This window comes from Gavia stellata, chromosome 31 (assembly GCF_030936135.1).
Source record: "Gavia stellata isolate bGavSte3 chromosome 31, bGavSte3.hap2, whole genome shotgun sequence".
Lineage (NCBI taxonomy): Eukaryota > Metazoa > Chordata > Aves > Gaviiformes > Gaviidae > Gavia > Gavia stellata.
Window position 1 is genome coordinate 4,563,922 of NC_082624.1, and position 139,287 is coordinate 4,703,208.

At 51.1% G+C, this 139,287-nt stretch overlaps 7 protein-coding genes and 1 non-coding gene across 8 annotated transcripts; 4 read left to right on the top strand and 4 right to left on the bottom strand.

The window, feature by feature from the left end:
• The first annotated feature begins 49,520 nt into the window (after positions 1 to 49,520).
• LZTS1 (leucine zipper tumor suppressor 1) lies at positions 49,521 to 53,396 on the top strand. The gene is made up of 3 exons (XM_059831477.1): positions 49,521 to 49,910; positions 50,327 to 51,148; positions 52,499 to 53,396. The coding sequence occupies exons 1-3, from the start codon at positions 49,560 to 49,562 to the stop codon at positions 53,162 to 53,164; spliced, it is 1,839 nt and encodes a 612-aa protein (XP_059687460.1). The 5' UTR covers positions 49,521 to 49,559; the 3' UTR covers positions 53,165 to 53,396.
• Positions 53,397 to 62,229: 8,833 nt separating this feature from the next.
• On the bottom strand, positions 62,230 to 70,612 carry ATP6V1B2 (ATPase H+ transporting V1 subunit B2). Its single transcript, XM_059831358.1, has 14 exons — positions 70,504 to 70,612; positions 67,703 to 67,758; positions 66,846 to 66,944; positions 66,114 to 66,207; positions 65,937 to 66,014; positions 65,286 to 65,425; positions 65,055 to 65,156; positions 64,568 to 64,665; positions 64,192 to 64,315; positions 63,625 to 63,775; positions 63,154 to 63,236; positions 62,958 to 63,062; positions 62,602 to 62,731; positions 62,230 to 62,479 (listed from the first exon to the last, which is right to left on the bottom strand). The coding sequence occupies exons 1-14, from the start codon at positions 70,610 to 70,612 to the stop codon at positions 62,337 to 62,339; spliced, it is 1,512 nt and encodes a 503-aa protein (XP_059687341.1). The 3' UTR covers positions 62,230 to 62,336.
• Positions 70,613 to 77,033: 6,421 nt separating this feature from the next.
• On the top strand, positions 77,034 to 84,304 carry SLC18A1 (solute carrier family 18 member A1). Its single transcript, XM_059831499.1, has 15 exons — positions 77,034 to 77,157; positions 77,394 to 77,754; positions 78,423 to 78,481; positions 78,746 to 78,829; positions 79,110 to 79,202; positions 79,524 to 79,613; positions 80,565 to 80,608; positions 80,767 to 80,827; positions 80,966 to 81,061; positions 82,778 to 82,856; positions 82,981 to 83,032; positions 83,245 to 83,308; positions 83,412 to 83,531; positions 83,738 to 83,871; positions 84,191 to 84,304. The coding sequence occupies exons 1-15, from the start codon at positions 77,034 to 77,036 to the stop codon at positions 84,302 to 84,304; spliced, it is 1,575 nt and encodes a 524-aa protein (XP_059687482.1).
• Positions 84,305 to 86,855: 2,551 nt separating this feature from the next.
• MAK16 (MAK16 homolog) lies at positions 86,856 to 90,383 on the top strand. The gene is made up of 10 exons (XM_059831434.1): positions 86,856 to 86,902; positions 87,305 to 87,354; positions 87,569 to 87,678; positions 87,822 to 87,886; positions 88,040 to 88,191; positions 88,506 to 88,560; positions 88,648 to 88,722; positions 89,091 to 89,198; positions 89,436 to 89,492; positions 89,773 to 90,383. The coding sequence occupies exons 1-10, from the start codon at positions 86,888 to 86,890 to the stop codon at positions 89,959 to 89,961; spliced, it is 876 nt and encodes a 291-aa protein (XP_059687417.1). The 5' UTR covers positions 86,856 to 86,887; the 3' UTR covers positions 89,962 to 90,383.
• Positions 90,384 to 90,433: 50 nt separating this feature from the next.
• Positions 90,434 to 94,115, bottom strand: TTI2 (TELO2 interacting protein 2). The gene is made up of 7 exons (XM_009817991.2): positions 93,463 to 94,115; positions 93,001 to 93,187; positions 92,392 to 92,484; positions 91,823 to 92,007; positions 91,591 to 91,734; positions 90,855 to 91,017; positions 90,434 to 90,514 (listed from the first exon to the last, which is right to left on the bottom strand). Exons 1-7 carry the CDS (start codon positions 94,113 to 94,115, stop codon positions 90,434 to 90,436), a joined length of 1,506 nt encoding a protein of 501 aa, XP_009816293.2.
• A 481-nt stretch (positions 94,116 to 94,596) lies between these two features.
• On the top strand, positions 94,597 to 94,691 carry LOC132319827 (small nucleolar RNA U13). The gene has a single exon (XR_009484543.1). It is a non-coding gene; the product is annotated as a small nucleolar RNA U13 (small nucleolar RNA).
• Positions 94,692 to 95,094: 403 nt separating this feature from the next.
• Positions 95,095 to 102,887, bottom strand: RNF122 (ring finger protein 122). The gene is made up of 6 exons (XM_059831438.1): positions 102,835 to 102,887; positions 97,329 to 97,485; positions 96,332 to 96,377; positions 96,034 to 96,075; positions 95,617 to 95,699; positions 95,095 to 95,525 (listed from the first exon to the last, which is right to left on the bottom strand). The coding sequence occupies exons 1-6, from the start codon at positions 102,857 to 102,859 to the stop codon at positions 95,411 to 95,413; spliced, it is 468 nt and encodes a 155-aa protein (XP_059687421.1). The 5' UTR covers positions 102,860 to 102,887; the 3' UTR covers positions 95,095 to 95,410.
• A 2,307-nt stretch (positions 102,888 to 105,194) lies between these two features.
• On the bottom strand, positions 105,195 to 109,373 carry DUSP26 (dual specificity phosphatase 26). The gene is made up of 4 exons (XM_009817820.2): positions 109,305 to 109,373; positions 106,998 to 107,270; positions 106,419 to 106,627; positions 105,195 to 105,959 (listed from the first exon to the last, which is right to left on the bottom strand). The coding sequence occupies exons 2-4, from the start codon at positions 107,174 to 107,176 to the stop codon at positions 105,760 to 105,762; spliced, it is 588 nt and encodes a 195-aa protein (XP_009816122.2). The 5' UTR covers positions 107,177 to 107,270; positions 109,305 to 109,373; the 3' UTR covers positions 105,195 to 105,759.
• Between the last annotated feature and the right edge of the window lie 29,914 nt (positions 109,374 to 139,287).

Here is a 139,287-nt window from a genome sequence, read left to right on the forward strand (position 1 = left end):
AGGCCTTCGTTTCCCATTACCGACCCCGCCGCATGCAGCGGGCGCTGGCGGCCGGCGCGCTGTGCCTCTGGGTTATTGTTTTGAATTTGAGTCATTACAACAAATTACGGCGCTTAGCACTTTTCACGGCATCCATCCATGTCTGTTGTCACTCAGGCGCCTCCCTTCAGGGTTTATATTTGGGGGAAAAAAAAAAGATGAATGGCCCAAGATACGGGCTGGCAGGCTCAGCGGCCGTCCCAGCCTGGGGATGCTCCGCAGACCTGCATGGAAGTGACATCCCTAAAACCTGAGCAAGTGACAGCTCCGGCTGCAACGCCTGCATCCAGCAAACTTCCTTTGTCCCTGAGCATCGAGAGAACGAACAGCACAGTCGGGGTGATTTACGCCTGCTCCTTCAGTCAAGGATCTCTAAGCCCTCTCCAAGTAATTCTTCGACTTGCCTACAGGTTTTCCAATATGTTTTTCTGAGACAGCCAGAACAACAGTTATATCAAGTCCCTATAACGCACCTTTCACGCTCCCTATGCATCAGGTCCCTGGAGAGGCAGCGGGAAGCCCGAGCCCCAGCACATCAGCAGCTCTTGCAGTGCTTTACAAGGAGAAAACAACATTTCCACAAGCAAGAAACAACCTGGCCCTGAAGTTCAAGTGTGATGCCCTATGGATTGGGCAGCACCGCCAGCACAAGTGGCATGAAGCATGTTAGGCATCAGAAGATACTCGCACCCTGTGTTACAAGTGGAAGAGGAGGGGGAAAAGCACACGGAGCTGCAGGGACTAACTGAAGGGGACAGCAATAATTCTTTATAATCCTCTAGCTGATGGTTTGGCTTCATCTCTGGCGCTGAATCAGCGGTGAAAGGAAGGGAGGAATGGGGAGACAGCGGCTGAGCACAGCCATCGCCTCCCAGCCTCTCCTCCCTGCTCCGGCACAGCGCAGGATCAGGGGATTAAATGAGCACATAAAAGACCTTGCCAGACACCATGCAAAACTGTTTAATCAGAAAATTGCCTCTTGACCAGTGCTAGACTTTCCAGCTGCCATGGAGATCCCTTTCTTTGTGAAAGGGTTACAGCAGGGCAGAGTTAAATATCTCTTTATTAAATCCGAGTGTCAGGGATACAGTGCCAGCCTGTTTGCTTATTGTGGAGAACAAGCCGTGACCCCGAAAGGTCCAGAAGCTGTGACACGGAGCCGAGAATGAATTGCAGACACTTCAAAGAAGGGCGATGATGAGATGTAAGGTCAGCCTGCCTCCCCCACGGCCTCCTCCCCGGGCTGCCACCGGCTTTCGGCACTTTCCTCCTGCGCCCTGAAATCCCGCGGGTGCAAATGGAAAGGGTCAGAGCCAGGCAACATCCTCAGGGCTGAGGTACCCGAACAGCACCAGTCAGCCGCAAAGTCACCGGGGATGCTGCCTCCTCCCCGGCCAGATGCAGAGGGGACTGTACTCCCCATTTGAAAAATAAAATAAAATGTCCTGTAACAGCTCTGCTCTAAGATCCTAAGAAAAAGGAGAAAGGATTGATGCTGATGTCTCAGATAAAAAAAAAATGCCATTTCCTTTCCATTTTCTAGAGATGAACTGATTACATCTGATGATGTACACAAGCGCCAGCCAACGTCTACCTCTCCCCAGGTATGTGCAGACACACACTCGGCTCCTGGAAGTGCTCCCAGCTGACAGATTGGGCTGTTTGGCCACAATAATTCCTGTATCCACAGCATAGCAAATTTTGAAAACCTGATATCTGGGAGAGGACCCCAGACTTTAATTATATCTTATTTCACAGCTGCAGCCAATTCCTGCTACAGCTTAATAAACAGGTTGCATGAGCCATGAACGTATTTTGTTAATTTTCCTCGGGAAAATTGAGTTTTTACTACTATTTTGGCAGAAATGCTTATCATAACAATTACAATAAATTGGTGAGAAATTGAAGACATCTGCAATAAAAAAAAACCTTTGGGACAGAAGGACGTCAGTCAGTCTGGGAAGTCCAAAAATGTGCTTTTCAGCAGAGGTGGATGCCTTGGGTTTTTTCCTCCCCACACTAAACATTGGGAAAAGGTGGTTCAGACTTGGACCATTTGAGATGAGTTTGGCTTAAGTGTATGTAAATGAGAGCTTTTCTTTCCATTGGGGTGTATTGACAGCCATCAACCAGGCATTATTTAGAATAGGAAGGGGGAAAAAACCCTCAAGGAGGTAAAGATGGGGCTGTATTAGAAATGCTGGATTGAGACAAAAATGTGAATTTAATTCCTACCTATTTGACTTTGGACAGTGCCCTTGGCAAAAAAAAAATCCAATACACTCCAAGTTAGGCACTGACTTATCGTTCTATAAAACAGATAGGTTTTCCTTTTTGTTGCCTGGAAGACTGAGGGCTCCTCGCATGTGCATACAGCGTATAAGCACCTCGAGGCTTTCCCAGGAATTAGCCTAAGCTTTATTATAACAAAAGGAATAAAAATAATTGCCTGGCCCCTCTTGAAGCCCTCACTCTGGACCAGCTGCGTAGTTACACAAATTGTATTCCCACCAGTTTTTCATCAGAATCATGATATTACAAAAATCCACTCAATTCTACATCGATACACCAAATATTGTTTTTTTCCCCCCCAAAAAAATGATGTTGCAATAAGCTGTTCACAGTGTAAGGGATTTTCTGCAGCTCTCATGTCAGCATCTGCTGAGCCTTGTCACTGCCCCTGTTTACAAGAGCTGGAGGAAGGTCCCGCTGGCACCACTTTGGGGTTGCAGACATTTTGGGGCTCACAGCAGCATCCTGCATCCCTGCCTGGTCCCCTGGCGCCGCATCACCTCCCCGTGCCCCACCAGCCACTCCTCTCCGCCAGCTGTTGTACAGCTCATTAGTGGATCCTTATTTCAAGGAATTCCCCGTGAATGGGATTCAAACAAACTTCAGCGGCAAAGGCTGGGAGTGATCAAAACAAATCAGCCAAGACATGAAAGAAGAAATGTTGAAGCAGAGGTGTGGTGGTACAGGAGTGATTTTCATACATTTATTCTTTTTTTTCCCTTTCCTCTCCATAATTTCTTATGAGATGATTAAGTTCAGTCAGAAGAAACATTGTGATTTTGATGGCTGGGAGATCTGAGGTGTTCAGCTGTCAGGAGATGCTCTGCATTTAGCATCTGTAATAACTCACAGACACCACAACACAAAGCCGCTTTGCACACACCAGCCCCCCCCAAAAAAACCCCACCAAACGCTTGTCAAACAAGAGAGAGATGCGTCTGCGGGTGTTGAGACCTGGCAGGTGAAGGCAGAAGACTGAGGGTGAACCTTACCCAGAGCAAAGATACACAGGGAAAAGTTGAAACGTGAATTTGCATTTCTTTAAATGATACCACGACAGCAGGATTTCCTGGGGAAAGAGGCAGAAACCAGGAAAACCGAAGATGAGATGCTGACTCAGAGCTTCAACAGGAGCATTAAGCAAGAGCCGAAGCCCCCGGTGCTGCTGGTCCAGCCCCACAGGCGGTGGGTCTCTGCTCAGCTCAGCTCCCTGCACTGATCCTGCTGCCACTGTGCAAGAGGACCGGAGAACTTGCAGCCCTTGGCATAGCAGATCGTGCACCCACAAGAGACACGATTCTGAGTTTTCAGAGTTTGCGTGTGTGCAGACAATACCACATTAATATCGTGCAATAATATCCCCAACAAGCAGAGCTGGGAAGGGGCTCTGCTGAGCAGCTACCGCCCCCAGAAGATTGACTTTATAGGAAGGAGGCCAATGTGTTGGAGTTATGGGCCCAGAACTGACCTGATTTGGATATGAATTTAATGGCCAAAGAAGTCCAGATATTCCCTATAACTTTTTTCTGGCAGTCAAACCTCTCACCAGCAGTTTAAATCCTAGGAAGAGGCTCTTAACACATTTCTACAAGAAATTAGACCATTACCACCACTGCTGCTCTAATTGTTTCCTTGAGCAAACTAAGATATACCCACAGAAGCACTGGGATAGAAAAGCAGCTTAAAAGAAAGAAGAAATCGCACCCTTTGCCAGCACGAACATCCCCATGTACATTTTAAGCACAGCCCACGTGTGATGCTCAAACCCTTCCCTCCCTCCCCACAATTCAGATGCCCAAAGAGGCTCTCGTCGCAGGCGACGGCGCATAGCAGCTGCAGGAATGAGCTTTATGGACCCATCCACTTCAGCTGCAGTCCAGTTTATTGCTAAAATTGTCCTCGGTGCTTTGATGAAAGCGGCGCCTGGTCACTTAATGGTGCAGGAGTCGAGCGAGCATTTGCGATGGGCTGCACAGCCGAGTTGCACAGGAGGACATCTAACACTGTGCCTCTCGCACCTGTAATTCAGCATAATTGGCCGTGGCCTTCATTGCTCCACCATGAAAATGAAAGCTCATTAATGTGGCAGTTAAAAGAAAAAGGGAGAGAGAAAGTAAAAGAAAGGAAAATGGAGAGACTTTTAGCAGAGGATGGCTTAGTGCTTTCGGGGGAGATTGGCACCTCGGCACGCTGCTCCGGTAAGCACTGGGCTAATTTCACCACGATACGGAGGGAGTGATGGATGGAGGCAGTTATGAGCACCATGACAGCAATAAAGAAGATGATACATGCCCATGCTCAGAGAGCTCCACCTGCACGTCTTGTTCCTCCACCGCCACTCTCCCAGACATGGGAGATGGGGAAAGCACCGCGGGAAAGCCTCCACGCCCCCCGGCACATGTCACCCCGCGGGCTTTACTCCGCTCTGGGAGGCGGGATGGGAAATATGTACCTAAAGGCCTTAATTCTTCCCCCATTAAAACCACATGATGATATTAATCAGCCATGAAGCATCAGCATCTCAGTGGAGTCAAATCTAGGCAAGCAGCTGCTGGGGTTATTTAACAAACCGTCACCACCGAGCTCATCCCAGAGGAGACGCCGGATCCCGGCCCCCGCGGGCTGCTGGGGGGACGGGAGGATGCGCGGGGCCGGCCAGCGAGGCAGCCCGAGCAGGGGAGAGCAAGGCAGGATTTGCCGGGGGTTCTCCCCGGGTTTGGGATGGGGCACAGGCAATGCTCGGTGAGGGCGCGAGGCTCCGCAGAGCAAAGGAAGCCGCAACTGTGGACACAGGCATCGGGGCGCAGAGAGCTGTTGCTCAGCACCTTTCTTTGGGTATGAATCTGCTGATCCTACCCTTCGTTTAAGCTCCCTCCTCTCCCCGAGGTGTGCAATACTCTCGGTCTCTGATCAGGACTAAGAATAAAACAAGCTGAACATCAAACCACCCTGGACAAAAAAAATAACACCACTTTGCAGCCTCACTTCCTCAGCACTGGTTTGTCGTTGGTGGCTTTTGAAGACGACTCAGTCATTTCATCTCTCCATCCAATCTGGCACTAAAAGTAAACTGCTATTTTCCTACAGGTTCTCAGGTACAAAGCAGCAAGAGTGCTTTGTAATTTATTTGAAAGAAAAGAGTTATTTTCCTTTTAATCCTCTAAACAGCATTTTTTCCCTTCTGCAATGTGCCAAATCTCTGCAATTTTTTTTTAGTTTTTAGAAAAGAAATTAATGCATGGAACAAAACACTGCCACAGAACAAAGCAGAGAGGGTTTGTTTGTCCCCAGCAAAGGAACTGAGATGACAGACAGACAGCCTTCCACCGCAGGTACAGACCAGATTCACGCTTGTCTTTTGTCTTTGATGCCTCAAATTAAAATGTGGTGGGAAGACGGTAATTAAAAAATCCTGAGAACCACTTGGCTTTTTGCATTCATCCAATACCTCAGCCATCATTGCCTCCAGATTTAACCCTTTGAAGTGTATCTCCCCAGCAATAGGTGTTGCCTGCAAACACTCATAACTGAAGGGAAAGCGAGATTCACACTACATGTCCAAGATTTCCCTGCAGGACAATAAGGATTGTGCTCAAGCTGGGGACCGGGGAAGAGGGACCCTGCGCTGCAGGGGAACCCAAATCCTTGCAAATTCATATCCAGAGGAGGTTGGAGCAGAAGACTGAAGATCCGGTGGTTTTCCTCCCCTTCTCCACCCTGCGCACCCCCCAGCCTTCATGCCCTGTAACTTCTTGCTTCCTAAAAATCATTCTTATTCTCTTTTTTCACCCGGGGTATAAACACAGCCCTTTTCTTTGCCGGGGAACGCGCTTCGTGCGCAGAGTCACAGAGGCTGAGGATCCTGTGGGTTCTATTTATGGCTCTGCAAATGATTCACTGAGCGACCTCGAGGAGAGTCCTTCCCCCCAGTATGAGTCAAATCCTGCACACACTCACAAGTGCATCTGCCATCATCCTGAGTGCACTTATCCCGCGCTGGTGTAAATATGAAGAGAGCTTGGTTCTCCTCTTCAATGCTACCCCCTCTACCCTGCTATAAAATGTGACTCATACTGGCAATTCTCCCAGTGGAAGGTTGTAAGGCTAAATTAATGTGTGCAGAGCACTTTGAGATGCTGAAAATTGTTTTATGAATGCAGGGTATTAATAATATTAGTGTAGTTACCATAGAAGAGGAAGGTGATTTAGTGCTATTTGTGTCTGAGAAGTGCCATGCACAAAAATGATGCCATTACCATAATGAAGAGGGGGAAAAAACCTATCCAAGACTGATGTGCAGCAAAAGGTGGCAAGGTGTCCTCACAAACTACCTCCTCCGTGTCCCCAGTGTGTACACCAGAGCAGTGCCAGGAGACCCCACTGGAGACCAAAGCCCCACTGGGCCAAGTGCTGCACAGGCACTTGCAAGGGAAAAGCTGCTACAGAGCTGATAAAAGGCAGTTGCAGGGGAAGAGTGGACAGAGTGTACCACGTTTCAGCAGCACCCTGCTCTCCAGGTCCTTCCTGAGCCGAGATAAGCACAGGCGTGACCGCTCCCAGCCCCAAGCATCGCTTCTGCTCCTGATCACTGTCCTTGACATCTCTCTAGAGGTTTCAGAAACTATCTGGTAAATACACAGGTACAGAGAACCACCTATTTTGGTCAATCCCCAGCAAGGATTTCAGCAACAAATCAAACCACACAGCTACTGCAGGTCTGGTGGGTGCCCATGGGCTGCGGGAGGGATCCAGGTGCAGGATCAGCGATAGCTCAGCAGCTGCTTACAGGGAAAGGGCACCAGCGAGGACCCCCGAACAGCACAGCTCTCGTTAAAGCACCTCCAACTTGTGGGAACTAAAGGTTAATCCTAAAGCGAAAAATCAACCCACGTTGCAGAAATGGGAATCAGCTTTCTGACCACAAAAACCCTAGCAGCTTGCTGAAAGTTGGAGCCAAGCACCGGGCTGAATCAGCTGGGGAAGTCTGCCCATCAATAACTGATCACAAAAGAAAATTAAGCCACAAGATCTGTCTCCTGTTAGCCAGATGCTTCAGCCCATGGCCTGGGGACTGTACAGCGGCGAGAGGAACGGCAAGCACAGATCATATCACAGAGGAGCAGCGAGCCATTATTTATCAAAGCAGAGTGAACAAATACATTTGCATCCATTAATAGCTCCGTGATCAATTACCAATAAGAACAAACTGCTCCATCCTTCTTGATCACTGAAAGCTCAGTGCTAATTTGGTCTACGGCATATTTCAGCTAATGAAGCCAACCAAATATGAATCAATCCACCCAGGGAAATAACAATGCCTAAACTCACAATGGAAAAGAAATAAGCCTCCTCTTCTCAATACACTAAATTGATCATCCGTCAGATTCAAGGAGGTCTGCTGGAGTTAAGGGGAGATGGTAACATCTCCTGATACTCAATGGTAGCAGAAAAACAGCCCCTTTCTTAATTATCTCCCATGGGAGGACAGAAGAAAAGTGTGCTGTAACTTAAAAACCACACATTAATTTATGCTAGCCGCTGCCTTTGTATTTTGGAACAAGTCGGACTTTTTTTTTCTAATTGCTTGATGAAATGTCCCATCAAACCTGTCAACACAAATAATGCCACTAAATAATGGATGCCCACATGCCACCCAAATGGCAGGACTGCTAATTAGAGCCCATAAACAGATGCAAAGGTGCAGGGGGAGAGCAGTGGGCAAGAGGTGACCTCTCCTCCACCCACTTCCAGCTCCACATGCCAGAAAGGAGACAGACCCGTGCCAAACCGCAGCCGGTGCCAAACCACGGCCGTCACCGCAGCGCCTGGTACTGATCAGGCACTTGGCAGCACTTCCCCCAGACCCACGATGGGACTGGATGTCCTGCCAGCAAGACAGATGTTGGCACAGTGCTCTCCCACCCCCTCCCCAGCTCGGCGGGGACCCGGGGTGGGGGACACCCAAAAGACATGTCCCCATCTGCAGTTAGCCATGTCGCAGCTCATAGCTGAGCTCCATGCGGTGGAAACTGGCCTGATCCCAGCCACAAACCTCACTGCCCAGTGAGGCTCACGATGCCAAAAAAAGGGGGGGGAAAAAGGGATGTAAAGAAAATTAGAATATCTTAATAAAACCCAACAAGGTTTCTGGGTACGTTTCAGTTCTGTGCTGCTTTTGAGCAACTCCAACTGAGAGAGGATAATTCATTAGCTTGCTGTCTGTATGATTGGATTATTCCTTATTATTTTGGTTGTATTGCTGCAGCTAATTTTTGGCAGCGAGAGCATACAGGTTTATTGCTTTTTGAAAAAGGTAGACCAAAGCATTCTCCTTGGAAGCAGCACCGATAATTGATTTGTCATTATTAGGGAGATAATTTACTTAAATGCAATATCAGGCCCCCGCTGAATATAGGGCCAGCTAATTCTAGCCTCGGATTAATGCTGATAAAAAAGATTAGCGTGGGCTCGCGGAGCTCTGCAGTCCCTGGAAGCACTCAGGCCAACAGGGACTGCTCACTGGAAAGGTGGATAGAGAAAGGCGCAAACCTCAGACCAAAAAGGTGGTGTATAGTAGGTGTTGATATGAAAATGTTGTCTTAAAAATAAGTCTGGAGTCCAGAGCAGTGAGACTGATTCACCACCTCCTCTCTCTTCATCCCCTGGGCCACTGCTGGGAGGCATCTTCCTTGCGACAGAGGATCCACGTTGTACCAACACACTAAATCCCAAATGAGAGCAAACCAAACCCTTCAGGTTTTGCGCAGTTTTGCTTGACTTTGGTTTTGCAGCCTCGTGCCACGCACAGGATCCCGCAGGGGGTCGGCATCCGTATCCGCGTGCTCGGAAGGGCAGTGTTTGGCCATCGACACCCTCATTCATCACAACCACCCAAAGGCAGCCTGTGCTGAGGGCCCCAGCTCCATCCGAGGTGAACTTTCATCTGCCAGCCTCTTCCAAAAGCCCACTGAAGCCAACAAGACGAACTCTGAATGCAGAAAGGGCTGCACCAGGCACTGGGAGAAGGCAGCCGCTGCTCGGGGTGGCCTGCAGCAAGCAGCACTCGTTAGAAACAGCGGCGGCATCCGCACTCCTTACCTGTGCATCATGCTGTCACCCGGAGAGGAGCCCACGGACTCACACGTGCACGCAACAAAGATGTTTAGCAACTTGTCAGCAGCTGTAAATTGGCCAAGGAGCAGAGCCGTTTGCATTCTCCATGGGGCTTGAACCGAGAATTAAACAGTGGCAGCAACTGCTGCTGCTGCCTGATGGAGCAAATCAATTGTCTCCCTCCCTCCTTTTCCCCAGCACCTCCCCAGCCTGGATTCATCGCAGCGCTGGCCACGTAGGGCAACATTAGCCAGACAGTCCTTCAGGGCCAGCAGGAAAAGGCAGGGAGAGATCAGGGCAATTAACCTGAACAGCCCCTGGAGAATGGAGAAAGGAGACCGGGGCAAAATCCAGGATCCGAGCCCTCCATCTGTCCACACGCTGCTTTAATTGATCTGGGAGTCAATCAAACCAGCAGCAGCTTTTACTCAGCTAATCTGAGCCCTGTGCAAAGCAAGCAAATACAGGGCGAAAGGGCAGAACGAGATCCTCCAGCATCTCTGCCCATCACAGATGAAAGGTCTGACATGGGCAACAAATCAATCAGTGGAAAGGGAAGGCAGGGCAGGACAGCAAGGCACCCTGCGCTGATCGCCAGCTGATTACGTGGTGTGTTGAGACCAGGTTTGTAACGGAGAAATTCAAAGACACCTCTGCACCTGATCTGATTATGAGCATCCGACTGCGCAGCCAGTGCCCAGCACTACCACTCGGTGATTAAACACCTTCATAAGTGACCCAGCAGGTCTGGAGCTGCTGTCCCTGGGCTGGGGGGGCACAGACCCGCTGGGTCACAGGCTTCAGCCATCTCCTGACAGCCTCTGCTACAGCCGTACACCTTCACCCTCTCCAGCCAGCTCTGATGGCTGTTTCCTGGGCCAAAGAGTAATTAGGAGGAATGGTTTGTAAAGGCGGGCCATCAATAACCCACCTTAAAATGGTGACGCGTGGGAACCAGGCAGTCCATCACAAGGCAGTGACGGATCGCCTGGCCAGCAGACCACAGAGAGAGGAGTCCTCCGGCACATTAATCATCCCCAATCCCGGGATAACCCTGGAGACCTTGCCAAACATTAGCAACACTTACCTTCATCCCTGCCACTTGCTTCTTCTCTTCCCCTTGCTTTTTTCTCATCCTTAATTCCCACTTTCCTCATCTCCTCCACACAGCACCCCCGCAACATCTCCCCCCACCACTTTGGTAAGCAGGAGTAATAGACACGGGTGGGAAGAGCCAGGGGTGCTGCCCACAGCCCCGCTATTTCCACATTACTCAGGTGCCCCGGTGTTCACCCCAGCAGTAGCACAGCGCATTATCCAGAGCAATGAGCATCATCCCCATCCTCGCCCCGACAGCACTGTGCTCAAACCACGCAGATCCGCTGCCGCCCCCCCACCCTTCCCCGTCCCACACGCACACTGTTACAGTCCCGGTCTCTGCAAACACAGCAGGCTGTGCCCGGCAGCACCCACCCACAGGTTTTGGCAGAGGTAGCTGCCTGCCGGTGCCCCTCCGCTTGAAGATGCTGCCTTCCCCAGTGCCCCCGCTCCCAGAGCCAGCAATCTCACCGCGTACAGAAGCTTAATTAGTTTAGTGTGGTTGCCTTTTGCACAGCAACATCTGTTTTGCATGGGCAAGGGAAAAGGGGGGAAGTAGTAAACATCATCTTCATTTTAGAAGGAAGAAAAACATTAAAAGCCTCTGCACTGCCCTTTCCAAAGCCCTCTGGCTTTCTGATTTCTCTTCAGAAGACAATTCTGTTATTGCAACCAGCTCCGGGGAGCTGTTTTGTTCTTGTGAGTGGTGCACATGCAGAGAAATTACGTTTCTCCTGAAGAGCTCTTACGCGCATAGAGATGCTCTGTCAATGCCCAGCCTGGATGATTAACCTCAGGCTTTGGCTCTCCCATTCAGTCTGAGATGGTCTGCGGAGGCGTCTGCTTTCCCCCTGCTTCAGGGAACAGAGAGTGCGAGACAGAGACACTTCCCCTCTCATTTTCTTCTCCTCTGTATGGAAAGGTCAGCTCCAGCCCTGCCAAAACTGTGCAAGGCTGCCAGGAGACTGCTGAACCCGGCTGCTGACAGGAGATGGGGTGGGAGGAACGAGGCTGCGTCCATCTTTCATAAAAGCAGCTGTTTTGCCACCTTGCTCTCTCACTGGGCATGGATAAAAATGCAGCTGGATAATGACCTGCCAATAATGTTTCCCAATTTAAGTATCTTTCAATGCATCCCCCCAGGCACCAGCTGGAGTCAGAGGCGGGGGAAACTTCAGAATTCTCCTTGTCTACAAGTTGTGTTTGTGCCTGCACATCTCTGGATCTGAGGGGATGCTTTTAGGGACAGATGCTCAGGCAGAAAGCTGTCTGCACATGCTACCTCTGCCCAGGTGTTTGCCAGTCCCCTCCAGCAAGGGGCCAGCCCAAAAACCAGGGTGCAGTGTGCCCTGCTGCCTGGTGCACCCCCACATCAGCAACTGCATCCCCCCTCCCTGCAGGGAATCACCTTACTCGCCTTGCACAGGACTCGGTCTCAAGCCTGGGAACCTCAAATCAGGAAGGACCTTTATAACAACTGTGGGTTATTACAAGATGAAAGGTTACATAAAAAAATGTAACGGCTGTGGCTGTACCCCCTGCGTATAACCAGCAATCCTGTAACCAGAGCGGTACACAGAGCTTCCAACCACATGGGGAAACATCAGGTTTAGAGCTTGTGCTGGGGCTAATTCCTTCCCAGAGGAAACAAACATCCCCATCAGCAGCAGGTATAAGCCTGTATTCTGCAGTGTGATTCCCATCAGCTTTAATAGTATCCCTCAGGCTTACGACCTACCCTCCACATGTGCCTCCTTGTCAGCGGAGACGGTATCTGCAAACTGCCCCACAGCTCTGCCTTTGCTTTTTGGTGGGTACACCAGCACCAAGAAAGTTTTTGGGAGGCTGCAGGCTCAAAGCAATGGGTGGTGCAGGCACACAGTGATGGCTCACGCCCTGGTATAAACCCTGGGACTTTGGAAGAGTTTGGAGCAATGTGATGTTCACACCGTCTCTGCTGGGGATGCTCTCTTGCTCTGGGCTGTGCTCCCAGCGTGGGCACTGGAAACATCTTGTTTTACCATTACCATTTGACAAAGATTAGACAGTATTAGAGGGCATAACTTGGCAGAGCAAGTCTTTGAAGCCTGGATTAGTACCAATGGGTTATCTCCTCTCAGTTCTTAGGGCTGGGATGAGAGGAACAATTAGATCATTAGCTATCCTCTCTAATTGTGCCATGATGAAAGGAGTAATCAATGCCTGATGCCTCCTCTGCACCAGCCACAGGGGACAGGCTGCTCTCTGCTCAGATCTTTGCCTCCCTGGAGCACAGACCAGCTTCCTTGTGTTTACTCTGCAGTAGCTGCTCTGCCCCCAGATTTTGGCATGCAGAGGCACAGGCTGGTGCTGTTCCTCTCCCTGTTTACTTCAGCCTAGAAGAGGTAAAGCAACTCTTCATCTCCATCCCAGGAGGAATTCCCAAGGCAAAGAATTTGAGGAAGAAACTGTTTCTTTTGTTGTTGCTACAACATTTGGTACCAATCTTCTCTTTCAGGTGCTCCAGAGATTGATTTTGCATCATCTGTCTCTCACTCAGGTTTCTGGCCCGATAATATCACAGCACAGACTACAGAAAGGTTACAGCAGCACGGGCACGTGCTTGATAGGAAACACCATTAGGGAGTGGGATATGTGACAGCTGCTGCCTTCCTGCTGCTGCCTACAGCTGCTGCCAGCCACCAAGAGCATCTCTAAAAGCAAAGTCACAGCAAGATAAAAGTTATAACAAGACTTAGAGCAATATGGTGTTTCCACGTGCCTCTCACTTAAATGGCTGTTTGGCTGAACCGCAGAGCCGGTGCTGTCTGTGCCGTACTGGGAGGGATGGGCACCGGCTGGAAATGCGGCAAAGTGCCTCAAGCAGACAGCTGGCTGCTCTGGCTCTTTGCTTTCCTCCCTGCTTTGGAAAGCAGGGGCTAAATGGGCAGAATTGAAAAAGTCTAAGCAAGGGCAAGTTTGTTGGGCAGCTAAAGATGACATCTAAATGGAGAGTGGCTGTGTGTGTGTAAAAGTCTGCTGTTATTGCAGCTCGGTTCTCAGAACTACCCAGGCGATGCTCCTCGGTGAGGCAGGAGCAGTGGTACCTGGCCACAGTTTTCAACAAAGACATCCCCCAGAGAAATCACACAGACATCCAAACCACACAGCAATCCCCCATCCAAACCAGCACTCTGAGCACGTCCGAAATCCGAGCCAAGATTCACCAGGCAAAAACAACCCAAGTTTCTAAAGCCATGCCAAATCCCACCATCCTCAAGTGAGGCACTCCTGGATTGGGGGAAAGACGGGAGGCAGAGTCCTAAAGCTTGGCTGGAGAAGGGATTTTCACCGCTTAAGCCCATCCTGGTCCACACAGCTCCAAGCGAGTTGGCAGATTTCCACCTCGGCAGCTTCAAGTGTGTTTTCGAGGGAGACAAGTCCTCCTCCTTTTGCACGACTGACTCCTGCCATCTAGTGCTACTCGGCAGCCCCGGCTCCCCGCCAACCCCGGCCGCGCAGCCCGCGGCGAGGCCGAAGGCCAAGCGCGAAAACTCACCAGGGACCCGGGGAAACTGCTCTTTCCAACGGGTCATGACACTGGCCGGGGCTTTGGGGCAAGAAAAAAAATCTAAGAGGAGCCCAAGAAGGTCAGACGGGAGAGCAGAGGTCAGAGGAAGAGGGTCTTGGCGATGCTGTAAGGGGGGATGGAGAACAAGGGCTCTTCTCTAGCGGCTGCTCCTTTGTGCCTGGCACAGCTCGAAGGCAGAGGCTATATTGACCCGCAAAATCAACCTGGGTGACCTCCTGGTGAGCATCTTTGCAAGATGGGCTGCACACGTGCCGGGAGGAAAGCCAGGCACCGGCAGGCTGCCCTCAGAATTAAAAGCCCTTACATGGGGCTGGGGCAGAGGGGTTACAAATGCGGAGTGGGAAAAGCCGCCCCAGCTGCTCCGCGCTCCCGCCCAGCACCGCTGCTTTCTGCCTTCGCCAGCTCACGCTCGCACAGGCACGGCTCTGGCGCTGCAGGTGGGGTCACACACATGTTGAGGCAGAAACAGCCACAGCCCTTGTCCAGCTCACATCTTTGAGTCATGCAGCTCTGCTTGCCTCTCCCTGTTCACCCCAAACCCACACACGGTCCCTTTCTGCATAACCAGGCAAATCCATCAGTCATTCAGCTGCATGTGCGTCACCTGGACTGAGAGGTTTGCGCTGGAAAGCCGTGCTTGCAGGGCTGAGGGGGTCTCGCACCCCATGCACCCCACTAACTCCCCAGCTGTGATGCTCCCAGCCCTCAGGGCTGCTCGCCTCCATCCCAGCACCGCTCCCTGCCACCGACACCCCGGCAGAGCCTTTCTCCAAGTGCTTTCACTATAATAAGCAGAACTATTAGGCAAATTTGTTATTGACTGTTTCATATTAGACTACTTTTTTGGTACTTTCATGGCAACACAACTAATAAAAATGAACTTTATCTTTCTGGATTTATGGGTTCGTAAAGCTGCTTTCATGTACCTCAGGGAATCAAGGGATTAGAGCTGTATTAAACATCTCCAGTGAAAATGCCACTCAGGTGAAAAGGGGGAGGGAAAGGGGGAGAATTCAAGGGCAAGGAATGAGCAGAAGCAAACTTGGCAAAAAATATGGTTTTAATATATTATCTAAAGAATAAAAACCTCATAAAAAAGTTATCACCAGGCAGGAGGAATTCATAATACCACTGCTTGTGAATTCTGCCTGGGAACTTTCTCCATAGATGAGAGTCATTAAGTAAAAGCAAGATACCAACGTGCAGCCTACCTGGATGGAGAGGGAGGGAAGGAAAAGGGGGGGAAACAGTGTCATCAACACGAATCATTCCACCCTCCACAAAGAAATTATTGTATATTGAAAGCAGGAGGTATTTCCAGCCATGGCAGGAAATATTTCCCATGCAGCAGGAGGGCACTTTGGGGATACAGGTTTGCATTGCTCCTGGCAGGGCTGGAAGAAGGGTGGCGGGAGCAGAGGGAAGGGACGCCCTTGCACAGCAGTGACAACTGGCTTCAGATATCACCAGGTATTACCCACAGCTACGGTTTATTTAAGTCCACAGTCTTATCTCTGAAGTCTCATCTTGTACCTGAGATAATTTTGTTATTGGAAATTATCATCTCATTCCAAATGCTTAAGACTTTTTGCCAAAAAATGTCAAAACAAAACCTTTGAGGAAGTTAATTTTGTAACAAAGTCATCTTTTCAATAAGCAATCACTTTTACTGGAAAGTCATCAATACTGAGTTATCTGCACAAAGCCTTTGATTTCAGCCAAACTACTTTTCCACTCTGGTTCAAGCATTTCAAGTCTTGTCACTGCAGCTGGTGATCTAATCATCAATCCAGGGGAGTTAGTCGGGATTTATAGCAGTATGAGAGCAGAATCCACAGTGCTCACTACAAAGTGCTTTAGGATCTGTTACCAGAATTAAGCTATTAAGTTCTGCTTTTCAATGAGCTTTAGCAAAAGGAGTAAATCAGGGGGTTTTTTTCCCCCCATTCACTTATATCTATCACTTCCAGGCCTGAATTCCTTTGGGGACACAGACCCGCTCTCCCATGCAAGGTGTCCCCTGCGGTCACCCCCAAAGCAGAGATTAGCCCCTGCATTTTGATGCTGCATTTCCTCCTCCCTTTCCTTCGGCAAAGAGCCTTTGGAGAAGTTTACCCACAATAAACACACTTGATTTACCAACACCCCACTCTGGAGACATCTGAAGAGAGGGGTATAGATCGCTGTAATTAATCCTCCGAGGGCACTAATGGCATAGGCAGCGCTGCTGGCGCAAGGCAGTTGCTACTAAACAGCTTGTGTTATCTAAGGAACAAACAGGTTTCACACCCAATAAACATCCCTGGTGACGAGTGCTGCTAAACAGAGTGTAAATCTGCCCCTGCCTCCCCACCCACAGGGACAGGCACACAGGAGCGCTCCCCAAAGCAGCCCTCCTTTTTAACCAGACTTGGCATTTGTCTTCAGCTCTCCATCCAGGGAGGGGATAGTTTTGCTGCAAACTCCTTAGGACAGGATCCACCTCTGTGGGTCTCAGCTGCAGGCTGCTTACCCCCAACGTATGATAATTATGCATAAAATCACTGCTCCACTCCCAGCACAGATGTGCCCAGGGGCTGAAGCAGTTTGGATCTGTGCAGCAACCCAGTTGTTCCCCAAATTCATGGCTAACCAGAAACAAGCACCATTTTATTTAAGCATCCCTGGATTCAGACTCCCTGAGGCTGCAAATGCATGTACTTTGGGGCTGGAATATTCTCCCAAGCAGCCAGCGCATCCGCAGTGACTTGAGCCAAGCTCCAGCCCAGGTATCTCAAACACTGCCCTCCTTTAAACAGCTGCAGGCACAGCTGGCTGCTTGCAGAGGTTTCCAGCGGAGCCGAGCTAAGGCTCAGCAGGCCCTTCACAAACCTCAGCCAGGTGCCTTCCTTCGGCTTCACCAGAGGAGCATTGTCCCCACACCACAACAGCTGTCCCCACGAGCTGCAGGACACAGCAGGGTCACCAGCCCCCCCATGTGCTGTGATCTCCCAGGAGCCACGGCTCCAGAGTCTGGAGACAACTCCCTCCTCCTGTCTGAGACAGATCAAAACCAAAAGACTGTATTCTACTTAAAACCCATGATATAATAATAACAAGCTCTGTGATGATGAAAAGAGAAAACAGTAATATGAAATACCAGGTGAAAAACATACTGTCTTAACTCAGTTTATGTTACTTATGTTTATGACAGCACTATCATACCAGCCACAATAAGATGAACGATAGGACAGATCAGTAAATATTATCTTCCTCCTGCAGAAAGAGAGCGAGCAAGTCCCAGAGGCGTTTAAGCAGTTTGCCAAGCCCAAAAAGTGACAAAATCTAATACAGGCTTTGTGAGAAGAGGTTCCCAGAGCCCCCCTGCATCCAGCTCCCCCACAACACACATGGTTACAGCTCTGCGTTTCAGTGCACAAGAAATGCGGGCTCGAGCAGTGGGCTGCAGCAGCCATCTACACAGCTGCTGTCAAGCAGCAGTATTATTATGTATTGTTTTCATCCATCTACTCCCCAGCTACAAAGCCCTTGTCTGGCTCACCTGTAAGAACCAGGTGGTGCAAAGCAAGGAGTCTTCCTCCACTGCTTCCAGGAGGGGCCAGCGGTTTAAATACCCTTATTAAAGCTGACCCTAAGCTCTTTAGGTCAGAAATCATGCCTTCTTGTGTTTTGTACAGTCTTGCCCCAACAGATTATTGTCAGGGCAAATTCAAAGTGGTGCCAGGCTGTGAGTACCGCCCGAGCTCCGAGATGGATCCCACCTCTCCCTGATGCAGGGAAGAGCTGAGCACATTTCAGAGACCACAGGGAAGGGAACAGCTGTGGCAGCTGCACTGGAGCAACTACATTAAATTAAGGGAGAGTTTGTCAGCTGCTGGAAACAGGGATCTATTTTAATGGTGCAGTGTTTTACACCAAGAGGCCAACTCAGATATGTCAGAGTTACACATACATATACAGGGACATAAAACATAGGGGATTAAAAATCCCTAAGGTATCGATTTTCACGTTTCAGGCCATAAAAACCATCTGGGATGGTTTCAGATGCTGGTGAAAGAGGCAGACAAATGTCAAATGCAGTGAGAAAAATTGGGATATGCAAATGATTTTCATCAACTATAGGCAATCAGCCATGTTGCTGCTCACACCATGATTTTGCTCAACTTCCAGAACAGTTTTCTTGAGTCTCATTTTCTTTCTGCAATTACCTCTTCTTTCTAACAATCAGATACTTGCAAACAATCATCCAGAGGACTCGGTGAAGAGTTATACTAAATGTGGGAATGTAATAAAAAAATTTCATGTTAAAATATTACATTACTTTTTAGATATGTACAATACCATAGAGAAAATTTTGAATTCAGCAACACACACATTCCAGGATTATAGAAAATCAAGTTTTGCTCTCCAGATTACCAGGGTTTCACCAGACAGAACCCCTTAGTGTCTACATACTATTTCATAGCCCAATTACCTCAGTAATACCTTTTCTCTGGACACACACATTTAACTGTTTCAGAAGCCTTAAAATTATACACAGTCACAATTACATTAGGCAAAGATACAATTCTGCTTAGGGGTTTTGGTAGTGAGGTGCATTTTAAGTACAAGTCTTAAATGTTTTCTCACCAGATGGAATTTCCCTGCATTGCCAGGTAAGAGGCATTTACTAATCATTATTTTAACTAACAAACCTATTGACACAGTGGGCTGAACCCCTCACTGTTGTACAGCACACTTTGGCTCATTCCCATCCATCCCCCTTCTGCTTCAGTGGCACGGCTTACCACGCACCGAGCCCGCACCTGAGCCCCGGCTGCCTTCGCTGCAGCGAATGCTCCGACCCGCAGCCTCCCCTCAGCCCCGTGTTTCCCCTGGTCACCTCCCAGGAGGTGCTTTTCCTGCTGTCTTCCCTTTTTTAGCTCCTTTCTTAAGCAGGCCAGTGAATGCTTCCACTATTGACTTTTGATCACGGGTCTTGAAAGCTTTATGTGAGTGTTAAACCTCTGTCAGTGCTAATAAAACCATGGAGCTGGAAATATTTGCCATTGGGAGGGGGACTACAGAGAGAAAGAGGAGGGAGGGAGAGCTGGGGAGACCCAAAGGATGATGCTCTGAAGGGAAGATAAAGACATTGGAAACTTTGAGAGTTGGATTTCTGTAACTGGCAGGGAACTCGTCTGCAGTTTTCAGGAGAGACAGGAGGACTTCTGCCTCTGTCAACTTCGCAGGCGGCAGTGGAGGCTCTGCTGGTTTCTGCTGGATTAAAAGTGCTGCTGTTGCCTCCTGGAGAGGCCTGAACAAGTCTGTTTAGAAACAGTCTCCCTCAATGTCACGTAACTTCCCCCTTCCTCTGCTTCAGAAGAGGCAGAGGGCAGGTTGCTGATTTTCAAACCCGGATGATTTCTCCCTCTCAGAGGGCAGCTGCCCACTGCTAACTCCCACTGCCGGCTGGAGCCCTTCCTTTTTCCTGCAGAAACTGTCCTGTCCAGGTTTCATTACCCTTCCCAAACCCTGCCAGGCACTGATGCTTGCTTCCTTCCACGCTCGCTGGGAGGGTAAGGCTCTCAAACCACAACAGCAACCTTCACCTCGAGATTTCAGCATGTTTAACAAATGCAAGGGGATGGCCACCACTGTGCAGAAAGCCATCCCAGGGCCTTCAAACCCAAAGCGTCTTCCAGCCCCTGAGCAGAGCTCCTCCTTGCACAGCTGTAGAAGCAGCACCACATCCCTGGTTCCCAAACACAGCCCCAGAAGAAGAACCAGAGCTTCATTACGATGTGCCACTCTTCAACTAAGTACTCGCCTGAACATTGATGGGGATTGGAAAGGAGAGGAGTAGGAGCACCTGGGCTGCAACATTTAGATATTAATATAAAAAACATCTTACTGATCACTTTTCCTCATTATTTCTCTGTTATTGTAATTTCATGCAAACTTCTCCTTTCCAACACTGCTCCTGACTGCCGCTACTCTTGTTCTGAGCTGGATCTGCCCCCCAGCAATGCTAATAATGGCTTCCGGATCATTTTTATTCATTTTGTGTTTCACTCACAGTACTTCATGTGACTTATGTATCCCCCGAAGCTCATATTTCTATTTGAATTGCAGGGTAAGTAGTGGGTTTTAACATTCTGACTGCACACACATTCTCCTTTCCCTCAAAATGAAAGATCATTTGAACTTTGAATTGCATTAGCATGACATTTTTCTACTAAATTACCCTGGCTGCACTCAGTCTGAAAAGAAACAAACCCCTTTTAACTTTGTGTAGGTTATGCAGATGTCTAAACACCAGAGGCATCGCAGAGGGGATAGAAGAGGAGGGGAGAGGTCTGCAGCACTGCTTAGCATCTCACCCCAGGAGAGACAGAGTCCATCTGCAAGTCCTCCAGATCTGAGCCAGGATCTACCTGATCCCTTTCCAGGACAGACTCAAAGCACCGAGGTCTGAACATCAGTCCCCGACTCATCAGCAGCCAGCGCTGCCGGCAGCACCGGCTCCGTGGAGCTGGGAGAGCTTCACATCTACACCTGCGAGGACAACACACCAAGTTCTGCAGAGCGTCCAGCCGCCCCTGCCCTGGCGCACCCCACATCCCTCCTCCTGGCCACTGCAGGGAGACGGCGCTAAGCACCACCAACATTTAGAGACTTGGTTTTCCATGCCCACCCCGTGGGCTGCACCCCTTTGGTGGTAAAGAGTGTCCCTGCTTTGGGAGGCTTTCAGGTTGCAGGATGCCAGATGCCACTCGGATCCAGGGGAGTATTTTGTTGGTTTGGGGGGTTTTTTAAAGGCAGACATGTGGTATCAACAGGTGACAAATGTTTTAGGGCTGGAGAAATATTTCAACTGCCTGTGCCATCACAGCTTCCCCCCTCAACCCACAGCCTGGTTTATCTGCCCCGTTCATCCAACCTCATCAGTGGTTTGATCCAAGTGACTCACACACTTGACCACCACATTTTATAGTAAGAAACACTTTTCCACACCCAGACTGGCTCCTCTCAGGATGAATCTCCTGGCTGTGTAGACCTGTGCCTCTCACTTTTACAGGCAATGCATTTCCATCTGAAGAGAATTTAAAAACTATTAGTCAGGGAACACAGCAGATAGTAACTATAGCAATGCATCAATCACAGCATGGTAATTACACACCACCGGGTTGCCTGTAAAAGCTGGTCTACCTGGCAGAAAATGGCAGTAATCAGCCTATTGGCAGCAGACAATACAGCATCATTTGTAATTCTTATGGCTGCATGTTCTTCATTTCACAGGGGTTGGATGCTAATCAATGAGTTGCCATAGTTACCCGACATCCCTGGCCATCAATACACAACGACATGCAAGGAAATTAGAGGGGCTTTTAGTCACCACTGCTGGGGAGGAGTTGGGGGACCTGGCTGGCTTTAAACTCCCCTCCACGCTCTGCCTACAGGTTGAAAGCGCTGAGCTTGGGCAGATGGTTTGAACTCTGCTTCTGGCTTCTCCTCGATGACCAAAGTGATGCAGCCAGAAGAAACCAACTTATGTTCTGAACACCACAGCCACCTCCCAGCCCTGTGCACTGAAGATGGTCCCTGGAAGAGTTGAGGGGTGGCAGAGCCACAGTGCATCTCCACGGAAAGACAAGGGACATCTAATGGGGAGCAAGGCACTGTTCTCTAGCCTGTGAGCCAACAGTGCAGACGTGGCAAACAAAGATTCAGGCTGGAGAATGGCGGAAAAGGCAGACAGATGACATTGCCAAGGTCACACAAGGAACCCGCAACAGAACGCAGCACAGGCTGCCCGATGAAACGGGCAGAGGCTGCCCACAGGGACTGCCAGCCCGGAGGCTTGGCCAAGGTCAGAAAGCAAAACCTACCCCAGTGTCAGATGTTTCAGCCTAGTCAGGCTTGCATTCCCAGGAATAGCAAGGCTTTTTTGCTAATAACCTAATTACTTTAATATGCATCAGTATTAAAAAAGAAAATGACATTTGATGTTTGCAAAATTTAAGTCTAGTTATGAATCAATCTCCTAGATTGTTCTTATTAAAGTAATTAAATTACTGTTGCGTGCTGGAATCTCCTGGGAAACCATGAGAGTTTTTCCTCTCTTTGGGGGGTTTCAGGGAGTCACTGCTCTGGGGACCCAGTATACGAGACACACCGAGGGTGCTGCTGGCCACGCAGTGGCAGGGCGAGGGGGTCGGGGTCCCAGGCTTCACAACAAGCTCCAGGGAGTGACCTGCTCTGGTGCAGCACCTCAGCCCTTGTTAATTGAAGGGCCATCTAAGCTCTTTCAAGAAAGCTTCTCAATAGCTGCTAGCCTTTTCTAAAAGCATCCAAGGATTACCATCTGCAGCATTGCCTTTTTTTTCAGTTTATAACCACATAAAAGGTAGGCTGAACCTTGAATGCTCATCCTGTTTGCCTCCATTCCCTCTTTGCTTGAATGCACAGGACCATCCACACCGATTTAAAAGATAAACATCCACAGGGATTTCACAAACGAACCACGCCAAGTTTCATGGCTGAAAAGAGACAGAGCAGGACAGAAAAGGCACTGAGGGGTAGCCCAGTTGCTGATTACAGGAGGACACGGGTTTTAGGAGCAGCAGTTCCTGGCTCAACAGTGGGAGAACGCAAAGACCAATGTCCAGAGCAGACTGAAGGAGTAAAGAGATGAAGTATTTTTAATTACCCTCTGGTTTTAGGATTGATGCTCCCCCTTTCCATGCCATCACTTCTCAGCTAATGTGGAGGATGAGATCCAAGGAGCTGCTTGCTACCAATAGGCAGGAGAAAACCAGACAGCAAAGCCCAGCACAGGGTGTTGCTGCTTTATAATCATCCAGCCCAAACGATTCACATGCAAAATGCATGAGCTCCATCTATTAGCAGTGCCGTTCTCAGGTGGCTCTCAGCAGGCCCCTTGGCATGGAACGAGGTTTGTTGATGTGAAATAACACACTGTAAACACATTTTAGTATGCATGAGGAGTAGGACCAAAACCACTCGGGCTGAAGGAGGCCAGGCCTCCCCTTGTAGCCTCAGCCAGATACTCAACCGCTCATCTCTGCCTCTTCCCAGGTATCTGCTCTCCCCTTGACAGGCTGTGGACAAGGTCCTGCCTTTCCCCTGGCTTAAGCAGAACCTCTCGCAACTGCCAAGTGGTTCAAAATGGGACTGTTCTTCCCTCCCCTACAGCAGGACATTCCCATGGGAACATAGGTCCCAGATCCTCAAAACCCTACAAAAACCGCCGAGCAAAGTGCAATGGCGCAGCTGGCACAGACATACAGGATCTCAGCACCAGCCCTGTTCCTGGTCACCCACCACACAGCCAATTCCTTCATTCTTTGCACAGGACCACTTCTGCCCTATTCCCCAGGTGTTTTCCCCCTTGGCTGTCCCCAGGGAAAACCCCTGCGGGGCTGTCCTGCCCTGTCCCAGCACCCTTTTGCAGGGGTGACCCTCAGGACATTTGGAAAGCACCTGGTCCCTCACCCCTTTGGAGAGGGAGCAGCTTCTTCCTTGCTGTTCTGGTCTTGTTTTCTTCTTGTTATTCTTGTAGAGTGAGAATTTGTCGAAAGGAGAAGCTGGCACTAGGGAGCTTGCAAACAGCACCAGCAGCCTCTTGTGGGCAAGGCAAATCCTACAGCTGCGAGCACCCAAACCCCGAAACCCGGGCTGCAGGTGCTTGTGCAAGATGTCTCCTTGCTCACACGAACAGGGAAACACTTGGGTGATGAAATGCAGCACTACCAGGCCCTCAGCTCTCCCTCCTTCAAGATATAAAAGTAAAACAAAAGGCTTGCCCACAGGCAGGACACTAGCAGTCCATGCTCAGCTCTGGAATCTTGCCTCTATAAATCCTTTAAGACCAAACTCACCACCCCTGACTACATTATGCCTCTGCTCAGTGCACAGATCTGCTAACAGAATTAACCAGGAATCACACGTAAAAGACATTACACTAGAAAGGCTTCACCTGACACAATTACCTTGTGAGTAAGCGATTAAATCAGCTTTCTCTACCTCTTCCACCGCCTAAGCTGAGTGCTGACTTTAAGTCACACTCCACATAGATAAGCCAGACCTTATCTTGTCACCAATCCTGTTTGCTCCTCCGGTGTCTCCCACTCAGGCACAGCACAGCCATGATTTTATCTCACAGGAGGACCACTCAAACCAGATGCCACTCAGCTTGCTCCAGGCTAACCTGGGATTTATTTAGAACACTGTCTTTAACCTACTGCCACTTGATAAACACAGTGCAGATATAAAAGACGGCCCACAAGTACATTAAGGACTAAGTAGACAAGAAGGGTGGAAATATTTTGCCCAAGACCATCCAAACCCAAGAACTGTGCCAAAGCCAGCAGCATAATCCTCTCAGCTCACAGCAAGCACAAAATTGCTAAATCCCACTCCCTCCCCAGCAAAATCCTGTCTGTCCCCACCTCTACAACCCCACATAATCATCTTTTCAGCTTCCTAACACAGCTTTTTAAGTAAGATGGACTCTCTTGAGAGGATACAAATCTTTACTACATAGTGAGCAATAATCAGAGTTTTTATGGAAAGGCCCAATTTGACCGGAGCAATGGAACATCCATCTCAAAGCAGCTCTGCCAGGGTGCACTGTGGCCAGCACCAGCTCCTCCACACCAGCATCAGTCCCCCCCACAACCCCCTGTCAGCCCCTCCTCACATAAGGTGCCAGCCTTTTGCTGGGTTTCTAGGAAAAAACCTCAGCTCTGCCCCCTCACAGGATTTTTCTCTCCATTAACCAGCCGGCAGCACCGAGTTGCCAAGTGCAAGCAAACAGGGCAAACCACCCCTCTTGCTCCAGAAACACCACAGCCCCTGGTGCTTTTCAGAAACAAACAGTCCCCTAAGCAGAGAAAACAGCAGATCTTTTTTCCAGGGGCATTTTGTATTGCAAGTTCTCCCACACCTCCAAAAGGTGGAGAATACCAGGCTACAGGCCAGACTGCAGACCACCACCTGCAACACGGCTGACCCACATCTCCCTTCCCCATGCTTCAGCGAGGATGCAGAGAAAGGGAAAGGGTTTGCATCTCTGTTTCTGCTTTATTTTTCCCTCCAGCCTGTTAATTCCTAACCAGAGAACAACACCCACACGCTGAGCCGGCTCTGTGTCTGGGGACCACTGGGTCCTGCCACAGGAGGAACAACTGCAAAGCACACAGCCCTACCCATACCTGCCTTAACCCAGCCAGGTAGCGACCAGAGCAACAGCACAGAGCACGCGGGCACACGCACACTTACCTGGGTCAGCAGGCTCTGCCACAGCTCCTAAACTTCCAGCTTTTCCACCTGCAGCCAGACCCTCTCCATTCCCCACGAGCCCTTTTATGGGCTTCAGCCCACCTGCTTGCACCACCCTTGGGTTCTCCCCAGGTGCCAGGAATTCCCTAATTCCCCCCTGCTCCCAATTAACTCTTCGAGTTCTGGTGTGGGGTACCTGCACACTTTTGTGGGCACCCCACGTCTCCCAAAAAACAGCTCTTACACCCACGAGCCTCCCGCCCTGGGTTGAGAGGGCCATTGCTGCTCTGACTGCTGGGGTGGGCTCTTGGGGGAAAAAAACGGTGTTTCCTTACACGCTCTTGGGCTTCGACTGGTAGCTGGGGACGGTTATCTTCGACAGATGTGCAAATCCAGGTGTGTATCGGGACGGAGCTGGGACGGAGCCTGCAGAGCTGGTGGTGGGTCACTGGGATGTTTGCAGCGGAGGCAGCTCTCCTGGCTGCCCGGGTGAGGATGGGGAAAGCCTCAGTCTCCTGCCTCCCCCGACCAGGCTTAGCTTAAATCAACTTGAAGCTGGTTTGAACTACTCTGCAGGAAAAGCAGAGAAGAATAGCTGCCTCGGGTTTTGCCCTGATTTAGTGAAACCAGTTTATATCTGTGTTTATGCAGACCCCACTTCAATAAATCCCTGGATTACTGCTTGTGTTTGTAAGTGATTGAAGTTGATTTAAGGGATTCGAATTTGCAACAGAGTAGCCAAATCGGTATTTCACACCAGGGCAAAATAAACAAACAAATTGTGGAGGCGAGCCCTTAGACCCGACTAAGGCTGATTTCACAGGCGCTGAGTCCTGCTCCTCCCCAAATGAAGCACGGAGGCTCTCACGCCGAGCTGCGCTGCACCCCCCAAACTGTCCCTGTGGGGCCTTTTAACCCACTTTAAACATCCTGTATTTGAGTTGGGATAAAACCTCATTACGAAAGCTCTCCTTTCAGCTCAGCAGCGGATGCTCCCTGTTCCACGGGGCTGTTTTCTCTCTAGTTGCAGTGGCTACACCACAAATATTTCATCCTGCACAGACGGCTGGGGTTAATCGATGCCCAAAAAGTGCCGTGAGCCCCCCGGGAGCCTTGGCAAAGGCAGGATGCGGGGTCCAGCCGTGGGCGCAGGCAAGGGTAAATGCAAGGGGTTTTTGCAGGCACCAGTTCCCCATGAATGATGACTGCTGTCGCCTCGTCTCCGCTCAGGTCTGGGGACTCCTGAACCATAACTATACTGGAGCAGAGACAAGGGCTGAGTCACGATTTAGAAAAAAAAACCACTTCCCTAAAAATATTTCCTGGCATCTTTTTGCGGCCTCCTGCCCTGCACAAACACACCATGCTTCCCTCCAGTGCGTGGTGAAATAACCCCACATCCTCCAGTCCCAACTCAAAACTCACCCCGGGCCGCATCAGAGCATCATTTTAGGGAAGGGGTGCCCGCGGCAGCCGTGTCCAGCACAGCCCCTCTCCCCGTGGCGGTGCAGCTCCCACCTCCCAGCCCAGCCAGGTCCCCCCAGGGCAGACCCCCCCAGGCTGCCGGGTGTCCCCGGCTCTGCTCATCCTCCCACCAAGGGACCAACATCTCCGCAGGGAATGGGTCCACCGAGCCCCGACCGGCCGCTGCCGCTGCTCTAATTGCGTATCTGCGAGGTGGAGAGCTGCTGTAACCGCAGCCCTGGCATGCTTTAACAGCACATAAAGAAACGTATGTGATCATTATGCAAAGGACTCGCTCCTTTATGGGGTTTGGATTATAGTTTATAATATACGAAGCTAAACTGCAAAGCGCATTTGGTTTTTATGGGCGCTATAAACACGAGCAGCAGCACGCCTGAGAAAGAGCAGCCAGGCCAAGCAGCAGCACGAGGGGCATCGCATCCCCATCGGGATGCGGAGCAAACGACACCAGGTGAACCCAAAAACAGGGATCTTGTCCAAGCCCCTTTGTCTCTGCTGCTGCAGATGTCATGCCACAGCGGGGGGCTAAGGGGCCCCTGGGCAGCAGCATCCCCCTCCTGCAACCCCAGGGGACGGTGAGAGCAGCATGTCCCACTGCTGTCCCATGTGCAGAGCAAAGGAGCAGGAGGAGGAGAAGGGGAGACGCTTCCCTGTCTTTTTTTTTGGGGGGTAGGATATTCCCCAGTGCGTGGTTCTCACGTGCTGGGGAACCCCTGAGGTACAGAGGAGGGTGATGGTGGTGTCAGCCCAGCCGCCACGCTCACCCGCTTGGCTGCAGATCTCGTCTTTTATTGTGGTAATTGCCAATGCTTCAACCACTGTGAAAATCAAATTACTCTCTGCAGAGATAAGGCCATGGCCCAGTGCCGCACCAGGGAGGAAGGGTATGGGGGGAAAGGAGCCGTACAGCAGCTTTTTATCACAGGGATGCAGAGGAGAAAGGGATGGGAAACACAAGGATACCAGCTGGGGATTTAGGTGATTTTTTGCAGCCTGCAGAGCGGGGCATTGCTGGTCAGGAAAATGAAGAGGGCCTGACCAGTGGAAGGGCATAATCATTTTTTTCCTTGCCTTTGCTCAAGCTCTTTCACCCCCATTTCCTCCAAGAGAAATGCTGTCACCCTCCGCCCGGTCTGAACCCCAGTCTGCATTTCTCCTTTCTCCCCGAGCCGGGGCACGTTTGGGGTCCGGGGTGCGGACTGGGTTGGGTTTGGGGTCCAGGGCACAGGCTGGGGCTGCATTGGCAGAGTAGCGAAAACCGTCTGTCGGCATCCTGCTTCTTTCTACTCTTTCTAAAGCCGTCCAGCTCTCCTGACACACAGCATCAACCCCAAAAGCTCCCTGAGCCGGCCCTGCCAGCCCCCATCTCGGGCCGGTTGCGGAGCTCTGCGCACCTCCGGAGCTGGCTGCGCTTCAGGCCTGGAAGGATTTCATAAATATTTAAGCAAAATGCTTTCAGCCTGATACGTGTACGGTGTGTGGTACTTACACCAAGCACCGAAATGGAAATACATAGGGATAACTCCGTGCATGTACCACATTCACAGATGCCCTCTGCAGCCAGTCTGTCCCCAGCCGGCTTAATGATCACCGCTTTGCCCCAGCCACTGGTGGGAATTTTTCATTTAAACAGCCCCTTGGAAAAGCAGGCACATATGTCTGCTCATGGAGGAATCAGCCAGTTGCTGACATGAGTTGCTCAACGATTCCCCATGGGAGAGTCATCTCCGGCGAAAGAGGTTTGAAAAAACAACACGGGTGTTTCACACGCGGCGGCTGTCGAACCCCCACGGCCGCCCCTTCCCTTGTCCTCCCCGATCTCCTCCCCTTGCACAGCCCGAGGACAAGGCTGTCTCGGCCACCTCCCTCCCTGCACAGCAAGATCCCAAACATCCGAAGGGAGAAGAGGAGAAGCACGAGTCTCTGCTGTCCCAGCGCGAGTGCAGCGGGCGCAGCCTGTGCGATGCCGTCACCCATGGGTGCAGCCCCCCCTTGGCACAGCCCTCTCCCTGGCTCCGGCGCCCCCGGGAGCAGCCCCTCACACTGCCCCTTCGCCCCCCTCTCCTGGGAAGTCCCGGCTGAGGCCAGGCTTTGCCCTCAGCACCTCCACCTCCGGATGCCCGCAGCAAAGCCCTTGGTGGCTGCCGGGGATCCAGCTCCCTTCAAAGCCCTTAGCACGGCAGCTTTTCCCGGCAGCTCTGACAACAGGAGCATCTCGGCCTGATCAGAGGGAAATTTTGCTCTGGAAGGGAGTGGAAGAGCCCCAAAAGCTTTGCTCTGAAGGGTGATGTAACCACGTTTCCCTCCTCAAAGATCCAGGATGAATTATTTAGACCCGTAGTGCAGCAGCTCTGCTGAATTATTTAGGGGGATTTGGATTTGTAGGCCAATGAAGCAGAAGCAAACCGAGCTGAGCAGCACATCGAATAGTCCCAAGAGAAAGCCAGGCCTTTTTTCTTCTTCTTTTTCCCCTGGCAAGCGGTAGGAAAGCAGCCTGTACAATATCCAGGGGGAGCCCTGGGAGCGAGGCAAGCAGAGTCAGACAAACTGCTTTTTCCAGCAGAATATTTTTGCTGCCCAACTGGTTACCGGCATGTGTGCAGGGCCGGGAGATAAGCATTGCATAACCCAGTGAGTAACGCCGAGGAGGAGGGGAGGAGTGGGAGGAAAAGGCTGCAAGAGGGAAAACCTCTGCTCCTCTCGACGGTGAGAAACCCCACCTGAACCCTGGGGTCGGAGAAGCACAGGGCCTTGGGGGATTGCAGCTTTGCAGCTGATTTCTCTTTCTGCCTGGGGATGTAACGCCCAGCTCCAGCCCCTGCCTGCACCTTGGGATTAGCCGCTCGCTCTCCCCACCTTCACCCACTGAGATACCATCCATCAGCTCCCGCCGCAAACCATAAGCAGGGTTTGGAGCGCACGATGCCCTGAAAGATAATATATCTGAGGGTCTGTGTACGTTTGCCTTTTGTCTTGAATGCCCCGTGGAGCCAAATTTCCCAGCCTCTCTTTCTGGCCCTGAGGACTAGAAACTGTGTTTACCGTCAGAGCTCCTGTAATGAAATGACGCCGGGATGATGCTGTAGAAGAATTCCTGGTTGCTGCATGAGATCTGGACTAGACAAGCAAGACTTTGCGGTGTGACCGGGATGTCCAGCTAACAGATACCCAGATTAGCACCGCAGATCAATACTGAGAACCACACAGCAATTTACTGCTGTTTTGCAACTCCAGCGGGCAGAGGAAGCTGCTTTGTTTAACTGAGAAAGCAAACTTTGCTCTGAGGCTCTGGGGACATAGTCTGGGCTTGTCTCTATTTTAGCATCAAGCAAAGGAAGAGGATGAAGAGCTACCAAGGAGCTGAGATGGGCTCTTATCATTAATTTTAATGGGAAAGGAGCGGATGAATCCCAGAAGTAGAAGAGGAAATTTCAGTCTGCCTTCATGAGCTCGGATGTGATGCATTTTTTCTCATGACCTTTTGGGGTTTTTTGCTGCTAAACTGGCTGGGATTGAAACCAGGGCTGCTGGCCGCTTCCTGGGGCTCCAGGAAAGGGAGCCGAGAGCAAAGGCTGGTCTAAGTAGTCTTGACCTCACCAAGTGAAAGTCTGATGCTAGGCTGGGAAAGCCACGTGGAGTTTCCTTTTCATTACAGCTTTGACTTGGCTTTGTTTTACCTAAAATTACAGAGCATGCAAGGAGAGAGCACAGAGGAGCGCTGACAAGTGTCACATCGGTGCCACGTCGCTTCGCTTTGTCCTTAAACCCCATCAGGAAGGGTACGGTCGGAGGGGATTAGCTGGAGGGATTCTCCCCTCCACCTCAACCAAAACAAGAAATATCCCCAGCCCTGGCTGGAAATCGCTTTGTGCAGCACAATGAGGACAGTATCACGGGCACGTCAGGGATATCAGCTGGTGGCTTGGCCACAGCAGGGCTGAGCTGATTAATATGCACCACCCCCTGCACAACAGCCTTGCAGAGCTTAAAGCAAAGCCCTCAGGACACATAAGTAGCCACCGCTAGCATCAGCTGAGATCCTCCTTGGCCGCGTACATAAGCTCCTCTCTCGCTATCTTCCACATCGCTACCGTAATATCTACCCACCGACAGGATGGCTAAGCCGGCTTCTGTTCTGTGCTGCGAGATGGCCCGTGTGAGCACGCACATGTCCCTGCAGCTCCACCGCAATTATGCCAAGCAGGTTCCCAGGCTAATTGTCATTTCTAATCCGCCTGCCTGGCCAAAATGATCAAACACCAAACACTCATTCTTCTCTGCTGCATTTCATCCCCAAATCCCCAGGCAGGGCCAAGCAGAGGGCTTCCCCGCAGCAGAGCGTGCGCGCTTCCAGGGAGGGTGAACCTACCGCAGGATGCCTCTTCAGCTCACGATTTGCTAAGGAGCTGGTTTTCAGGAAGGACGAAGGCTGATGCTCCCGAACGCTCAGCAATCCCAAGGGCACGCCCCAGCCTGAGTCCCCGCTCTGGCACCTACAGAAGGGCTCAGACTTTGGGCAGCCCCCCAGCAGCGCTCTCACCTGCAAGCTGAACTGCAGCCAGCTTTACCTGCTGCCGCTTTCTCCCCACTGGGAAAGGGAATGCCTGCCGTGCGGTTTCGGGAAGCAAAGCAGGGCATATGCGGGCAGAGCACCTCTGCCCCCCCCGCCGGGGTGGCTGTGACACCCCCCTGTGCTGGGGCACAGCCTGGCCCACCCTGCCCGGCTGCCACTCCGGGGCCAGGGATGCCCCTTCCCCACTCCACCAGCACTTTTCGGCTTGGCTTCACGTCCAGTGCCTGTACTGCTATTTAAAATTCGTGTGCGAAAATAAAGGTACTATTTATTACGCTGGCGTCCTCATCCTGTTCCTCCGGGTACCATCTGAGCCCTCCAACCCTCCGGAGCGTTTTGCGGGTTCATTTCCTTTTCCCAGGCTTGCCTCACTCATCCAATATTGCTTCATAGCTCTGTAGGGGAAAAAGTCATTACATACACCTACTTCTTGCTTTTATCACTGATCTTATTATCTTGTAATTCCCTCACAGAGCAGTAAATTAGTATGAACTAAGTTCTATCCAATTTCAATGGATTTGTAAATAATTTGTTAGTAAAAAAAAGAGGAAAAAATCCTGTCTTTGTCATTTCTGCTTATTCTTTATCCTAAAATACAAGGGAGAAGGGACTCTTATTCAATCTATCCATGCAAATCCACTTAGGGCTGTATCCAGGATGACTGCGCTAAGTGATTAGGAAAGACTAGTATCAAGTGGAAGGGATCAGGGACTGACTCGCTCACTCACTACCTGCGCCCTGAACGCAGCTGGTCCTGGCACTGCCAGCAGCAGCCGGAGGTGCCAGACTCGAGTGAAGCAGGTGAGCATCTCATCCACTCTCTGTCCCAATTTACCCCAAGGAAACAAGGTGCTGGTATGCCATCACCTGTTTGTAGCGAGGGTGCAAAAAGTGGATTAATTTAAATGTTTTTCGGTTGGATTTTGTTGGAGGAATTTTCAATCTCTCCATTAATGAAGGTGGGAGACAGGGGCATGTTTGCAGGGAGGTCTTTCACCAGGGCTCAGCTCCCAGCATCGGGGAAAACCAAGTTCCACGCTGCACTGGCAGGACAGCCCCCCTGGGACACAGGCGGGCATCTGCCCAAGCACCCCACGGACGGGCAGGGGCTGGGCGTTCTCCCCGCGCTCCTCAATAACCCAAATCTCCGTGAGGACCCTTTACTATTACTCTCCGGGGCTCCTTGGCCCTGGGAAAGCTTCCAGGTGACTCGGGGAGGTGAGGCAACACCACGTAGTCAGACTCGTTTGCGGGGGCGAGGACACGGCAGACGGGGCGAGTGCTGACATGAACAGGACGGATGAGCCGGGGAGGACGAGTTTCAGTCCAGAAGGAGCCGCTCCAGCATGAGGCCCATGGGGTGACGATGCGGGCTGGGGGACAGCGGCCCCCCCGCAGCCAGGCAGGGACAGCCAAGGGACACAGCGGGGCTGTGGCCCCCCTGCCACCCTGTCCCCCCCATGATGGCTGAACTCCTGAGCTCCTGGCTGCAAAATCTGCCCAAATCAGGACGATTCCTGAAAAGCTGCAGATAAAACCGCTGGCCCATCTGGTACAAATAACTTCTTGGCTTTGCCGCCTTGTTTTGTTATGACTTACTATAGAAACACGAAGCTCTGCTTGACTGAAAATGAATCATAATTTTTTTTTTGTGCCTTTTCCCCTTGAGTGAGATCCTGCTAAACCGTTCGTCTGAGCTCACATGAATACACTTTCTTCTTCTTCTTCTTCTTCTTCTTCTTCTTCTTCTTCTTCTTCTTCTTCTTCTTCTTCTTCGCCCTCTTCCTTTCTTCAATTTTTAGGTCCTAAAATAGCAAATTCCAGCTGACGGCTTTCAAGGCAACGAGGCACCGCAGGATTGTGGGAGCGTTGCTCAAATCAGCAGAGAAACCAACTAAGCTGCCAGGAAACAATATTAAAAAAAGCAGGGGGGTGGATCTCGTCTGCTGAGCACCAGCTCCATAAATCAAAGCCCTGCGGTTTGTGCAGAGCCAAAAACCTCGCTTCTCCCGTGCTCCACCCCAGCGTAACTATTTTCACTCGGTGTCAAATGCCCCGATAGTGGGAGCCGAGGGCTGGGATTCGGGCGCACGCCGGCGGAAGGCAGAGCAGCAGCAGACCTCGCTGCTCCGGTTCACACCGCCTGCCTGTTCACATGGCGCCGGCCAGGCTCCCGCAGCGGGAGCAAAGCAAACCCCGGCGCCAAGCCCCGGCCGCTCTCCTTGACTCGTGCCAAAGGGTGGCAACCGTGGCATGACCATCCACGGGACACGAGCCCGGTCCCATGGGGACCCGCCGGCTGATGGGTGCACAGACCAGTTTAAGGCTCGTTTAGTCCCTGTCCCTGAGGACCTGCAGTCCTCTCGTTCCTGGGGGTCCTGCTGGGCCCACCTGCCTCTCCCTGCGCTGCTGCTGGGGCTCTCTGTGCGTGCAGGGATGCGCACACTAATGCTGTACCCAGGACGGTTTCCCACGCCGACTTTGGGAAGGGAATGTCTGCAGCTCTCCTGCCGTACAGCCAGACACCCGCCGTGATGTGCCAGCTCCCACTGGGGCTCCCATCTTCCCGGGCCTCCTTCCCTGCTCCATCTCAGCGCTGAGAGGGGCAGGAGCCGACGCGGGGCTCAGGGGAGCTGCCGGCCGCTCCCCAGCACGGCGCAGGTGGGTGCCGGAGCCGGGGGGAGCCTCCCTCGCTGCATACCTGACCGGGACACAGCCACGCAGCACCGCGCATGGGGCAAGTCCAGATGCGCTGCCAGCCACCCAGCGAATTCCTGAGTGCTGCGTCAGCGTGGACGGCAAACAGGCCTGCTCAGCGCGCGCAGGCAGGAAACCTGCCTGCGTGTAGGAAGAGATTAACGACTAGGTGAGGAAGAAGGAGGCAAACAGATTTCCCCAGGGGCAGATGTACAGAGAGGGAAGGGATGTGGGAACATAACTGCACCTCCAACCCAGCTCCAGCCTACCGGGGAGCAGCGGGATGCACCAAACGCTGCTCGGTGCTTGGAAAATCACAGCGCGTGTGGGTACCCGCTCGGCTTCCTCCTGACATTGGAAAAATCACATCCGCACAAGCAGGATGGGCCTTACCTGTGGACACGCACGGCCTGCTTGGGCTACAGAAATCAGGACCAGGGGTCCAGCCTGTATCGCTTCAGGAAGGTGATTTAGCAGAGGTTTTTTCTTTAGAGCATCCCTCCCCACTGTTCAGCACTAAAGGCGAGGCCAGGAGGGGTCAGGAGGCTGGTCCCCCCACATCCGCACCTTGGCACAGCAATTCCCAGCCCCACAGGGGGTCCTCAGCCCACGCTGACCTCAGTCTGTGCTTTTGGGATGTTTTTGTAAAGTAGGGTTGTGCACAGAGCAAACTCCTGCCAGGCTGACAGCGCTGGAGCCAGGACGGGAGCAGCCACCCGTGCACACGCTGCTGTGGCTCAGCTCCCCCTTGTCCTGCATTTATTTGCCTTTCTGCTTGATAAACATCAGCACATGCAGCGGAGCAGCCAAGGGGGTGGCTCGTTTGTGGAGCCAAAGCCACTTAACTGAGCATCAGCCTGAGCAAGCTGAGGCTCCTCTGCTGACACCTGACAGCGCAGCCGGCTCTGCGCCCATTGTAGCTGAAGTAGGTCTGCAGGTACCGTGCCTCAGTTTCCCCATCTGCACCTAGGACGGCTCTGGCCACGGCCCCACCGATTCGGTTCCCCGTGGTCAGAGGCCTGGGGAACGCGTCCTTACTTCTGCCGTGAGGACTAGTTGTGGCATGAGCGAGGCACGCCCCGGCCCGGTGCTCAGCCCAAACGGGGGATATTGGAGGCTCCGCTTCAAGTCGCTGCTCCAAATCAAGCAGAACAGGAACTTCAGCCCGGGCCTCTCCCGGCCGGGCGAGCTCCCTCGCTGCTGGCTGCTCTCCCGGGGCCCTCGGCTCTTTTCCAGGGCGCCCGGCTGAGCCCCAGAGCCGGGCAGGGACGGACGCACCGACGGCCCAAACCCGGCGGCGGTACCCGAAGCACCGCTCACCTCCTCCCCGCCTCAGCACCTGCCCCGGCCCCGCGGCGGGCGCAGGACCCCCCCGCAACCCGCCCGCGCTGCCGGCCGGGGGCCGCGGCCGCTTCCCCGCGGGGCCGGGGGGGGCGGGCGGGGCCGGGACACCCCGCGGGCCGGGACACAAAGGCCGGGGGCTGCGCCGGGGCGGGCCGATGCGCGGGGCTCCAGGCTCCTCCTCCGCCGCCGCCGCCGCCGCCGCGCCGGGGATGCTGCTGCCGGGCGGGCGCCGGGAGCCCCGCGGAGCGCCGCGCCGCCGCGCAGAGGAGGCAGCGGCCACCCGAGGTGGGCGAAGCCCCGCGGCGGGGGACGGAGGGGACGCCGGGGGGGGCGCGGGGGGGAGCGCTGCCGGCCCCCGGGCTGCCGCTGCCCGGGGAGCTCCGTCCTCCGCGCCGAGGGGCAGGGAGGCGGGGGGGGGGGGGGCGGGCTGCGCGGCCGGGGCTCCCCCCGCCTGGCGCGGCGAGGGGGCTGCGAGCGGGGCGCGGCGCTTCGGGGTTAACCGGCGCGGCGGGGACCGTGCCTCCGCCGGGGCCGGCGCCGCGGGGGTGCCCCGCACGCAGCGGCTTTCCCGGCCCGACCCCGCGGTGACAGCGCGGGCCGGGCCCGGGCGCACCGCCCTCTGCGAGCTCTGCCAGGTCGGAGCTGCCGGCGGCCCCCACAGGGCTCGGCTCCCTCCTTCCACTTCCCTCTGAAGTCTGGAAAACTTCTGTTCAAGGCAGCGAGAAAATTCTGCACGTTCAGCACCTTGCTTCAGGCTGCGGCTGGCTGCGGAGCCCCCAGACTCCGGGAAGAGAAAGGAAGGAGCAGATGCCTTTGGTTTGTTGTCATCAGCATTGAGCCATCCTCGGGAAAGGGGCTGCCTGCCCGCGGTGGGAGTTATTTGCCGGTAGTGCCTGTGTGCGTGGGGTAGGACGGGCAGCAAGCGGGTGGGCAGCGTGGGTAGAGGAGGTTCAGCCAGCACGGAGGCTTGCGTGGCACCGGGCACCGCTGTGGCAGATGCTGCTTGTCTCGGGATGCGGGCATGGCTGCCTGTGAGCGTGCGGCCAGGTATCGCTGGAAGCGTTTCAGCCTGTCCTTGGGTGCACACGCGCAGGGCCCCGCAGGTCTGTGTGGCGACGCTTTCCTCGGTGTGTGTGCGCGCTGCGCAGGCTGCGGGATCTGTGCCTGTTTGAGCACACAGGTAGGTTAGCGGGGTGAAGTCGCTGCTGACCGGAGGAGGCACAGCTCTCGGGGGTGCCCGCCCAGGTCCTGCAAAGCCAGGGATTAGCCTCTGCCTTTAAAAGCAGCGCTGGAGCGTTGCCGTGGCTGTGGCAGAAGGCAGCTCCAGGCTGTCACTTCTCACCCCGCTGATGCTCTGCATTCGGTGCCAGATCTGCACAGCCCGGCAGCTGCCGACTCCGGTGGGGAACAAGCACGGAGCCGGGTCCCTTCGTGCACGGAGCACGATGCTCCCTTCTTCGCTTAGCCGGCTGAGGAGTTTGCACCTTGCCATCTCCGAAGGGGCTGGATGCCTGCTTGGGCTCTGCGGAGAGCACCTCGCTTTTTCCTCCTAGTTCAGGCGTATTTGGCCATGGGGGCAGGTTCCCAGTGCTGTGGCAGGAGGGTCCCACACACAGAAGTTGGTCCAGGATTGTGGGGGAGCCCTGACAGCTCCCATCCAGACCCCTCCAGCCCTGAATCCCCCCGCTCAGCTGTGTCCACACACCTTGATCCCAGCTGCAGCAGCGGTGCCACTGCATCCCTGCTACAAACCCCTTTCTCCCTGGGGAGTTTGCATTTGCTTTCCCGCTGTCCCCTTCTGCTACCGCTCCCCTGGCCCCGGTGTGAGCCCCTTCCAGCCGTGCCGGCCCCTCCTCAGCCGAGGCTGCCCCAGCAGAGCAGTGCTGGGGGGTTTCTTTCTCTCTCCTGTGTTAACGAGAGAGCTGAGTCTTACGAACTCCTTGGGTGTGTGATCTGTGTGCTCACCGCAGAGGGACCAGCACCCGACCCGTTCTCCCGAGCAGGCTTGCATTCCCACAGTAGTTACTGTGGCTGTCCAAATTCCTCCCGAGAGCTTGTTTTCCTCACTGAAGGCTGTGGCAAGTGGAACGTGAGTTGCAAAAAAGTCCTTGCAACTCTCCACTATCTGTCCACCTGATACCATCGCTCCAGACACTGATTAACCTCCCTCTGAAATCATTGCCAGGGCAGAGCCTGCCTGGCTGCGCCTCGCCTGGCCCCAGCCTCCCACACCAGCCGGCAGTCACGGCCATGCACCCTCGCACACCGTCTCCCGGAGCCCCTCCGTGTCCCGCACACCAACCTGCCCGGCTCACACCTAGCCAGGCTTTTCTGTGGGTCTGCAGAGCCCTCCGTTAGCCGTTCTGCGGTATCACCCGTGTGATTAATCACCAGGGCCATTAATCAGTGGGACAAAGAATTGTGAGTGCAAAATCATCGGTGCAATCAGCGGTGGGGGCAATTAATGGCAGCTGCAAAAGTGCACTCAGGAACACAATCGCACGCTACGGGGGATGCTCTCAGCTCCCTGCCAGGCCTCCAGCCGCAGCCCCATGGCACGCACACGCTCGAGGGGCTGCGCTTGCCGCCGTGGCAGCTCCCTCACCCTCGGAGCCCCCAGCTGTGCTTGTGCCCCTCCTGCTCCCCGGGTGACCCCCACCTCGTGGCACCGCAGGCTGCTAAATTGGTCCTGAGTCGTTCTTTTCCACCCACCCCTTAGTCACTCTTCCCTGGCAGGCAGCGCTGCGGAGTGGTGGGAGGCAAATGAAATCTCATTTTCCTGCCTGAGTGTCACATTCAAGAAAAGCCAGCTCCCTTGCGAGCCACCGAAGCGGGCGTAGGGACTTCCAGGGCAGGCTTCCCATGCCGAGGGTGCGCGGGGCAGACCCCCAGCCCAGCTTTGGGCAGAGGGGCCACGGCAGCAGGGATGGGGAAATCCCAGCCCCGGCAGATGCTCCGCTGCAGAGCGGGGCCAGGCAGAGATGGGATGCTGCCCCAGCGAGCTGCTGCTGCTCTCCCGTCCCACGCCTCCCGCGGCCCTTGCTCTGATGATATTGTCAGCCCTAAATCACTATTTTCCCCTCTTTGAAAGTCTCTATTTTGCTGCGGGCAGGTACAGTCATGCTCAGCACACGCTCCAGTGAGGCATCTGCGGCATGCAGAGAGGTGGGCAGCCCCGGAGCAGCCGCTCTTGGTGCAACAGGGAGCAAAGCCCAGTCGAGGGCTGGATCGCATACCTGCTTTCCTTGAGACCATTCAATAACCCATCCCCATCTCCCACAGCGAGAGCTGAGCTTCAGGCTCGCTCCGTGGGACACTCAGTCACCCGCAGACATCCCGGCAGAGCTCAGAGCCTGTGGTGCAAGGTGCTGCGTGGACAAGTGTGAAAAGATAGTATCGCTGCAGCCATTGCAGGAAACTGGTGCTGTAATTGCTCCTCAGAGCAGCACAGACTGGCAGAGACAGGACCGTGGCCCTGTACTGCACAATAACGGAGCCACACGGGCTGTCCTTGGGCAGTGCTGCCCATGCCCTGCACCCCGAGGCATGGGACCTTAATCCTCCAACGCTTGGAAAAAGCTTAGCACTGACAGGAAACTTGGAGGTTTATTTTCTAGCCCACCTAACCCCTGACTTGCATGTGTTTATAAGTGTTTCTTTCTCTTGGGAGGTCTTAAAAGTTCCCCCCCTAATTTATTTGATGTTATGTGTTTACCGGCTGCTCTCGGGTTTGCTGTCATGGTTTTTTCCTTATACCTGTAGGTATAAGGCTGCAGAAAGCCTCTCTGCGGACAGGGCCAGCGAGCAGCAGCGGGAGGCAGGACGGAGGCAGGAGACGTGGAGCGTCCCCGGGTCGGGGAGAGCAGCGGTGAAGGCGTGCGGCCGGGAGTGGGCAGGACCTAAGTGGACGGTTGCCATTAGGGATTAGTTAAAAATAGCAGGGAATGTACAAAGATTTGGCACGTGGGTCACAAAGTCTTTCCTACACAGATTGTTGCTACTATCGGGTTTTTATGCTCGCTCACATTAAGAAAAGCCCCCCCTTGAGCAGGAAGGCTCAACAAATTGTTTCTGGGAAGCCCTGAATGCACGCACACATGGCCATTGCCAGGGTTTGGAGAGCAAAATCTGGGGGCAGGGAGGCTCCCCGTTGCACAAGCGGTGCCGGGATTACTCCAGAGCTGCAGGAGCAAACGCAGACCCTGCGTCGCTTTGCAACCGGGTCCTCTCAGCAGCAGCGCTCCGGTTCAGACCGTCCTCTTCCTCACATGCAGTTTTCCTCCTGAGCTAAAAGGAGATCTCCGTTTATCTCCTGAGCAGCGTAAGGCCTCTGTGAAAATCAGCTCCTTCCAGCAGAGGGTAGCAATGCACGTGCACGCTCTCCTCCTTAGAAGAAGAGGATTTTTAATCATTTATTGAAGAGCCTTATCTCCCGAGCCTCTGACTTTTGGAGAACCAAGCATCTCTGCCCTGTAGGGCATTGGCAGTGCTCGGCTCTGAGAGCCGGGGAGGCTGCGGCCGGGCGCTTGCCTCCCTCTTGCTGGAAGAGAAGAAGCCTCCAAAAGGTCCGTCTTAACTCGCCGTCGTGCGATGACACAGGGCTGTTTGCCAGCAGTGGCATTTTCTAAGAGAAGTTTATCGAGGTTTCCTAGATGCAGAAGGGATGAATTTGGCCACTTGCCATATTGCCTAACCAAAGATAACTATGTCAGAGGTTCTAGCTCAGAATGCAAGTTGGAAGGAACAGTGAGATATTTAAGTGCCTTTTAGCAGGATGTCAGTGGTAACAGCAGCAAAAGCCAGAACTGTCTCAACAGACATGCTCCTCTGAAATGCAAGTGCCTGTGTTTTATTTTTTTAAACAATTAAATGACATCTTGGTAAGCCAGTTACGGATGATCTCCTCTAAAGGTTAATTGAATATTCCTTGCAACTTTGATGTACATTTCTCTTTTGAGAGAATTGCTCTATTTGGCAGCCAGGCATTAAAGGGGTGGCTTTCACAATGGGCCAAGTTTGAAAAAAAAGAGGAGGAGGAAAATAGGAAGCGAGAACTGAATTTGCCTTTTTTCCTACCTTCTGCGGCTGCTGCATTGAAGCCTGGTTGAGCAGAGCAGGCACGGGGACATGTAGCACTGTGGAAAGCAAGAGAGGGAGTTGAAGGATGAGAAGACAGCGGCAGCGCAACAGATGCTTTTCACAGCAAGGACTGAGATTGGCTCTTCATCAACATGCAGAAGTTGCCTTTTCTCAGCTCCCACTTGGCTGAGCGTCGTGCAGGGTACAAAAATACCCAGCATTTAGACAAACCACAGCACAACTGGTACCACAAACAAGGAAGGACAGCACAGAAACAATGCACAGCTTAGTTTTGGAGCTCAAGTGCTGTGAAGCCAAGCATAGACTTGACATGGAGAAGTTTACTTTGCTGGAAGATCTTTAGGTCCTACCTCAGAGAAATTCTTCCTCTGATACTCCCAGCCTTACTGCTAAGGACAGAGATGGAGGGTTTCCAGCTGCTGCCAGGGTCAGTTATTTCCCCTCCTGTTTCTTAGGGAAGCAGCCGAAGCTTCCCACCGCAGTAGGCAGTTTCCAGCCTATGACTTGAGGAGTATGTCCCAAGAGAAGCAGCCCTATCTTAGCCTCTGGCTGCTCATGGCCTCAGCTCTGGCCATCACCCGTGAGAAAAGAGCAAGGGAGAGCAGACGGTGGGTCTGCCGTGGCCGGCAGGAATATGGGAGGTAACGCGGGCCGTGCTCCTGGCTGCTTTTCAACCGCTTGGGAGAGGAGAGACAATAAAAGGCAAGAAGATTGCAAACAGAGCTGTCTCCATGGCAGCCCGCAGCTCTACTTCTAAATATTCCCTGTACATGAAGAGGATGCTTCTCCCCTTTGTGCTCTTGGTGGGGTTTTGCAGCAGAAGGAGCCTTAGTCCAGGTATTTCCTGGTGGTTGGTGAGGGACTGGCTTGTGGAAGAAACCCTTGGTGCTACCATCTTGTCATAACCTGGGGGAAACAGGCTCACTGTCCCTCATCGCTGTTTTATCCGTAATTAGGGGGACAGAGAAGGACACATGGAAAGCCTGTGGAAGCAGAAGGCTGGGAGGAGAAGTATTTAGGGCTCATCTCAAGTTACATGAAGTTCTTGCTATTTTTAGCTGGACAGGCAAGCCCTTTCCATCAATTAGACCCCAGAGAAAGCGCGTGGGAGACGTGTAGGACACCAAACCCCGCCGGTCGGGCTGCTGACAGGGGCTGCAGCTACGCTGATTAGTACCGGGCACAGACCTCGCTGCGTCGGTGCTGCGCAGGCAGGAATTGAAGGACAGCATCTCTGCAACTTCCCAACCACACTCGGAGGCACCTGCAAGGTGTATGGAGACCCTGAGCTGCACTGGGCAAGTCAGTCCCTTGTAACCAGCTTTTTTGGATGCCCCCCCATGCTCACACCCTGGCAGATTGTGTTTTAGAGGGTCGGAAATAGATGCGCGAGAAGGGGCCTCGCAGATCCCAAGTGAAAGCCGTGCTCAGCTGTCACCCACCCCGGCACCAGCTGCCAGCCCCAGACGGTTCCCAAAATAACTAACCCGTGGCGGGGATGCGAGGGCCCCCTCGCCCTCCTCCGAGGGCAGGAGCCGTCGTTCTGCACCTGCCAGCCTCGCAGGGACGGGCTGCCGTGGATGCTGCCTTCTGCACGGTCCTCCCGGGGAACAGCGTCCTCTCCCCGACAGCATCCCCGGGCTGCAAAAACCCCTCCCCAAAACTTGTCCCAAGAACAGCCGGTGGAGATTGAGCGGGCGCTGGTGGCCCGGGTGCCGTGGCACAGCGGGGTCCTGGCGCTGAGCCGGCTGTTTCCCGCGGAGCGATGGTGCCTGTCGTGGGAGGGGTGTGAACTCGCCAGTCTGGAGGTGGTGGCTGTTCCCCGGTGCTGGTGTCACCGTTCAGGTGTGACTGCCACAGCCCCGGCGAGTCCCCAGACCTGCGAAAGACAAAAGCAAGGAGCAGGGCATTTCTGAGTTTCCAATTAGCAGGGCTTTAATTGCAGTATTAGTTGCTCATTAGTGGGAAAAGCCAGATGCTCTTAGGAATTAAGTAAGCTGAAAAGATCTTTCTCTCCACCCCAAGAATATTTAACTATGTCTCATACAAGCATTTCCTTTGTACCGGGAGCATGACTGATATGACTTGTGTGGGTGCCGTGCTCGGCTGTTGAATCACTGATGAGCTCCAAAATCCGTGTGACGTGAGGCTGCTGGCAGGAGTGGGGATGAAGCTGCGAGGAGGTCTGGGTGTTTCTGGGTGGCACAGGTGGGGTGTCTTCGCATGCGGGTGAGTGAAGGTTGAGAGCTGGAGTGTCCTGGAGGTGCATTTAACCTAAAACAGAGCGAGAAAGCGTTTGGGCTCTGGTCTGAGCGGAGAGCGGGAGACGTCACGGGTAGGACTGAGGGTTGCTTGCAGAAATATATGGCGTCAGGAGCATAAAGAAGAGCTATAGACCAAGCCAAGGTGGTAATAACACGGAGGATCAGGCTCCCAGAGCAGTGCCAGGATGCTCCTAGAGCAGTGCCGGGATATTCCCACCATGCCCTGCTGTTGCTGTGCTTGCATCCAGCGAGGGCAGGGCATCATACAGATCCAGCTCCTCTTGGGAACAACCCCTCCCCGAGGTCAGACGAGGGTACAGGGACAGTAGGAGGGACGCCGGGACCGTCTCAAGCCCAGCTCCTGATAACGCTGTTTGGATTTGCTTGCACGTGAGGCTATTTAATATAAACTGCAGCTGTGCGGGGGAGAGCCGGGGCGTTTCAGCAGCAGAAATCCCTCGTTGCTCTGTGCACAGAAACAGGGGCTGGCTCTGTAAACAGCCCCATCTCGCCCGGGTCAGCACGAGCGATGCTCGCGGGCTGGCCAGAGAGCGTCACCTTCCCGGCGCAGCCTTCTTTTAACGACACCGTCCCATCGCTGACCACTGGCCGGGCTGGCCGGTGGGAGCAGCTTAAGCAGGTGACGTTTTGTCCCCCATCGCCGCATCGTTCGGTGACCTTCCAAGCCCGAGGGTCGGTTACGCTGCCCCAGCCCAGCCCTCTCCCAACTTTGCTCATCTCCTGACTTTCCTGTGGGCTGTAACTCCCCGCAGGCTGCCAGGGCAAACACCAGCTTTTCCTGGGAATAAACAGCTGCTGGCTGAGGTTGCAGCCTTTCAGCCAGCAGCAGCAAGGTTTGTCTCACTTCTAAGTCCCTCTCAGGCTAGGGAGACAGGAAGAGTAATACATCGCTTTTTCTAGCCCGCATATTTGCTGGTGCTCCTAGTTTGTGCTCAGGCTAACTGTCCAGTAAGCATTTGCTGGAGCGAAAGCACAAGGCTCTGCAGAAACGCAGATGTTGAAAGTCATGGGACTTTGCTGACTGGCACCGATTTTCTGTGGGTTGAGCAGTTGTCCCCGGGCAGGGACGGGAGCCTCTCCCTGCTCAGCCAGGACTCCCGCGCAGGGAAACGCTGCCATCTCCCCGCAGAGGGACCAGACAGTATGGAAGTAGGCACAGCACAGCAGGTGCTGAGCTGATATCCTCTGAAGCTGGCTCTGCCAATATGATTCATTGTTAATTTGAGAAATTCCTCTTATTCTAGTACTAGCTTCCCCAAACATAGCTCAGACCAGTCGCCTCAATGCCTACATCATCACACAGATGATTTCACCCTGCTCTCCCATTAAAGCCACTTGTTGACTCATCCCCGGTCAGGATTGGTGCTTCAATTGCTCGATGGATGGAAGAGAGGTGTACGCAGCTCCTTCAAGCTCTTTCCAAAGCTGATGTTGAATTCAGCATTGATTTTTGGCGTTTCCAGCAGGGCTGGCAGGAGGAAGGGTGGCCTACGTGATCTTGACCCGAACCGCCCTCCCGCAGGAACTGGGTGCAGAGAGGCAGTGCTGGGTGCTGCCGATGGGCTTCAAAATGGGTGCAGACTGCCTTTTGTTGCTTTTTTCCCCTATTGAGCAATTGCACCTTCCCCTCCGGGGCCTGCAGCAGGATCACTGGTCGCGGTGTAAGAGCCCAGCTGCCGGGGGACCCTGGCAGAGACACGGCACCGTCTACCGCTGCTGCGCTGGCGTGAAGCCCACCCAAATCCCTGCCAAAGCACTGCTGGCTCCTCTAACAAGCACCAGCCAGTGGGTGTGAATTCTCTTAGTGTTCATTGAAATAACATTAAGTGTGATGGACTCCTGGGCTATTAGAGTGGATGTAACATGTAATTGAGGCTGGTTATTCTTCATCTGGAGTGTCCCCCTTCACTAATGGCAAATCAGGGCAGAACACATGGTGCGCGCTTTGTGAATCCCGGACTCAATTCACTCCCTGCCTCCGATCAAAATGATCCCAATGAATGTCAATGAATGAGCGGGGGACAATGAATTAGAGTGAATGAAAGCCTTGTAATGGGGCCCTTCGCCGGCATGGAGCCACAATTGAACACCACAAGGATGGCGTCTGCCTGGGCGGTGTTCGAATTCATCCCCATTAGCGCGATTAGGGTGAAGATTACAGGGTGGGGGCAAGGTCGGCTCTGCTGATGGGGCTCTCCAAGCCCTATTGCTGCCATTTCTTTGGAGACCAAAATGAGCAGGTTTTGGAGAGCCCGGCTCCAGCTGGGCACGGGGAGAGCGGGCTGAGCTCCAAAGTCTGAGCAGAGACAGGCAGATCTCACGCAGCCCAGGGTGGGTCTGTCTCATTGACCTGGTGTTCATTAGCGTTTGGGGGTCCAGAAATCAGAACCCGGTTTTGATTGCAGATCCCAAATCCAGCTCAGTGGGATTGCTGCACTCCCAAGTTCTGGATTAAGCCATTCTCTTCATTAAAACATAAGTCAGATGCTCCAGGTAGCATGTGCACAGCTTTTTACCATGGAAATGCCCACTTTTTCCCCTGGGGCCACATTCCTGGTGTCTCAAAGACCCAAATCACCGAGTAAAACAGGGGCACATCACCTGGCAGCGATCGAGGGAAAGAGGAAGGAGGCTGCTCCTGGATCCAGGCTCTTGGCAGCTGCTGCTGCTGTATTATCTCTGCATCTGCCAACAAACACCCAAATGTGTGGGTGCATCTGCACAGAAATGATGAATAATAATTCAAGAGGGAAAAAGAGTAGGCGAGAGAGCGCAGGGCAGAAGGAAGCTTTCACATACCGAGGGGAGAAGAACAGGATCAGCAGGGAGAGAGTAACACTGCGAAGCCTGGAAGGAAATAAAGGCTCTTACTAAGATGACCTGTCTGGGGAAAGCAGAGAGAAAGCAACTGCCTGTGAAAACTGCAAGGAAGAGGGAAAGGCTTCAAAGAAACTGTGCTGCAAGAGATAAGACTAAATTCCTGCAGCCCATTCAGAAAGGAGGCGATGGGGAGAGTCACTCTCCCACGTGCGATTGCAGGGTGGGCATGACTGCAGTGAATGTGGGATGCCATTCATTTTTTCCCCTCTTTCTGCAAAATCAAGAGTGGATGCATCCGTGCATTCAGCCCCTGATCTCGTGGGTTTAGCCCACACTGCCTGGTGTTTGCTGGCGGTGCGTCCCACGGGCGATCGCCACCGGAACCCTGCGCCTCCCGGCTCACCACTCCACCTCCATGGGTTTTGTTAACAGCCCCTTGAAGTCCCATGAAGGGTCATGGGGCCAGACTCGAGCACAGGCACTGCCCCTTGGCACAGCATCGCCCCGGGGGTCCGACTGACGCGGGGCTCGTGCCATTGCCCCGGCCCCGGCGACAAAAGAGTTTTGAGAGGCTCATTTACCGGAGGCGGCAGAGCAAGAGGGAAAGGCTTGTGTCTTTTCTGGCTTTCTGTCCTCGTTAATTGGTGAGTGACAGGGCAAATCACATTTCAAAGTAATCACATTTAGCACTGAGAGCCAGGTGAGACCGGGAGATGAGCGGGTGGGGGGCTGCAGCGGTCAGCTTCATGGGCAGAGATGGGCTGGTACGGTGGCATCGCCATCACATGCTGGCAGGCACAGACAGACCCACAGCGGACAACGTGCACCCCACAACCATCCAGCCCCGATACATGTACACGCTTATCCAGACCGCCTGCACCGCTCGCCGTGTTGAGCTCCCCGCTTGTGCCTACAGCCACGGTGCCACGCACCCCCGCTGACGCAGGCACGCACCCATCTCCAGCACCCCTCCCCACGGCTGCACAGACCGGGGCACCCACCGTTGCGGGGCATTTTCAGACCCTGCACTCTCAGTATCACTTTTTTTTTTTTCCCCAACCACCTTTTACACTTTGCCATATGCCTAACCTAACTGAACCGTGGCTGTTGCCAAGCATGCGAACACCCTTATACGTATATACACATGCATCTAAATATATATATATGTATGTACATAATGACTAGGCAAACCGATCTGGCTTCTTGTAGAGTCACGCGATCACTAGATCTGACGCAGGGGAAGATGCAAGCATGTGCCACAGACACTGAACAAGGAAGGGGCACAAGTCTGGTCCCCCCATTTAGGAGGTGCCCCAAAGCCAGGGCAGAAGTCTGTGCCCTCTGCTCGCTTGGTGTGCTCCCAGCTGTGCTGTCTCCAGAGCCTTTCTGCTAATGCTGTGCATGAATGCCAACTCCTCCACGGCTTTCAAAGCGTTCATTTTTAAATCAAAAGAGGGAAGAAGAAGAAAAAGACATGCCCAACCCTCTCAGGCATGTGTAGGAGGGTTGGGATTGATGGAAACGCCTCCTGCCAAGAGGCTGGAAAGTCCCAGCTCTCCCTCCCCACACTTCTGTCTTCTGCAGGCACCCAAAAAACCCAAGGGTGCATCTACGCAAGGGGCCTTGTTGCTCCCCAGCGAGGTGTTCTGGCCACGGGCACAGCGAATCTGGCATCCCCGGAGCAGCAGGTCTGTGCACCCTGCACTGCTCCATGGTTTAAGGCATCAAACCTCCCTGACACCTCTGCCATAGGTGTATGTAAATACTCCGGCTGCTTTCCCCCCGCTCGCTTGCACATGTTGAACGCTGTCTCGGGGCTGCCATCGCTATAGTTGGCAGCTTTGCCGCTGTGACACTGCCTCTTCTCTTCGGCAGGCACACACACACACAAGCGTGGTGTCGGGAGCACACGCTGGCAGAGCAGCCTCCTGTGCCAATTATCCTGTTCCCTGCAGCGATTCCTCCCCCTCTGCGCACATTATGCCTCTTACCCTGTAAAAATGAATGAAGCCCAAGTCATCAATCACTTTTAGCATATCAGCATCCAGGCAGCAGCTCAGACCTTGGTTCTTACTTACTTCTCTTAATCTCCCAAAAATGGATTTAGGGATTAAAGCGGATATTCTGTCTTTCTGGGACTTTTCTTTGACACTTAATCAATCTGGGTCCTCAGGGCACAGAGAAAAAGAAAACAAATAAAGCTGAGGGATGAGCTCAGGTTCGTGTTACCCTGTTCAGGATGCAGAGGAGCCCGCACCGGAGCAGGCATAGGGCAGGACATAACAAAGAATGGGAAAACATAGGAGCAACTCTCTAGGCCTTGAGGATGAGGCAGTGAGGATGCCCTGGCACACCGTGCCTGCCCCTCCATCGCCCGACCCTCTCCCAGCAGACCCCAAGCGCTCTCCGCTGTCAGATGATCCTTTACCCCCGGGATCCCTGCTCGGGCGATGGGAGCCCAGCGTGGGGCAGCTCCAGAGGAGAACTGGACCACGCAGCACCGCTGCTGCCGGGAGCGGAAGCTTTGAGCTGTTTCGCACGCAGCGGAGAGTGGAAACGTTTCCAATCTCATCATCCTGTGCAACTAGGATTTAGCTCATTTTGATCATGCACTAACTTCTGCCTATGAGCAGCTCTTCCTCCTTCGCCCCACCTCACCCTTTAGTTATCAAGATGGAAGGTGCATCTCCACCATAGCCCTGACACTGGGAGCCAAGCATCACAAAGGCACCAGGAGCTGGGATTTTTTCCTTTTTTTTTTTTTAACCCCATACCACAGAGAATTAATGCACAGCCCTGCATACCTCTGAACCGTAATCACAATACTTAGCACACACATAACGCCTCTCGTCTTCTTAAGTGCTGCACAGACATTAAGCATAATTAAGCCTCACAGCATCCCTTTTCAGGTAGGTTAAGAGGGCCACTGAAAATTGGAAAGAAGTCAGGGAGCGACAGGCTGATGCAGGAGAGGTTGTGACTGCATCTCGCAGCACCGAGCATGGCTGTCAGGAGATGGGATCCATCCTGCATGGCACAAGCAGGAGGCATGGGCACCTGTTGAAATTCGTGCCTGTTAGGCACCTAAAAATCACTACAAATCCTTTTTCCTCCTCTCCTTGTTTTTTGAGACTCCTGTGTCTCATAACCCTCCTGGCCTCATCCGGGTGCGCCGTACCCAGCAGCTCCCGACGAGCCCCCCGGCCGCGGGGCAGGATGCACCCAGCCAGCCGGGAGCCATGCCACAGCGGGTGCCAGCCAGCCTGGGGGACACAGGCAGCTCGTGGGAGGCTCCTGGAGCCATCCCCAGGGGCAGGGGAAAGCCCTGCTCTTCCCTGCCTTCCTTGCCTGCCACCCTCCTTCACATGGGGCTTCTGCGGAGGGACGGGGAAGAGCGGTCCTGGGCTGGCAGCGGGGTACCAGCCTCAGGAAGCATCCCTCTCCCTTTGCACGCACCCAAGGACTGACCGGCTCATCTGCACACGCACCCCCAGCCCAGCGCACACTGGCCCATCCCTGGACACACACAGGGAAATGTGCACACACCCCCTTTCACGTGCCCGTGCCAGCTTGTGCCCAAACGCGCCTGCAAGGCGTGTGCGTACACACTCGCATCGTCAGAAACCGCCCTGCTCCTGCCGATGCCCAGACCGTGGGTGCGGCATTGCGCCCACCTCCCAAACTGCTTTTCCTTACCCTGCTCTCTTTGCCTCCCCCAGGCTCGCAGCTCCCGGGCGCAGCGAGGTCTTTGCTATGATTGCAGCAGCGGCCGTCTCTACCCGCTGCCCAGACCCCTCGCCGCGCGGTTCAGCCGGGCTCCGCTCCCCCCGCTGCATGCCCCCCGCCCGGGAGCAGCATGGGCAGCGTCAGTAGCCTCATCTCTGGCCACAGCTTCCACAGCAAGCACTGCCGAGCCTCCCAGTACAAGCTCCGCAAGTCATCCCACCTGAAAAAGCTCAACCGGTACTCGGACGGGCTGCTCCGCTTCGGCTTCTCCCAGGGCTCCAGCCACAAGTCCAGCTCCAAAAGCAGCAAGAATGAGGACTTCTTTTACATCAAGGTCAGCCAGAAATCGCATGGCTCCCACCGAGCGGACTATACCTCGCTTGCCGGCGGGGAGCTGGGCAGCCAAGCCGGGACGAGCGGCATGGACTTCGGGACGCCCACGCCGCAGAAGCTGATGCCCTTTCCCAGTCAACTGGAAGTGGTTAGTAGGGGATGCGGTGGCCCCAGAAGTGGGGGGTGTCCCACTGGACTGCATCTGCCCTCAAAATGGGTGCAGGTCCCACTGCGGGGCTGTCCTGGTCCTGATGCAGAAGGCTCAGAGTTTGTGCCGAGGAAACGGGAGGAGAGGGGCAGCGGGGAGGTGCTGAGAGCACCCCGCCACCCTCTGCTTTTAGGATTTGGATCAGCAATATGACCCGTACCCTTCCATTTCCAAACATGCCATTTGCCTCCCAGCAGAGGCAGTTTTAGCCATCAGCATCCTCCCAAGCTTTTGGCCCTTGATGGAGACCCACGCCGTCCCCACCATGGGGGTCTCGTCCTTGGGGGCAGAAGGGATGGGGGAGAACGGATGACGTGGGGTTGGTCTGTGCTGACGGGCTCTGCTCTTCTCCCCAGGGTGCAGAGAAGCCGGCTGCACGACCGACCGCCTTCAAGCCGGTGCTGCCCCGGTCCGGCGCCATCCTCCACTCCTCCCCGGAGAACGGGGGTCACATCTCCCAGCAGTTGCACCCCTCGGACAAAGCCAAGGAGCAGGAGCTGAAGCCGGTGCTGTGCTCGGGGGGTCTGTCCGACTCCGGCAGGAACTCCATGTCCAGCCTCCCCACCCACAGCACCAGCAGCAGCTACCAGCTCGACCCCCTCGTCACGCCCATGGGACCCATCAGCCGCTTCGGGGGCTCAGCCCACAACATCTTGCAGTGCGCCATCATCCAGGACAGCAACATGATGAGCCTCAAGGCCATGTCCTTCTCCGATGGGGGCAACAAGATCCTCAACCCTGGCAAAGCCCCGCACCACCACGCAGCCGAGAAGACCACTTGCATCCGCTCACCCATCTCCACAGATGAGTCCACCATCCAGGAGCTGGAGCAGAAGCTGCTAGAGAGGGAGGGAGAGTTGCAGGAGCTTCAGTCAAGCTTTGAGGAGAAGGAAGTCAGCTCCTGCCAGGCTTATGAAGAGAAGCAGCGGCGCTGCAAGGAAGAGCTGGAGGGCCTCAAGCAGAAATGCAACAGCAAGCTCAAGCAAACCTCGCAGAAAACCCAGCGGACGCAGCAGGTCCTTCACCTCCAGGTGTTCCAGCTGCAGCAGGAGAAGAAGCAGCTCCGAGAGGAGCTGGAGAACCTCATGAAAGAGCAAAACCTGCTGGAGACCAAGCTGAGGTCCTACGAGAAGGAGAAGACCAGCTTTGCCCCAGCGCTGGAGGAGACCCAGTGGGAGGTAAGTGGCACTGGAGCACCAAGAGATATTTCGGGCTGCCGACGCCGAAAGCAAAGTGTGTGCGTGAAGGCAATAGCTCTGGCACCAGCAGTAAACCACACAGCTATTCTCCATTTCTGTACCTGCATCCAGCAGCACCACGGAGGGTCTGAGCAGAGCAGGTGGTGCGTGCAGTAAGCCCAGGCTGCAGGAGATGATAGAAACTAAAGCCGAGGAGAGCCCTAGTCTGTCACGTGGAGGCTCTGTAAGTTACGATTGAGTGACTCACTGCCCCTCTTAACCCCTCAGCACTTCACATCACATAAGGAAACAACTACTGCATAAAAAAAGTAGTCATTAAATCAACTTCGCATTTCCAACCTCCAGCGCAGGGTTTTTCAGGCTGCCTGCCCCAAAGGAGCAGTAAAGCTGCCTTCCCACGTGTACATAGGAACTACTGGGACTTGCCATGGTCATTTATTAGAGAGCAGTAAAACCTTCCGCTCTTTGCTTAAGCTTAATTTTCTCACTGATTGGGCATTGCTGAACAAAGACCCTTAAACTGCTGAGAATTCAGAAGCGAGCCTGCTCACCCGCCTGAATAACGTACACCGATACCATTTCATTGCGGCTGTACAGGGAGAAGCATAGCTGTTGCCCGGCGCACTTCAAGGAGCGTGGTGCTCGCCTTCGCTCCCTCGCATACAAGGATTTCTCATATCGCTTTCAGTATCTTTAGTTTATTTGCATTTTTGAGTCACCTTTCCAGGCTGTTCGCAAGCCCTACCAAAATTCCAGCTGCAGGGTCCCACCAAGAGCAGCTGGATGCTGAACCCCCACAGCTGTCTCCGGGAGCAGCTGTACCAGCCACGCTTTAGGCTCCAGTGGGATGCTCCAGTGGGATTGGCGTGCTTTGCTCCCAGCTGCAGTTTTGTGGGGTGCAGTTGGGTGTCTGCTTGCGGAACAAGCTCAGCGAGTTTAACTGACCACGTGAGCCGTCAGCAGTGGTTTCGGCAAACATGTTGGACAGGGTACTGAGACTTGAGCACTTCTCGACACCCTCCATTTCCACACCTCAGCTGAGGGGTGTCAGCTCCTTAAATCCTCACGGGTGTTCACAGGTAGCCCTCTGTGTCAGCTGGGGTGTTGATGCATGGAGAGCGTGGGGTCCCCTCCAGCCCCACTGAGAGCCGGGGGCATTGCTCCCTGTGCTGGGGCCATCTCCCCGGATGGGATTTCATGGCTGGGGTCTCCACATGCTAAACCTCAGCGGTGCCCAGCATGGCTTGCATGGGGTATTGTGGGTGCTGCGGGCACACGGGCTTTCTCGAAGGCACAGTCCTAACTCGGCTGCTGCACCTCTCCCCGCAGGTGTGCCAGAAGTCGGGGGAGATCTCCCTCCTGAAGCAGCAGCTGAAGGAGTCCCAGACGGAGCTCAACACCAAGACCACCGAGATCCTCAGCCTGAAGGCTCAGCTGAAGGAGGTGAGGGTGAAGATGGAAGGGCTGGAGATGAAGACCCAGGACCTGGAGGGCTCCCTGCGCACCAAAGCCATGGAGCTGGAGGTGTGCGAGAACGAGCTCCAGCGCAAGAAGAACGAGTCCGAGCTGCTGAGAGAGAAGGTGAACCTGCTGGAGCAGGAGATCGTGGACCTGCGGACGGAGCTCGCCGTCCTCAAGGAGCAGCTGAGCGAAGCCCGGGAGGTGGCCCGGCCCTGCGCCATGGTGGACGATGCTCAGGCCCTGCAGGGAGAGGTGGAGAGGCTGAGGGCAGAACTGAAGGCTGAACGGGACAACAATGAGCAGATGACCTCCGGCTTCCAGCACGAGAGGCAGACGTGGAAGGAGGAGAAGGAGAAGGTGATACACTACCAGAAGCAGCTGCAGCAGAGCTACCTGCACATGTACAAGAGGAACCAGAACCTGGAGAAGATGCTCCAGCAGCTCGCCGCAGGGGAAGATGGCAAGGAGCCCATTGAGCTGGACATACCCGGCGCCGACGTCCCCTACGAGGACATCATCGCCACTGAGATCTGAGCCAGGTCTGCCTTCTTCTTGCAGCTCAGGGGCGTGCGTCTCTTCCAGGCGAGAACCGCTGCCCCGCAGCTCAGCCCCCGCCTTGTACAGTTCAGATGAGCCATGTATTTATTAGCGGAGCTGGTGGCCTGGCCAGCTCGCCAGCCCTCCTCCTCTCCCCACATCCACCGCGGTGATGCCCTCCGCCGCCTGTCGTGTTACAGAGGTGAACAAGCAACTCGTGCCAATGGTGACGTGCCAGCAGCTCCCCCTCGCCCCCGCTCCGCCTTGGCAGCGTCCCTTCTGCCCCTTTGTAGCACTGAGAAGCCGACGACGGGGGCGGTCAGGGAACAGGACTTCAGCAAATAATCTCCCGTCAGGTAACGAGATGATGCAGAACTCCCAGGGGATGCTCTGCTCCAGGTTCGGAGGGATCCCGTGACGGCACAGCTCTGGGGACAGGGACACCACAACCCTTTGAGAGGAATCAGCCACGGCACATTCCCAGCTGCTCCCTGCTTGCAGCCCGGAGGAAGCACCGCGCTGCTCTCACACCTCCGTAACCTTCCTCCGGTCGGTGCCGATCTCCCGGGCACCGTGGGACCGAGGAGCCGCTGGCACAGGCTGGACATCCACTTCTCCCGTCCTTCGGCTGCTGCAGTGCCTCAGGAAGGACCCTACCCGCACACACGCACACACGCACACACCCCCTACGCCGTTACCGCCAACAGCCCCACCAAAATCACCTTTCACTAACGAGCACAGCCCAGCCTGCACCCATCCCATCCCTCGGCCACGGCCACACCGGCACATCCCTCCCCAGACCCACACGGCTGCGGTGAGCCCACCCCTCCCTGCTCGGACACACAAGGACTCCGTGTCCCTTTTCTCCAGCTGCCAGATGGGCAACTGGATTCAAGGATTAACAGAAAATTCCAAGCCACAGTCTGACCTGAGGAATTGAGGGGGAGATCGGTTGCGTTTGCCCCGTGACCCCACGCGCTCTCACTTGCTGTGACTGTCCCTCCCGGGAACCCCGGCTGCCTTATCTCCTCCTGTGCCCTTACGTTCCTTATGTACCTTTTTTAAAAAAACACCCAAACCAACCACTTTCATTTTGTTTTCTACCCCAGCTCTTCAAATTTCCTCCTGCCGCCAGCAAGCAGATGACAAGGCTCCACTGCACGTCACCAGCGGTGACTCTCCTGTCCCTCCACGGCTCCGCACAGGCCGGGAGGGAATCAGCTGGCATCCAGCTTGCCAGGGTGGAGGTCTCCAGCTGGGACCACTTTGTGCTAGTGCAATGGTATTTTTACTGCAGTATGTTTGTTTACCCACTGGCGAGCTGGGCACCAGCCCAGGAAGCCCCGTCCCAGGGTTGTGGGGGAGTCTTGCACAATCCTGTGCCGCAAATTTGGCCAAGGGCTCAAAGCTGTACACAAGCAGCAAAATTCAGCATCCCTCACCCCGCTGCAGCCAGCCTGTAAAGGCAACGCACGGAAACCGGTCTGTGCCTTCCACACCTGCCCCGAGCACCCCCACACACACCGCCCCAGGGCATCCCGGCCGGTCCCGGCACCGCACACGGCAGAAGCCGGTCCTTAGCCATGATCCGCTGGAGAAAAGCCAACCTCACATCCCGGTTCCAGCCCTGCGGCTGCAGGTCAGGGCCACGTCAGGTCAGTCAGCCTTTGCCCAGACCTGCTGAAGGATGTTCTGGAGAGAAGACCAGGGGCCGAAGGATGGCACCCGGCTCCGCTCTGGCTCACCGGGCCAGAAGGGATTTTCTGCATCATCCAAGCCATAGCCCTGCACCGAGGGCTCTGCACCCCCTCTGCACCCCGTGTCGGAGCCAGAGCGTGGCGACCAGGAGCTTTCCAGTGCCAAACACATGGGGTGCCGAGGGAGCAGAGCCCTCCCCAGCTGCCCCATCCCGCAGCCCCCGTCCTGCCAGTGCCCGCGCCCGCCTGCCCAGCCCCGGTCCTGCTCCCACCCGCCTCGGTGGCACCGTCCCAGGTCCCCGTCGCCCCAGCCCCGTGTCCCCCCCCAGCCAGCGCTGTATGATGTGATCGCTCGGAGGCATCGACGTGCTGCCTTTGCACAACGCTGTGTGTGACCGTCCGCATCGCAGGTGTGTCGTTCCCGGTGTGAGCCGCGGCCGCCCTGCCCGCTCCGCGGCTGTCCGGGCTCAGCCTGTACATATAATTATTTTTCTGCAGGTTTTTTGGATGTTATTTCTGGTGACTGATGTAAACTACTGGTAATTTTATGTTTTTATTTATAAATAAATTTTTTAAAACTTATTTAGCCTCTCTGAGCATCTGGCCTGGCAGCGTTCGGAGGGTTTCCATAGCCAGCGAGCAGCAACACAGGACAGTGCTTCACCATGCCCCTCTCACATCACCCCCACAAGCCACCACGCATTTATTGTGGCACACCAAGGTCCCCTTTGGGGACATCCTTCCACCTGGCCCTGTTTGTTTCCAGCCCTGCCAGCGCTTTGCCGCGTGGGCAAGTGTCTTATCTCCGCTGTGCAGCTGGGATAACCCATGCATGGAAAACCGGCAATTTGCCTCCGGCAAACACGGGGATATCGGAGGGGAGGAGATAATCTGCCTGGCCCCGCTCCCAGCCTGCACCCCACGGGGTTCACCCTCCTGCTCTGCAGGTGAGACCGATTTTCATCCCAACCCTGCGCAGCCCAAAGCCCCCAGCCCCGGTGGTCCCCGACCCACTGTCCCCGGAGCAGGCGGGTCCACCTCCCAAGGAGAGCCGGAGAAAACAATTACAGAGGGAGAGATACATTGGAAACGCCTTAACAAAACCGAGGACATGTTTTGACTATTTAAGCTGTTTTCCCCCAAAACCGATTGACTTGGAGTCTATTCGCACTGCACGGATCTGGCAGTTTCACAGGTCTAAACAGTGCGGGGGGAGGTAAAGGGGGAGGTTAGGGGGCAGAAAACGGGGGGAAACACTCAAACCGCAGAAAACACTATTCATCCTGACTCATCTGGCACTCGCCCCACCACAGCGCAGGGCGGGGAGCCCAAGGCACACACAGGCTGCTCCGTGCCCCCGAAAGGGCACCCAGCACCAGCACCCAGCTCCCACCAACGCTTTCCAGGGAAACCTTGGCTTTGCTCATCCCGCCCGAGGCGTGAGGGAAGTTTATTTTTAGAGCCTTTGAAAACTGCTGAGGAGGAAGGAGATAGAAAACCATGCGTGAGGGCTCTCTTTCTGCTGAGCGGCACCTTCTCTTACAAATCGCCTCTGACCATCACCTGCCCCGGCTGCAGGGTGCTGCCAGCTCGGCCAAGCCCTTCCCAGGCTGGTCCATGTATCTGGGTCAGGGGAGCAGCGAGGAGGAGCCCCCCGAGCCGGCTGTTAACCCGGGGATGTCCCTGCAGCGCAGCGAAGCAGAGACTTACCGGGGCTGAGCAGCAGCAGGAGTCAGGGCACGTCCAGGGGTAAGTGCTGCATCCCTGAGGGCATGTGCACCGTACGGACAGCTTCTTGGCAATGCCCAGGACACTGGGAAGCCAAAACCCCAGCCCTGGGGACCCTGGGCTGCTTCTTGCATTAAAGCAGGTGAGGGTCCCACCCCTTTTCCACCAAAAGCCTAGGGAAGCTACTGCTGAGAAAAAGCTGTGTCCGCCCCGCAGGCAGGGCTCAGAGCATCCTCTGCCCCAGGCAGCGGCAGAAATGGGGTCGTGGGCACCGCCTGGCCCTTGTGGGGCTGTGGCACAAGCAGAAGCACAGCTCCAGCGTTAGGATGCTGCGAGACCACAAGGAAAGCCGAACAGTGGAGGCCAGCCGTGGCCAGGGCAGCCCGCTCCCCGCTGCAACCCCGCTGCTTCATGCCCAAGAGGAGGCACGTTCAGAAAGGAGCAGAAAGCCCTGATAATACCGGGATGAAGCCATTCCCTCGTGACACCCAGTGCTTCCTCTGTGGCAGGGTGAACGCGAACGGGATGGCATCGGCGTGTGTCATGGCTCCCGGGCTGAGGAAGCGTCCGAGCACGAGGGGCACGGCTGGCTCAGGTGCTGGGGGGCAAAACAGGAGAGGCAGCTCCAGCTTCTGCATCTCCCCTACAGTCACTGGGGTTCCCTGCTTCGGCAGCGCTTTGGGTTAGCTCTGCTCCAGCTGCCCGAGCACCAACCGTCCTCAAACAGAAGGAGTTTGAATTAGCTGTTGAACTAATCAGCGGATGCAAATAAGCCTCAAGATGGAGAAAAGCTGATTTGCATCTTCTTTTTAACACCCCAGTGCCAGTGCACCAGTTTCTGGCTATGGGGGGCAGAGTCAGACCTAAAATCTCAGCAGAGACAAGACCAGGGCTGCCTTTGAAAGAGCAATTAAATCCAGCCACCTCTTGCTCGCAGGGTGATAGAGGGTCGGAGGCAAAGCTGCTTTTGATGTGCAAATAACCTGCAGCAGCTCTCCCCACCAGCCTGCTCCCCTGCCTTACATCTGCCAGTCCCAACCGAAAACCCAAGGGGCAGGGTGGGAGAAACGTGTCCAATGTTTGCTCTCCTCCCCTCCGAAATGAGCCGACAGCTGGCGTGTGCTTCTCCGAGGGACCTGACTGGCTGACATCAGTTGGCAAAGGGGGATCAGACCCCCAGGCAGTCTTCATTAGTCATTACCAAAAAAAAAAGAAAAAAGAAAGCAGCATGTAAATGTACTAAGGCAGCAGCTGGGAGATCAGCACGTCCCATTTAGCATGGTACCTGCTGTCTCCACGCCATGAAATATTGGGCTGTTTGTTTAGCATCCAGCTAAGCGCCATGTCAGGAGCTGCCCGATGACAGCTCACAGCGCAGCGGCCTGACGCCACGCAGAGGGGCACCCCTTCCTCCCCATCCTGAGCGCCCCTTTGCTTTCCCATCCCATTTTCCCAGTGAAGGGCTATGTTCTCAGCTCAGTGCTAAAGTAGCTGTGCTGCACGCCCCAGCCCGCTCCCGGGGCCTCCGGGTGACGGGAGCTGAAGCTATTTTTGTCATTCCTCCCTTACAGGGCCCTGTGCCAGGCTCAGGCTGTTCACTACCTGAGAGCTTCTAGTCTGTAGGACAGGCTCTGTTGCAACCCCGAGACCTGCCTGTGCGCAGGGTGACGGCGATGCTCTGCCCGTGTTGGCAGATGCGTTTCCTCTAGCAGCTGGGGAGCACGAGCCAGGAGGAAGACAGAGATTTCTGCCCTGCTTCGAGTCTCCAGAGCTGGAGGAGAGCAGGCTCGGGCGTGCCCGGTGATCCCGGCGGGAGTCGCTGCCAGCGAGGAGCAGCGTGGCACGGGCAGTGGGGCTGTTGCAGCCCAGCTGCTTGCGTGCATGAGTCCAGGGAGCAGAAGGGGCAGAGCTGGGTGCTGCCACCAAACCACTGCCAGACACACATGCCTTATTAAAGCAGAGGTCCTAGAGGTTTAAGCAACAAGTACACCAGAATTACCTCCCCCAGATCAGAGCTGAAGAGCCTCAGCAGGCTGGTTTTGTGCACAACCTTCTCCCTTGACCTTACGAAGCCAAGCAAACCACAGCCAGCCCTAGCCCTGGTCCCCACAAGCACCATTCAAAAACTCAGAGCATTTGCAGCCGGTGTCATCCAAGCAAGCTAAGAAGCATCACTGCATGCACTGCTGCTTCCAGCAGGTCTGATGATTTCTGAAGCAGTTCTTGCACAGCTGTCTAAACATTTAATTGAAAAATAATGTTATTTCCAAGTGATACAGGATCTGAAACAGTCTTATCCTTCTGGACTGCAGCAGCAACCCAGCTGATTCAGGAGCTCACATGCAGCAGCTCGCTCCATCCCCTCTCTGCTCGCTCCCGGCCGTGCAGTGCCACTGCGTGGCTGCCGCACTCCATCCAGCATCACACTCACCGCAGCCCAGCCAGCCTCTCCCCGCGACACCGGCTGAGCACGCAGCTCCCGTGTGCTGCAGACAACAGCTATTTTATCCCCGGCACAAAGCCACCCTCAGTATTTATGTTCAACCCAAACCTTTGTCTGGCGCGGATGAGCCACGCTATCATTGACAGCTTGCCTGTGTGCCGGAGCTGCTCACCAGCCTGCCCTGAGCCATAGAATACGTCTCATTCTTTCCCCTTTGCTCTCATCAGCTGCAAATTAGTAGAGCTTAATTGCCTTGAATATTCCTATAATTGCAGAATTCCTTTTCCTTTGCTCTGTAACATAGGCACATTGCAGGAGCCATGTTAGCCAGATGCTTGCAGGTATCTCGTGAGGCAGCTGCCTGGCTCTGCAGCACACACCCACCCTTGGGAATGCTCATTCAACCTTTGTCCCCAAAACCCATCACCTGCTGAAGGATTTCAGGAATTCACTGGACTTTGGAACTTCTTCTCTTACACATGTTTTCAAAACCTGCATTACTGAGTGCCGACAGATGCCATCTGTTCGTGAAGGTATCCTCATGCCCTAACCACAGGCTCTCCCTCAAGACAAACTGTAACTGAGGGAGTAAGTAGGTGGAAAAAAGGTCAAAAAAAGTTGGGACAAACACTTTTAAGCCATCAGACATGTTTTTAGTATACTAGATCCTCCTTCCTCCGGAATAAATGAACAGTCTTTCAAGCTCTGTGTGACAATCAAAGCCATTGTTAATACTGAGGATATAGGATTTGTAACTTAAGTGTCTCTCCTGGTGAAAAACATACTGCAGGAACCAGCTTGGACATTTACATGAGGTTTTAAAAAAAAAAAATTGAGCTAATGTCTTTATCTACCTCAAGGACTTGTACTTCTGTACAAGAGACAGCTTGAATTAGAGCATAGTGCAACATTTAATAGAAGACCTGAGAGCCTCAGGCTTTTATCAGTCGGAACACACTCTGGTTTACAGAGGCAGTGTCGGTGCAGCTCAGCACATCAGGGCACAACTCTTTAAAGATGAACAGCAAGATCAGCAGAAAGGAAAGGTGCTTTCTTCCCTTGTTAAGTGACTGGTTTTGATGTGCACATTGTTCAGCAAAGGAAGGCGTGTTTGGGTTTACCTCTGCTCTGTGGCATATGTCAGGAAGAATCCTGGATCTCCCCGTTTCACACTGTTCTCAGCCTCTTACCTTCACCAGCCATGCTGCAACCCCCAGCAGGGAAACCTTACAGTTAATTCACAGAGAGGGACTGACACCTGGGATTTAAGCAGAGCCATGCCCCAGGCTGTCTGCACAGAATACCTGAATAAACCTACCCAGGCCCCCCTCACCCTTAGTAGTACTGTTCATACAGAAAATTTAAAGTCAACACATGCCTAAGCTCATTTTCAAGAAGCCTTTCAAGGTTTCTCAGCCTCCTCTAGTGCAAACTACCCATCGAGACGCATATGGAAAGGGTGGTATCACATCATCCTCCAACATTCCTGCTAAGCCTTTGCCCATGACTGCACCACCCACCTGCTCGTGGCACAAAGCATGCCGTCCTGAAGATGAAGGCCAAATCCCAATAAACAGAAGCAACCACCGGCTCTAGCAATAACGTAGGGGTGGCCCAAGTGGCCGTCGCTGCATGCAGAGATGGAAGCGAGAAGCGTTTTCAGCACGTTATGAAGTAGTTTCATTCATGTAAACAGAACCCCCAAGTGGCAAAGGACATCTTAGCCACTGCTGAAAGACCTAAAGTTGTTTTCAACCACAGAATCACAAAAGCTTCTATTTTGTTCAACACCTTCCATATTTAATTTATTTAGATATTCTCTACATTAAAGTATTCTCATGCCAACACTTCCAACCTCCCATCCCTACCTCAAGAAAAATAGACTTGACACAGCTTTGGGGTGGAATGCACTGGAATAAAGTTGCTATTGCATCCAAGTTACAGAGAACACTGAACAAACTATAGAAAGAACTGCACATAGGAGACGTCAGGGAAAGCTGGAATTAGTACACTATCATTCGAGTCACGTTAGCACCTTCCTAGACTAGCACTGAAGGCGTTTAGAGAGGTGCAACATGCTTTGGTTAGCTAGACCAGAGCTTAGACTACATTAAGCCTGGGAAAAAAGCAAGAAAGCCTCTGCCAGCACTGGGCTCAGAGCCTCATCTGAACCAATTTGAAAAAAACAACACTGAATTGACTAGCCAAGTTTGCAGTGTTTGGGAATGCTGAGCTCTCCTGGCTAGCCAAATCTGTGCCTGGAGTGCAAACCACAACAGTTTCAAACAGAACCCAGGACCCAGTGCCACCTAGAGCATGCTTTATAGCAGAATTCAAAATATCCATTCACACATTAAGTTGCTTTCTCCTGTTGCATCGTTTAGTACAAGACATTTGAAGCTGACCTCCCACCAGTACAACTGTGTCAGGTATAAGAGTTTTCACATCTCGTATAATCCCCTTCAGTAGCAGCACAAAGCCTTGAATTACCTACAGTTTCGCCCATTGGGACACTACTGGTCTCAGAATGCTTTAGCTGCTGTTTTGCCTCTGGCATTTCCAGAATTCAAAGAAAAAAAAAGGTAAGTAGGAAACTTACTCAGCAAACTTCAATTTAAACCCTTTAATTCGGTAATTAAGCCTTATGGTGCTATCTTTAGGTAGCAACCCACTGGCCTGTGACCTCTGAAAAGACCCTTTGCTACTGCAAAAGCACCTAGCGTGCCTACTAGCATCCTCAGTTCATGCATACCTTTAAGAATCTTAAGCCATAGTTGAAAAATCAGTGACTTGCATTTTTCAGAAAGGTATGTTGTCATGTACCACGCTTTCCACACATTAGCCTGGTCTTCAGGCACAACAGCAGGACAGCAGAGTGCCACCTGTTCTACCAGCAGCGTGGCAACTGCGTATGATCGGATTGAGCAGATGCTTTGGACAAAGAAGTCACATTCACTCTTTCATGTTTTCTAAACCATGTGTGCCTGGTTTGAAAGTAAAGATTTGCAATTTCTGGTAATCCTCAGACATTCCCTTGAAATGTCTACAAAAGGTCCAGTTGAAAATACAAGCTTCGTGATAGCTATTGCACATTTGTAAGAGCTGGCCTAAATATTTTCCTGATGATCCAGGCTTTGGAAGAAGGGATATTTTAAAAACTGGTATCAGTGTACATCGGAACACTGGCACAAATGTCACCTATTCTTGGTTTTAATTGTAAGGGCGACAAGTAAACACCAACACATGAAAAAAGAAAACAAACAGCATTTCACAGAGCAAGGAGTTAGAGATGAAGCTGTGGCTAGTGTTTTGCAGTCGAATCTCGAGGATAGAATTCAGCCAGTGTAGTCTGAGGAATTCTCTTCAACATCTCCTTGGGGAAGATTCGCAAAAGCTGCCATCCAATGTCCAAGGTCTCGTAAACAGTGCGATTTTCATAAGGACCTGCAGAAAGCAACCACAGACTGAAACACAGGGCAGGAAAGTGTCTCACCATCAGGCAGATCTGAGAACAAGACCTTCTTGGTGTTAATGCATACTGTCTGTTTCAAGAACATCACACTTACCCTGAGCAATGAAGTTCTTCTCAAACTTCTGCAGAAACTCCAGATAAAGAAGATCGTCTGAGGTAAGAGCTTCCTCACCAACTACAGCCTTCATGGCCTGTACATCCTTTCCAATAGCATAGCAGGCATACTAGAAGGCATAGAAACAGAAGTGCTTTTACCTTGATCATCCATGTAACGACTTCTGTTCAAACCCAAGCAAACGATCTCACTTGACTACACTGAGCACTCAGTCAATACTTTTAAATCCGCCTGAGGAATGTTCTGGATTGCAACTGTTTGGCATGCCCTTTACAGGCTCTTTAGTGAGAGGTGTCTTTGAAATATGCCTCTGCTCTGAAGAGGTTTTTACATACCAGTTGGTTGGATACATCTGCATGATCCTTCCTGGTCATACCCTCTCCAATAGCTGACTTCATCAGTCGAGACAAGGAGGGCAAGACATTAATAGGCGGGTAAATCTGGAAGAAAAAGACATCAAAGAATTTCAACATTAATACTTCAAAAAGTACAGAATAATCTTAAACGCGTTCTAACCGGTGTGGTACGCACCTGTCTGTTATGCAGCTGTCTGTCCACATAGATTTGTCCCTCAGTGATGTATCCAGTCAAGTCAGGGATAGGGTGAGTAATATCTGTGGAAAAAATAGTTCGACAGTTTTCAGACCTTTATATCCATTCTAGCACTGATGCAGCAGCTTTTTGCAGTTAAATGACTTCTAAAGTAAGATACTATCAGTTAGTACTCCAACATATCACTACGTGCTCTTATGCAAGGATTGTTTTAAATGCTGTAAGCACTCCTGATAGAGGGCTGGAGAATGGTCCTGAAGTCTGAAATGGGCAAAGCATTTCTATTAGCAATACAGACAGAGAAGACAGCTAAAAGAACTGCAATATTCAAATGGAAACCTAAAGGTCACAGGACCTCCTATCTTGCTGTGTGTCATGTCCAAAATAAGGCAGCTTGCACTAAAGCAGTCCTAAAGTGCTATTTATTAAAAACACTTGAAAATAACTCACCATCATTGGGCATGGTAAGAATAGGAATCTGTGTAATGGAACCATTTCTGCCTTCCACACGCCCAGCACGCTCATATATAGTAGCCAAGTCAGTGTACATGTAACCTGGGAAACCACGACGGCCAGGCACTTCCTCTCTAGCTGCCGAAACCTGAGGCAATCCAGAAAAACGTTTCCAAGAAACCAGATCACTCACACAGACTTGCTGTCTCCCCTAATTAAGCTACACTAGTGACTTAAAGTACCTCTTCCTGCAGGTGATATGAAAATACAGCCCCACAAACCTCTATTAAGAGAGGTATGTCATCACAACCATGTATGACAAGATACCAAGGCAAACCAGAAACTAATATTTGACTGGTGGTATTCAGCAGTTTGATAAGTTTAGTTATCACTGTTTGACTGCTGAACATAATCCTAGACAATCAATAACTAAAAGCCTCACTGGCCATTTAAGAACATTGTAATGAATACTAATTGCAACAGCTTGAGCAAAAGTTTACATTCTCACCTCGTACTATGAATCCTTTCTGCCAAAACCCAGCATGTGAGTTAATAAATACATACCTCTCGCAGAGCTTCAGCATAAGAGCTCATATCTGTCAGAATGACCAACACATGCTTCTCACACTGATATGCCAAGAACTCCGCTGTTGTTAGAGCTAGACGAGGTGTGATAATGCGTTCGATGCTGAAATAGAACAGTATGGCATTATTTATGACAAGTGCTTTAAGGCTGCAAGGTAACAGTCTGAAGTTACAAATACTTTAAAACGGTCTGAAAATCTGCTACGTGCACCAACTGGAGTACCAGCATTTCATATTCAACTTTGCTGCAAAAAGTCAATGTAAGTGACATCTGGCAGGACACCAACGAGGCTTCAGCTTCCAGTTTACTTATTCTTCTCAGCCTTTTCCCAACCAACATAACCTAACTACTTACGTTGGATCATTGGCCAGATTCAGGAACAGACACACATTGTCCATGGACCCATTTTCCTCAAAGTCTGATTTGAAGAACCGAGCAGTTTCCATGTTCACCTAAATCACAAAATTAAGGCATCAGTTCCAGACCAGATTTTAGCGTACTACATTTTGCATCATATTAAGGTCTAAATACCTCATTAATCATCCAGAAGCAAAGCTCTCTGTATCATGAAGATTCCCCTACATGGCCAACAGAATGAGTTATTTCTAGAATTCCAGGCTAGAAATTTTAAGTTTAAGATACTTTACCCTGATCAGACGCACTTTGTTACAGTACTTCTGGCCATTTGGGATTTTCAGCCATTCAGCCAGCCAGTTTAGCACTGTTTAGTTATATACATAAGACCTACTTAGAATACTTTAAAAACAGTAATGTTCAGCTACTCTCAGCACTGGCTTATTTATTACTCAAGTATCATTCTCCTCCAGTAATACTGACTTACACCCATAGCAGCAAACACAATGGCAAAGTTTTCTTCACTGTAGTCCATCACATCTTTGGATTTCTTCACCAAGCCAGCTTGGCGACATATCTGAGCTGCAATCTAGGAAAAAAAGTGTTTCAGTCTGTCTGTATATTTGATGCTATTACACAGACCAGAACTTAACTTAGTTTACTTTTTAACCCCAGTGAAATGCAAGCCACTAACTAGAGAGTAGCTTCGAGTACTCACCTCGTTGTGGGGCAAGCCAGCAGCTGAGAATATGGGGATTTTCTGCCCCCTGGCAATACTGTTCATACCATCTATAGCTGAAATGCCAGTCTGAATCATTTCTTCTGGATAGATACGGCACTGAGGATTGATTGGCTGACCTGTTATATTTAAGAGAACACATGTTATTATTCCACCTACATATCTGAAGCTTAAACTACCACTGACCTTGAGCACTGATCTAAGGCTCCTGTCAAAAGGTGCAAACCCCATTAGACCTACAAATCTTTAGATGCACCTGGTCAAACCTGAGCCTTTTGTAGATCCCAAGACTCTGGCATTCTGTGGTCATGTAAATGATAAGAGGGCTTTCAAGAAAAGCCTGTCAGGTTATTAGCTTTTTATCTTTGGAGGTTGTATAATTAAAATAGTCTACAAATACTTCAAAGAACAGCTTCCAAACATTACTGAAAAGTTATTTTCTGCTACCTCATCATCCTGCACTTGTGTAAATTTGATTTAAGTTTGATGCCACACACGTACTTCAAAATAGGATTAAACTCCTCCTAACAGTTAGATCCTACATTCAAACCCAAAACTATGGCAACATTCAGAAGTCAGGAACACCAAATTTGTCTTTAACTCCATACCAGAAATGAATTAAGAACATACCCATTATGTCAAGGAAGTCTTCAGCCAAAACAATGGGGCCTCTGTCTATAGGTTTTCCTGATCCATTAAATACTCTGCCTACAAGAAACAGCAATAAAATAAAAATGTAAGTTACTGTGAAAATAAATTAGCAGGTGATAAGTCTGTTCATTCTTCCAAGAAGGTGCAAGTACTTACCAAGCATATCCTCAGAGACAGGGGTTCGAAGAATATCCCCAGTAAACTCACAAGACGTCTTCTTAGCATCAATACCTGAAGTTCCTTCAAATACCTGTAAATATAGCAGAAGAAAAAAACAGAGGAGAAAGGAGTAAGTATTGTGCTTTACAAAATAACACACTAGAATACTGCTTCACAGCTTGAGAACTTATCAACCACAGGACAGATAAGCAAGGCAGTCCTCTGCAAGCAAAGGATTTCAAGAGCAGCTTGCTAGTACAAAACATCACATAAAAACCTACTTTAAACAAAATTCATGCAGTGTATCAGCAGCAACCAACAAACCTGGTACCATTCCTTTGATCTCAAGTATTTCTCTTTGCCAACAGGGTAAAGTTCTTCAGATAAGAAGAATTAATATTAACCAGAAACAGCTGCTTAGAAGAAATACCTGCACCCACATAGCATAGGAGTTGATCATGAATCCAATACTGTACAATTACAGTATAATTCCTTTAACCTAGCCGAGAAGAAATCTAGAGGGGGACACAAATAAAAAGTGTCCTTCTGTACTCCAGTTTTCAATCTTGTAAAATTATTCATGCCACTTGCACTTGGAATAAGTAGGTGATTTTTCAATTTACAGTACCAAAAGAATATATCACAAGATAGATCCGACGTGGCTCAGACATGCCGGTTAATAAAATACTATTCTGTTACAACAAGAGACATTCCTCTCCCTAATCGTACCTGAACCACAGCTTTGGAGCCACTGACTTCCAGAACCTGCCCGCTTCTTCTTGTGCCATCAGGAAGAGTCAAGTGGACAATCTCTGCGTACCTAGGAAACTGAAGGTGAGCAAGAAAGATGGCAGAAAGCATTAAAATCCAGAAGAACAGTCATGAAACTAATGTTATCAGTTTCAAGCAAGCTTAAGCTTAGCAACTACTCAATAATTTTAAAAACAATTTTATCATCAGAACAAAACTCATTCTAAGACAATAAAATTTATCAGGCTACAGCCATTTTTACAAGGACTATACAACATTTGCTCAGAGTCGCAGGATGCAGAAAGACCTGGACAGAAACTGTTCCAAAAACCCTAGTAGTCCTGACATACTAACAGAAAGCCACGATGCAGTGTCTGACAAGAAAAAGCTGGCTTTCGCCTGTACATAGCATCAGTTGCTTGCCTTCAACAGTAACTTACCAGTAATTTGAAAACAAGCCAAAACTGTTTACAGTTCCCTTTTACAGAGCACTTGTGCTTTGTAACAAAAAGGTCAAGAACAAAGTGAATAGATATGTTTCTGTATTCAAGTTTAGACAACATTTCATGGATTTTGGTAAAACTGAAACACTGTTTCCTCCCCCCCCCGCCCCCCCAACAGCCTCAACGACTCTCCCTTTCTTCCAGGACACAGACAACTCTCCTTATCTTTACAATTTGCGTATTCTCATTTTTCTCAGCAGTCAGCAACACATCTTGTATTAAAATTGCTCAGTGGACCCATGAATTTCACAGCTGTCTGGCTTTAACCTGTCACAGCTTTTCTTGTAAACTCTCCCTCAAAAAGCTTCATTCGTTAAGAACCTGAAACTTTACCTTAACTTGATCCAAGATAACCAGGGGACCATTCACACCCGATACAGTTTTATAAGCTGAAAGAAAGCAAGCCACAAGTCAGGTACGTCCTCAGAACATCAACAGTATCCTACACAAAGCTCTCAAAGTTTCATTCCTGTCACCAGCCTCAGGTTTGCAGATTTTGGCTGGGTCCAGCTCTGTACCACTTTATGTTTACAGTGACCTCTACAAGAAGGATTAAGAAATGAATTGTGTTGCCAGCATTTTTTTGCCATTAATTGCAAAGCACCTGAGGTAGCTTTAAGATGTACGATATTGCTGTTTTTTTGTCTGTCACAGAAATTCACTGATGCAAGCCTATACCCAGGGATAATTTGAACACCACCCGAAACACCAATACATTGTAGAGTTGACATTTTAAGCTAAGGAAAATACACAGTTGCAAGATCTTTAAAAAAAGCATGGATGACAATATCTGTCATTAGTGATGAAGAAGGTGCCACTGCAGTTTGTGTCCAAACAGTGAGAAGACCTTAATATCAACACTCAGCTGCTAAGCTTTTGTTTTTTTAACCACAGAAGCATCCTGCTCCATGACACAAACAGCCCACGTGAAAGCCTGGACTTCGCAAAGCAAGCGGATCTCGTGCTCAAAAACTGTAGAAGCACCACTGATCAGCAAGTTGTGGTTTTTGGCACACTGCTAAGAGGAAACCTTATCATACCTTTCCTGTCTCCCAAGAAAAGGTCAATGCACTATACTGTAGAAGGTTGAAGTTCACCTTAGCCAAACTCCTCCTGCTCTTGGGCTATCCTGGTTTAACTTAAGGATTGACACCTGATAGAAGGCCACAGCTAGCCAGCTCATCAGAAGGCTCATGTCTTAAACATCAGCAGCTCAAGTATTAGCACTACATACAACTTCTGAGATACCGTGTGCCCCGAATTCATCACTCTGCTATCAGTCCAGTGGAAAAGCTGTGAAAATGTAGTAAACAGTCCTCTTGCGTTGCTCTACGGACACACACTAGTACCCCAGCTAGAGCCCAGCATCACTTGATCCACAGATAAAAGTAACATTGAGTCAAAGCTTTATCAGGGTCACAAGGAGCAGTGACCAAGAGAGTGACTGTGTATCACTTATCCCTGGGAGGGAAAAATGAGCAAGTGGAGCCATTTGCAGAAGAGGAGAGACACCAGCAACCGTTCTTGGTCACACTACAAGGCAGAGGAAATGGGCACTCGTGGTACTAGGAAAGATCACAAATTCCACCAGCACCAGGCCAGAGGGAATCATCTGGCTTAGCCAGTGCAGTCTGCCCAGCTTTGGCACACTTACATGTGTTGTCTAGATTGTCAACAACACGGTATTTACACTTAAACAAGCAGTTTGAACTGTTGCAATGTAATCTCTTAAACGGTAATAATCAAAACTGCATTAGATAAGGTTTGAGGGTCACTGGGTGTGTAAGATGGTCTAAGGCTGGAACTCAGATTTCTCAGTTTTAATCTTGTCAAAATCCTGCTAAACACCCTGAAACAGGACATGTGTCCCTGAATTAGTCTTAAAAGCACAAGCTGGCCTGCTCCTTTCACCTGAGCAAGAATTACACACGCATTATGCTATGAAGAGGCCTCTGCTTCGACTGCAAGTGTTTGCAGCCCACTGTCCACAAGAAATGGAAAACATTATCTTGTGCAAAGCGTTTCATCTCATGACTGTCTCATGAGCGCTTCTTCCTCAATCAACGGGAAAGGGCTTACACTCCTTGCTTTGTCCACAAGAAAATATTTCCTTGACATCAATCAGCATCAATTCTCCTTGAAAGCAGCTCACCACTGACTCAAAATTCCTGTTTCCAATAAGATCAACCAGTTCTATGACAAACCAAAAGCCACTGAAACATCTTCCATATCCAGCTTGCAGGCGATGTCAGTTTGGGCAAAAGCCAAAATCATCACAGAAAAACATGAACTGAATATGAAGTCACTCTGGCTCCAACCTCGATAGAAACCTCCACTCCAGAGTAAAGCACAGCAGTAGACTTGGGGGAGCAGGAATGGTAATGATCGATTTGGCTTTCAAACCAGACTGACATTTTCAAAGAAACCACTGCAGAGAAGCTCCCTGGCTAGCACCTTGTAAGTACCCACACTAGTTAGGTGTACAGGTAGAGTCACTCGTGTAATTACGACCTAGATCAAAAAAAGGCCAGAAAAAACACACCTTCAAACAACTTTAACTTTCCCCCTACTACACTGCAATAAAGGGTTTTCTACAAGGCTATTGTATTTCCCCTTTTCCATCAGATTTCTCAACTTCATTTTAAAGGAAGAGAGCCCACACCACCCCCCACAATTTACAGTAATTTTCAGTTCCTGATAAAACCTGAAGTTTTTCACAAAGGACACCGAAATGGCCCACGTTACCCAGTAGGCAACAGGCTCGCGGTTCCAGCGTGGGACCAACCCGGGCGTTTAGACAGGACAACGCCGTGGAAAGCACCACTGCAGCACCCGGTGCAATTAAAAGCCGAGCTCGAGCGGGACACCGGCCCGCGGCCCTCCGGAAGCCCCCGCGCACGCCCCGGCCAGCCCGGCGCCTGTGCCCGAAGGAGCGCCCGGGCCCGGGCGAGGCCGGCTCTGCCGCAAGGAGCGGCCCAGGCTGCCGGCCTCGCCCGCCCGCCGCCGCAGCTGCGGGGCAGCCCGGCCCGTGTGCGGCCCAGCGGGCGCTCGCCCCCGAGCCGGGCCCACCCTCCGCAACGCCTCTGAGGCGTCCCGGGGAGCCCGCCCGCCGCCGCCCCGGGCCCCGCACTCACTGAGGCGCGGCTGGGACAGGTAGTCGCGGGTGAGGGCCGCCACCTGGTCCCGCGGCCCGCCGGGCCCAGCGCCGTTCACCAGCCCGCGCACCGCCCGCACCGCCGCCATCTTCTCCACCGCCCGGCCCCGCGCGCCCCGCGCATGCGCTGATATAGAGCCGCCGCGCCGGGCCCCGCCCGCCCGCCGGGAGCGCCCCGAGACGGGGCGGGGGGAGCGGCGGGAGCTGGCCGGGGTGCTGGGGGGGGCGGCGGGCCGGGGGAGGAGGGAAAGGACAAGGGGGAGGAGGAGGAGGAGGAAGAGGAAAAGGAAAAGGAAAACAGGAAAAGGAAAAGGAAAAAAGGAAAAGGAAAATAAAAATAAAAGGAAAAAAGGAAAAGGAAAAGGAAAAGGAAAAGGAAAAGGAAAAGGAAAAGGAAAAGGAAAACAGGAAAAGGAAAAGGAAAAAAGGAAAAGGAAAATAAAAATAAAAGGAAAAAAGGAAAAAAGGAAAAAAGGAAAAGGAAAAGGAAAAGGAAAAGGAAAACAGGAAAAGGAAAAGGAAAAAAGGAAAAGGAAAATAAAAATAAAAATAAAAGGAAAAAAGGAAAAAAGGAAAAAAGGAAAAGGAAAATGAAAAGGAAAAGGAAAAGGAAAACAGGAAAAGGAAAAGGAAAAAAGGAAAAGGAAAATAAAAATAAAAATAAAAGGAAAAAAGGAAAAAAGGAAAAAAGGAAAAGGAAAATGAAAAGGAAAAGGAAAAGGAAAAGGAAAAGGAAAAGGAAAAGGAAAGGAAAAGGAAAACAGGAAAATGAAAAGGAAAAAAGGAAAAGGAAAATAAAAATAAAAGGAAAAAAGGAAAAGGAAAAGGAAAAGGAAAAGGAAAAGGAAAAGGAAAAGGAAAAGGAAAAGGAAAAGGAAAAGGAAAAGGAAAAGGAAAAGGAAAAGGAAAAGGAAGAAGAAGAGGATAAAAGGCAAGGGAAAGGACAAAAAGGAAAAGGAGGAAAAGGAAAAGGAAAAAAACAAAAAGGAAAAGGAAAAAAGATAAAAAGGAAAAGGAGGAAAAGGGGGAGAGGGGGATAGGGAAAAGGGGAAAAAAGGGAAAAGGAAAGAGAAGAAAAACAAAAGGAGAGAGAAAAAGATAAAAAAATGGAAAAAAGAGAAAAAGGAAAAAGAAGAAAAAGGGAAAAAACAGAAAGAAAGAAAGAAAGAAAGAAAGAAAAGAAAGAAAGAAAGAAAGAAGGAAAGAAGGAAAGAAAGAAGGAAAGAAAGAAAGAAAGACGGAAAGAAGGAAAGAAGGAAAGAAAGCTCATTCATTACTGGATTGCCAGAAGGGTTAAATGGCTGCGAAGACAAGAAAAGGAGTAATTCTGCTGTAAAAGGAAAGCAGAGCCCTGGCCTCCCGCCCAGGTGACCCCCCCACAGGCGTCCCCAGCCCCGGGCCAGGGGCACGAGGGGCGTTTGGGGCCCCCTCTGTCCCGCTGCCCTGGCTCGGCAGTGCTCCGGCCGTGGGCTTTGGTGTCCTTACGCCTCAGCCATGTTGTCGTGGCTCTGCTTCAACCCAAACCAGCACTTTGATCTAGGAGTGCAGCGGAGGCTGCGTGAGGGAGATGGGAGATAAGAAATAAAGTACGAACTGGCCATGAGACGGGGCTGTCCATGGAAACACCCCACTTGCACTGATGCCACATACTCAAGCATCAAGGGCTGACTGGTACGATTGTTTAAACGACAGAATGAGAGCTGCCTTACCCCTAAATCTTTGATTTAATAAAAAAAGATAGCGGGTTATTTGTAAACACCTTTTTCCAGAAAACCAGTAGTCTGTCAACCTCTAGTTCCTTATGGGTTATGTATCTCTTCATACATCTTAAATTTTAATAGTTGCTGTTTGTTCTCCTTCCCGCTTAGCAGTGAGATAGAATTATTTGATGTTATAAAACAATATTCTACCTCCTTCTACGTTAAAACTAGAAATATTTGGGGGAATATGTTTTCAAAGAGATATTGGCAATTCTGTGCTTGTTTGGAGGAGCAACAGAGTACCTGGGACTGGTGAGACTGATGGAAAGAAACCTGCACAATCACACAAGAAACTGTTTGGCTAAGGAGGGAGTAAACACAATAAATAAACCCCGGACAAAGGGACAGTGCTGTCGAGTGGATTAAACACAAAACTGGAAGGCTTTGGCCAGGTTTCAACTCTCCTTCTAAGGCAACGCGACCTTGAGCAAAGTACTGAGCTCTCCTGTTTCTTAATAGCCTAAAGGACTTAACAAAATAGAAACCATCAGGACTCGCTAAACGGCAGCCTCAAGGGTCACTTCAACCAGCACCGCTTTGCAAACTGCTTCCACCTGCCTTCAAAGCCCGGCTTAAAAGGTGTCCCAGGGATGCAAACTCCAATTGCTCAAAGCAGACCATTTTGTGTTCTAAATATTTTTATTCGGTTCTTACTAGTGTCGCAGGCTGAGAAAATTTGCCTCGTGGACTAACAACAAAACAGCATTTGCCAGAACGATGCAAATTCACCCACTGGAGAGCACAAGGCAAGAGGCAGCGGCAAACACGGGAGCAGCGGTTCCAGCGCTGGCTAATAGAAACCTTCTGCTAAAGGAAATACTAGCAGAGAGTGACTTTAAAGCAGAGCGTGGTTTTGCAGGTGCCTGTTCCAATCTGTGCATACGCTGCCGTGTTCACCCGACCCCGGGCTGGCGGCATTACATCTATAAGCCATTTGTCTCACGCTGCTTTGTACAATGCTGCTTTGTGCTGGTACGCAGGAGCCCTCGCTGCACAGCGGATGTATTTCACTGCACCTTTGAGGTGAGTCAGCAGCAGAGAGCAATCTCGCCGAGCGAAGCCTGCTGTCGACTGAATTCGACGGAATTACAATCAGCCTGCGGAGCCGGCGTGAGGTCTGCTATCAGCGATTTTTCAGGCCCACATCCTATGCTGGGCCTTGAGACAGCCCATAAATTCTCTTGCACTTTTCATTACATCAGTAATGTTCACTACACTTTACTACCTCAGCCTGGCCAGGAAGAAAATTGTAGTCATTTTTTTCCAGAGGGTTATTGAGAGAAAAATTCATGGCAAACATTTATAATGGTTAGGAAAAAAAAAAAATCTCAAAGAGAACCACCTGGAAAAAATCTGTCGGACACATGGAAAACTTCCAAAGCACATTTGAGTAAGCTTTCCCGTCATCTCTGCAAAACAAGTGACACGACTGCAACCTCCTTCGGCTGCTTAGGACTGCCAAACGAGACGGTGTCCTGGCCTTGGGGCCTACACAAGAAAAAGAAAAAAAATAACTGTCTTCACATGCCCCTCCTCACCTGAAGGAGAATCTGAATTATCTTCTATCCAGAGATAATCTGAATTATCTTCTATTGCTCTACAGCTGAGCAATTCTGAGCTCCCTCAGTAGATGGTAGTGCTGCACTGCTCAGCCTCTGTCTACTTTGCAGATATTTAGAAAGCAATTTCCAGGCCTAGACGTTCAATTCTCAGCTCAGGAAATATATTTAAGGGATTCAACTTCTGCTCTAATGCACACCCAGGGAATTCCTTGGTAGGATGTACTCATCTCACGTTATTGGCAATAGATTTTGGCCGTGCAGAAGCCAGATAAATGGCCTCAATGGCAGATTTACGTGCCAACAGAGAAAAGGTGAATATGTTTAGGATTTATTTTCTTTCTCTGCAGTAAATCTCTGTACCCTGAATGAATGATGGTATCAGTTTTGGTTTAAAAAAGAAATCATGGAGCAAAATGTCAAAAGTTTAAGAAAACAGAAATGATGGAAGAAAAGAGATCACATTGTAAATGGCATTTGCAGTACCTCACCCATGCATGGATATAATTTTCCATCCAGCTTTGCTTATGAGAAACCGGCCTTGTTAGTCCAAGAAATATCTCCCTGTCCCTGGAGATGAAGCAGACAGCGTAACAGTGTAGGGAAAGGCTGTGGGCAGGCACCCCACTGCTGGCATCCTTCTGCGGGGAGGAGGCGAGGGCAGAACTCCGATGGGGAGGGACCACAACCTGTTGATACCCAGGGGAGAGGTGAGATTCCCCCATATCTCTGAGAAATCATGGCCTGGATCAGTGCATTCTGGCCTTAAAAGTATTTCCATCCACTATGAACGCTTATCATCACACTTACAATTTTGGAAATCCCGAAAAGCTGATCTACGTTGTGGACTAGGTAAAGGCAGCTTGCCAGCACCCTACGGACCAGCCCACAGCCTGAAACTCAGTGACCTAAATATCCCTCTTTTCCTTTTGAGGAAGAGCTTTCTTTCAGTTTATTTTCCTTCTAATGCTGAAAAGATTGAGCACATAAAGGAAAAGCCTGCCTGAGAAGGGATGCTTTGCAGGGAGCTCCTTGTACCACAACCCGCGGGAGAAGCAGCGACTCTGGTACTGGCGGCTGTGGGGGTTGTTGGATGTGCAGCTCCTTTCCCTGCCTTTGCAGGCTGTAAAGCAATGCAGATCTCCCTGCAAACCCGCCACATGGAGCCTTTAGCAAAACCCCACAGCCGCTGCCTTTTTGGCTGTGTATCCTGCAGAAGCCTCTCCTGCCCACGCAGCGAGTCCTTCCCCACTTGCTGGCTGATGCATCTCCTTCACCACCCGCCCGGTGCATGCGGCGGCAGTGACACGCATGCGTCTGCCCACACACCGGCACTCGCTGCCAGCGTCCGCGGGCTCAACCCAGTAAATACCCATGTACGGCCCATGGTGACAGACAAACGTGCAGAGGGAGCAGGGAGGAGTGACTAATGCAATGTTCCTCTTTCGGCAAATTGTGCTCCCTGAGTTTTGGAGTTAACCACAAATCCCTCGGGTGCTGCAGGTCTCGATGGTGAAATCTGCCTGGTTTTACCCCGAGATGTGTAACACGAAGTCACAGTTGGAAGGAGGGCAGCTGTACCAAGGACAAGCAGCATTCGGCAGCAAGAGAATGGCCATCACTCACCGGACAGTAGTCCAAAACCTAGACTATTATGGTTTTTATAAATGCGTTTCCCAGGTCCATTTAACAATGACAGCCTTGCCTTCCAGTGATGAATCTGTTCTCTGCCACTCATAACTACCCACCGATGGGGCAGAGCGGGCTTCCTCCACGGAGGAGAGGGCTGTACAGTCCCAGGGCAGCGTGTTCAGTGTGCTCAGACCCAGGCAAGAGTTAAGGTGCTCGGAGAGAGATAAGCGTTGATGAAAGCCTGGAGAGTGGCTGCCTCTGCTGCAGATAAACACTCCTGCCTCTCTCCTCCCAGTCCCTCAGCCCACACCATTGTCCTACTCTGACGCAGAGGGAGCTGCAGGGCTGAATGAAACTTGTTTGAGGTTCCAATTAAATCTTCCATGGAAGAGGGACACTCATATCCTCTTCTGATAAAGGGCAATCATAAATCCTCCGGGAGCAGCAGCTGCAGACCACACTGCTTCCCGCAGCAGCAGCCGGCTCCTCGCACCAAGATGGGCTCCAGGGTAAGAGTTCGCTTTCCTCTGCTCCACGCAACAGGTTTGCATTGAGAAGGGGACAGGGTTTGTGGCTTGAGACGTAAGGGCTACATTAGTCTACATGTCTTTATTGTCTATGTTTCCTTACTCATTCTCTCTCTCTAATTTTTATATATATATATATGTATCTTCTCTTGCATTAATTCTATTATTTGGTCTTTGCTACTACTTGGAGGTACAGTGAGAAACCACACCTGTTTTCCAGCTAAGTGACTTGTGTGGCACTCATTCAATGATAGAGGGTTTGGACGGTTTGCTTTTTAAATTAAAAATTGATAAATATCACTGGCTGGGGTTCAGGAAACCACAGGGGAATTGGAAAGAGTGATAGTTAAGACTCGGCTCCATCCATTTTGCCACAGTCTCTGAAGTGCCTACAAGCTATAAGAACGTAAATGGCTAATTGTTGGGTTGGTTTAGTGCAAATTTCTGATTGATATTTTCAATTTGACCAAGCAAGCAATCTTCTCTCAGTCCCTCTGAAGCTCTGATCTTAATCACGTATGTTAGGCTTTTAAGTCCTGTATCTTGCCATGACATTTCAATTAGGTCAAATGAAAAGACATGTAAGGTAAATGAATTTCCTTTGAGACCTAATTTAATCTCCAAAGAACAAACATGGAATAAAAGATGTAGAGATTACCACAGATAAGCTACTGGCTTGATCTGTGCTTTGAGTCTTTGGAAGAAGACTTAAATGATGCCTTGAAGCAGGTACAAGATGTCTCAGGAGAGTGGAAACAGGTTAGAGCTCACTCCATCTGCAACTTTAAATGCAAGTTTGGTAAAACCACGGTCTTTGATAGACAAGCTGGTGGTCCCAGCTCCTAGGGAAGAGCACCCAGCTCTTGGAGGACGCAGACACTAAGTGACCTCAGGAGTTGCCTTCTCAAGGGAGAAGCCATGAGCTGTGGGAGGTTGTAACCCGGAGTGTTTCCTTTAAAGGTTGTAGACGACCTTCAGCCCTGAAGACCAGGCGCCAGCAGGACCCAAGCTGTGAGCTCCAGGCTCTCGGCCATGCCCCCGGCTGCCGAAGGCGTGCCCTGGCGATGGCTGGCAGCGGGCAGGGCGTCGCGGAGGCTGGTGCTGGTGGTGGTATTCGTCGCGCTGCTGCTGGACAACATGCTGCTGACGGTCGTGGGTACGGCGCGGGGCTCTCGCTGTGCTCTTTGGGTGCCACCTCAGGGTTTCGGCTCCTCAGTCGGTCTCTGGTCAATGCCGGCAGGGTCCCTGTGCAGGGAGAGCCCTGGGGAGGGCTGGGTGATGGGAGCTTCCAGGACACCAACATCTGGCCAGCACCATTCAGTTCAGCTGTGTGCTGAGCCAGAAAAATGGAGTAAAATCACTAACTAATCCCTTCCCTGGCTTTTTTTCCAGTACCGATCGTCCCCACCTTCCTTTATACAACAGAATATGAAGGCACCAACAGCTCTGTTTCCCCAGCCCAGGCTGAGCCGGCTCCTCCAGCCTTGAAGGCTCCTCCTTTCTCCTCCATGTTCTCCTATTTTGACAACACTACGGTGACCGTCTTGGGCTCTGCGAGCGCTGCGGAGCTGGCGAACGGGACAGAGAGCAGCCGCCCGCCGCAGCCCCCCACCAGCAGCCCACCACTGCCGAGCGGCTGCCCGGAGGGCGAGGAGTTCCTTGCCAAGGAAAACGTGCGCGTGGGGCTGTTGTTTGCCTCCAAGGCTCTCGTACAGCTGGTGGTCAACCCGTTCGTGGGTCTCCTGACCAACAGGTAGGTCAGAGACCTGGGTTTGTACCGGGGTGTAGCCCTTCAGGGACAGGCAGCTCCTGCCTGCTAATGAAATCACCATTAGCTGAGCAGAGAAGGTCTGTGCTGCACATGGCAGCCCCTGCAATCACAGAATTACAGGGACCGGTGGGTGAAATAGCAAGGAGGAGGATATGTGCATCAAATAAGCCTGAATTTTACCTTTTCTAAGAACTACAAATGGCTTGCAAGTTTATATTACAACATAAGCCTCACTAATGCTCTCCTCAGGTGCAGACAGATGCTGTTTAATACCAGTAACCATCAAATAAACAAACAAAGATTCCCACCTGTTATGGATTAATGTTGTTGTTCAGATTTTCTGTCCCTGAGTTTTAATTTGCCTTTGTCTCTAGCAGACACGTGTGAGGGGCGCTGGGCTCATCTCCACAGGGTCTGGGTGGGCAGATGAGTTGGCAAAACAGAGCCGTGTCTCTGGGTGTGCTTCACCGTGTTGTCTGGGGGCACTGAGGCACTGGGTGCTTCCTTGAACAGCACTCACGGGCACATCCACACAGTCAAGAGGTGCTCACCAGCCCAGAGAGACATGTGTTAAGGCTGGGCAGCAAGACTAGGTCTCATCCTGGAATGAGGAGTTCTCCCTGAGATGGTCCCTCTTTTTCCCTTTCCAGGATAGGATACCACATCCCCATGTTCATCGGATTCATCATCATGTTCCTCTCCACAGTCAGTGAGTATCGTCCTTCGGTCTGCGCTTCATACGCAGCAGCACAGGAGAAAATACTTTGGTCTGTGCCTGCACCGCTGTCCCCGTGCAGGAGAAAGGAGTGAGAGCAGAGCAACCAGTCTCAGAAATTAGTGACAAGAAAGGACGAGCGGCACCCAGCACCCTCCAGCACCCAAACTGGTGCAAGCTGAGTCCCTGTTACCCCCTGCAGGGTTTTAACACTCAGTCTGCGGTTCTGCCTGATGCACCTCTCTCCTTCCTCCACAGTGTTTGCTTTCTCAGGCACCTACACCTTGCTGTTCATCGCCCGAGCTCTCCAAGGCATTGGGTCATCGTTCTCATCAGTTGCAGGTAAATGTTTTAGCTACACCGCAGTTATCTACATTAGCTCCCCTTGTCTGAGTTCAATTAGCATCTCAGGAACAATCAGCAGCATGGACACGCTGGGTGCCTTCCTCAGCTTCAAACTCCTCCTCGCTGCGCCTGCCTGGCTGGTGCAGACGGTGCACCCACACAGCCCAGCCGACAAGCAGATAAATCCCCCCAAAAGCCCAGGCTGCTTTCAGGGAGGAGCCCCACCACCACTGTACCAGCCAGCCTCACGTGGCCTCTGCTTTCTCTCTGCTCCCAGGCTTGGGCATGCTGGCCAGCGTGTACACAGACGACTTCGAGAGGGGCAACGCGATGGGGATCGCTCTTGGAGGCTTGGCCTTGGGTGTGCTGAGTAAGGAAACCTTGCTCCCCAGGGGATTTACATCAACGGCATCTCCAGAGCCTTGCTGGCCATCACCTACGGCTTCCACCTGCCTGGCTGTGCCCCTTCCCCGGCGGCATTCCGCGGGCATGGCTGGCCTGTCCTCCCCGCTCCCTCTGCTCACTCTCCACGGCCACTGCCTGCTGGGTCCGACACCTTCTCTAATATAACCCATCACCAAACACCCGCTGGGGGATTCAGAGACAACCACGACGGCAGGAGCCGAGTGCTGCTGCTCGGGTGCTGGGGACGCTGGCACTGCCGCTGTGTGACGCAGCCTTTCCCTTGCAGTCGGGGCTCCCTTTGGCAGCGTCATGTACGAGTTCGTGGGGAAATGGTCTCCCTTCCTGGTCCTGGCACTCCTCGCCCTCTTGGATGGAGGTGAGAAGCCAAATGGTTTAATCCTACCAAAAAAAAGCGTGTGGAAAGATTTAAATACGGACGTTTCGGGAAGAATCTCAAAGGGCTTGTGTGAAGGAAGAGGCAGATTAATACAACACGGGTGATATCATCAGCACTGGTTATTCTGTTATTGCTAAATCGTGCGTTTTCTACCACCAGATGCATGACATAGCAATATAGTAAGAATTAGTCCCTCATTACTTAATAAACCCCTTGATTGCTTTAATGGCTTGAATAGCACATTCAGTAAAGCTCTTTCAACAGTGAATTCTTTGTAAAAGGCACACTTGCCTGCAGCCTCTTCACCGTGCCATGAAGGAATTAGACTTTGCCAGCATAAATGGTGATCCTTGTTCTTTCTCCAATAGCTGTATTACAGATGAGGGCCACGAGAGCCTTCGGACTGTAATGGCAAAGTTATAGATAGCAGAAATGTGCATTTTTAGTGGGAAGTATTAAGCTAATTAAATTATAGTCACAGTTACCGTCTTTGCCTAGATGTAATGCAAGACATCTTTAATGAAGCATGTAAGAGCCTTTGGAAAATGAAACGTAGGTCCCATACATACGAAACTTTCTTCTTTAATCCTGTTCTTTGCCACATCTAATTTCTGTCATGCTCTAGCTGTGGCCCCCCAGCAGGCAGCTGGCAGCCTGACGGAGAGCATTTGCATATTTGACTGCTTCGTGGGTCGGCAAAACACTTCTAACACAGTCCACTTCAGGGAGTTTTGCTGCTCCCTCCCGTGGGAGCAGGGCTGGGAGCCACCTCTCCCCCCGCCCGCTTGAACGATGTCCCCAAACACAGCCCCTGCATCCCCGGGGGCTCTGCCAACGAAAGGGGTCGTGCTGAAGGAAAAGCCAGAGGGAAATGTGGATTGAAGTGATGCTGTCTCCAGAAGTAAGCTAACATCAGGGTTTTCTTCCCAGCTTTGCAGCTCTGCATACTGCAGCCCTCCAAGATCTCCCCCGAGGTGAGTACAGACGTGTGCCCATACGTGAGCCGGTGCCAGGTGGCGTGAACGAAGCGGGTGCTCCCCGGGGAGGAGGGCTGTGCAGGCACCGAGCCGAGGATGGGTGCGAATGCACAGGCGGCTCTCAGCCGACGTAACCCCCCTTTGCCATCCCGCAGAGCACCAAAGGCACGCCGGTGTTCACCCTGCTGCGAGACCCCTACATCCTGGCCGCTGCAGGTAAAGGCGGACGTCAGCACGCACCGTGCCCCTCTTTGTGCACCCGCATCTCCTGATTAAAGAGATTCACTCGTGCCTGCTTGAAACAGCAGCAGAGGGTGGCTAAAATAGAGCATTTCTCCCTCTTCCCCCCATCAGGAGCCCTCTGCTTCTCCAACATGGGGGTAGCCATGCTCGAGCCCACCTTGCCCATCTGGATGATGCAAACCATGTGCTCCCCGAAATGGCAGCTAGGTAGGTGCTGTGCTTTGCAGCCTTCGCTCCTGAACAGTTGCTTGATATAGTTCAGCTAGAACCGGTTCTGCTTTGGCACTGCGAGACGGATTGAGTAATCTCTTATACCATTCTAAAAAAGCAGAAAACATACACCCTCACCCGCACAGAGTGAGTGATCCCAGCCTGCGTGTTGCTCCAATTCTAGCTGGAAGTGTCCTTAGTCATAGCTATACAATGTGCTTTTCTCTATTATTGAAAAAATTGTATAGAATCAGACTCCCCACAAGAGCAATAACGGTGGAAGAAAGGCTGTTTCACGCACGGGAAGCCTGTCGAATCCCGTCTTCTGCAGGGCAGATAATGGTATCGTGCTGGGCTGAATCGTGGCAGCCAGATGGGTTTTGCAGAGGCAGCTCGGAGTAAAACAAGGCCATTTAGAGAGTCCCAGGCTGGACAGGATGGTACGTGCTAATCATCAGTTGCCTAGAAAATGTGATACGAAGATAGCATTGTCTGTGTTTGCTACAAAAATGAAAACTAATTGTTATAAAACCCAGCCGGCTGAGGAATGACCCGGGGGGTGCCCCAGGCTACACTTAGATCCCAAATTGAATTGCAGCCTGGGAGCAGGAGGGCTGAGAGAGCTCCTAATCGAGTTATTCTCTGGTCAGGCAGGAGCATCCGTCCCGATAAGAGCCCACGATGCTTCTCATGAGCAAGTGATTGAGCAAGGATGGGCGAGGGTAAAGCAGCGTCCCAAGGCTTCTGGCAGTGGGGAGAAGGGACAGCATAGCTGCCTGGAAACCACAAACGTCACAGGCTGAGAAAAGCACTCAGGACCAAATATATTCACTACATTTTCAGGTACCTGAGATTTGAGAGCAGTTTGGATTTAGACACAGTTCAACTGCCAGCCACCCATCTCACAAGCTATTATGAACTCAAGGGGCTTCTTTATTTTTATGCTTCAGTTTGCACACTCTCATAATTCTGGAAAAAAAAAAAAACAGAAGAGCTTGGACTAAACCTGCAGGATTAACTGTGTTCTGTAGCTGTTAAAGAGGGGAGAGAAAATTAAACATAAATCAGTGTGTTTCAATAAGGAAGTTGTCTTAGTGAAATGGAGCTAATCAGTTTTATTTATAGTTGGCTGGAGAGTATATTAAAAATAAACAACTGGTAAATCAGCAAACAGTGCAAATATTTAATTTTGACTACATAATGATCTCTAAGCTTTTTACTTAAGCAGTTATTTTATTCCTCTTTATTTAGTAAGTGAAAAGCAGAAGGCAAGGGGAGAAAGGTGGCAGAGGAAGAAACAGGAGAGAAGGATGAGTTTATTAAGTCAGAGGAGGCAAAAAGTTCTACATTTAGCACAAGATAATTCACCCAGATCTTGTGGCTGAATCACGGTGCCTCAGTTTCCCACCCATCAATAAGCAAATGCACTTTCTATGCCTCCCTCTGTCTTCGTAGAAGGATCCCCACCCTTCTACAGGGCATGGAGCAACGGGGCAGCCAGTGCAGCCGTGACACAGAGCAATGGCAGTGGAGGACACGGAGAAGCACCACTGCATGGATGCACACCCCCAGAGTGGGTGCTGGACGTTAGCTTGTCTTGCCTGGCTCACGATATTCTCCAAATGAGAGAGGCAGTTAGCGAAGTGAATATTTTTGCAAATCCCCTGTATTTGTTTGGAGATGACACACGCTTTCTTATTCTCTCTCTCTCAGGGCTGGCGTTCCTCCCTGCCAGTATATCCTACCTCATCGGCACCAATCTCTTCGGGATTCTGGCTAACAAAATGGGCCGGTAAGTGGAACATCAGAGATTTCAGCTCAACCCAGCCCAGTTCTGCGCTTTCAGCATGAATTATGCTTATGGTGTTGTGCACACTGAGACCATCTGCCCTCTCCTAACCACGGCCTCGTTGCAGGTGGCTGTGCTCCCTGATCGGCATGGCTGTGGTGGGAATTAGTCTCCTTTGCGTAAGTGGCACAAGACAATTTTGAGACCTTTCTGTAGAAGAATCAGCAGGGGCAGTGTGGGCGACAGTACTGAGAGGGGGTTACGTGCCCAGCAGTCAGTACGTGTTCAGTGGTTGCACGCGTGTATCAGTTTCACGGATCTGTGTTACACTTGCACACCTTGCATGGCTCTTCTGGCCTTATTTGTATATCCTCTCTCTCTCCTCTCAAAGGTACCTCTGGCCAAAAATATTTACGGGCTGATTGGCCCAAACGGTGGGCTTGGCTTTGCTATAGGTAAGCCGTCGGTGGTCAGGCTGTGCAACACAGCTCCAGCGCAGCTCTCACCACTGCCCTCGGAGAAGGTGGTGACTGATCAGGTCCTTCTTGCTTTGGGCAGGAATGGTGGACTCCTCAATGATGCCCATCATGGGTTACCTCGTGGACCTTCGCCACACCTCCGTCTACGGCAATGTCTACGCCATAGCTGATGTCGCCTTCTGTATGGGCTTTGCGATTGGTATGGAGGAACTCTTACCCATGGGATGACGCACCCCGGGTGTATTTCACTCGATTTATTGCTCCCTCTCCTCCTCCCAGCGTTCACCGCAAGCAACCGGCACTGAGCCTGCAACCCAGTCACTGTAGATTTATAGACCCCCCTCCAAGCTGGAAAGGCACTTTTTGCTCTGTCACCTTAGCTGTTTTTAATTTTTAAATTTGCAGGTCCAGCCACAGGCGGTGCGATTGTACGAGCTATCGGGTTTCCCTGGCTGATGATCATCATTGGAGTTATCAATATTGCCTACGCTCCTCTCTGTTGGTACCTGCGCAACCCTCCCGCTAAAGAGGAGAAGATTGTGAGTTTAAGTATACTTTATTCCCTTGAAGTATAGGGGATTGCTAATCCAGAGATTTTCAGGGGGTTTAGAAGAAATTTGCCAGGGGTTGTGTCTTCCCTCTTGGGCTCTACTCTGCCCTCAAAAAAGGGACAAAAAACTCAGACAATAAAACCAGAAAAGTTTAGAGCTATGGTCCTTTCCCTAACTCACAGCTCGTATTCCCTGGGCAAAAGTTCTTGGCTGCTTTGGCTTTCTCTAAAAGTGGTAATGCTCCCGTTAACTATTCAAATTAATCACCATTTTTACTAACGCATGATTTCTTCTCTCCTTTACCCAGGCAATCTTAAACCAGGAATGCCCCATGCAAACCAAAAGCTGCGCCACTCAGAAAACCCTGCGTGATTTCCCTCTCACAGATGACAGTGATGTGGAGGCAGAAAATGCAGACTAGCAAGTGCAAGGATGCATGCCCTGTTTTGGAGCTAATACTATGTTTGCAGAACACGAACGTACTAGCACCCAGGAATAACCCAGCCTCCCCCAAGACTTGTGGACACAGGATGGACACAGGCTGTACTGTTGGCCTGTTCTCTTGGCCATGCAATCCACAGCAGGGAGTAGAGACCCAGCATGTGGAGGCTCTAGCCATTTAGTTAAGCCACTCATTTGCTGTGTGACTTCTAGGCAAGCTACCCCAACTCACTACCTCTCATCTGTAAAAAAAAGTTACGAAGTTGAGGAAAATTGTTATCATCCTGTCCCGCAGAACAACACTGTCTTGGGCACAGCCTACCCATGCAGTAGGGGATGATACCAACATCTCTCCCAGATGAGTCCAGTAGCATTTGTTAATGTCTTTAAAGTGCTTACTGTTCTTGAAAGAAAAGCACTGGAGAAAATGAAATCAGCAGCATCAGCTTTGGGAGATTTCTTTCTCCAGAATTCTGCTATAATCCCCAGCATGAAACCTTTCTGTAACAACAGGGCACTATCCATCTGTGTCACTGCCAGTTCGTCAATAAAGATGTCACTCTACTGCTAAAAATGTTCATTGCTGTCTCGGTATAGCTTTATGTGTTGTGGTATTTATGTGCTATTACAGCTGCTTGAGTGTCCTTTTCAACATCCATTAAATTAACTCATTTATTTGAAGAACTCTAAGAAATTCAGGTAGAAATAGGGCCGAATGCAGTTTTAGACTCTTAGACACAGACTCAGCCAACAAAGCTAGTTAGATCCCTTGTGCTTGTAAGCGACTAATAGAGCATGTTTAAAAATCCCTGCCCCTCAGTTGAGATGGGGTAACGGGCTGCGTTTGTGATCCAAACCCACCGCAATGAGAAGCACAATAGATTGATTTAATTGCCCTTTTGCCACAAGCTTAGAAAGAGAGCAGCTGCACTGTTAACAATAATTATTGAGTATAATGGTCTGTAAAAGCATGGCAGAGTTAAGTAAAAGAGAGTGAAGTAATAGAGGTACCAAATTAATTATGTCAGTACCAGTGAAAATTCCCATGATCTCATTTTTTCCAGTGAAACCTGAAAATTACAGCTTCTCTAGTTCCACTGTTGGCAGTTTACATAAACTCATTTCTGCCTTGAATGAGCAGTTGCGTAGCGCACAGCCATTTCACTTGCCAGAAAGAACAGATGATTCACTGCTCTGGAGCCCGAGCAGCACAATGCAGATGCGCTTGCCAGAGGGAAACGGGGGGATAATAACAATTCATCAAGATTTGGTACCTTATGACTCATTACCAAAGGTCATAAATGGCTATTGTCAGGCAATCCCACATCCACGGGGGCCCATTGCCCCTCGCTTTGCACATGCAAGATGAAATTATATGTCTTAGGCTGACTGGAAATGACTAATGCTAAGCCTGTTCTCCAAAACTGCGTTATTTTTATCTTCCACCTGTTTCCCCGTTTTGCCAAGAATAAAAGGAAAAACGTGTTTGCTTTCTGTGATGGAAGGAAAAAATGCCAGCCGTTCTATTTGGGGATCTATTCACACCTCCACGGTGCACCTCCCAGTTAAACATTAACGCTAAAGCCCGCCGCGAGCCCTGTGGCTGGTCGCTCTGGAAACCCAGCCCCTGCCAGCACCAGGAAAGCAGACGAGCCTCTGACCCCTGCAAGGTGGGCTCCCGCCAGCCAGCCCTTCCCGGGCACCTCACCCAGCAGCGCTTCGCTGCTCGCATCCGCAACGCGCGACAGACTCTTTCCTCTGGCGTTGGCAGCTCTGACTTTTTAATTAATAGATTAGTTGCGGTGCCAATGGCATTGATGGAGTTTCTCTGCTCTGAGCAAAGAATTAGCTCTTTGCATCAAACAACCCCATTTTTTTACCCACCCTGCTGAAAAAAAGTTATCTAGTTCTTGAGGGCATTAACAGCGATATGAACAGGTACCACGAGCTCCGCAGCTTGGGGAGGTAGAGGGAGACAAGGGGGGGTCTTGGTAGCTGTGGAGGAAAGAGTTTTCCCCCTTGGGGCCAGACTGCAGACAAGTACTTCCCTCACGGCTTCTGCGGCGTGAAATTAAACAGTGCGGGTCTGCATCGGGAGCTGATGGTATCGGTCGTCCCCTATCACGGAGGCAGTTGCCATTTCCTATTGCCAAAAGCAGAGAGGAGGAAGGACAGGGCAGGAACGACAGAGCAGACCCGGCCCGTGGCCGGACCCCCCTCAGCCGCCACCCTGGTGCCTCAAGCCAGAGACAGGCCTCGACCAGCACCTGGACGGAGCTGCCCAGGGACAACGCACTTGACAGGCCGTCTTTAGTGGCGCGCACGGGCAACAGGCCACGACAGCCTCTCAGCTTTGTGTGTCACAGGTTTATTTCCCCGTCCAGCGCTCCCCCCGGCCGAGGAGCCGCCGCCGCCCTGCGCGGAGAACGCTGCCCGCTGCCGCCATGACAGCCCGGCCCCGCCCCTCCCCTCTGGCGGCACCGCTCTCGCGAGACCTCGCCGCGCCCCGCCCCTTCCGGCGATGGCGGCGCGCTAGGCCGCGCGGGCCGGCGGCACCGCCACCATGCACTCGGACGACGTGAGTCCGCCGGTTGATTCGGTTCCGTCCGCCCCCCGCCAGGCAGCCGCGCCGCAGCCAATCGGCGCCCGCCCCGCCGCTGAGTCGGTTGCGTCCGGCGGGGGCGCGCCGCCCCCCGCCCAACCACCACGTGGCGGGAGGGCCCCGGCCCCGGCCCGGGGGTGCTCGGGGGGGGCTGATAGACCGGGGGGGGCTGTAAATGGGAACGCGGCAGCAGCAGACGCGCTGCCCCTGCGCCCCGTGTGGCACCGCTCCCTCCCTGCCAGCGGGGTGCAGGGAGGGGCCCCCAGTCTTTGTGGGGGCCCCCCCGTTAGAGCCTGAGCGGGGGTGCAGGAGCCCGGGGGTGCACAAGGTGCTGGGTGAGCGGCGGCGGCCTGTGTCACCCGCTGTTTGTCCCCGCAGGTTGTCTGGGACACGCTGGGGAACAGGCAGTTCTGCTCCTACAAGATAACGTGAGTTTTTGCGGGGACGGGGTGCGCTGAGCCCTCCCAGCGCGGGGGGCTGCAGGGGGGGGACAAATCTGGGGGCCCTCAGGCCCCAGCGCGTTCCCCTCAGCCCTGTGCCACGCGCGGCTGTCGCAGAGGATGGGGTGGGTGGCTGCGTGGGGCAGGGCGTGCAGCGGGGTACTCCCACCCTTTCCCTTTATCTCACCCCTCTTCCTTCCAGGACAAAAACCCAAAATTTTTGCCGCAATGAGTATAACCTGACGGGTCTGTGCAACCGCTCCTCCTGCCCGCTGGCAAACAGCCAGTACGCGACCGTCAGGGAGGAGAAAGGTGAGAGCCCAGCAGCTGCAACGAACAACCCCTCGGGTGGGAAGGGGGAAAGGCCGCCTGCCTGAGGGCACCCCGGCTCTGAGCACTCTCCCGCTGTCGGGGACGTGCTCAGGCTCCTGCGTTCACACTCCACTTTTCTTCAGGTCGGTGTTACCTGTACATGAAGACGATAGAGCGGGCAGCTTTTCCCCGTCGCCTTTGGGAGCGGGTGAGTTAACGAAGAGCAGACCACTAACCAAGCATGCTCTGACATAACGCACCGAGAGGCAGCGGAGGGCAGAGAGCGATGGGGCTCCCCTCGAGAGCAGATGCATCCCCACTTTGCTGCTGCTCCGTAGCTCAACCCTTTCCCCCACTCCAGGTCCTGCTAAGCAAGAACTATGAGAAAGCACTGGAAGAGATAGACGAGAACCTCATCTACTGGCCGCGGTTCATCCGACACAAGTGCAAGCAGCGATTTACTAAGATCACGCAGTACCTCATCCGCATCCGCAAGCTGACGCTCAAGCGACAGTAAGTGATACGACTAAGGGCGATCACGTTGGTTTGGCTTATCAAGCCGCGCTCTGTCCACTGAGCCACTGTCACTGGCTGTACACAGAGCCTTTTCCTGGCTCCAGTGCACCCGAGACTTTGGCAGACTTGTCAGGAAACCTGGCTGAAATGGGTTTAGTTGCCGTGTAGTCTGCGTATATAAGTGCACTTAAACTAGTTGCAGCCACATTTCTCATGATATAACTACTGGTTGTTGCCCTGAATGAGCATTTGCTCATCTGCTACACAAGAGGCTGACAGATTCACTAACGAGCTCTTGTTGTTCCCTGTAGGAGGAAGCTCGTTCCTTTACGCAGAAAGATTGAGAGGCGAGAGAAGAGAAGAGAGGTAATACCACTCTTGTCATCTTCTGTCTACTGCTTCTGTTCCACATGTCCTTCAAACAACTGACACAGTTCCTCTTTGCTCCGTTAGGAGAAAGCCCTGATTGCCGCTCAGCTGGATAACGCCATTGAGAAGGAATTACTGGAAAGACTGAAACAGGATACAGTAAGGATCACTGCCTCCAGGCACAGCAGTAAAACTGCTCCCACTGCCCTCTGTCCTGCTGGTTCCCAGGGAGGGGCACGGGCCTTGGTATGAAAGAGAAGCACCACCCGTGTAGGAGGGGTAGGGGAGGACTGCACGCTGCCCTTCTGGAGTGGCTTTGTAACAGGCTGGAGAACTTGCTTCCCCAAAACACAGAGCCCCTCATTTTCTGTACAGGAGTGCAGACTTCAGAATTAGGGAAGGGGTTGAGCCACAAGTTCCGCCTAGTTTCATACTGCCTCCGTGAGGGCCATGGGCTTTAGATGACCCTACCACCAACAGCCGTCTTCCTCCTGTGACTTACAAAAAATCCACATTTTCCTTTTCAGTATGGAGACATTTACAACTTCCCCATCCACGCCTTCGACAAAGCTCTACAACAGCAAGATGCAGAAAGTGAGAGCGAGTCTGATGCAGAGAAGGAAGAAGATGACGAGGTAATGCTTTCAGCCGCAGTTAATCCTTTCCTGAGCTGGTGCAGCACCTCCGATTCACCTACACACTGGGCACTGTAGTGTGAAATGTCGGGGTGAGAAGAAGAGATTAGGAGAGGTGAACTAAAAAAAAAAAGCATGTGTGTGCAAGTGGTGGCCTTGATGGCTCTTCCACTGCGAGCCGTGACACTGCACTGTGCTCAGTGTCCATGTACTAGCTGCTGACTTTATTTCTTACAGGACACGGATAAAAGAGAGTTTGTGGAAGCAGATGACAGTGACCTCAGCGACTTTGAGGTAGGTGAAGCACCAGGTATAAACTGTCATGCTAAGCTGTTTGAAAGTAACCTCCACCCTCTTGGTGTCTCTTGTGATGGGATAAGAGCCAGCGAAATCAGATTTGTAGAGCATAATGATACAGTCAGACTGCACCATATCCACTACACCCCATTCCTCTGGCTAGACAGCTGGGAGCCAGGAATTATAAAATGGAATCGGATACACGAGATAATTTTGCAGAAAGAGAAGGTTTAGTTACACCGCGTGCTTTGACGTCATTCTTGTCTGTCTTTCTCAGGACATGGATAAGTTGGAGACAAGTAGTGAAGAGGAACAGGAAGAGGAGGAAGAAGTAGAGAAGAAAGCCTCTCACTCCAAATCTAAGGGGAAAACTCCCCTGAAAGGACCAGCCAGAAGAAAACGTCCCTACATTGAGATAGAGTATGAAGAAGAAACAGAGCCAGCCACCAGAACAAAAGCAGCCTGACTCCTTCCTGAACCCACATTTTGTAGTGAATGACAGGACTCCAGATCTGTCACTAGAACTCCTTCCAGCTTTTGCCACTCTGTGCAGAAACCTCAAAAATTACTCCTTTTTCAATATTCTAATTAGTAATTTTCTTTTCTTAAAGAAGGGTTTCTGTCCCAACCCCAGGCAATTGCAGCAAGTTTGTACAACTCCTGCATGAAGTGCAGTTTTAAGGAAGAAGATTCCCTATCTTCTCTACAACCACACAAGGCTCAGCTCGGACTGTGCTCCGGGAAGGAACCTGGACTGGGGGACGCTGCTGTTCTGTTCTAAAGCTGGAGAAGCCCACCTGTGGCTAGGCGAACACACAAGCATATCTTGTTTGGAGGAGGTATGGGGCTAACAGAGGTGGGATGAAACAGACAGTAACTTTAAATAAATAAAAAAATTTACTGTACAAAAAGCAGGGTGAGCATTAATCAGCCACGCCTCACGTGTTCTCTTGCACTTTTCTGATGCATTCCTGTACACGGTTCTCCTCACAGCTGCTGTACACACCTTCCAGCAGGACCTGAAACAAGAAAAGCCTCAATTTCCAGTGCTGTGGCACACTCAGGTTTATGGTGTTATCAACCCTCCAAGAAAAGCCTCAGTTTCCAGTGCTTTGGCACACTCAGGTTTATGGTGTTATCAACCCTCCCCCAGCTACCTGCTGGAAGAGAATTATACAAAGCATATTAGATACCTGTCGATATGTATCGAATCACTTATCAATCAAGTACTAATGTTGAGGTGGGATGCTTTCAAAATACTGTTGGACTAAGGAAGCAAGCAGGCTCTTGCATGCACCATGCTGCCCCTTCTAAGGGAGATGGGATCAGAGGTGAAGCAGCGCTGGGTCCCCGGCTCACCTTCACTTGCCCTTCAGAGCAGCGATCCAGCAGGATGAGGCATTCAGTGGCCCCTTGGAGCAAAGTGGCTTTTACTGGCTCTGATGTTGAACCTTGGTCAGTGTGTACGTCCCAGATCATCTTCAGCAGGGCTTTGAGGAGCACAGGGAGTCTGCATGGCATTCTGCAAAGGGAAACGGCAACTGCGCCTTACTCTAAATCCTCTTTGCAAACCAGGGGAAAGCACAGCCTTGCTTAGCAGTTCCTAGACACTTCAGGCAGGAGCTGCTAGTTGCCATTTACGTGTGGAGCAGGGTTGTAGTTGCTCATCTTAGGCCAGCTACTTCAGTGATGAGGCTGAAGAAGCTGCCTCGTTCAGTGTGCTCGCCAGAGGGAGGACACAGGCCCTGAACACAGGGGTAACCTTAGGATGGTGTATCAGGAATGCCTGTCATTGGGCAGCCTTATTCACAGCACAGGGCTTACTCCACAGTTCTGCCATGCAGAGAACGTAAGATTTAGTTTTTAGCCAAGTTGATGCTTCTAGAAGAGGCAAAAGTCAGATCAAAATGAGGACCCAGCTTAATTTTTGGGCCAGGTTTTTCATCAAAGCAGTAATGCCAGTGATTCCTCCCTGTGAGAGATTCTCCCTGAAGATTTCAGGGCCTTTTCCTCAAGCAACAGTAACTTCAGCTCTGAAAGAGTGACAGCATTCATGATATGCTTTCTATAGCGTCCTTCACTCCCAGATGGGTACCTGGGCCAAGCGTGCTCTATGGTGCATTGTAGTGTCTCCAGTATTCCCAGTCGGGCTTCTTCCTCAGGGCCATCACAGACTTCCAGATACCCCAGGATAACTCGCTCCAGCCTCTTCAGGTGCCGCACTATCAGGATGCCAAGCCTGCCGACACAAAGAAACACATACAGAGGAGGGAGATACAGACCAAGGCCAAAGCAAGTCCCTGCAGGGCTGCGGTTGCTGCTCTCACCTCTGCACAAAAGCAGGCAGGGTCTTGGCGTACACCCGTCGCAGTGCGAGGCGATGCTCTGCCTCCATGTGGGTCAGAACCAGCTGCAGCACCTCATCGCAGGGGGCGGTTGGCCTGGCCTGCTTCTGCTGCCGCTGGGCTCTCTCCAGGATCGGCAGCAAGTCCAGCAGGCACAGCAGTACTGCCTGGTTCAGTGTGAGACAGCAAATCTGGGCAATCCTGCTGATGTTCTCTCCAAAACACCAGTAACTTCCAACCCCGCTGACCACCCACAGCTGCTGCAGTTCACATGACAGACCCGACTACTTCTGCTACCTGTTACTGGCCCTCTTCAGCAAGGCTGCCACCTGGAAGGGGACAGGAGGCAAGAGATCTTCCCTCCACTCTGAGATTTTCCTGAAATCTACTGAGTTACTTTGTCTCTTGGCCACAAGCATCGGCTCGTAACAGCCTGACTGGACTGTCTGCAAGGAAACAGGTTCTGCCTCCTCATGCCTTATGTGGCTATCCCTCGTGGAGCTGATATGCAATATCGCAAGGCGGATTAAAACGGAATTCTGCTGTCCTACCTGGATGAGAGGGGCCTCTCGTGAATAGAGATGGTTGTAAAGGGCATGGTACACAACCTGAGCCCTGTTGAACTGGCACATATCAGCGGCTGGCTGCAACAACAGAGAACAGAATGTTATTTCCATGCGTCACATTCAGCATCTGCTTAACCTAACAAAAGAGAACAGCCTTCGCAAACCCAGGTCTTATAAAAACAACGTTCGCACATACTGCGCGTTAGGAACACTGCTTACAAGAAAGCGGGAGCAGGCACCACAATAAATGCAGGTTAAACCCTGTCATACACAGCAGCAGCCACCTTCCTTCGCCTCCCCAGCTGCTCTTTTGCAGTTCCACTGGCATTATTTTAATACCCTGCCCCGCAAACTGTTGTCAGGCCGATATGTCAATCGGCTGAGTTCAACAGGTGGCAAAGCAATTCTTTGCTTTGTGTTAACAGATGTAAGAACTACACGTATTTAAATACACAGGGACAGTATGGAGAACGGACCAGAATTGCTAGGTTAACAGCAGAACCAGGATTACAAGTCAGGAATCCTAACAGATGTTTAACCCACCCTTCCTTCAAACAACACCCAGAAAGGGAGCTAATTTCTTAAATCCCTTACCACATTGAGAATGATATGATGCAGGCAGCGCACACCCAGGATTTTATTCTCCTCCCGGTAGTCATCCGAGATGAGCAGCGATGGCGGGAGGACACGCTCCAGGTAACGGCTAAGCCAAGGCCGGGTGATGTGAGGCAGTGTCCAGGAGAACACGAACTTTGTGGCAGGGTTATGCTTCCAAGTGTCTCTGGAAATGCAAACATAAGCTCAGTGAACACTGGAACTAGTGAATGCTCATTTCCTACACATCTGGGTCTCTCAGCTGACAATAAGCTCTGATTGATCTCCCCCACCCTGCCCTTGCATTACTGGGGTATTGTGAAGCTCTTGGCCCCATATTTATCGTTGAGTATCTTGTAATGCCCGAGCTCATGCTGTGTCCCAAAAGTTTCCAGTATTTCCTACATAGAGACCAGCCAAGTGCACCACTCCCTCCAGCGCTGCCCTCCCCTTCCTACTCACCTGGTCAGCTCCTGTTTCAGGAGCCCCATCACTGCTGCAAATCTTCCTTCCTCATCTTCATTCTTTCCTCGAAGGAATTCAGCCACTGACCCGCAGCCTGCAGCCTGAACCAGCAATGCCAGCAGCTCCTGTGATACTGACTGAGACCTCGCATTTGTCCAGGGCCTCTCCACAATATGCGTTGCAGCAAAGATGTAGATGGGTCCCATCACACGGCATAGGACTGGACCCACCACGGGGACACCCAGAGACTCCTGGGTCTTGGCAGCTTCCAGCTTCGCAAGGAGGTGCAGAAACACTGAGCCAACATCTAACGCTTTCTCAGCTGTGGCAGTGTACGCGCTGTCCTTACTGGGGAGATCTGCAGCATCTTGCTCCTGCTTTGGGGGTGCTGCGTAGCCATTCAGCGCAGCCACCAACTCACCCAGCGTCGCAGGGCTCAGGCCTCCAAAAAGCCACTGGCAGTCTGCAGCCTCGACGAGCGCACACAGGTCTCTGACCACGCTGGCCTTAGAGGCGCTGCCAGCCCCCTCGGAGAAGAGCAGCCCGATCTGGAGGAGGACTTGCTCGGCCGGCGGGACAGCGGGGGGCGGCTGCGCCCCGTCCCGCGGCCCCTCCAGCCTCAGGGCCCGCACTAGGCCGCTGAGCTCCATGGCCCGACCAGGGCCGGGCCGGACCCACAGGCCAGGGCCGGTTCCCACCCGCCGGCGTGACCTCCCCCGCTCTAAAACCGCTTTAAATACACCCCCCTGCACACACCTTTAAATCCACTTCCCTGTACTGACCACAGGCAGCAGCACCCTGCGAGGAGAGACCCCCAGAGCTGAGGGCTGCCATCAACCCCAACAGACGCCGCAAACCACGCCACTGTCGCAAAACCCCATCCTTGCCGTAAAGGCGGCGGCAAGGGGGCGTGGCGATGTGTGAATAAATTAGCATGTGTAATGATCAGCGGTATGCGGGAAAGAGGTGGTCGCGCGGCCCGGGGAAGGGCGGGAGGAGGCTGTGAGCGCGGGGGCAGCTGATGCAGAGGCTGGGCACTAGTAGGAGCGGGAGAACCGGCGGGCAGCTCCCTCGCCCCGACCTCGGAGTGAGGGCGCAGCGGTGGGGCCAGCCGCGCAAAAACTCTTTCTGATCCTTCCGGTTCATAGCATATGATGAATGGGTGTGGCACGCGCCTGCGTGACGTGTGCGCCCTGCGTTACGACGTGGCACAATCCCATCTGAGCGCCCGGGGGGTCTGCGGCGTCGTGGTGGCGTCATTTTCTGTTTGTGTATGTAGAAAGTCAGTGTAGAGCAGGAGGAGTTGCGGCCACCGGTGGGCACCGCCTTGCGGCTATTTCGGGCGCTGTGGGAAGTCCCCCGCTGACACGTGCGCAGGGCCACGGCCGGTGGCGTCCCCCCCGCGGGCTGGGGCGGCCCTGGGCCTGTCCCCGGCTCCCTGCACCGCAGCGCGGTTCTTCCGGCCCCCCGAAACGCCGCCAGCCCCCGCGAGCGCTGACAGCTCAGACTGGCTGAGAAATTGTCCGTTTAATCATTGTTTTACACAAAACTGTACAACCCCCCCGCCGCGGGCGCGCGGGGAGCCCGAGGGTGCGGAGGGGATCAGGTACAAAAATACTCTGTGCAGCAAAGGGGGAGGAGGGAGCGGGGGGGACACGCAGCCCCCGCCTGTGCCGTGGGGCTCAGCTTTCCACGGGCCACCCCAGGCGGTCCCGGCTCCACGCGGTCCCCACGGAGCACAGTGACGGCGACCTAAAAAAACAAATAAACCCCCCCAAAACGAAGCAACGACCTGTGAGTTAAAAACCCCAACTCAGAAATCCCGAATCCTTCGAGACGAACTGTCCGATCCCCCGGGACACGCAGAGCCGGGTGATGCCATGTGTGGGCAGCCGCGGTCCCGCGACGGCCCTGGCGGGATCTGGCTGGTGAAGAGCGGGGCTGCTCACACCAGCTCGTCCAGGAGCGTGCCAATGCCGGCGCGGGGCTGTGCCGGACCTGCCATGGGCTTGTTGCACATGGGGCAAACACAGCGCACCTCCAGCCACTTCACCAGGCACCTGTGGGGCAGAAACATGGGAGGACACAAATCCCCGCTGGGGAAATGCCCCCTCCCCGCACTCCTCCGCCGGCCGCCGTGGCCGTACTCACTTTCTATGGAAGGCGTGCTGGCACGGCAGCACCCCCAGCTCCTCCTTCACCTTAAAATCTTCCAGGCAGACGGCACAGGTCTGCTGCGGGAGGCGAGATGGAGGGTGAGGGCAGGTGCGAACACATGGGACCCAGTGCGACGCCCGTGCGTGGCCCTGCTCCCACCAGAAATGCCATGGTGGGGCAAATCTCGCTGCTGCGGTGCCTCTTCCCAGGTATTTCCAGCTGGGAGTCCAGCCCAGTTCCCAAACTGCCCCCGGGGAGGGGGTTTTCCTCCCAATTCCCAGCCATGCAGTGCCGGCACGTCCCCATCCCGGCCTCACTCTGCCTGTGAGCTGCCTCCAACCCCACGGAACAGAGGGGATGTGCCCCAGAGCATCGTCCCTGTTAGCCCCAACTCCACCGCAACCCACTCACCCCGTGCACATTCAGCCTCCGGGCATCGCCTTTCAAAACCACCTGAGGGAGAAAAGCAGGCAGAGGATTTAACATCAGCTGGGATTTTGCCAGGAGCCCCAATGGGAGCTGAACCGAGCCGGGCAGGGACAGGTCGAGCCCGGGCGCAGCGGGCAGCGTGTCCTATCACGCCACTTTTGAACACGCCCAGCTGGGACGAGCAGCATCGGTCCCCGCAGCATCCCCACCCGCCTGCGTCCACCTCCCGCTCGGCCCTGAACTGTTGCAGGTACATGCAGGGAACAACCGTCGACTTTACCTCCTTGTACCCGAACCGCTCGCTCTGAGCCTGGTGCCGCAGTTTGCTGGGGAGGGGGAGAAAAAGGCACCGTCAGTTTTACAGCACCCTCAAGGGTCACGTCTGAACAGTGCAGCCAAAAATATTTGGGAGGCACCTGAAATCGGGGGAACGCACCCTTCCCGACCAGGGTTTGGGGATAAGCAGCTCTGAGGCTGCGCTTGTGCTGTCGGAGCAGCGTGGCCGTGGGCAGGACCAGCCCAAGGCCGTGCCCCGGGCAGAGCAGTACCGCGGGGCCCCGTGCCGCCTCCAGCGCTGGCAGGAATCGGCGGCGGGGAGCGATAAGAGCCAGCAGCCGGCAGCCCCGATTGTTTGCCTTAGGAAGTCGTTCGTGGCGCAGGAAATGCTGTATTTCCAGCACTTGCCCGCCAGCAGCTCCCAGCCCCGCTGTGACCTTGGCTGGGGCGAGGGCGCCAGGGAAAACCGCCTGGCAGAGAAACCCAGTGAGACTTGCTGAGAAGGGGAGTGCTCACAGCGGAGCTTGTCCTCCAACCAAGGCAGTGAGACACGCTTCCGCAGACCCAAACATGGCTGAGAGATGCACGGGACATCGGCAGAGCCGGGGCATCCCGCAGGGAAGGACTGAGCCACGCAGGCCCTGCAGAAACGCCAGCTGCTGCCTCGGCTTTGGGTTTAAAAATAGCCCTCCCTGAACAGGGAGTGTAATGTAAAGACACATCCTCTCCCGTTCAGCACTGCTCCTTCCCTGCCCGACACAATGCATCCCTCCACATGGTCCCCTGAAAAACAAGAGCCCCTTCCTGCGTTTCCTGCCCTGCTCCAGCCCAGGGGACCAGAATCGCGCCTGGACCCTGCACGGCGGGCGGCTGGCCCCGCTGCTCGGGGCAGATCCTCGTGGTGAGTGGCTCCCGTGTTATGGGACAAAACAACGGGGAGCTGAGAAGGGCTGGGGGTGCCCCAGGGCTGCCGACCCACCGCCACAGCCCCCCCAGCTCACCTGATGAAGTAGCAGCAGAAGATGAGGCTGAGCACGAAGACAAAGATGCCGGTGCCAAAAATGACCATGTAGATGTTCAGTGGCAGGTCCTGGAATGTGATGGGAGGCATCGTGCAGGGTTTACTGGTATAAATCAGCCCCAGATTGCAGGAGCACCCTTTGGTGGGGGGGAAGAGAAAAGTCAGCATTTAGGATGGAAGAAGGGGAAAAAGAGGTGAAGAAGATGTGCTGTGAGAGCGGAGAGAGCCTGGGCTGACTCCCTCCCCTTCAGAGTTTGCATAGTGGGCAGAAACCAACGCCAAGGCATCGTCTCGTGGCCTGTGAATTGGAGACCTCCCCAGGAAGAGCAGCAGCCCCTTAGAGCAGCTCAGCACGGCACAGGAAGCAGACACCGCTGCATTTCTACAGTCACGAAACCCTTCTCCAGCGGCACAAACGTACCCCAGGCAGAATCCAGGCATCTGGGAGAAAAGGAGGCCCCGTGCTTTCATCTCCAGAGAAATACATGGAGGCTGGAAGGGGAGTTAGAGAAGAACAAAGCAAAAAAAAAAGACCCTGAAAAACAAGAACAGTTGGCATCTGTCATTGCTCTGTGGGAGCCAGAAAGAGCAAGTGGCTGCTTCGTCCTTGGTGCTGGGAGAAGCGCCGGGGCTGCGCAGGAGCACGTTCAGTACCACAGTGACCGAATCCCCTTTCCAAGCAAAAACGTGGGTACCAGCACACACCAGCCACATGCAGCTGCCTGGGCCACCACGTCTCGCTGCAAGTCTGGCACCACGGGGGAACCGCAGAGGAGGGCGTCACGCAGAGCCGGTGACAGCGTGGCCGCCCCGGGAGGGTCCCCACCTAACCAAGGGGGAAAGGCACAGAAATACCAGACCCACTGCGGCTGCCTCTGCTGGGAGCTGATGCAGAGTCAGGCTCTAGCACTAAATAAGCACCGCTTTTTATGTCTTGAAATCATGCTGACCCCACAAGAGCTGGAGCTTTGATTTCTCATCAGATCTCGCTCAGACGGGACTTTAAAGGAGAGCAGCCCCCGAGCCCCATCTGTGCTCCACGGAGCATCTCCCCCTGCCCCTTCCGCTCAACACCCTCTCTTCCCGCGCTGTGCAATCTCATCAAAAAGCTCCTACAGAAACACTTCTGGGTTTAATTACAGCCCACTAAAACCCTCCGCCTGTTTCTCATGAGAGGATGAAGTTTGCTCTCCACCACGGAGAGCAGAGACAGGAAAAGAGCAGGCTGCAAAAACCTCTGCACGAGCGGCGAGATCTCAGGTTCGGTCTGTCTGGTTTCCTCCCTGCTGCGATGGGGAGAGAAGGCAGCAGCGTGGACTCCATCAGAGCCGCTCGAGAGGGGCCCGGGACATCTGCACAGCAAGGGGAGCCCGAGCAGGACGGGCAGGCGGCACCCCTGGGGGGAGATCCTGCCCGGGGACACTCAGTTCCCAGCTATTCCCGGGTACTGGCTTTGCGGTGCGCTTTGAATTTACGTGCCCCAGTGGTGCACTGGCCAAAGCCTCTGTGGCCAGAGAGGCACCCGGCTCCGGGGACTGCGGTTTGCCGCCGTGCAGCCAGAGCGGGCACCAGATGAGCATCTGGACCGTAGACAATGGGGTTTTCCTGCTACAGAGGGCAGAGCCACTTGCCGATCTTTGCCTCTTGTCATTGCCAGAGACAATTCATCAGCCACCTCATCTCCAGAGCAAGAAAGGGAGGATTTGTTTGTCGGGTCCTTCTCTCCCAGCCTTCTGCTGTTGAGACCACCAGGTGCAGGAAGAGACAATAGGAAATGTTATTTATTTTTTCCATTTCCCTGCTGGAAATGATTGAGAAATGCTCCACAAAACCCACATATATCAGCTCAGAAAAAAACCAACAAAGCAACTAAATGAGGTAATGCTGGTGCATATGGTGGTGGGACACAGGCTGCAGAGCAGCTGTTGATGAACGGAGGAAGCCCCATTCGAAGCCGGCCAAAGAGAGAGTGGTGGGTTGTGGTAACAATAACGGGTCACAAGTGAAACAATAACGCTTCCTACGTGTATTTCAAACTGAGAGCTATTCCAAGAATCTGCTGAAAAGCACCAGCCATTCCCCTCCGTGCCATGAGAGCTGCGGAGACAGAAACAGCCCAAACCCGAGTTACAGCCTCGTGAGAGGCGAGGGGAGAAGGGCCCGAAGGGCTGCTGCTGGCCAGGGCGAGTGTTTGCCCTGCTCGAGCTCACCGCCAGCCAGCGAGGGATGACCTGGACCTGCTCTGTGGGCAGCTGCGTGGCCACCCATGGTAAGATGGAAAAGGCCTTGTCTGGGGATCACTGGAGGAGAATCAGCTCCGTGGAGAGCAGGGAAAGGCTGGGATGTGGATCCCAGAAGTTTTCCAGAAGTACTGGGCAGGGGGGGGAAGGAGAGCCCCGGGGTGGGGGACAAACCTGCCAATCCCATGCTAACCTCCCCAGCGCATCCTTCTGCACTCGTCTTAAGGGGCTCAAAACCCAGCATACGAACCCGTGAACATCACACCCAGACCTCGCACCTCTGCACAGGGTTGTCCCTACGGTTCCCGTGCTCTGCCCAGCTGCACCCCATCCCGTGGGGCAGAAATCGTATTCCCCGACCCCGCAAGCTGCTTGCTGAGCACTGCTCCACATTAGACACCCAAATTCCCCATGGGTGGCAACAGCTGCCTGTAAAAGGTACATGGATGCCGAGAGAGGGGCAGGCAAACCAGCAGCAGGGAAAAAATGAGGTGGAACAAGGGACGCTGTAACTTGCAGCCCCGTACCGAAGAAAGCAGAGAGGAGCCGGTCTAACGTGACCCTGCCAGCCGCAACACAGCTGGCAAGGCTAATTTTAGACTCACCAGCTTAGCAAGGCTCATTCCTGTTAAACAGGCCTTCAAGAATTCATGAGCTCCAGGCTGCAGTGCCGAAAAGCGAGCGCGGCTCCAGGGAAGTGCCCTTTCCTGGTCGGGGAGCAGCCATCAGCGTGGCTGAGATGAGAAGGTCCTGCCAGGACAAGCCCTCGAGCAGCGGGTTTCAGCGAGGCAACATGAAAAGCGAGGTCCTCCCGACCCTGGCCAGCCCCTTCCCCTCCCGCTCCTCCCCACGAGAGCTCATTGACATGGTGGGCTCGTTGGCTGAGCGATGGTTTTGATTAGCGCAAAGCCCTTCGCCTGACAAAGGCGTCCGTATTTTTAGTTCAAGGGGAATGGATCAAATCTGGTTTTAACCAACATGAAATGAAGACCTGATGGGCACCAAACCCAAACCGAAACAACCCATTTCACCAGCTCAAGTCTACCAGTTTTGTACCTGAAACCAGAATCCCTGAGTGTAGAGTGGCAGAACAGTTATTTAGTTGAAAAATGAGAAAAGAGGGGTCAGTAGACATCTGTGAAAGTACCTACAGACACGCGCTGACTTTCTGGACCCTTCTCGCTACAAGAAGCATGCTCAGATAGGTGGTTCCTTTTGCCACCAAAGTGTTTTTCATTCAAACGGCAAAACCTCCCCTTTGTAAGCAGAGCAGCAAGGGTACGGCTCGACCCATTGGGGCTGTGGGTTTCACCCCCTCCGACCCACACGGCTCCCTGGCAGATTTAACCACTGAGCTGGCCTAAATACCCCCGCTGCAAGCTGCGGTGAGGACACACGGTGCCTCTGGTTGCGTTGGCTAACGGGGCGACCCCAGCCCTGCTCCCCCCCGCGCCAAACCCTACAGCGTGACTTAACCATCGCGACCCCTCTCAACAGCCTGGGCGGCGCCTCCGCAAACGCAGACCCTCGTGCTCCAGTGAGGCCGCGTGGTTTGGCCCTCTGGACACAACAGTTTCCAGTATTTCACGGTATTTCAAGTCAGGACAGACACAAGTTTCTGCCTGTACTGTGCAGGCACGGGGTTTTTGCTGAGCAGAGCTTCTCCCTCACCCCAATTCTTGTTCAATAAAACAAATGGAAAACTCAGCAGGTCATTAAATAAAACCATTCTCTCTACTCCCACACAAAAGCTGTGGGCTTTGCATCAGAAAATTGAATGCAGCTTCCATATAATTTTTGCTGTGATGCTGGAATAGGCTTCCTGCAAAAGTCACCCCTAAGCCAAGCAGTTCTCCATGGGGGATAACCAGCTCCCCTCCAAATAAAATTACCTGGCTCGTGCCCGGTGGCTGCAAAGTCCCCTGAACTACAGCTAAGCAACAGGAGGAAAAACTGCAATGCAAGAGAGGAGCTGAAATGCCAAGGCAGCACAGCATATGCCATCTATCAAGATATTTTGAATACACCTATTTAGGTTGAAAATGTGATTTCTTTACTGGGTCTCAGACTTATTTACACCAACGGCCCCAGTTCTGCAAAGGCCCTTAGCAGCGCACAGATAAGCAATTTTGCTGGACTCCCCTGATTTAAATATTTGCGAGCTCAGGGCTTAAAGCCAAAATGTACAAGTCAGATGCCCACGGCTGGTCTCCTAAACCCACGCCTTGGCCTCTGAACAAGGGCGGGCTCTGTTCGTGCTAATTCCCAAAGCCTGTGCCGGGGGAAGCTGAGGAGAGCTGTGGCTGCTCCAAGCCTCTAAAAGCAAAGTCTCTCTTATTTAGGATGTTTCTTTAACACAACCAAGTTTGCATTTTCTGCTGTGGAGCATTTACAGGTACCCCGTTTAATGGAAACCCATGCACTCAGCACAGGTCCAGGGCTAACTGCCTGCAGGACCAGTGGCTTCTTATCCCCCGAGCTGCACAAGAGCACACAAGGGATGTGTTACAGGACAGGAAGCCACTGGTTGCATTATATTTAGCTTCAAAGGTTGTAACCCTTTCATAAATTAAAATAACCCAGCCTTTGTTGCTCAGGCAGGGCTTTGATGGTGGAGTTCCCAGCACAGCTTCTCAACTACTTAGTCATAAAAATAAACCACTTCTCATTTAAACCAAAACCCCCTCACATGTGCAAACTCAGTTCCATGTTCCTGAGAATTTCTTACAGCGAACGCGAGAGCGAGGAGCCAGGGCCTTGTCTGGGGTCCTTTAAAAATGAGTTTATTCCACTTCTGCGGACACATGAAAGAGGGTTTGGGGTTTTTTTTCATCGCAACCAGCACAGGCAGCGAAAGCCTGGCAAACTCGTTTAGGAATTGGCTTTACTCCCGGGAGCTGAGCAGGGCTCGCTGCTCCCCCGGCTCCTCCCCGCCCCGCGCAGCCCAGGGCGGCCGGAGCGGGGCTCCCGGCGCCGGCCCGGGGACCCGCCGCGCCCCGCACGGCCCCGCAGCGGGGCTGGAAGGCGGGCGGCGAGGGAAGGGCAAGGCGGCGAGCAGGCACCGGCAGCGAGGCGGAACTTGCCCTGAGCCGCACGGAGGGGCTGGGGGGGCTCGGGATGCCCGCTCCCCCCCGACGCACGCCCCGCAGCCTCCCCCGCGGAAGGAGGGCGGGGAGCGGCACCGCATCCCCGTGGCCCCCGGACCCGACCCTTCCCGCAGCCCCCCCCCCCGGACCCCGCTCTCACCGTTGCACCACTGGAGGGGGGGCATCCGGGAGCCGCTCCGCGGGGCCGGGCCGGCTCCGCCGTGCGCGGCGCCGGGCCATGGCCGGGAGCGGGGCTGGGCTGGGCTGGGCTGGGCGGCCGGGAGCGGCCCTGCCCGCAAACCCCGCCCCGGCCCCCCCGGAGCCGCCCCCGGAGCCGCCCCCGCGGAGGGCGCAGCGCCGAGCACCGCGGGGCTGGGGCAGGGCGAGGGGCGGGGAGCTGCAGGCACGGCTCACCCGGGCCGGGAGCGGTGAGAAGCCCGGGGCCCAGGCTGCTCCCGTGATCTGCGCTCCGACCACGCGCGTTTTCGCCATCCTCGCTCCTGCCACGCGCATCCCCGTGGTACGAGCGTCCACGATGCACCTTTCTGCCCTGCGTGTTCCCAGGAACCTGCGTTCCGACCACGCACGTTTTCACCATCCTCGCTCCTGCCACGCGCATCGCCGTGGTACGAGCATCCACGATGCACCTTTCTGCCCTGCGTGTTCCCAGGAACCACGCACCGGCAAGGGGCTCTGCTCAAATATGGCCCCATTGTCTGCTCAAATACGGCCCCATCGTCCGGCAGAAACGCTCTGCACATGACCCAAGTTTGGGTCACCTGCCTCACGTGCCACCTGGCTGGAGCCCAGCCCGTCCTTGTGTACGCACCAGCCCTTTGGGGCAACCTCCCGGAAGGCACTGGGCTCCTGGTGGCTCCCAGTCTTGCGCAGGGGATGGTTTCGGACATGATCAGCGTCTCCATCCAAACTGTGGACCCTGCAGGTGACTGGTGACCAGGAGGGCAGCAGGACTGGCAGCGTGGGGCTGTGAAACGGCTCCGTGTGCCCCCACACGCCCCGTGTCAGGGATGGCAGTACCACGGGCTCTGTGTGTCCTCCTCCACCAACAGCCCCACGGATCAGGCAGGTTTCTCCTGCCGCTGGCTGGGGCTGTGCCAACAGCCCTCCTGGAACGAGGTACTTCCCCATGCTACACTTCGGTCTCCCAACACAGGTGCCTGGCCACAGCAGACACACAGTAAGGTACAGCACACCACGAGCTCTGTCAGTGATTCCACTCTCTGGATTAGTTTGCTGATCCTCCAAACACGATCTCCCCTCGCGCTCAGAGCCTCCCTGATCCCAGCTTTGTCAAACAACGGCCACGCTCTGCATTTGGGGGGAGATTAGCAGCGGGCTGCACAAAGGGAGCTTCGCGGCAGCAAGGAGCACAAAGCAGAATTGCAAAATCAGACAGGAGGCATTTCACACCCGCCCAGGACCTTGCCAAGCTGCAATTCCGCCCTCGCCAAAGCTTTTCGCATGTCCAGCAGTCCCACAGCACCCAGCGCTGCAACAGAGCGTGACCAGCCTCTGCACATTGCCCAACACCAGTTCCCCCCTTGCCTTGGTGTCTGCAGCCCTTGCTCGGGGTAACCTCGGCCCCGCTGCCAGCAGTCGGTCTGTTCTCTCTGCCGGTGCCTTCCGGGGGTGGTGCTGTGCCCTGAGCACCCCCGGGCACTTCAGGGGCCTGTAAGAGCAGAGCCCCCAGCCCAGGAGCTGGGCATCGCACACACAGGACACCACAGCTGCTGCAAACTACAGTTTGCTCTCCCTATTGCACTTAAGCTAAAGGCAGGCGTTCCCCGGAGCAGGGTTGCTTGGGGCCACCAGTTAGCAGTGATGGGGTGCTACAGCATGGGCCTCGGCATGCCCCAGGCCCAGCGGCTCACCCTTCGTGCTCCTCTAGCTACATGTTTACGTGATGTCAGCACAACATATAGCTGGCAGCCGAGCTGTGCTTCGTGTGCTCTCAGGAAGCAGAGGAAGAATGGGGCTATAATAAGAGCGGGTGGACAATAAGTGCTGGCAGTGTGCAGGGGCAGCACAGAACCCTGGGGGACACCCAGCACCCATGTGGCCGGTGCCACCACGGACACTCGCTCCTGGCCCTGGCCACCCTCCTGGGGCTCGGCTCACCCATCCCCTCTGCAAGCATCGAAAAGCCTCAGCGGACAGCTGGCCCTTCTGCAAGCCTGGGTGACCGTTTGGGAGACCGACATCGCCACCTCGTGATGGATGGCGACCCTGGTGACGGCCAGCCCGGCTCTGCTTTCCACCAGAAGCCCCCCTTCTGTCCCCACTGCTGGAAAAAAAGAGTGGGGAGGCCCAGCACAGGCACTGGCCACCAGTGGGGTCCCCCAGGTTCAGCCTCTGGACTGAGGATCTGGGCGGACTCAGGTCCATTTCAACCCAGAGCACTCAGGGTGATGCTCTCCCACCGACTCCTGTGACGGGTCCCAGCCTGAACACAAAAAGTGGGTCCCAAAGCACACAAAAGATGGCCAAGCTTTTTCCTAAGCACTGTTTTTATTTTTACAGGTTACCAGTAGGCATGGAGGATATCTAAACACTATGACAAAAGGCCTGTTTGCCTGAGCCCACACACCAGACCTAATTCACATTGTTACACAGACCAAAAACGAATGGGAAACACGACAAGGAACACACAGAGCTTCAGTCTCCTGGGAGGGACAGGACTGGCTTGGCAAATGCATCTGCCACGTGGGAGAACAAAGCCTTGAAGGCTTCCTGGAGCCAACAGGGATAGAGTAACCTGAAACGTGGGGCTGAGTCACTCCCAAGGCATCTTGGAGCGAGGAGGCTGGGAAGGAGGCTATAAGTTAGGCCTACCTAGGTGGCAAGATTGCAGGTTGAGGGCCTATGCTTTACCACTAGGAATAGCTCGCATGTCTGGGGACCCCCTTAGCTGAGGGGGAGCCCCAGGGGCCAGTTGCGTGTAACCCATTAGCTGCCAAGCATCTGCACCGTGAGGAAAGCCCTATCTCTGCCACTCAGCGGGCGTCAGGGTCAGGTGAGCACCGCACACACAACACTCCCACCACACAACCCCTCTCATCCTCCTTCACGCACTCCTCTTCAGCCTCAGGGCATTGTCCAGGGCGACCAGCTGGCGCAAGAAACCCCGGTTGGGGATGATACCGCGGTGGTCCTTGACCGTCTTTATGGCTTCTACAAGGGGCATGTGGTGGCGGATCATGAGGTAGGCAAGGACCAAGGTGGCTGACCTGCTCACCCCGACAGCACAGTGCACAAGGATCCTTCCTGGGGGTGAAACACAGGGGCTGTGTCACAGCAGACCAAGTATCACAATTAAAAAAAACCCTGAGGACCCAACTGTTTGCCATGGTGCATCCTGGAGCTGTGGCTCAGGTGTGCAGCCTCTGGGGTTAGGCCCCAGTTATAGTATGAATATGATGCACCGAGGTCCCCCTCTTGGCAAAGGGTATCAGTGCATCGTGATCTCCCAAAACAGACTGAATAGGACCAGCCACAGCTCAGGACACAGGTTGGAGCTGTGACCAGGGGGGGCCAGTGCTCTCATCTACCCTGTTCCCTCTTTCAAGGAGGTGATCCAGTGCAGGAGACACCATCCCAGGCTAGAAATACCTTTGTTTTCTAGGATGCTTAGCAATAGGATGTCAAACTAGCTTCCCACCTGCCTGGGGCAGTTTCTCCCCATCCCTGCTCCCCACCTCTCTCCCAGAAATCTTTACCACAGACCTTCATTCAGCGCTTGGTGGATGAAGTCAGCTGCAGGATAAAAGTAGGGGCTCATGTCAAAGGAAGGCGAGTCATGGGCCTCGATGCCCAGGTAGCGGATGCCCGTGCCCTCATAGTACTCAGCACCCCCCCTCCACTTGCTGTGCGAGGCGTTGAGGATGTGGGTGATGCGCAGGTGAGCCAGCTCGCGCCGGTTGGCCGCTATATCTCTGCAGAGAGTAAGAAACAGTGCAGAGATACATAAGCTTAGACTAGTTAAAAGAAAAGTTTCCAAGGACAGTGTAAGGGCTGTCCTGAACAAACATTTACGGCTGAGAAAGCTGGATGCAAAGGAAAAACGCCAGACTCTTAAGATTCTTGAATTTTAAGGCAATCTCACAGTCCCTGACTCCTCGGACACTCCACCTCCACCTGCCCCACCACAGCCGTGCTTATGTCCTTCCTCCTCCTTTGTCCCAATGTACCACACCCATTATGTCCTCCTCTCCCTCACATTTCCCAGTCTCCCCCTCCCAGATTTCCCCATTTCACAAAACCAGCCCTGTACCCCCCTAGTTCTTGTCCCCTTCCGATACATACTGATCGCCCAGGTAGAGTCCTGGCCAGACCTCATCAGCATGATTACAGGCTGTCTTTCCTGTGTACAGCAACCTTTCAAGCTCAAAGACGCTGAGGATGGGGTGGTTGTTGCGCTCTTCCCGCGAGCCTCGGCTCGGTGACCTGGTGCCATTCCTGGAGAACCTGGACAGGAAAGCCATTGGAGCTGCCGAGACCCACAAGGCATACCTGTGGGTTCGTGAAGGCCGGAGAGTGGCCTGGAGGTCGCTTCTGCTGCTGCTGCCACCCACGGTCCTGTCATGGAAGCAGTGGAGATGCCATTAGAAGAACTGGGGACCTCTCACTCCATCCCTTTTGTAGAAATAACTGGCCCAAAGCAGTTGATTCTCACCTTCCTGATGAGAGGGCTGTGTCAAGTCAGCTACCCAGTGGCTCCCAGTGTAAGGCAGAGTATCACCTACACTCCCTTCCAAGAAGCAATACTGCTGGGGAGAAGTTTATGATGCCAGGGCTGGTGAGGGAAGCCAGAGAGGCAGTCAGATTGCTGAGTCTCCACAGGCTGAGGTTTTGCTCCAGCCCCACGACTTTGGGTTGAGGCCACATTGGCAAGAGATGTTCTACACAGGACCACCTTCCTTCTGAGCTGGCCCTGGGGCTTTGCCTGCCAGCGGGAGAATGCCAGCTCGAGAACTGATGCTGCCAACCTGCGATCAGAAGCAATGAAAGGCGGCCAGGTCTGGGCAAGCCACCAGGATTGGGGAGGAATAACCCCCAAACAGGTGGAGGATTCCATATGGCACTATGCAGAGTCTGGCCAGGACCCAGACTCCTCCTGCGGGGAGGGAGAGGCAGGATTAACCCTCCAAGTACAGCAGTCCTGCAGCTGCATTTGAACATCAAGGACTGGTTTGGGGTGGGAAGAGTTAATTGCAGGGGATGAGAAAGCTCATTTTACAGAGCGGATCCTCTAGGACCCAGCTCTGCTCTCAAACCTTCAGATTATGCCGATACTTGTCACACAGCTGCAAGAAACCTCCCTGGACAGCCTTACCCACGGGGAGCAGTTAACAGTCCCTGCAGCCAGATGTTCGTCAGAGCTGGCTTTTTTGCTCGTTTGCTACTGCCCCACTGACAGAATCCCCCCACACATGAGAATACAATTCTCTTTCCCACCATCACTGCTGCTGCCCTGAGCTGCCCTGGAAGGTGTCCAAAGAGCATCCCATCACAACCCCCCCAGCAGCAGCTCAGCACTGGCCAGTTGTCTCTGGGACTCGGGGGAGGAAACGCGGCGACCTTGGGCTGGCCAGGCTGGATCACAGCATCTCTGTCTGCTTTGACGTTTTGCCTAAGGCGCCGGCCAGCAGCCAACGGTGCAGAAGGAAGAAGCCTCCAGCCATTTCTTGGCAACGTGCAGAGGAGGAAAACATTGCAAGGGCAATGGGGGAGCTCAGAGGGAGTCCAGAGAGACTCATGGATATCTCCTTCCCCACTCCCTATTCCAGGGTGGCAGTTCAGACCCTGCCTGGCATCCTGGGGTGCTGCACAGGAGTGGTCAGCCCTGCCTGCACTGCTCATGCCGGGCATGAGCAGCACAGGGTGCGAGCCAGATCTCACCCTGACACATCTCCCCTGCCCTGATGAATTTTGGATTCCGTCACACTGGGAATTTAGACTTGGCAAATCCCACCTGGAAGAGACATTCAGCATGGCCATGTGCTGGGGCCCTTAAACCTTGTGCGACCTTGGCTTCAGCATAGCCACATGCCACCAGCCCCGGGCAGCATGAAGAAACAAACAGCAGAAGGGTCCGAAAAAAGCAACTAAATCATCAGTATAAGGCTGTAACTAGCCAAATAGCAGACCCTCTAATTGCTACAGCTGGCTGGAAAAATAGCAATCCACACCTATCCTGGGATGTAGCTCTAGAAACCTCAGGCCCAAAGCTGGCTTCCAGCATCCCACCCCCAACACACCACCATGCCCCCCCCGCAGGGGAAGAGAAACTGCCCCACATCCAAGACCTCAGAACAGACCCCAAAGCACTCCTGGCACCCAAAGACTCACAGGCATCGGCTGTACCCCCGCTTTTGGCAGCCAAGCCCCGGGGGCTTGGACCCTGCTCCCCCGAGCACGCTCATGGCTGCCTCCGGGGCAGTCGTGCCATGCTCGGAGGGAGGGGAGAAACAGCCAGAGCCTGCCTAGATGCACAGAGCGAGCTCTGAAGAGACATTGCTGAATGAGCGCAGGCTGCTCAGCCCCGCACACTCCGCAGAGACAGACAGACAGACACGCAGGAGGAAGGAGACGCCCACCCCGTTACTCTACCTTTGTGAGGGCTGTGATTTCTCGGCTCAAAGTGAGTGTTGTAGTCAGATCCAGTCGGCCATGTCTTCCTGCTGCTGCCGCTGCTGCTGTAGAAAGGCTGATGTATGAACATCTATTTTAAGCCATGACATGTCCAGAGGCAGGTTTGTTTATATCATGCTGTGCATGGATGGATAAGGGAGGAATGAGGGAGATGGACACCAATGCAGAGATCGCATGCAAGCATGCACAGACACACACATAAGTGCCCATTACTACACAGACAAAAACAACAGCAACAATAACATATCAAAATTCTCCTGCCAGCTTTTCTCTCACTCGTCCTCTAGCAAACCAAAAGCCACAGGCACGCGGAGATGGAGAGAAGAAAAAGCCGATAAAGTAGTGCTGATGACATGATTAGCCATATCATAAATCTGTAGCTGTCTCTAGAGGATGCTTCTTCATATTTTTTTTTACAGTTGACCTTGTCCTCCCCCCTTGCTAGGGTCTCTTTGGCAGAGCCAGAGCTTGGTGACATTTTCTTCATTTGCTAAGAAAATAAGCCTGGGGGGGATGTATGTGATGAAATGATAAACTATTTACAAATTCATGTCAAAGTCAGGGAATACTTTTTTCTGGGGGAAAAAAAAAAGAAAAAAGAGGAAACTCAAAAGATTGAAGCTTTTTGTTTTGACATTTTCTAAATGACACCATTCATTTCAGAAGTACTGCAATATTTTAGTTAAACATTTTCCAGGCAGAATATTCTCCTCTTCCCTTTGAAGTGCTAGCTTTCAATTTAAGAGTTTGACTCAAATCAGAAAGTAGGAGTGTGGTGGGAAAAACAACCTGAGGGAGAATGGAAACATGCTGTTTCAGGCCAAACGACACATCCTAAGAGGATTTATGGCATTTCCTCCCCCACTCCTATTTGATTAAAAACCAGGAAAATTTCCTGGTTTGTTTTCAGCTGAACTTGTGGTTATCCAAGGATGGAACCTCAGAAGCTTCAAGGATGAACTTAGCATCACCAGATACCCACCTTGTCGCACCTGCACCGCAGTATGTACACATGATAAGATTTAGCTGGGCTTTTTCAACATCCATCACAGACAGCACAGGTCCCAGAGTGCAGCGTCAAAGCCGCACACACCTTCCAGTATATCACAGGCCTGTTTTTTTTCCCTGCATTGTGCATAGCTAAATGACAGGGTTGTCAGGAGGTGTACTGGAGGTTAACAGCGTACATGGGTTCAAAAAGACTTTGGACACACCTGGATTTGAGATCTTTCAGCCTTCCCCATGAAGTTCTGTATACAGCTTCAGCCTAGGAAGTTGATAATGTCCCAGAAGCTGGAAGATATGCTCAGGAAGGCATTTGGGATATGCCCTGCTCTTAACTGCTTTCCCCATGCAGTAACTGCTGGCCACTGTAGGAGCTGGGTACCAGGGATGATGGACTTTGTCTGTTCCAGTTCCTTTGCACCTGCAGAAATATTCACCCCCTGCTAACAAGTCCCAGGAGAGACCCACACGCAAGACTAACAAAGCTTTCAGAGCTGCAGATCCGGGGTTCCCATAAGCCCTCCTGCCAGCTACACTCACCTGATCCTCAGGGAACAGAGGCTCCAGCTCCATCCATCCCAAACGCTCCTTATCAAACAGCTCTGCTGCACGAATACCCCCGGGGTGACTATGCTCAGCCCTGACTGGCTCCATGTCCATCAGCCATGCTGCGGCAGCAGATGTGACATGTCAGGTAGCTACCTTGCCACCAGCTCTGGGCACAGAGAGCCAGAACTACTAGGTACAGCCCCACGGGCTGGCCAGGAGCAGCCTCCCCCTCTCCCAGCATGGCCTCCGAAAGAGCTCCTGCCCTCAAGAAACGCTGCCCTGCCGCCAGCTGCCTCTGCTCCCAGGCAACAGCAGTTGCCGGTCCCACCCTCTGGCTCCTGTTCAACACATGAGAAGCAGCACCCGAAGACCTGATTTATCCCCTTCCTCCATGGTTTGCTCCAGCTCCTCCATGCCCAGACTCCCAGGGGTACACAGGCGACAGCGAGGGACAGACCCCAGGAGGTCCTGGGCAGGGGCTGGCTGTGCTGTCCTCACTGAGCTAACAGTATTTCACTGCTGTGTGATGCTGCCAGCTCGGGAAAAGCCTGTCCTGTACCCTGACTAAGGGGTTTGATTCCACTTACCTGCAGAAAGGTTGAGCTTTTCACTTCTGCCTGGCAGCAGTCCTCTGAAAAACAGGGGTCGAGTGACCTAAAAGGAAATTTGCACTTTCACAGCTCTGCGAGTCACCTTAAACGCAGACAAGCAGAGGCCCTCTCCCTCCCCTGCACCAAGGAATTACATTCCCAGTAGTCTGTAAAACATGCTTCTAAACAGAAGTGCCTACAACCCCCATCACAAAAGGTTAAATCTGAATTTAAAAAAAACCTACATGAAATAAAATTAGGTGGATAAATGTTTTGGCAGAGCATTGCCTGCAGGGAACTTACTGGTCATTTAAACAGAGGATTAGTAGTTGTTATGTTTTTATTCCAATAATAATACTGGAATTGCTTTGTAAAGCAGCCAGAAGTCCCCAACAAAGCCAGTGACTGCTTCTTAGATAATGAAATCTCAGATGCTTTGAAATGCCTGGGCAGCTGCATCAAGGAAAAGTGTCAGCAATCTATCTTTTTATAAGGGAAGTTTCTTAGACACAAACCAGACCTCTCTGCCTCACCTCCTCTCCTTGTTTTCCAAAACATCAGTGATTTAACAGAGACTGAATTGCTCCTTGCTCCCTGGTAGGATTTCTCAGCTCAGTACATTGCTTCTGAAGCTCCTGTCCTGGAAGACAAGAGGCCACTCAGCGCACCGGAACTGGTCTGCAGGCTCAGTGGGGGCACAAACACCATTTGGGGGTTGTTGTGACTTTCACATACATCTTGCTCAGTTTCCCCACCTCCTTCTAATCACCCCCAGGTTAGAGTGCTGCCTCTCACCTGGTTTCCCCTGAAGGGCCCTGAGAAGCAAAAACCACTCTGAGAACTAACCACCAAGGCACAGGGAGAGAATTTAAAAGAGAAACCCAAAAACTCTCTCTCCTGCTGGCAGTGATTCTCTCAAAGCTGTTCCTGCTGGGAAGCATCCAGCTGCAGGACAGGACACAAAGGTGTCCTGCAACCTCACTTCCCTGAGAGTTTTATCACTCCATGATGCCTAAGCCCACTGAGAAGGATCATCTTTCTGGTCCTTGGCACATAAAGATTATGTGGGAGCACAGCTATGGAGACACAGAGAGGTAAGGTCTGGCTTCTCCCAGTCATGGGTACCACCGCAGAGAGTACCTATAGGGCTGGATAGTTTACGGATAGCACTGGCAGAGATTTCCTACATCCCCTGACTGGCAGGCTTGCCTGCTGTGGGGGGTGCTGCTGTCACAACAGGGGTGGGATGCTGGCACAGGCAGCTATGATATCCCTGTATCTCAGCTATTGTCAAAAACTGCTGTGCACAGCAGGCCTGCAGCAGCAAGGATGGAGCAGCTGTTTTCAGCTCAATTAGGGATGGATTCGGCTGCCAGCAGAGTAAGTGGGGCACCCGCTGCTCCCAGCTCTCCCCCCTTCTAGGCTGAGCTTGGAGCAGGGAGGACTCAGGGTTGGGGTCTGCAAAACCCACAAGTGAGCTAAGATAAAGGGCTGCTTGGAAAAGTTCACAGCTCCAACCACTGGAGGCTGCTCTGGTTATACATAAATCACCACTGTGCGCATTGTCAGACATGGAAAACTCAACACAAGGAAATAAAGGGCAGGGGTTAGAGAGTTTCAGAGCTGCTATTTCCTGGCTTTATACTCCCCATGCATGCAAATTCACAGTGGTCTTCACAGCTCTGTTTTAAAGATCAGAGATCAATCCCTTCACCCACTAAATGCTGCATGTCCAAAAGCCACCTGGAAGGCAGAGAAGCCAGACTTTATTATACTCAATCATAAATAGAAAGAATACATGTATTTCATCCAACATGTGCTATTTGACAGACCCACTGCAGAGGAGGGTGGCAGACAGAGGGAGTGCAGAGGGCACAGATAGCTGCAGCATAACAAGGTAAAATTAAGCCTACCGTAAGTTAACAGTCAGGGTAAGAAAGTGGCATTGTTGAAAAGGGTAGTGCAGGATGACAGAGCAGCATTACAGCCACATACTGAACGGGGTTTGAAGAAATGTGATTTACTTGGCACTGAAACTGCCCAGAAGAAATTGCGTGCTCAGCTGAGGGGGCAATAACTACCAGCTGGGGGAGGTAAATCCACCACTTGCACTGTGGCACAGGCTCTTCTCTAACTGCACCATGGACGAAGCCTTGTAAAGGTGGAGTTCACTGCCCACTGCCTCAGAATATATCATAGAAAATTTAACTGAAAAGGCTAAGGTCATGTGGCCAGTCAATCCAAGGTAGGATCAACTCTCTATCAAAATAATGAAGCAATAAAGAGTAATCTTCACTTTCTACTTGCCTACATTTAGGTCAGGGATAAAGATTTCTTTTGGGGCTCCATACATGCTCTAGCAGCCTGGAAGGAAATTGCAAAGCTGAAGGTGACCACCCTGCCGGGGGCTCTCCCAAGTCCAGCCCACCCTCCTCACCACCTCTGGGACAGAAGTTGTGTGCTGTTAAATCCTCTCCCAGCCCCCAAATACATATCTGCTTCCCTGTAAGAAATGTGACTGAAAGTAATAAACACTTGGAAGAGGAGATGTGCAAGTAACACAACCCCTCTGTGCCCATTCCAGTAGCGTCAGCCAGAAAGTTAAAGCCTTGTCACTTGGCTGTATTGATTCACTGCTGGAGGGGGCCACTTGAGTTCTGGCAATGCTGAGATATTTTCCATTAAAAGAAAGAAAAAGGAAAAAAAAAAGGAGGAGGAAATAACAGGCACCAGACTCATTGTCCGACAGCTGTAAAACCTGCAGAGCCTCGATTTGTAAGGAAGCAATCCTTGTCCAGAGGGAGAAAGACAGCTGCTTGCTTTGTTGCAAACTTGCAGTGTCTATGATTACTTAGCGGGGAGACTCTGAATTGCTCATGGACGCATTTTGCCTGTCATCCACTGTCTTGTTAATGTCAGAAGCAGCCTGGGATAGATTTGAGTTGCTACAGTGCAAGGAGGAAAAAAATCAAAGACAAAAAAAGCTGAAAAAACAGTAAGTTACTGGCAAAATACGCTGTGAAATCCTGACGCTTTCTGTCTAACTGTTCACTTCAGCTTGTCATATCTCGTTAGCAGAGCAGGCTGGGGCACAGTCCAACCCTTAAAGCTGGTGGGAGGCTTGCTGTTGACCTGATACTCATTGTGTTTCAACGCTCGGAAAGATGTCAAATGGAAGAGAACTACCCACACCCCCCCGGAAGGGAGCACAGCTGAGACATTCATGATCCCCATTAGCAAGGAGTCTGAGGTACTTGCACTTTTTAAAGGCTAAGATGAAGGTCACATCTATCTTGCATAGCAAAGCGATCTTCAAAACAGAGCCAATCAACGCTAGAAAACAGTACCGCAAGGGCAGAGGGTTGGGAGCACAGTATAGGTCCGTTTGGATGGCTCTGCTCTATAACTAATCACCACATCTGCACAGTGCAGCTCAAACCAATGTGTGCACAGCCACACGCTCCCAGAGCTAAGTGCTGATCAGTCTGAGCGACACCTCTGACTCTAGAAGCTCAAATTTTACCCTTGCAAATCCAAAATCCTTAGGGAAATCTGCTTTGGAGAAAAAAGGAATTATATCTGCGTCAGGGTGGAAATTGGGGCCAGCTCCCTAGCAAATTCACGCTGACTTCAGGGAGGGTGGGACCTGTCTGTGATTATTTCCCTTCTTGAGTGTTCTTGGACCAAGAACTAATCACTATGAACATGGACACGCAGCAGCAGTGTCTTTCTGAGGCCTGTTGCTACTGTTAACACAATGCATTTCTATTCACTGTGTCTACGGTACTAAGAACCCCAGCAGCCCAGCTATAATTTCTAAAGCAGCAAGAACAGCTTAGGAGCTCAAATATAAAGTCAGTGAGAGTTGGGTGCCTAATGCCTTTCAATCTTCTTTCTAATTCCTAGCCTTAGGGCTTTGAGGAAGTGGCTGGTTTGATTTGATGAAGAAAAAAGCTGCTCCATTAGCAGGTCTGATGTTTGAGAGGTTTCTTTCAGCCTGTGATGAATCCCAGCACCCTCCATCAGGCCACACTTGCTGCTAGATCCTATTTTCCCTTCAGTGACATTATGTCTTAAACAGGCTTTCACTGTAATAACATTTGCAGTAATGAAATCACCCGGCTGTACGGTCGTCTTTTAACAGCAAAAATATCTGAGTTGGCTACAAAGGGAGATTTAAATGTCACAGAGAATGTGCTGTATGTGTCCATCAGAAGATAAGGTTTCTCTTTGTTGATGAACGGAGACTCAACGGTGACTGCTGGGTGTTCGGAGCACAAAGGCTCACCGTGGCTTCTTGAATAGGGAATGAGGAGGCTCGGGGGGAGCAGGGAATGGGACAAGGGAGAGACAGCTAATACAGAGAGCTTTTAAAATCCCATACTGGCTGTAGGGTTCCTAAAGATGTAACAATGGCAAGGCGCTAAATTTGCAAGTGAAATGAATTCAAAATCAGCTCCCCTCTTTCCTTCTGAGTTCAGGGTTTGCTCTCGGCAGCTGGCTGTACAGGATCGGGAAGCAAGGGAGGAAAGGATCTCTAAACTGGGCAAGAATAATCCCAGCAATGGTGCTCTAGAAAGCTTGTAGAGGCCTCAGGAAGTCAACAGTTAAGGGATATTAACTTTAATATCCAAAGACCCAGGAGAGTGGCATGGCTCAAGTTCACATTCAGCCTTTTCAGTACTCCCTAACCCAGACCGCCAGCTGCCTTTCACAGCCCTGTCAAGGGAGACGTGCCTCTAGTTCCCATTTTGAACAAAGCAGGGACCCAGACAGCCTGGATCTCTAGCAGGACACCTTAACCACCCTCCTGCCTTGACTATACAAGAATGATGCAGCTATGATCTTTGCATTGCTTATGCAAAGCAGGATGCCCCTGAAGTCAGTGTCTTGGCATCAGCATGAAACCAGCCCAACTGAGACCAGAATCCACGTGTGCACTTCATATCTGCATAGGAACCTTCAGCTCATTATGAAATGAAAAATGTCAGCAAGGGGGAATAATTACACTGGGTCAACCCAAAATGAACAATTTAAGTTAACAAACTGCAACAAAATGTTTTGCCATTTCTGAATTGTTCATTTTCTTAGAACAAATGCAGGCACATTGGCTCTCCCCAGCAGATAGAAATTCTAATTTTCATTGCATGCATTCAAGATTATATAGGCCTGATTTGCTTCAGCTGATTAGACCCCAAACTGATGTTTCAAATTAGATTGTCAGGAATAGTCCTCCTTTGGAAAATGTGGCCACTTGATTTCATAGTATGGGAATTCTTTCTTGCTTATGCCCAGGAAAGCTCTCACTTGATTGACTGATTTATTCCAATAAGAATCTAAAAATTCCCAGTTCCATCAAAGCCAGTTGTGAAGTCTCAACATCTTAAAGACAGGGTTTTACCACTACACTTAGCTGTGCCTCAAGGTTGGGGTTTTTTTATTTGTGTTTTTTTGAGAAACAGCTCTGTCAATGACTTGAAGGGTTACATTAGAAACCATTACATTTCGCTGCTGGCTCTTAATGGTAACATGACTTGTACTTCCAGCTTGGCTTTCCATCTGCTACCAGCAGAGACAGTAATGTTACAGTCAACGTGGAAAGTACTCATGTTCCAAGGAGAGGATAGTAATAATGAAAGAAGGAAAACATATTAGAGCTGATGATTTAGCCTGAGAAAGGGCAGATCATAACACCCAATATGCCCTATAGCACGGCTATGAAAAGAATAACCTTTCCTCTGCAGGAATGTTTGGTGCAATGGGAAGAGGGACCAATTTTCCACCTCTGGTTTTTTGCATGAATGTTAATTTTAGCAAAAGAAGTAAAGGTCATGAAGGACAAAAGATTGGGAGGGGGTAAAAAACAAACCTCCTCCTCCCTCCCCAAAGACCTGACAGTCTGAGCTGCTTTGCCTAATAGAAACAGGCAGCAAAGAACATTTTGGCTTTAATAATTCTAATTATTCCACAGTATTGTGAAATAAATTAGAAATCCAAATGAAATCAGTGTCCCATGGCACTAGGAGACGTACAGTCATAGAATGCAGGTATCTAAATCTATCCTGAGTTCTGTCTTGCATAGACAAGACAGAAAATAATAGAAAATATGCTCAGAAACAGGAAAGAAAATTAAAGCACATACTTCTGCACAGTGACTGCTGCAAAGTCATGCAGGGAGCTGAAGCAAAACCAGCCCTGAACCTAAGCTTCCTGCACACCACTCCATGCCATAGCTTTCTTTTTCCTAACTTTTCTGTAACCAATGAGGATGTTTCTGTCTGTGCCCTTCTCCTGAGGGATATGCAGCTGTGATTCCTTGGCCTGGAAGTTACAGCAGCTGCTAGTCCCTCAGGAACGGAGCACCTTAGGAGCCAGGAAATGCCAAGGGATCTGACGCTTAACAGGCTGTGAAATCCATGAAGATTTGATGCAGCCCCAGGGGTGTCTGTGGGGCTTCCTTGGAGACACTGCCCCATGGGAAGGATCTGACTGTGAGCAGGGAAGAAACTCTCTTTTATTTACAGTAAGGGAGCAGAAAAGCCCCAGTCCTTATCATAAGGCCCAGCTTTAACCCTGAGCACAGCATTCAATGACTCCGAAGTCTTTAACAGTTGTTCATGAAGCAGGTGAGCAGGAAGACAATTCATACAGCCACATATGAGAGCTAAGGACCAAAAGTAGACTTTCTCATAGAGGCAGCTATTTATCAGTATCTTCATCCATCATGCTGAAGGATGAAAGGCCAAATAAATGACCCTGCTACTGGCCGGTGTTACTCCAGTGCTGCACAGAGGAAGGCAAATACCTTGGAAGAACTTGGCTGAGCCTGGGAGGCCAGAGCCTGCCTTGCATAAAGCACTGGGACTAACAGGATATGACAGCAGGCAAACAAGTGTGTCCAGGTGAGGCCATCCTGGTGAGGGGAGTCACTGCTGTGCAGCGGCTTTCGGATTATTTATACTGCCCAGAGGTAGAAGGTGGAATGAAGCTCCTCCTCCAACTCCACAACAGGTTTCTCACCAACAACAGCGCTAACCTGGCCTCAATGGGCTGTTATCTCCCCACACAGACCTGGGAGAGCTGGTGCTTGAGCAAAAAACATTCCCCTCTATTTTTCTCAATGGAATAACAATGCAGAATTAGTGGCATCTGTTTGACTGTGGTCATTTCTGTTCTGCCAAGGGGTACTTTTACTTACTGCTGCCCAGCCCTCCTTTCACAGCCATTCCTGGAGCTATGGCAGAAATCCAAAGAGCAGCCATCAGTGCAGGACCTGCCTTTATCATCTCCATGCACATGGCAGGCATTCATGGAAATATTCTCACAGCTGAGGTTGATGGTGCTTTAGCAAGGGAGGATGAGCCACCTGCAGCAGATGTTCAAATGAATGCCCATGGGAAAGAGGGCTAACAGCAAGTGCTGCCATCCCCATCATTAAAATACAGAGTGTGACACAGAGACACTAAAGGAAAAATCCACAAAGATCATTTGCAAGGTCCTAAGTCTTACCAGATGACTCACAAAGGGAAACTATCTCACTCCTGAGTCACTGCTTGAAGGACCCCTGCTCTGTTAAATTGCTTTTCCTGCATAAGCACAAATAGCTGCCCCGAGCTGTGTTGATTGCACTCTGTTAGATGGTCCCTGTGTGCTTTGGGCAGTACCAGTCGAGCATTGCAAAGTCCATCTATCTTCATGTTTCTTGCTTTTAGTGATTTACAATGTCACACGGAAGCTCAAGGCAGAGCAGGAAATTAAAGCAGATTTCACAGTGTGACCCCCTGCTTTCAATCCTTCCTCACCTCACCAGTGGGCTTATGCAAACTCACAGGGATAAAGCTCAGTCTGTGTGGCACGGCTTGTATGGCACTGCATGCCTAAAGGAGAACCAGAACTGTGTCAAAAGGCTTGGCTGTGTTTGTATGACGATTCGCTCTTGTATTTGCAGGATCAGATTCTTGAGCTACGTGATACGCATGTGCAGTGGGAGATAATGCCTGCCCCAAAGAATTTGAATGTAAGTAGCCAAGGAAGCATAGAAAGGAAACATTTCTGTTTTACAGGTAGGGAACTGAGGCAGGAACAGATTCGCTGATTTGCACCGTTCATGTAAGAAATCTGACTCAATTCAGGAAGAAAGCAAGCTCTCCTAAGCCAAAGTGCTTACCTACCATGACATCCTTGTCAGTCACCTGGACACCTGACTGCAAGCATCTGCCACAGCAGCACAGGCCAGCATTTCAGTGGCATCCTCTGCTCTCTCTAACACCAGGTTTAAGATCTGCAGCTCTGCATCTTGCAGTCCCTTTCTTGGCTTTACTGCCGTCACACATTGACAGATACTTTATGAGCCTGGGGACCCAACTCCTTCTGTTCACTTCAAAATCACTTTGCTGAGCAAACGGAGGAAAGGGGTGAGCAGAGACGGTGCATCTCCCAGGCAAGGCTGAGCTCTTTTGGGTTGAATCTTTTGTTCTTTTCCCTCCCTGCTTCTGCTGGCTTTGGTGATCTTTCTTCATAAGTTTCCCAAAAGTGACAAGGGCAATTTATTATGTGCACACAAGGCCTTGGGAATCTCCTGGAGACATATCATTCCTGCTATTATCCTCCTCACATGAGGAGCCGTTGTTCTTGTCAAGCTTGCTCGCCTCCTCCCTTGCAAAGAGAAGAAAGGATGCTGGGGATTTTTCATTAATCATTTTTACGCCGAGAGCTGCAGCTCCCGTCTGCATTCTGATCACTTCTGATCTCTGCCACCATTTTTCATGGTAGCACTTATGAGGATTGTTTTATGCTGCTGGTTCGAGGTGCGTTAATGACCAGCCATTCAGTGTCCAGAGCAAAGCCTTAAATTTAATGTACACTCCAGTGGGGAAAATCTATTACAGCTATACATTTTCTTTCTTGCTATTCTTCTTCAAGGAAGGTGCCAGATTCAAAGAGTGGGGGGAGTGAAGGGGAAAGGCTGGCAGGAGGAGTTTGGTTTACGGTGAAAAGGAGGGAGAAGCAAGAGGAGGTTTCTGCACTTGAGCTAGGGCTTGGAGCTGTCGTGGTTGAAAATCGGAAGATCCAGTCAAGGAATGGCCAACTGGGAAGGGAGAATATTGCCAAAACATAATTTTTTCAACTGATAGGAGCTCAGCATGTCCTCATTTCTGGTCCATGAGGTAAAGCTGTTCCTGACAGTGTGCCAGGGTCTCTGAGGCTTCTGTCTGACAGACTGCTTTTCTTTTGCGTTGGGACAGTACCAAGCGCAGAGCACTTCCATCACAGTCATGGCCTCTTCACACAGATCTCTCAATGTAACGGAGACAGTCTGCAAGGTTACACAAGGCTGAGGCTGAATTAGCTTGGTCCTGATCAGGCTCCCATTTCTTCACCTCCCCAGGCATTCCCAGTTTCTAACAACTGCACTTATGAGTCCAATAGGTGATTATTAATAATGACAAAAACACCTAAGTTCTGCCACCTGAGCTCCAAGTCCTTTAGAAAGGCAGTAGGACCAAGCAGCATTCTCCCATTTCGTCTACAGAGGATGGTGAAAATGTGCTGTATCTAAAAATAACACTAAAACTGGACCTTGAATAAGTCCCTTCCTTTTGCTGTGCCTCTAGACTCCTCCCAGCTACTGTCTATTCTGTGTGCTAATTTTGTGCTGGCTCTCTCTGCAGCAGAACATCAGAGCCTGATCCTGGCATCAGGGATCAATGCCCCTTCCTTAATGTGCAAGTACTGGCACCTCCGTCCGTGCAGAATTAATCTCAAATGTAATCTTGTCTTTTTACACAAGGGTCAGGACCTGGCTCCTACTCTCTGTGTGCGTGACTGAATACACACTGCATTGTAATTCAGACCCTTTGACATCTCATTTTAATACAAAGAGCGTAAAACATAGGAGCAAGAGATTGGAAAAGACCTTCTGGACCATGAAGTTCAGCTCTTTGAGATAAAATCTCATTCATGCTCTATCAAATTTTCTCTTAAAACTGTTACGCCTCTTCTCCTGCAGCCCTTAGTCGAGGATCAGTCTTTCCAATATGTAGAAATCTCTCTAATTTCCAGCATAAGTTTACTCACAGTGAGGTTGCTCTTATACTAACAGGGTCCTTTAGCTTAAACAGCAACTTCAATACTAATATTAACAATAATAATAGTTAATTATGAGCCTAGAGGTGCTTTGCCGGGACCAAAAACAACCCTGGTAAGCCCAATGCATTCAAGCTGCAGGACAGTAATAAGTAACATCTCAGGTTCATGGGCAATAAAAAGGCTTGTCCCAGTCAGAGAGTCCAGGAGGGAGGAGAGATGCTGCAACGAGTGGAAAGTGGTGAGGCAGGCTCCTTGGGCACTAGTCAATGCGGGTGCGGTTGGACAAAGAAAAATGCAAGGAGGAAAGAAAAGAAACTGTATTCCCCTGTGCGGAGCAATTTACAGACAGCTGCTTGGTCCCCTGGGACCAGGCAGGGAGGGGGAGAGAAAGACGTTCATGCTGCCTTTCAGGCTGGACCTACATCAAACTCGTTAATGTCAATAGGAGGGAAATTGAACTGAGCTTTGTTGTAACCCTAATGAATCCTTTGCCGGTTACAGTAAATTTATTCTTTTGATTTCCCTTTCTCCCCCCATCTTGTTTCATGTGGGCTTCCCCCCCCCCCCTTTTATTTCATGTTCCTTTTCTGGCAGCTTCTTCTTTTTATTTCTCTCCAATTTAAAATACAGTTAAAAAGCTGTGGTTGATTCCAATTAAATACCCCCTTTGGGATTACTAAAACACACACACTCACACACACACAAAGACCCTCTCTTTGATTGTTTCCACGGCAACATATTTAAATATCTCATTCACAGTGTCCAAGTGAAGAGCTGAAGGATTTGGAGAAGCTCTTTCTTTTTCCGCTCCCTCACCTCCCTCCTCCCCCAAATTACTCATGCTATAGCTGTAACTGGTGTGATACACACACTGCGCTCTCCAAGCTTTGGCTAGAATGCAGAATATATCTGGAATACGTGTACATACTCCTGGAATTCCAGAGAAGGAGGAGAATTAAGCCAATAATATCTGTCTTGCAATAATGCAGAGCTATTGTAATTACTTAGGAATGGTGGGGATGATAGGAAAGTATTGTGTCAGCAACAAGACAGGTCAAATTCTGCTGGACACTAGAACAGCATACCTACAAAGTAACTCCGCTGGGAATCATAGGGCTGTGTTGGCATGGAGGCGGTTAAGAAAGAAGTGGAAAGGGGCTGATTTCAGATGACACAGTTAACAGGAAACAATGGCAAACTATATGTGAGGAAACTAATCTTTTGAGATCTGTCTTTCCCCATCGCAGATGTAGGACCCAGTTTCCCACTTACTCCTCTTGCACTGTAACACAGATCTGTATCTGTGAGCTTTCTGTGGGGTTATTTCCAAGACATTCTTGTGGGACCAAGTCCACAGCAGCTTCCCCAGTGAAAATGAGGTCCCAGTTTGGCAAGATGCAGTCAAGACACCTTTCTGAAAGGTGGGGTAAGGAAGATAGCCTGCCTCTTCCCTCGTCAGTGGGCAAAGCAATTTCCAAGTCCTGATTCTGCCCTCACTTCCCTTGTCTGTACCAGATTCCCACTAAAACCAGTGAGAATCTAAAGGAGACAACTGGGCCTTCAAACATAGATTTGGGGAGATAAAGGAAGTTTATCTCTCCTTTTTAGCAGAGAGGTCTTAGAGTTGAATGCAGACCCTTACTGAGAATAGCAACCCAGTCACTGGAAAGGCTCAGTCTGTGAAATTCCTGTGCTGAGTTTTCCAGCACAGTCTCAGCAATCGCTGGAAGAGCCAATTCAGAAATGTCCATTAGTGCCAGAAGTCCGCTCTTTCTCTGCCCACAAAGTTCGTAAAGAACACCAAACTACAGTGACTTTTCTGCCTGAAATTTTTCCAGTTTATTGTCACGTATTTCTGTAGGAAGTGCTTGCATTTTCCTTTCCTCTGTTGGCTCAGCAGTCTGCTCTATGTGTGTACACAGCTTGCTCTGTCCTCCTCCTCCAGTGCAAATATCCCAAGGACTGCAATTTCTACATAGGGCTAAGCCAGGACCTCAATGTTCATTCCCCACAAAGAAGTTTGCCTGTGAGTAGTCTCTATCAGCTTATTTCGCAAGGTGTTGGAGAGGCTGGACAGACTGCAGCTGGTATGGTTTTAGCTGTTCACAGCTCCCAGCTTCTTCAGGATGGGAAGCGAAGCTCAGACCTCTCTGCAGCTGTAAGCAGGGCCATATACTCCTGAGGTGGCTGCAGTCATGTGTGAGTTTGTGTAGTGGCATACCTATGTATGTAATAAGGTGTGTCTATGTTAGCACATATATCTGGTGGCGCTTACATATACAGAGGGTCATGGGGACACATCTGCTCCAGCTCCAGCACGCCTAGGTGAAGAAAGAGGTAACACCGTATCTTGCGGGTGACCAAGTGTGTTCACAGCCGTGACTTGCACATGTCACAGATCCATGCACACGTATGTAGTACTGGATCTGCAGTTTGCCTATGGACCTGGGTATGAGCAATCTATAAACCCACTTCAAACACAGACGTGAGCAGGCTGGGAGGAAACTGCAGCACCTGCTGTGCCCTTGACATTTCCCCCTTCCTTCTCTGCTGAAGAAGCTGACTCCAGTGTGAACTGGTTGCTTTGCAGCTGTTAAATATTAGTTCTGCTTTAACAAAGGTGGTATTTTATCATTAAGTGTTCAGTCTCCAAGGAGGGAAAAAGCCCAAAAGCAAAAGTGCACAAGGTAAATCATCATTGCAGTAATGAGTGGAAGGCTCCTACAAGGCACTCATTTTACCTGCGGTTCTTCTCCCTTTCTGTTGCTTTGTGTTCACTCACTTCTTCACTGCAAGAAACGTGGCTTCTGGCTGAGCTTTCCACACCTACACAATTGGCCAAATTTAAGGTATGAGAATTTATAATGCAGAGAGGCAGGTTTATTTGTGGCCAATATGATTCCTGCTTGCTTTTGAGTGTTTCACTTAGAAGATGCAGCCTCTGTCTGTTGCTTATAATCTGTTTTTCTTTTGGAAACAAACAGCGGATGTAAACATGTAGTTTTCTTTTCAGAGGGAAAATATCGGACCCCTTTGGTTTTGGTCATGCAGGCTGGCATTCTTTGCAACTCCAGGCCTGTGTTTCTTAATCTGTGAGGTTACAAAACAGCACGGGCTCTGGGGCTGTCTCCAAAGAGCAGGGAAGGGAATAATGAACTTAGTGGATGTGTGATCTGCTTGTTAAAAGAGCTCAGTATCCAACATGAGCTCTTGAGTGACCTGGTCTCATACTTTCATTCCTTAATGGAAGCAAAACAGCTCTGGAGCTCTTTCCCTCCCGGGCTCCTTCTAAATCCCACTGAAGTCAATGCATCAGAGCCCAGGACTCCTCCCAGCTGCTGCTGATTTAACACAGAGTCCATCTGCAGTTTTCATTTTTCCCTGTTCTTCTTGTCCTGGAAGCTTCGAGGCAAGAGGAACTTTAAATTGATCTGGAAAGACTCCTTAGACATTACGGCTTTGCAAACCTCCTGATTAATTTGGGGGGGGAGGGGGGGAAGTAATGTTGCCTCATTTTACTATTTTATCATGGGTCTCAGCTCTGATTTTTTTCTTGCAATTTTAGCCACTGAATCATGGCAAGAACATCACAATTTCAATTTTTCTTAAAAAAGGAGAGGGGGAATGACAAAAGCTTGAAAACATGAAGTAAGAGCAACTTGAAGAATCAGAAATTAGAAGATTAAGATGCCACATGTATTGTAGCATTGTTAAACTTGTGACTATTTAAAAAGAGATCAAAATATTTCTGGATGATACTCATAATTTCTCAATGCTTGGTAGAGACCACAGAGACTTGTGAAATAGTTCACATTTGTAAATATTTTATTCCTGTGACTAAAACCCATGTGATTCAAGCACACATTGCTCCATGTTCTAGTAGAAGGACTGAATAATAAACAACCACGTTGGAAACTACCTGACCAGAACACAGAACAGAACAACACTACTTCAGTATGCGTTATCTTACTATGAGAACTGAGATGCTGGTGGGAGAGAGAAGGAAGACTGGTGGTTCATCACAGATCTACTCAGGGAACTCTGCAAAGACAGGCATTCTGTGCAACTTTCCCCTTCGCCTGTTTTATTCTGTTGCTGGGCTGTCATTTCAGCAACAGCTTTAACAAACAAAAACCCTCTGTGGAGTCAATAATAATTATAGGAATTTATCACAATTGCCAATCAAGGTGTGTTGGAAAGACTCATCTTTCTTGTTTAAATTAGCTTTCACTGCACACAGTCCACAAGTTGTCTTTAGGAAATCAGTTGCAGGAAAATTACAGCTTTCATGGTGTTACATGACCACACCAGCCATCTTGCAGCTTAATTCCTCTTCTCAGATACTTGGGTGGCCTCATACATTTTCTGGAGTAGAAGGGGACTATAGCCCTCAACACAAAGCCTGAAATAATTCTCTATGCTTCTGAATGCAGTGAGGATATCAAACAAAATGCAGGCTCACCTTGGCCAGTTTTGTAAATGAATGTGAGAAGAGAAGGCCCTGGCCACGTTTACACCTTGGTCTGGTTTGCTGCTCCAAACCACGCTGGGGTGAATTCTGCCTTTGGCTGTGCTGATACAGCTACCATTTTAAATGGAGAGAAAACTAACACACCTCAAGGCAAAATCCAGCTGTGTGTGTAGATGCAAGTGCTTCCTGCTAGATGATTAATGCATATTTCTAAGGGCTTTATTCTCTGCTGATAATGCTGCCATGAGGAAGATCCTCAGCTGATATATATCAGCTTGAGACCTGACTCTGTAGGAGAGTGTAGGTAAGCAATTCAAACCAATAAAGGGTTGATGATTTCATTCTGCTGATAAGAGTCTATATTCCTGTCTCATCCAGAGTTATTCTGCCACCCACATATTCCTATTCCTAGGTTTTGGCCCAGTATGTATGTCAGGGACTATATGAACCACAGACTGATACACTTGAGAAATTAAATTAGATCATAAAACTGCCCAGGGATTGCTGACTCCTTTCCTTGACCTAACTGTGCATTTGGAAACAATTTATTGCTCGAGTTTTACAACTGAACATGCCCCTTTGTCTGAAGAAGAACCCTGGCTTGTGCAGACGTGCAGTGAGACTGGGACCACCTGTAGGGTAACATCAGAAGAAACCAACAGGGCCACATCAAACCGTTTCCTGATTCTGTCTTACATTTCCATCTCAGACTAATATCTGTTGAAATCAACTGGAATCCTTCCACTGACTTCACTGGCTTTCAGTGAGATCTGCTGTATTTGAAGGATTTTAAGTATCTAACTGCCATTGACTTCAATGGTTGTTAGGCACCTAGACAAACTTTAAAATTCTAGGCTTCGGTGATTTTTACATTGGCACAGCCCGTTAACTTTTAGTAGGGCTATTCCTGTTACACATTGCTGCAGGTAAGCTAAGGAGAGTCATTACAGTTCACCTGTAAGGCCTTGGTCAGCTCTGGGTCAGTTTATCCTGTGGTCTAACACACCAGTGGGGGTGATGCTGTCATCCCGTGGCACGGCTCCTTCTTCGCTTCATCCTGTTTCCTGCAGCTGCTGCCAGCACCACTCCTGCACGATACTCATGCTCCCATGTTTACTGATTGGCTCTTGTCTGATTCTGACACCTATCCTGGAAAGGGAGTGATTAATTAATAGAGCTCATCATTTTACAGGAGTTACATAAGCAAATACCTTTCCCCGCATCTTTGAGTTTTCAGAGTGCAGTTTGTCCTTCCAAGGTACCTAAGTGATAGCTGCTTAAAAATCATATGGATGCCTGGCGCCTCAAACAGGAGACTGCACTGTGTCGACTATTGTGTTAACAGAAGTAAATGCACTTAACAATTTACCTTTCCCTGGCACAATATGGAGCCTGTCATTTGTGGGGGAGTGGTGGAGCTGTGAACACACTGGGCTGTTATGAAAAAAATAACTTGGGCTCCAGCCCTGCTGACAAGAGTTGCTCAAGGGAAAAAAAAAGAACAAAAAAAAAAGGGGAAGCAATTGATATTTAATGGCTTAAGGATCAGGGAAGACACAGGGTGAAAAATAAAATGGAGTTTATGGAATAATCGCTCCTATGCCCGCTTGTCCGTTCCAGAGGATGAGCCACATCAGCTCTCATAAACTGTCACAACTGATGGAGTGATTTAGAATTGCAGCGGAGCAGTACAAAAGGAATTTAAAGAGCTGTGAATAATTACTGTTGTGGGTGGCTGCGGGCTGTGCAAGCAGTGACTTGCAGATGAGACAAGCTCTGCACTGCTGCTAGCACTGTAGCTACCAGTGAGGTTTCCTATTCTCCCACCTGGAAGGGCAACTGCAGACAGTGACAGTCCTGAAGAAAATCTTAACAGGGACTGTGTGCAGCATGTACAGAAATAATGGTCCTTTTATTTACTCCCACGCAAACTGGGAGTCACTCCACTGAGCCAATGTGTTTGTGCTCGCATATAAATCTGGCATCAATTTTGCACAGATGTGGTGATGTTATGGGTAAAAATGAGATGTTGGAGGTCTTTGGTTCCTGGCCCTGCACCCAAAACACGAAATGAGGTAGAGAGAGGTAAACCACCAACTATGATGCCTAGCTTCAAGACAGCAGTGAGGGATGCACATCGCACGCTATTTAGGGGTGTGATATCAAGCAGTAACCTTGTCTCCTAGAGATGATTTATGGAAGAATTGCAACTACTTCCCTCCATTGACTGTAGGGGCAGTTCCATCAGTGGTCTCTGTCTCAAACCTTTGTAAATCTAGATGCTGGCCCCCATTAAATCCCAGTATGTATCGAAGCCTTGATAAGATACTGAGTTCAGCACAGCTCCATTCAGTTCTACTCTGATGCTTGTGGACAGTCACCAACGCATTGCCCTGTTAGCAGGGCGTCAAACCTGAACCATCCTCCAGCACTGCCCTCCTGCGCAATCCTGCAGCCTGTTTGCTCAGTCAGCTTTTATGCCCATAAACTCGTACCTCACACATTTCTCACTATGTATGAATGAGACCTCGTACTGTAGGTCTTGTTCTCAGCCGGGGCCTGTAAACACTATCATACTATAAATACTACTACGAATCTTGGTGGTTTCTTCAAAGCCATATAAATACAGAGCATCCACAAGTCAGGAGCACAAAATTACGGGCTCTCTTGGGTGATTTCTTTCTCAGTTAATGACATATAAAACAAACAAGTACTTTAAAAGGGGTCTGATAGTCAAAGGAGCTTCACAGCAGCAAACACCTAGAGGAACACTGTGACCTTTGATTATCTGCAACATTTCCTTGGGCTCACTTTGGTCCACAAACCAACCCCCTAAGTCCCACCTCCTCCCAAAGTCTGTACGCCCTGCCTGCAACCTGTAAGCTGGTATCTCCTCCTAATTAAAGTCAGCAGACCTGTAATGTCCATTTTGTAAACAGTTTCCAGTTCAGCAGCGTGGAGGTGGGGACAGACACGTAATATATCACTGGAGACAAAGAGGACTCCACATTTCAAAGTGGGGAGGGGAGTATCCAAGGGATGTGAAATTAAAAAGCCAGAACTGAAGAGACCATCATTTAAATTCACCGGTTTCAATTTTGTGAGGTGCTTCTTAGCTGCTGCTAAATATGCTGAGAGGGGCTGAGAGATAAATGGGTCAAGCTTAGCCTTTGTCAGCACTCTTGCATCTCTAAATCTCCAGGATCCTTCTATTGCTGTAATTGTTTACTGGGTTCTCAGACTTAGGGAGACATTTCCTGCATAAAAAATAGTACCTCTCTTCTCCCTCCTTCAGCCAGTCTCTTTCTTTGGTCAATAGTCACTAGGGAAGAAAGTTTTCCCTGCAGATAGATTACATTTCCTCACCCTAAAATACCTACAAATGAATAGAAGGAGGGAGGGTAAGAAGAGGATGCTTTACAGAGGCTGCTGGGCATACACGGTCTGACCCTCTCCAGCTCTCGGCCCACGCTGAGGAAAGGCACTGCGGAGAAGAGACGCAGTGACAGATCTGGTCTTGTTCTCAGCAGCTGCAAGACCTGGTCCACACTCAGCATCCCCACAGCTGAGCACCGGGCACTGGAGTAGCCTGAGGGTGTTCACGCAGCATTTGCGGTGAAATATTCAAGCGGCCTTGGCACTTGCCAAAGCCATGGGGTGAGCTGGTGCAGAACGGAGGAGAGACCACCGCACTCGCTAGTCTCTTCAGCTCTAGAGAATCTGACTCCAGGCCAGGGCTAAAGCACAGAAGCCATTGCCCCCTCAGTGAAACAGGCTCCAGGGCCGCGTTCGGGAGCTCTCTGGATGCCTTTGTGCCTATGGTCTGTGCACTGCATTATTAGAGTTACTTTGAAAAAGTCATCAGCTGGCTATTGCTGATCACAGAGTATGAGAAGTTATTGGTTACGTACCACCGCCTGCTGTCTCCCCGAAGATTGCTGATTACTCTGATATGATGATACCCATAGGCTATGGCTGTGCAGGTGCCATGACAACCCCAGCACCCTCATAGCTCCATCAGGAGAGGGAGGCACTGCTGCTATTTTTTTAAAGCCCTTTGCTCACTTCTGAGAAAAACACAAGACCACAGCAGAAGAAACACCGGTGTCGTTGTACTATAAAGCAGTCAGGGCTCTGTCCAACCAGTAATAAACTTTGGTAGAAGTGCAGTGGCTGTGAAAAAATAGATATAGTGAAGACTGCTGGGGTAGGGAGAAATCTTGAAGTTGCAGTAATAAAAAGTGGCATGAGATATGAGGCTGTAGGACCACAGAGATCAGTGTCCCCTGAAGCCAATGGATTGTATGCTAGGATTTACCTCCCATTGAGTACCCAGACTCTCAGATTGGGGCAATGCAGGGGAAAACTTAACCCTTGAATTTTTAGGTTAGTACAGGGATAAAATAGCAAACCAAAGCACACTCCTCCTTTTAACTACTCCTGTTATCCAAATGCAATTCCTTTATCTGTCAAGTACTAAAAAGGTCTCCAAGTCTAGAAGAGCTCAAATAAAAGTTGTTCCACTCCCCCAAGCATATGCTTCATGTCCTGGCTTTCTCGGCTTGCTTTAAATGACTATCTCCCGCACTTTGTTAATTACGTGATTACAGCATCCATTGACAATGAGAAAATTAAAACTCCATGCTGCCTTTCAGACAACACTTTATTACTCTGCAAAAGAGCCTGAATGCAATTTAGCAAAGCGCTGTGCTGAACAACCGGAATTGTTCTCTTCCACAGGCTTCCTCCTCCACTCCCACTGTTTCCCCAGAGACAGCAGTGTTTGCAGAGGCTTAATAAAGCAGGAAAGAGAGCAGGTGTGAAAGGAAACATCAATTACCATTAGCCCTGACAATCCTGGACAATCCCACCCATGGAGAAGGAGCAATGGCAGTCAATTCTGTATTTCCTTCTATGCAGATAATTAAGTGCTTTGCTTTTCTTGTAAGGGCAAAGCTGGTTAGGACTTTGGGGTGGAGGGGAGGTAGGGATTACCATTAGTGACATCTGTGCTACCGTTGTGACTGTAGGCCTGGACTAAGTTCAAACTTCCACAGACAATCCCTCTCCTGAAGATTTTGCAATATAAACACATGGGAGCCCTAATGGTTCTGCCTGTACAACTCTCATTGGAGACGAGGAATTAACGGTCAGCTATTCAAAGGTGCAAAGGAGCAGGCCTTTTACAACACTGAACGCCAAAACCTTTAGAGGAGTTGAACCCTTAAACAGCTTCTGATTATGGACCAGGTCCTCCCAACTCCATGATCCCCTACGATCCTCAGGCAGGGCAGAAGTGGCACTGGGTTCTTTGGTGATCTGGCCGCAATGCAGAGGCTGAATGTTTTTCAAAGTCTGGCCCAAAAGGAGTTGCCCAAAGCCTCAGCAGCAGTCTTCACTACCATTTCCTCATTATCATCCTCTTCCCCGACTTGGACATTTGCTTGCAGCAAATTTCACGGGTCCTCCAATAGCTAATGGGAGGTATTTATTTCCATTCCTTTGGTGCTTCAATTTTAAGTATAGCAGTAATTCAATGCATCTAATTTTGGGGGAATGAAAGATTACCCTTATTTTCAGCTCTTTTTTTTTGTGTTTTATTTCTCTCTCTCCCTTTTTTATTGAGCTCTGAACATTAATAATCAGCCCTCATTAATTCAGTTAATTCTTCAAATCCTCATATTCTTCATGCCCAGCACTATAAAGCCAAAGAAGAGACTAATGGAAGCTGAAGAGATGGTTAAGAGTTATTAAAAACCAATTTTTTTTATTTGGTAACCCTGGGGGTGTTAATATTCTCATCTCACATCTTCACAGCCTCCCAGAGGAATTCTAAGCTTTGTGGATTTGCAAGACGCAGGAGGGCCTCTTCCAAGTTTCTGGGACCCCTTTAGTTTTAAGATGTTACAGTCACATGTAAGTCATGATGTTACGGGACCTGCTCTTGGGGGGCTGCTGACCTCTGTGGAGCACAGGAAGGGGAAAGAGAGCTTTGCAGTCCAGAAGACTGCTGTGCATTGCTGTCCATCCTCCCTACAGGTGATTTCACTGCGGTCAGTGCAGGGGATGGTCAGGAAGAGACTGCTGAGCGGGAGGGAATCCACCTCCCACAGTCCTGGCAGGCAGGAGGGCTGCGATTAACACATTGGCTCTGGCACGGGCAGAGGAGCAGCCTGGGTTCCTGCCTTTCATTTGAGGAGATTAGCGTTAATGGAAAACGCAGAACATTAAACAGCGGAGTGATTACCTTGCAGAGGAGGACTAGCAAATAGATCTGTCCCAGTGCAAGGGTGTGAAAAAGGGGTCACAAAGCTGAGTTTACTTCAAGCTTAAGATGTAAGAGAGAGATGTTTTTCAGGTTTTGCAACAACTCATTCCTGTCTTGTTTTTAATCTGACTTCACTCCCTCAGTGTGCCTTTCCTTTTGGCAGCATTTTTAATTCATGAGTGCATTTGCACGCCCTTGGTCACCTGTCCTAACAACTTACCTTTCCTATTTCCTTTACTGGGGTGAGTCCATGTGTTCCCCACCAAATCCTGCACATTAAAACATGGTCCTAAGCATGAGAAAGGGGAGGAAAACCAGCAAAGAGCAGAGACTCCTAGTTCCCTTTGCAGGGCATGACAGGGGAGAGGACAGAGCTAACTTAGGAGTGAGGGAGAAGAAAAGGGATCTGAAAAGCTGGCCAAGAATACCACATCTCCAGCTGGGGATCTGTATGGGGTCCGCAGAGGTACGCTGCCTGTGTGATCTCATACTTGTTATCATCGTGTCTGAGACGAGGCACCATGGCAACCAATGCATTTTCATTCCCTCGTCTTTAGGATGATGCTCCTTTAGTTCCTGAGTCCCTTCTCTGCTGAATGGGTGACAATCCCTTTACCAAAGATAGAGAAACATCCTTTTGCCAGCACCTTCCTTCCTGTAACACATAGCTGAGAATAGACCTGGAAAAGCACTCTCTTGGAGGGGGTGAGCCATCAGCTTTGAGTCCCACTTCTATGGGACAAAAGACTTTGTGGGTATGGGATGGCCACAACATTCAGCCCTGTTCCTTCCGGAGCATCTTTGATGCCTCCCATGTCAGACTTCACCTACTGGAGTGACTCTCAAGGGGATTTCTATTGTGTATGCTGGCCAGGTTCCTGCAGGATTCACTTTTAAATCTCCTTTACAAACAGATAATTAAAACATAATGGTGTTTACATTACAGATGGAGCTGAGAGAAAAATAATAATAGTAATAATAATCATAATAAACACTACTTTGCTACTCAGGGGAGTTTGTCAAATGGCTCTTGGAGAGGCTTGGCACACTTTAATGAGTTTAAAGAAGAGGATTTACACTAAGCAAACTTACTCAATTGTTCACACATGACTGGTGAGATGAAGAAGCATTCAGAAGCGTGCAACTGGAGCAGCCAGCACTGAGTCTGCAGCAGGACAAAATAAAAAAAAAGGAAAGGGTATTAAAATCCCATAACTTTTATGGCAATGGATATGTAGAATGGAATTGCAGCTCTGCAGAGTCCAGAAGCTATTCCAAATTAATGGCTTGGCTTTCCAGTCCATTCAAACAAGCTCATTTCATGCAAGATAAATTACAGGACCCTGCCACCCTCACTCCCTGAAGAGAGATTTTTATAATTCACGATGTGTGTGTAAGGGAATGGACGGTTGGGTTTTCTGACAGATATCCTGTGGCACAATGACCTGCTCTGGAGGCTGCAATATTTGATTCACCCAACACCAGCTGGAACAAGGAGTAGCTGTCTAAGCAAAAAGAAGGAAAGGACCAAAAGCGAGCTCCCAGTACAGCCAGCTGAAACAAACCAATGAGACATAAAAGAGACTTGCTGTATAAATGTCTTCTAAAAATTGTGTGGCTGCCTCAAGCCTTATTTTGTGGGACGAAACAAGAAGCTTCATTTGGTAGTGGAGTCTAGTAGAGGAGAGGTGGCTTGAGCACTGGTCTGATCTTAATCCCATTGCAAAAGACATAACGACAGCCCTAACCTAACAAAGATTAGAAATTCAGTGGCTGTATCCCTGAGATTCCTTTTCTCTCCATTTTCTAGTGATGTTAAAATTCACTCAATCAACCTAAACAGCCCGTTATTAGAGCTAAGAGCTTGACTCCCTGCTTTTCTTTCTTCAGAAAGTCTTGAGGCAAATACCCAGTGGACTTTGCATCTAAGCACACTCCTGTTCCCCTTCTGCCAACACCATCTCTGTCACTCCTGTGCTATGTTTTTGTCACCCATTTGGGCCACTTAATTATGTTTCCTTTTCTTTTGGAAACAGCTGACATGTAATTATTTTCATGATTAACACTGTCGTGCAGCTAATTGTAATTATACCTTATAATCACAGTTGTGATCGCCAATTACTCATCTTTGCTTCATTTGAATGTTTTTCTTTATCTGAGTTTCTGGAAGCTGTCTTGACTGAATACACATGCACAACAAAGTAGCCTAACTTTCCAAACTTCTCTGTGTTTCTCCAGAGGGATTAATTTGAGGCCATAATAACGAATAAAGGTCAGATCATTGGTTGGTGTAAATCAATGCAGCTTCACTTATGTCAACATAGCAATGGTGATTTAAAACAGTTAAAATGTCAGATATTTTACTAAGAAACTGGTGTCATCTAAGAAAATATATGTGCCTTAGAACCACTTTGTGATATAGTTTCCATGTATTGAGCAATGCATATTTTTTCTTTTTGTATCTCTATCCTCTTATATATTTTGGAGAACCAAGAAAAATCAAACTATCCCATATACTCGCTATGTTGTCTATTATGCAGCATTTTGAAAGGCATTTCATTCTACACCTTGAAAATACACAGGGGACTGATTCTTCTCTTGCTCATGCCAATGTTTATGTGGTGTAGCTGTCAATTTGAATCGAGCGGCTGCTGGTTTACACCCTAGTGAGTGCAAACAGCATCAGACATCAGATGAGTATATCAGTTTTACAGGGAGGATACTAGAATAAATTCGAATCCAAGCCACATACAGGAAGCTCAACAGTCAAAGCCACATACTGATGACTTACAGAACAATATGATTTTCAGCTCAAAACCTGGTCAGGGTTTTGCTAGGTTCGTTCTAAACCATGGACAGGTGACAATAGCTTTATTAATTGTAGTGGGTGTCCAGGAGCTTAGATTCCAGACTTAATGGACCTGAACTATGCTGGGTGCTGCGGAAATACAAAATGGCATAATGCAAAAGCCTGACAGAAAACTGCGGTCTCCTTGCTCCATCCTTCTCTGCCCTCTTTGAGCAAGTGCTTCAATTCTGTGCACTGGGCTGCAGGCTGGGCCTTCCCAGCCAGAGCGTGTGCTGCTTTAAAAATCATTCCCCATTCCCAAAGAATTGGATGAATGAATAAAGAGGTGAACTACCAACCTGGAGATTACTGCTGCATTAATAAAGCAACTGTGAACGAATTGTCTCAGCTGCCTGAGCCAACCAGGATTATTAAACCAGGTCCCTGATTTAATTAGAGTGCTTAAAACTCATGCTAAAACCAAAAATGCATCTCTCAGCTAGAACATGAGCTTTGTGCAGGAAGGGTCACTGCAAAGGTCAGCTCTTCCCACAGTTTATTCACGATTATTGAATCAAATGCTAAGGTGGAACTGGAGGGCTCCACTGAGAGGGGGCTGGGAGGGAGAGCTGTTGTCTCCCTGCTGCAGCTCTGAGCACTGCCTGAGGCCAGTAGACAATACAGGTTATTTCTGCCTGCCCAGCAATTTGTGTGAAACGGCCTGAAAGAATACCATCTACGTTGGATTAAAAAAAATGCACATGTACCAGAACTGCCAGCCTTGTTACAATGCAAACAGAGCGATCCAGAACAGAATGGTGTGACCTAAATCCTCCCCAAGCCCAGAGAGCCTCCCTGCAAGGTGGCCTGGGACACACTGACAGGGTGACACGTTAGCCGAAGCTGTGTGGCTCATACGAAATTACTGTGCTGTGCCTCCTTGCATCAGCAGAAGTTTGTGACACCCTGAACTGGCAATATAGTTTCTCACCAGTGCCAATTCAATTAGATGCCCCCAGCCTTACTAGCAGAAAATGGACCTGAAGTAATGCCTTATAACTGACTAAGCATTACACACTATTTATTCTTGAACTCTTAGTCTGGATTTGAACTGTGACTACAAGAAAAAGCCACTGCCCATGACTGTAGCTGTGAGCTGATAGGAAGTTTTTCTCCTTTTGAAGAAAATCAATTTTCTGACTTCAAAGGCTCTATACCTCAGCTGCTTTTTCCTGGCCCAAGACTCTGCTGCGTGTTTTTCCTCAACTAACTAAAACTATCAGCACGACTGGGAGTTACTACAGCATCTGAAAACTGCCATAAACGATACTTCTGCCCTTTCTGCCAGCCTAGCCAGCGTTGGTACCCCAGCTGCATCCTCCACAACATACCAGGTCTGAGATCAGAGCACAAACTCCCTTTAATAATGGCAAGCACTGAGAAGAAAGTAAAGACAAATTAAGCTTCACAAAAGAAAAGTTAAATGATTCTATTGTTAAATGAGTAGTTTCCAAATGGACCCATCAAAGTTTGGAGAATTATTTTAATTGATAGCTACAGATTAACAATAAGATAAATAGAGAGATTAGAAAACACCCGTTACACTCAGCTGAGGCTGTAGGAAATTTTCAGCCTCAGCTAATTGTTCCATTTTGCAGTTTTAATTAAGTGCAGCCTCCTGAACTGAACTATTCCAGATAGTGCAAGCCTGTGCATACCAGATCACCCAAAGTTTCCTGGATACGCTTTTAACTCCTCCAAACGAGCTTCTGACCTCAGGGACTGGAGTTAGAGAGTAATTACACTGGGTGAGATGCATCGTTATGCAGAGAACTAGCATGCAAATGATGCATTTAAAGGAGTATCTACAGGGTTAGCTACAGGCATGTGTGAGCCAGCTCCAGTCCAAAAGAGGTGGACCAGTTTTAGAGCAACACTGAGCCCAGGGTAATATGCCCAGCCTCTCCTGAGAGTTTAGTAGCCTGGTGCTGGCACTGCACTAATACCTCTATATGGCTTCTACTTCAGGCCTGGCTGATATCCAGCTGGCCCTGAGTGTGGGCAAAGCACGCTTACAGCTGTAGACATAACCTGATAGCTCTGTACCATGGAGAGATTTGTTCTTGTTTCCCCATACAGGTTTAGGTTTCACCAATTGCACACTCTTCCTATGCTGGCAGTGCTCTAAAAACAGATACCTCGCACTAAGGAGCCAGGCTATCACCAGGCTCATAAGTTCAGGAGTTTGATACTATGCCACACAGAGAAGAAAAGTTAATTTAAAGCAGGCTGATAACAGCACAGCCTGGGTGGGCTCACGCAACCCTGCACTGTGGTATAACATGGCCTGTTACTGCTCTCAGTAGTAACAAAGCCCTGCTTTGTCATGCTCCAGCCTGAGCGACTGGGGCTGGACAGGGATGCTATGTTGCATCCCGGGGCTGGAGGTTTTCCAGGCTGCGCCTCATTAGAGCAGGGAGGCTGCCCTGGGGCAGGCAGCCTTACCTTCGCTCTCTGCGATCCGAGCAGTTTGTCTTTGACAGCTGTATTATAATAACCGTCTCCACAGCACAGCAAGCTCATTTCACAAACTGACTCTAACAGCTACACACAAAATGGCCTGTTCATTGAGGCCAAGGGTTCCATTTACTCCTGAAATGTTACTTGGAAGAGGAAACAGTATATTTAATTAAGCATCATGTTATGCTAGGCATGAAGGATTAAACAGCAGGGCAATTTCAGGAGACTTGACACGACAGTGCCAAGAACAGTATTGGTGGCTGTTTGAGTTAGATGGGATTCTGGCTCCCTGGAGAGGAAGCGTTTGTAGTTTTCTGCAAGGCATTTCTTCTGGTCTTTCTAAAACTGTTTGGTCTTGGGAATTATGAGAGTTTTTCCCAGTTTGCCACTGACTTCATATATGACATCCTTAATATATGCAGTCACGTCCCTCCATGCGTCCCCACCTCTACCTGTATAATGAGGAAAATGGTAAATGCTCCAAGTTCTAGGATTAAAATATCCTCTTCACTTTCTGACCTGTCAGCCACTGAAGCTAAGAAAAGAAAGTACAACTCTTGCTGGTTACAAGGTGGGAATACATGATTGTAAATACTTCTGATATACAGTGATCCGAGAGGACAATCAGGCCTGACACATGCTAATGCAGAACCCACAGGCTGGATTAGACCACTGTCTGGGCTATGGCTCTGTCAGTCTCGAACTGCCTTCAACATCCAATGTTTTAAAGGGAAGACACAGCCCAGTGTGTATATACGCTGCAATACAACGGCCAAATCTTGTGATCTTCCTGCTTGACAACAATGAAAAATGAAAATAAGTGGGGGTGCTTGCCTTATCATTGCTGCACTCAGGGTTGTCTACACAGAAGTTCTTATTCACAAAGGGATGATTATTAAACTGATACAGTCGGCTCCTCCTCACTCCAAGTTGCCTCTGCTCCTAAGCTAGGTCTGGCTCCGAACTGCTCACAAAAGGAATTTGCCTCACGACTATGAGAGGAGTCTATGGAAACGTGCTTTGAACCCAGACAGTTTGGAGAGTAAGGTGATGGAAATATTCCCATAGACAGCAGTATTTCCTTGTATCCATTCAACTTCTAGGGTTGATGGTCAGGCAGAGGACATAACTGCAGTTAAGACAGAATGAAATTCAAGAACTTCACAGGAAAAGCTCTAGGGAACAAGGGGGAGCAAGGAAGGAGGGTTGAGATATATAGTTATAGCTGACATAATGAAGAGAGAAATGCAACTTGGAGCTGACAGGGAGGGAACAAATAGGAAGAGCTCCCACAACAGAAGAGAATTGCAGATTTGGTTATTGCAGTCGTATCTGCCCATTGACTTCCACAGAAGGTACAAACCCCTGCCTTTCGCTACAAATGAAGATGGACACGGATGTGCACTGGCAGGCAGTCTTGCACAGAGGGCATTCCTGCACACTAATGTACTCCAAGGAGCCCTGAGTTTGCACTTAATCTGAGGAAAATACACCAATCCACACATCCTGTTGTTGCTCCAGGTCACCCTGACAAAGCCAGCAGCTGGTGCTCTGGGACTGGGTTGATGATATATTATACCTGCCACTCTTCATTTGTTAGGATGGCAAGAGTTTTGCATTAACACAGTAATTCATGACGCTGTATTTAGAAGAAGGCAGAG

Bases quoted from the DNA above. Each gene is read 5' to 3' on its own strand.
- LZTS1 (XM_059831477.1), top strand. From the start codon at position 49,560: ATGGGCAGCGTCAGTAGCCTCATCTCTGGCCACAGCTTCCACAGCAAG. The intron at 49,911-50,326 runs GTTAGTAGGGGA...TCTTCTCCCCAG, and splicing joins TTCCCAGTCAACTGGAAGTG to GGTGCAGAGAAGCCGGCTGC. The intron at 51,149-52,498 runs GTAAGTGGCACT...CTCTCCCCGCAG, and splicing joins TGGAGGAGACCCAGTGGGAG to GTGTGCCAGAAGTCGGGGGA.
- ATP6V1B2 (XM_059831358.1), bottom strand. From the start codon at position 70,612: ATGGCGGCGGTGCGGGCGGTGCGCGGGCTGGTGAACGGCGCTGGGCCC. The intron at 63,063-63,153 runs GTGCGTACCACA...TTTTTCTTCCAG, and splicing joins GACAGCTGCATAACAGACAG to ATTTACCCGCCTATTAATGT. The intron at 62,480-62,601 runs GTAAGTGTGATG...TGCTTTCTGCAG, and splicing joins GAAGAACTTCATTGCTCAGG to GTCCTTATGAAAATCGCACT.
- SLC18A1 (XM_059831499.1), top strand. From the start codon at position 77,034: ATGCCCCCGGCTGCCGAAGGCGTGCCCTGGCGATGGCTGGCAGCGGGC. The intron at 82,857-82,980 runs GTAAGTGGAACA...GCCTCGTTGCAG, and splicing joins CTGGCTAACAAAATGGGCCG to GTGGCTGTGCTCCCTGATCG. The intron at 83,309-83,411 runs GTAAGCCGTCGG...TGCTTTGGGCAG, and splicing joins TGGGCTTGGCTTTGCTATAG to GAATGGTGGACTCCTCAATG.
- MAK16 (XM_059831434.1), top strand. The intron at 88,723-89,090 runs GTAAGGATCACT...TTTCCTTTTCAG, and splicing joins AAAGACTGAAACAGGATACA to TATGGAGACATTTACAACTT. The intron at 89,199-89,435 runs GTAATGCTTTCA...TATTTCTTACAG, and splicing joins AGAAGGAAGAAGATGACGAG to GACACGGATAAAAGAGAGTT.
- TTI2 (XM_009817991.2), bottom strand. From the start codon at position 94,115: ATGGAGCTCAGCGGCCTAGTGCGGGCCCTGAGGCTGGAGGGGCCGCGG. The intron at 93,188-93,462 runs GTGAGTAGGAAG...TTGCATTTCCAG, and splicing joins CTGAAACAGGAGCTGACCAG to AGACACTTGGAAGCATAACC. The intron at 92,008-92,391 runs GTAGGACAGCAG...ACACTGAACCAG, and splicing joins GAGAGGCCCCTCTCATCCAG to GCAGTACTGCTGTGCCTGCT.
- RNF122 (XM_059831438.1), bottom strand. From the start codon at position 102,859: ATGCCCCCCCTCCAGTGGTGCAACG. The intron at 97,486-102,834 runs GTGAGAGCGGGG...CCCCCACCAAAG, and splicing joins CCCCCTCCAGTGGTGCAACG to GGTGCTCCTGCAATCTGGGG. The intron at 96,076-96,331 runs GTAAAGTCGACG...TTTCTCCCTCAG, and splicing joins AGCGGTTCGGGTACAAGGAG to GTGGTTTTGAAAGGCGATGC.
- DUSP26 (XM_009817820.2), bottom strand. From the start codon at position 107,176: ATGGCTTTCCTGTCCAGGTTCTCCAGGAATGGCACCAGGTCACCGAGC. The intron at 106,628-106,997 runs GTATGTATCGGA...TACTCTCTGCAG, and splicing joins GGACTCTACCTGGGCGATCA to AGATATAGCGGCCAACCGGC. The intron at 105,960-106,418 runs GTCTGTGGTAAA...TTTCACCCCCAG, and splicing joins CCACCAAGCGCTGAATGAAG to GAAGGATCCTTGTGCACTGT.